This window comes from Amphiura filiformis, chromosome 2 (assembly GCF_039555335.1).
Source record: "Amphiura filiformis chromosome 2, Afil_fr2py, whole genome shotgun sequence".
Classification (NCBI taxonomy): domain Eukaryota; kingdom Metazoa; phylum Echinodermata; class Ophiuroidea; order Amphilepidida; family Amphiuridae; genus Amphiura; species Amphiura filiformis.
The window spans coordinates 59,087,507-59,198,409 of NC_092629.1; the positions used below are offsets into that span (position 1 = coordinate 59,087,507).

The following is a 110,903-nucleotide window of genomic DNA, read 5'->3' on the forward strand; positions in this document are numbered from 1 at the left end:
TGTCGTCCATTTCTAATCGTCACCCCATAGACTTTACATGTAAAATAAAAAGGCTCATAAAAATTTAATAGCACCTAGTTCGGATGTAAAATTCACACAAAATGCTTTTTGAGTGATTACAAAGATAATTAAATACTTTTAATTCGGGGGCTATGTGGATTTTTTTTTAAATGTATTCCATGTAAAATGTCCATTGGAAACAAAGGTGGGTAGTCCTCACCTATACACGCGCGGCGTCAAGCGTGTACACTTTTTAACTCCAGGGGGCTACATAGGACCCATAGGACCTATGTGCATAGGAAAAAAAGCTGAATTTGTAAAAGAACTCTGCAAAGCGTTTTATTTTTAGTACGCTGCTTTGAAACTACCTCCCCACTTGCTATATTTAATTCTTGGACACGACATGTACAATTTGAAATCAAAGAGCGCGTCTTCAAGCATTCCACAAGCGTATGACGCACACCGACATCGCCCGGATAATTACATTATACAGCAGAGACACTAAAATGAATACCCAGGATCGATACACGTGAATGTGCTATGCACGATTTGATATTCAGACGATAAATCTTTGGATACCGGGGTAGAAAATGATGAATATCTCCGTAATTGATTTAGTCAAAAGAAGCCAGATTTTGTTCCTTGCACTTGAATATATGTGTTCAACGGATATGATAGTCGTTAGCTTGCGTCTTGAGAAAGAACCATTGCGTCTTGAACTCAAAAAATGACAAAAATATTCTGATTTTATATGTGCCAATATAGTGCAGCGTAGGCTAGCTGCACTCACTCGTGCAAGCAGTCTAAAAGCATATGACCATTGACCTCATAATGGCATATACATGCTCACTCACACACAGAGAGGTCAATTACCAGGCTATTGTCAGTAGCCTTAGTCGGATGTCCCTCGGCTCATTATGCGTCTCAAAGGTCGGAACAAAATGGCCATGCGTGGCTGGCCGGCTGTGGATTCATCCTACCATGGCGATTTCTGCCATGAAGATATCAGGGCGATGACACTGTGACGCCCGGTATGACGATGGTGTCAACTAAATTAAGTCACAGGTCATCGTAAACTTCTCATAATAATAGGATGAGGCAAGTTCGCTACTTTGCACAAATTATGGTTTTCACAAGAGCCAATCAGGTCCTTTACATGGCTGGGCTAGTTCGAAAAAATTTGGCGACACTCGATCCCTGGTCTTGAGGCTTTGAAGCTGTTTTTTTATTTATTTATTTATTTGTTTATTTTTTTATTTATTTATTTATTTATTTAAATTTTATTTAATTTTTTTTATTTATATTTATTTATTTATTTATTTATTTATTTATTTATTTATTTATTTATTTATTTATTTATTTATTTATTTATGTATATATTTATATATTTATTTATTTATTTATTTATTTATTTATGTATTTATGTATTTATTTATTTATTTATTTATTCAATGGCGAATTTATCCAACACTTCCTGGTCTCCCCCACCCCCCCAAAAAAAAAGACAGAAAGAAAGACGAATACATCATTCAATTCACGTGAGGCGAGGCGAATGTATCCAACAAGCGTTCATCAGACTGTAAAGTCCTACATGTAGCCCTATGAACATGATGAATATCCTTACATTCCAAATTTGAACTTAATAAAGTGAATAAACTGAAATGGTGCTATGGGCTGCCTTGACATAACTGGAATTTTAGGCACAATCTAAAAGCACCCTCCAGAAAAAAAATCCCACCAGCATATAAGACCAAGTACCCTTAGTTCTTGTTGGGGTTTTCAGAGGGGGTGCTCTCTATTTGTACATGAAATTTACCCCCAAGGCAAAGGAGCCCATGTGCGCCATTAGGCGAACCTTTACGGTATTTTTATATGTGGTTCTAAATTATTGGCTTAATGATTTAATGTTTTTTAAGTAGTTTTAAGGGTACTACACCCTGGCCAATTTATGCCTATTTTTGCATTTTCTCAAAAATTATAGTACATTGGTGACAAGTAAGATGTATATTATAGGGACAAGGACTACAACTACTGTACTGAAAATTCAGCAACTCAAAGCAAGTAGTTAAAGTGCAGTAGTTGTAGTCCTTGCCCCTATAATATACATATCTACTTGTCCCCAATGCGTTATAATTTTAAAGAAAAATGCAAAAATAAACAAATTTAAGCAGGGTGTAATACTAAGGCAAAGGGAATAAGCTTTAACGGTTAGATTTAGGATTAGTTCTAGGGTTCATTACATTTTGCTTTTACTTTAACGTGTGAAATTGAAGTGCTCCTACTACATTGTATTGTTGCGTTCAATGATATGATTACACTTTGGAATTCACTTCTCTTCGCCAGCGAAGTGCTGCTAATTTGGTATCAAAAGATACAATTGGGTTCACATAATGAAAAACGTTCAAAATACCAACCATTTACCAAGGTCAAAAAATATGGTTCAATTGATTTCAACTATATCTTATTGTCCTAAACAAGAAGTCAAAAGTTTCTGATACTCAATGCCCTATGATTCCATTATACCTTTAAATAATGGTATTTTTGTGAATATAAAAAAAAAAAAAAAAAAAAAAGGACACTGTCGATTCTGAATTTAAAAAATGGCGGACTAAAGCAGTCGTGACATATAGCCGTATGAAAATTGGTCACAATGGTCGTATTTCACATTAAATATATATCAAGGTACTTATATAATTCAAGGTTTAAAATGGTAGAATAAAAACAACACCAAGCAAACAGCAAAGGAAGAAACAACAACAACAACAACAATATTATGTACGATAATTATGTTTGTGTTCATCTTCTATCCTGCCCTATAAATACTATGACGGCAAGCTACTCTCTGTAGTCGCACATCAGTAAAACTACATAGTCCATTTATAAGCTACTTTTGGTAGAGCTAGAGGCCTTTATAGTTTAAGGATTTGGTTGGTGGTATCCAGAACTGGATTTCTACATCTGCCATGTAAAATATGATATGTCCGAATGTATGAAATGGTAGTTTCCAAAATTATAAGCGGCACATTAATCCTCAAGGTCACGTGCAAAGAGACTCCTAGAAATACTGATTTTTAACGGCTTAATCACAGATAATGTAATTCCAGCTGTCCATGGCCTGATGGCGTTTTTATGGCGTTGTCAGTGATTTGAGGAGAAGAAAGTGTATTTTGTCACCAAAACAGAATATTCCTTCTTTCCTACGTAAATTCAAGATGGCTGCCAAAACAAAGTGTGGATCTTTTTGTTCCGAGAAGCTAAGCAAAATGCAAGTGCATAAGACAGTCCAACTCAAAATACATCCATCTATACCTTCATAATCCTTCAACTATCATTGCAGACACCCGACAATGCATGACACATTGAAGTTGGCTGTGATATTCGCCAACAGGTGACGGTCATCCATTTTCTGGATGTTACAGTCTGTCGTGACATTCGCCTAGGCCCAACTTTCCAATGACACCCTCGCAGTTGATTGGTTGCCAGTTATAGAACATTAAAATTTCAAATCAAGGTTAACATATCAGTTGCTGGTGAATTGTTGGTGGCTTGTTGAAGATAGCTCATGCTCAAGAGCTATTAGATATGGCATGCAGGAACCTTTTATTATGGTCTGCAAGAACCATTGAAAGGCCTAGCGCCCGTTCCAGCCTTTTCTAATCTCAATCTCCATAGACTTTACATGTAAAATGAAAAGGTCCATTAAAAAAGTTGGCAATACAATTTGCATAAAATGCTAATTACACAATGCACTCCTTTTCGTTAGGGGGCTATACAAATTATTTTTATTAATGCATTGTATATCACTGGCATGTATGGTCTTTACAAAAATAAAATGTCCATCTGAAATACAGGTGTTCACTTCCCGGCTTCACTTTTAAAAATCTTACAGAGTCTAGAATGTGTGCTGGGATGCATGTTGTTATCACCGCCGAGTTTCCATCATGGATCGCAAGTTTTACAACATGTATCAGAAGATCTGACAGGGTGTTACACAATTTAGTATTATTGTGCGGGCTCCTCAGCAGGGTTTACTTTAACGCACAAAACACGCGTGTGATTTACGCGTTCAGGCAGTCATCAGTGGTTGTGATTGCATGTACATATATGTGACGTGTCATGTCAAAAGGAGACACTTTTGGGCAGGATCGTAAATGGAGAAACAGCCAAAAATCTACCCGTGGTGATTTTTTCACAATTTGGGTTTCTTGCGAATTTGTGATGTTATTAATGTTAAAAATATTGGCCAATAGTTTCAGACCGGAATATAACTGGCATCTTGTATTTTTTGAGACATTTTTCAAGGTAATTCCTACTCTCAACATTGTCAATAATATTTTAAAGGCTGATATCTCAATTTCCAATTTTATAATACCATAACTTACGAACTCAATATCTTCGCTTAGGAATGTCCGATTTCATTGGGGAAAACGGCGTTGTGGAGCAAAATATCTCTATATTTAAGATATGTAAAAACCTCAAAATTGATAACCTGCCCAAAAGTGTCTCCTTTTGACATGACACGTCACATATCTTTGCTACTGGTGCAGATTTGGTTACAGAAAGTTCCTTGGTTCTTATGTATGTACTTGCCAATCAGATTTGGAAAATATTTGTAATCACAAACATCAAATTTTTTCTGAATTTCTGTTGAATTATTCGTTTCAAAGATATCTGAAAAATTCTTCATTCAAACAGCTCTGATTTGGGATTATAATTGCCAAGTACAGTCATTTATATGAATATTTACGTTGAATGCCATCTCAACTTGTGCAATATTTAAAGGTTTAAATGTACCAAAATAATTCTCTCTCTACTTTTAATTTCTAATCAAGGAGATATCAATATTACAACTATCAACAGTAAAGAATGTAGAATGGGACCGGTTCTACACATTATGGTCGTTTGGTTCTATTATGTAGACGGCCATATTTGATTTTGTTACCATCAAACCTTAGAGGCCGGTCGAGTGCAGATCCGTCGGAACACGCTTTTCAATACGGAATAAATGCTAACCTCATTGTGACATCATGCAAGCAGCAAAGTTCATTTCCATCCGATGATCAAACTGCATTCGACCATTCTGTTAAAACCAGAAAAAAAGCATGTCGGAATGAAGTGCATAACCAAACACGCATTATTGTTTTGTTTTTTCTAGGAACTTTTGGAATTAATTGGCATTGTCGTTGCAAATTATTCTCAAAAGGACATTTTGACGATATCAATTACACCCTCCTTCAAAAATCAATTATTTAACTTTCATATCACACTGCGGAGATATCATACTTTCACCTGGCCTGGTAGGTGTATCAAATCGATTCTAGGAATATTGGTGTCTAGTGAAAAGAAACCGCACATTCTTCTCCTCAAATTACTGATAACACTAAAACCGCCATTTACAGTCGATTCAGGCCATGGAATTACATATCTTTGATTTAGCTTTTCAAAAATCGGAATTTTGGCTTTGCACATGACCTTACGAATTACTTTCATTTTAGGAAATATAATATTTTACACTCCGGAGATATCCTACTCTCACTTGGTAGGTGTAAAAGGTCGGTTCTAGATCCTTCCAGCTAATTCCATAACTAAAGCCACTATAAAAAAATACCTAATGGGCTATACACATAGCCTTAAGGAGATTGTCATTTTAGTAGCCATCTTGAATTGACGCAGGAAAAAAGAATATTGTTTTTTAGTGCAAAAGACATGAAAGAACGCACTTTCTTCTCCTTAAACCACTGGTAACACACTAAAAACGCCATTTACAATGGATTCAGGCAATAGAATTATGTTATATTAGACTAACGGCATTTTAAGGCGTTACTGTACACGTGACCTTGGATTATGTGTCTGTTTGTGTCACTTACAATTTTGGAAACTTATCATTTCTTGCACATGACACAATGTCCCGATCATATGGCCATGGTATGCAACAAAAATCGGTCTGGTTTTTACATGTATGCAATGTTTATCCATAATGATATACTAATCAGCATCTGAAAGCTTAATTCAGCGTCTTTTCCCACCACAGTTCAAAATCAGATAACCTTACGCGGCGCCCACAATATGTTGTTTGATGGGATCATTTATTAGTTTTCCAAACAAAACACCATGTATATAACCAAATTTGAGGCTTAAACAGCTAAAGGTGATATCGTGCTAATGTAAACAGATGCTTTTGAGTCGGTCTCAACTTTAATTTCCCTCTTTTTTCCAAAATTATTCACTTTTATAGTATTTTTGAAAGCTTTTTCGGATATAAAGTGTATCTATTAATGACAAAATTGGTGGCGCTATTTAGTTACTGAAAATTACCCTTTCAAGCTTTTAATACAAATAATTCCTTTTATTGTTTGATAAAATATGTTTATAAATTTTCCTTGTTGCTTGTTTCACTATTCCAGCCTTTTTAATGGCGGTATTAATCACCTAACCCATGCAAATAAAGAAACAGGGGGGGCGGCCGTCGTCTGTAAAGAAATATGATTTAGGATGAATAGCGCCATCTATAGTTTGCATTTAGTTAATAATGAAGCCAATTCTATACATCAAACAGCTCTTATTCTCAATATCACAGATGTTATCTCTAAATTACCGCTGAATAGGTTCTTTGAGTATTCAATCTATTAAAATAAGACAATGTTTTCTCATTTGATTTGTGGCGAAATCTCTCAGAGTTCCTTAAGATTATGATGTACAGAGGAAAGACGAGCCACTCACTCACATTAGCAGATTTTTAACAAGAAATTACAATAGAAACATAACATGCCTATGCAGTTAAGCTAGAGAAAAATTCTGGATATACCTGCTTGTGCGGGGACTTGAACCCCAGACCTTCGGATTATGCATCGATGCTCTAAACACTTTTTTCTGTGTCTTATCTGCCAAGGCATGTTAGTTTCCATTTTAATTTCATGTTAATATGAGCTCGTGTGTGAGGTGTGCTTCTTCTTTCCTCTGTATTATACTGCGCCAAAAAGTATCCTTACACTTGGCAAGATCCTAAATTTAAAATCAAACCATATTTGGGTGAATTTATTTTTTGATAGATACGTTATCTAATCCCGCACATGATAACAGTAATGACACCACATTAAATCCAAGGTGACCTCAAGAAGTAAAGTTACAAGCATTTGATTAGACGAAGGTCCAGTTTTGAAAGTGACAAACTGTCATGTCCTATACAAGGCGAAAAAAATCCAACAAGCGCAACAAAGAGACAGTAGGCCCTACAGCTTCTTCAGTCAAGCTTTATTCAAAGCAGTAAGTTTTTAATCCGGTATTTTCTTCTATGTACTTTTCATAACTTTTATTTCATTTTCAGTTCTTAAATTTCAGTTTTCCTTTGTTTTAAACTTAAATTAAAGAAGGGCGCGCATAAATAAGCCACCCACCAATGTGTAACCAGATGTCTAGTCAGTGGATTTTTGAATAGGCCAGTTTGTCACTTTTAAAACTGGACCCTCGTCTAATCAAATGCTTGTAACTTTGGGTGTCATAATGTGCAGGATTAGATATTGCATCTATTAAAAAAGATAATTTACCCACATTTTGTTTAGTTTTCAAATCAGGATTTTTCCCCAAGTGTAAGGATACTTCTTGGCGCAGTATATTAAGAATTGCGGTTAAGCAGCCAGGGCTTTTTCAGAATGGGGGGCAAGGGGCAAGGCCAATTTCCAGGGGGAAGCAAACTTTGACGACAATGGTCAAAAATGGGCTAAAAATTACAAAAAAGGGCTCCAACAGGGAGGAAAGAGTGGGAAAGAGTTCTCAGAGGGGCAACTGCCCCCTTGGCTACACCACTGCGGTTAAGTATCATTAATTTAAATCTTGTGCGTTAGTTTGTAATTGAGTGTTTCTATGTTCCAATGCACGATGCGTTAGCCGCATCCCTTGTTCTTTATGATGACTAAAATTAGATTTCATTGCTTTTCACAGAAGTTACAGTGACTGGTGGCACCGCTACGGCAGGCACTGATTTTCCTAATTTCGATCCCTTCAGTTTTGCAGTCGGCAATACTGTGGCATGTGACCAAATCACGATTACTGACGATACCAACGATGAGGGATCCGAGACGTTCACGTTAGCGATATCAACAAATGTTGCTACACAAAATCCCGCTACTACTGTGGTAACTATTTCGGACGACGACGATGATGGTACGTATGCAGTTAGAACGCTGGACAACCGATTATTTTGATGTGCAAGGCTCACTCCGTCATTTAATGAGGCAATGCAAACGACCGAATTTGGTGTTGAAATGAGCAAAATTTTGAGTTACACCTTTTCAATGTAAAATTAATTTTCTTGGCCAAATGAAAAGCAATAACTTTCATTTTTCAGTAAATGTCAGGAAAAACTATAATGCTTGATACTGTATTGTTTTTTTCAAATCCTAGTGATAAACTTAGGCGTGAAATTCAGTCATTTAGTGTAAGATTTTCGATTTTGATAGGCTTCAACTCTGCCCGCGAGCCTTTTTTTTGGATCAACCTTTTAGCTTTTCAAAGTAATATAGTTCGCTAATGAAGGATTTTCCCAACTTTCTAACGTACATCACCGTGAGCGATATATCATAGTTTTGTCAGAATTTCCGTTTTGATTTCACCATTTTTACTGCTGGCTGAAAATGTTTCAAAATCAACGCGTGAAATCTGAGGCTAATACTAGCATTGTGGATTGATATCTCTGGGTGCCGTAGGAAGACCGGACTGGCTACAGTGTTGCCAGAACTTCAATATAGCAAAGAAATTCCCAGGCCTATAATAGCGCTCCTATGACACTGATCATGTTAAGCACGATGAGGATCTTTCATCACGTGAGTGATTAATTATTTGATTTCATCATCACCGTGATCATCGGACCAATGTGTTGAAATTTGCTACTCCTCAAAACAACTTTGACCAACATTTGGTAAAAAAAATCAACAATCTTACATGCAATTGAGCAATATTTTAAACAAAACTTTCATTTACAAAACATAAATATTACGCTGTATGTTTTATCAAGCAAACTGTTTGGAACACACTTCCAAATAACCTTCGTAACATCCCCAGACTTTCGTTATTTAAACGCCAGCTTAAAACCAATCTTTGTAAAATATAATGATTGTTTGTTAATTTCGTGCTTTACGCGCTTTGAGTTCCTCATCGGAAGAGATTGTGCCTTATAAGAACCATTCATTATCATTGTTAACTTAAACAGGTTTTTGTTTTTAAACAAAAACCTGTTCAAGCAATTGATTAAAAATTGCTTGTCTAAAAACATAATAAATTTGGATGTTAATACTTGACCTAGTGTTTCAATAAGGTGACTGGGTAGTGGGTACGGTGCCTTTTGTAATATTTAATATAAACTGGAGATACTGCCTTAAGTTTTCGTTGTACAGTTGCCGCATCTACAAATAATTAGCATGGCAGATACTCCTTGTATACTCTGAAGATTATTCATACTAGTAGAAGGCAGTATCTGATTCTGCGTTTTTACTTGGACGAACATCACCTGAAAAGGTTGCGGAGGGTTAATTGAATAGGTTGTATTGTACTCATCTACATATGGCAGCTATTGCATTTACCCACTTTGGGCATTGAGCAGTCGATATGCCCGGTCAATATGTTAATTACGTAGAGCAAAGTTGCTGTGAGCTTTGAATATTCATTAGCTGTCCCATTTGTTACCCCCTATATGTTCCATTCAGTCAATACTGACTGGACCCGGTTCATTAGCCTAGTCGACTCCGTTTATTCGTTTATTCAATCTATTTTATTATATTTCCAGTCGTGTTTATAACATCTAAAAAATCTAGATACTTAACATCTAAAATCGATAATATATTTCTACCAGACGTCAACCATATAATATCGTCATCAACTATTCGTTACAAGATAAAAAAGGAATTGAAACAGATTAGATAACGGATACTTGCTGCATGAAAAATATAAAACAGTTAATGTACTTCAAAGTCCAAACAGAAATTGATTGTTTTTCCCCGCCTTTTGTTTTATTACCTGACCATAGCTGATGAAACCTACTCTTGGGAAGATGATGATTACCAGGTGAGCGAATCTGCCGGGTCTGTGACCGTATGCATGATAAGGACGGGGAACAACAACCCTCAACGTACTATACGTAAGTTATGTAATATAGGCTAAGTATAAAATAATTTGTGACTGTACACGACGAATGAGCTGTAAATTCCTCTCCGGTCAATTGTGTTTTATTTCGTGTTTAGAAAATATATATCATAAGTTTTAAAATGGTATATCATTTGACTTCAAACGATATCCAGAAGCGGGGTTATGGTTTGTTGAACTTTGCTCCTTCAACAAAATGGTAGCTTTTTTGTTTCTACATGTGTCTCTTTTTCCACATTGCTGGTAATACTATCATGCAGTCATAATTGGCGGTCATTTCAAATCATCCCTAAGTCAACGAGGTTCAGGATTGTCCTCTCATTGTTAATTGTTGGTTTTACATACCTAGACAAAGTACAATGCTTTGTAACCGACCATTTGAACAGGATTATCTAAAGTAAAAAAAGACCAGAGCTATTATGAGAAAGGTTTTTAACACAAGTCAACACATACATAAATGACAGCCAGTGAAAAAATTTCACTGACTATCCAGGATTTGAACCTGGGACCTTCGGATCACCGGACCGATGCTCTACCAACTGAGCTAATAAGTCAGATGGAGAAGAGCAGTGATGTTATTATCTATAGGCCTTCAGTTCAATACCTGTTAAAAACCTTTCTCATATTTAATTTACCACAGGCCACATAGATTAAACTTTATTTCTCCGACCAGAGCTATTAAGAATTTTATAGACATCTAAGGTAGAAGCTTATTATCTTCTTCAACAATAAGATTTTTGATTGGTGTTTGACTCTCAAAATGAGATAGATGTCGCGCAAACTTGAGAAACCGATGAATACGACCTTCGTGTACATTTTACACTATAACTCAGAATACAATTTAGGACATTTACGGCTCATTCGTGCTGTACGGTCACATATAGTGACATTAGTAAAATCGTTAGGTTTCCGCTTTTACCACTACACCGAAAAGTAGACCGACGTTAAGAGTGGTAATTGACCTGTCTCATCTACATTTTGCATGTTTAAGGATACGAAAAGAAACGTAAAAACGTATAAAAGACGTATAAAGTTGTTCTCGCGTTGGATTTACCTTATACCGGTATTATTTTTGTGTGTTTTTTCACATTTTTAGAATCCGTTTGAAAATCTTTCGTTTATATCCTTTTACGCACCGTGTTAACGAGACCAAAAACGTGTTCATGTTTTTTTGGGTTTTTTTTTTTTTTCGTTTTTCAAATGTGTGCTCCGTAAAACCACGCCGGGTGATTGCTTTCTCCTTGTTTGTATTTTGCTATACAAACAGATCAAAGAAATAATAATGTCACCGTTTATCAGAACCAAATAAAAGTACTGATTAAATTTTAGAAACTTGTTTTGGGGGAACATTTTGGAGAATTGCATGAGAAAAAACTGATTTGTTAAATTATCGATATCTTGATTACGGCACTTTAATTTAGACATCTAAATACTATTATTTCTCAACTTTCTGCCATTCGCTATCCCATTTTATTTTCACTCCAAATTGAAAAAAAAATCGAGGTTTTTCGCCATCAGTGCGTCTAGAATTTCATAACCGACATGCGTGTTTAAGAGCCATTATAATCACATGATTGCATCAAATTATGATTAAATAGCCGCTTTTGAAATCGTGAACTTTGCGTAAGGTGATGCGTAGCCGAATGGCAGCGAGCGCTGGAATATGAATCGTTTATGTGCGTTCGAGTCCGTGTGGTTGATTTTTTTCTTTTTTCTTTCTTTCTTCCCTCTTTTCTTTCTTCCCTCTTTTTTCCTTTCTTTTTTCATTCTTTCTTTCTTTCTTTGATTGATTCGCTGACTGCAGTGATTGACTGTTTTTCACTTTATATAATTCAGAAATCTGTAGGCCTACTTGTTGAATATGTTTTCCCAAATTCGATTTACAAATAATTGTTTTGTTGATGATATTGTTGCACATTGTAACCAGGGGAATAATAGCAGCATTGATTTATTTCATCAAAGATATCAAGGCTAATTTAAAATCAACACATTTTCCAGACGGTGGCGTAGCTTCATGGTGGACAGAGGAAGTGCCCCAATCGATTTTAAAATTTAGAAAATCCTTATGAAAATTGCCACTCATGCTCCCCCGACTCATGAGCTAAGCCAAGTTTCATGTCTCACAGTGTCATCGCCCCGATATCTTCATGGCAGAAATCGCCATGGTAAGTTGAATCCACAGCCACGCATGGCCATTTTGTTCCGACCTCTGTGTTTATACGCCATGTGAGTGATCGCTCACATCAGAAAATCAGAATATTTCTGTCGGTTTTTCCAGTTCAAGACGCATTGGTTCTTTCTCAAGACGCTAGCTAACGACGATAATATCCGTTGAACATATATGTTCAAGTGCAAGGAACCAAATCTGGTTTCTTTATACGAAATCATTTACGGGAGATATTCATCATTTTGTACTCCGGTATCCAAAGATTTATCGTCTGAATATCAATCGTGCATAGCTCATTTACGTGTATCGATCCCGGGTATTCATTTCAGTGTCTCTGGCTGTATAATGTAATTATTAACCGGGCGATGTCGGTGTGTGTCTTCGAACAGCCTGGGGTTATCTTTTAAAACGCTTGAATCGTTTCGAATGTATCCACTCAATAAATAATTTATTTTGTGCTCGAACCTGGAACCTCGAAGTTGCATAGTGTCTTTCTTTCATCGTAGCACGATGTGTTTTCAAACACATTTCTTGTTTTGCTTATTTTTGTGACACCAAACAATGTAGACAACTTACTTGTGTAGATTCTTATATCCGCCACACAGAGCGCACACTTTGCCTATGCTGCTGAACTGTCCGTAGCGAAATGGTAGAGCAAAGCGTGTTCACTGAGTATAATCAAATGAGCGCCCAAACCAATTTGGGCGCTGCAATAGGTTTGTATTGTAGGTGAACCTCTGTTTTGTGTGCATGCGACAACTCACGCACACCCTTGGGATGGACTAGTACAAAAGGTACCTCTCGTTCGTATAGGCGCTTTTACGTGACTTTCGTTTCATCACTTATTGACAGTAGCCTGCCTATTATAACGTTAATACGCTGGTCAGGTCAGTTACCGATTTAATGGCGGAAGCCCTTTGTCTCGAACAAAAGGTACCTCTCGATGATTAGCGTGTCGGGAACTCCAATTGGCACAAAGGAACAATAGGCGTTACATAATCTATTTCTTCTCCTTCCTATATAAGCTCCTTGGTTCTACCCAACTTGAAGACTGTGCTCCTTTTGTGTACGCCATACTTAAAAGATTAATGCTAAACTAAATATAGGTGCATTCTTTTGAATTGTTACAGCGGTATCATATAGTAGCGGCTCCGCGAATAGCAACGACTACACCCAGGTCGGTTCTTGGACGTTTCCCGCCAATGACAATCGTGAATGCCGCTCCATTCCAATCAATAACGACAACACTTATGAGAACGATGAAACCTTCTACATTGATATCTCGACCACTGACAGCGCGGGTAATTCCATCACCCGCGTTACCCCTTACAGGACAAGTGTCACCATCGATGATAATGATGATGGTAAGTAAAATTCCTTTAAAAAGGAAATGGGCGTACCAAAGAAAAGTGCGCATGATGAAGGGTATTATAAATTGTTGACATCAGTAGTGGTAATAATAGTAGGAATGAGTGAACAGTGAAACAAATAAATAAGGAAGCATTTTAGTGAAGTATTTTACGATTTGGAAAGGTTAACAGTGTGAGTAAAAAGGGAAAAAGTACAGAGATTTATAATGCGCCATTTTCGTATATTTCAAACAATGGATCTCAAGGCTCTGTTGTGTGAAGCACATTGGGCCGGGATTGGGCAACAGATCCGATTTTTAAAACGCGGGATGAAAATCGGAGTCACGGGGGCAATTTTTTCCGTAGTTAACATTTGAATAGGAGAAACTTATGTAGGCAAGTTTCCTAACCCTACAGTTGTATACAGTTGCTTTAACGGGCGCCTTTATTCAAATGTTAACTTAACTACGGAAAAAATCGCTTCCCGTGGAGGACGATCATGGATCTGCCAACCAACGTTTGCACCGTATTTTTGTGGGACATGAGAGCACATAAAGTGCATTCTGAATATCCTGATATCAAATAATCTTAATTTGATTTGTTTTTGAAATTCGCGATATAATACACAATTTACGGCATATTACTTAAAATTGACATTTTTGATATTTAACAGTCCTCGAAGTATACTTTATAAATCTAATGATAATGTACTTAAAGTGTATGTAGCTGGAGAAAGCCTGTACATCATTTGAAATTGTTTACCTATTTCGTATAGAAAATATACATTAACCCTCAAAACACTTAAATATTTTAGGTCTTTAAATCAATTAATTCGTAAGTCAAAGTGTTGATACGTAGATCGCAATCCACTCGCTATCGCAAGTGGATTCGGATCTACGAATCGACACTTTCTCATGTAATCTCCTTAACAGATTCTTGCATCAACATCTCACGACGGTTCTTTTTTAATATTGCAGATATAACATACTATTGGAGTCAGTCAAGCGTCTCAGTGGCAGAGAGCACTGGAGCTGTCAGCCTATGCATGAGAAGATCAGCTACTGCCAATAACGTACAGAACGTTCGTAAGTAACAAGATTATGAATGTTTTGAGTCATCCAGTATAGTATAAAATAGACAATAAATATGAATCAAATGTTGACCTCACCAACGATTTCTAGTAACGTTGCGACCTGTTCACCGGGTCTTCATCAGACTGCGCGGAGACTTGACTGATGGTTTGGTCACGTGATCATGGTAATCGGCGAGGAAGTAGTACCCACTCAAAACTCTCTGGCCACTCAATTCAATGCCGACGACATCATAATCTAATCTTCGACAAGGAGGAGAGGTGTTTGAGAGGGGAGCGAAAGAAGCCATCCGGGAAAGAGCTGGGCAGCCAGCACTCAATAAGAAGGGGGGGGGGGTCTCCGTTTCCTGCTATCACACGCCTGGGACCCCACCGTGAAACTACTTCCTTGCCGATTACCATCACGTGACCAAACCATCAGTCAAGTCTCTGCGCAGTCTGGTGCTTTTCAATTCACTGTTATGCTTGCATGTACAGTGTGGCAGGATATTGTGCAGCCACTGTGACATCCCTTACAGACTTACAACGAATTCGTCATTTTCTCATGGTTAAATCTCATCGTGTGTTCAAAACACCTTTTTGCATAAAATTTATGATAAATTTTCCCCATAACCACATTGACCAGCATTTTTTTGGTATTGAAGACTAAAATAGACTTAAAAAGACTAGATTGCGTATGACGTCCTGTCAACTAGACCAAAAATGCCGTATTGCGCAGGTCAGCAACCAATCACGCCGTACCCTGATGATGTCAGACGCAAACTAGTCTTTTTAATTCGGTCTTTAATAAAGATTAGGGCTTGATTTTTAGCAGTGGTGCATCGAACACGATGTAAACCGTACCAATCTTACAACACAGCGCCTCGATGTTGTGACGTCATTTGGTGAATCGAACCAGAAAACGTTCCTAAAATTAATTGTAATTATTTCCTAATTTTTTGTATGCTTTAGGTATTCAGAAAAACCAACACAGGACAACTATCACAAAAAATGGGCACATCAGCCTTCATTCCAAATTTTCCAAGATCAACCAGCCGCTACCGGGTATCTTGTTATTTTTCGTCTAATAGGGTTGGACCTGACTAAGTGGTGTGATCGCTCACGTTACTGGCTATTTTGAAATAAGATTTGTAAAAGAATATTAATTATTATAATTATGAGAAAATCTTTCTTAAAAATTTTGTGTTCTTTCAGAGGTCAGCTATTCTAGCGGAACCGCCGTAAGTGGCGTCGACTTCAACAACGGTGGCAGTAACGTCTTCTCCTTCGCTTCCAATTCTGTTCAGGATTGTAACACTGTTACTATCATCAATGATGATGATGATGAAAATACGGAAAGCTTCACTGCCCAAATCCTGAGTTCTGGTAACATCAACGTTGGAACACCGAGTGTAACGACTGTGTCTATTACGGATGATGATGAAGGTGGGTTAGGACCGGGGGTTAGGAACAGGTGATAATGATGGTAATGGTGGTGACGATGATGATGCTGATAGTGGTGATGATAATGGTGGTGGTAGTGGTGATGATGATGATGATGATGATTATAATGATGATGCTGATGATGATAGTGGTGATGATGGTGATGATTGATGATGGTGGTGACGATGATGATCAGGGGCGTAGCCAGCTTTCTTGGTCAGGGGGGGGGCAAAATAAAATTTTGGGGGCACAGACGAAAAAAATTGCAGTTGCATCATACAATACATAGAGACTGTATGTCTTCGAGCTTCCCGAAAAGGGCCTTATTGGGATGATGTGCGCGCGTAGCGGGAAAAAAATGGTACTTTACACTATTTTCGCCCATTATCCGGCTAAAAAAGGGCTTTATTGTTACAATGTGCGCGCGTAGCGCGGAAAATTTTTGTATTTTGGCCCTGAATTTTGCTAGAAAAGGGGCTCCTTGCCCTTTTTCTTTTCCTTTGCCCTCCTGATTTTCTCTTTCATTTTTTTGTTTTAGGGCATTTTTTCTTTCATTTTTGTCAGGGGGGGGGCACCCTGCCCCCCCTGCCCCCCCCCCCCCCCCGCTGGCTACGCTACTGATGATGATGCTGATAGTGGTGATGATAATGGTGGTGGCGGTAGTGGTGATAGTGATGATGATGGTGATTATAATGATGATGCTGATAATGCATATCAAATTGTAAGCGCTCTTCTAGCAAAGTCATAGTTCATTGAATTTACAACCGTATGACAAAACAGGCGAAAATAGTAACTTTTTGCAAGATTTGCAATTTAAAGAGAATTGGCAATTGTTCATTGAAATGAAGCTATATGTACAATCTAAGTGTGCTCTTTCATTTAATGACATACAATTTGAAAAATATTGTAAGGAACACTTGTGGTTTTGACATTTAAAACCTACATTTGTGTTTGAATAGGTCGAATAGATTTCCACATTCGCGTTGCTATAAACATTGAACATGTTGAATTGCGTCATCTGTTTTTTTAGCGGGAAGTGTTAGCTTTCGTTTGATATAAAAACTTTTCGGGGTTTTGACAAAAACCAATCACAGATTTTCTGCTAGTCACCAGCCAGATATCACAAAGCTCTTATGATGCTATGCACTCAATCTTCTACACAGACTGTCTGGAGGCTAGACTCGCTGTGTACTCGGGTGTATCGAGGTGGAAACTGCGTAGATGCATTGATAAGACAATCGTTTTGCAGCCAAACCTTTTCATATGGTGGTGATGATGATGGTGCTGATAGTGATGATGATGATGATGGTGGTGGTGATGATGATGACGATGATGATGGTATGGTGTGGTGGCGGCGGCGGCAATAATGCCCGGGGGGGCACTCAAATTTTTTTTTGGTAGGGGTGTGCCACCGCCAGTTTTGAACTGATCGGACAGCCAAAAGGGGGGTCTAGGGAACTGATCGGCCGGTCAAAAAGGGGGGTCTTGGGAACTGATTGACCGACCAAAAGGGGGGTCTTGGGAACTGATCGGCCGCCAAAATCCGAAAAATCTCGGAAACTATACCCGCAGGCCAAACCAGGGTTCAATTTTGTTGCGTTTTTGCGCTGAGATTTTGAAGGAATCGATTTCACTTTGAATTGTGCATTAATGCAAAATAGGTCTGGTTTGGCCTATTACGATGGAAACCTCAACAAAGCAAAACAGCATTCAAATCAAAAATTACTAGACCCTGTAGACCTACAAAAGGCTACAATCTATGCTATTAGCCTACTGACAATTATAGCAGCAGCCCACCATAAAAACAAACCCACAAGAATTGTTTTCAGTGCCGAAAAGAAAAACATTTAGACAACATTGAACTGCCATGCGTAACATGAGATGATTGAGTGAAGTGTGCAGAATTTGACACCCATTCCACTCCCGATTTCACTAGACCAGTAGATCGTAAATTACCTTTTAATTCATTGTTTATGGAGAGCTGCAAGGATGTGTACATAATTATTTAAGGTACTTTTCCTCATATTTGGCAATTTTATTCCCAAAAGAGATCTCAAAATCATTTATTTCTAGCTAAATGTTCACCAGCTGGAGGCATCGCGCAGCAGTGCTGCAATGTTTATCAACAGTCAACCAGTGTTGCCACTATAAAAGGAGCCCAACATCCCGCCCAAAGTTCACTTTACAATGTGTTTCAATGGGGAAGAAATTAATGGAACATTCCCTTTGAAGTTTTTGGGCTCGCAAAAGTAGCTTTTGGGTCTGCTTTTGGGCTTGAAATAGTAGGACAGAAAACACGCCTCTCAAGATGCCGATGAGAGCGGAAATCGATGATCTGAGGGTCTATGGAACGGCTAGAAAAATTTTGAGGCTTCAGAGCGGGCAAACAATGAATTCAGAGGGTCTAAGGAACGGCCAGCGGCTCTGAAAAAGGGGGTCGTCGCCGCGGCACATACCCGTATAGCTGGGAAATGTGAGTGCCCCCCCGGGCAATAATGATGATGATGTGGTGGTGGCGATGATGATGATGTGGTGGTGGTGGCGATGATGATGACGATGATGATGATTATAATGAGGAAGATGATGATGACAATGACGTTGATGATAATGAAGATGATGATGATGATGATGATGATGATGATGATGATGATTTGAACAATCTTGGATGGAACAATACTGATGTTGACGGCAAAATTTAGTTATTACAACACCATTTAGAGAAAGCATTACTTGCTTGCTATGGTCAATTTAGGTCAATTCATTTAGGACGCTGGTATCAGTCTCATTTCACGTTACTACTCTCCAGGAGTTGTGAAAACCAAGACACGCCCATTTCTCGACTTTGTCTTCCCATGTTTTTTTTCTGTCGCCGCGTTTTCTCGCTCTTCTAAACTATTTGCAGTGCTAAGCTAGAAGATTGTGGTCACACCACATTAGCTTGCGTTTCTTAACAATGGTGAAAAGATCAATTGATATGATTATAGTGAAAGGCAGCACTGTTGAATTTTCATTTTAATTGTTTTTGTATTTTAGTATCATCATTATTTGATATCATTTTTGTTTCTCCTTTTGTTCTAGACAATGATGAAAATATCCAATGGAGCACGCCTTCCCATACCTTCGGCGAGGCATCAGGCACTGTGTCAGTCACAGTCACCAAGACTGGTGGTACTTCACGATCGACAACAGCAAGTAAGTTATTTCAGGGTCCCCAGTGCATGCACTGATTTTTGTAGGAATGTGCAGCAAAAACTTTTTGATAGGGCCTTGTTATTTGCCATTTCCCCACAAACTGAAATTCTCTCCCTCTCTCTCTCTCTCTCTCTGTCGATTTGATGCCAAGTGCGTTGCACCTTGCATTCCTTGGTTAGAAACCAGCTTCACGTCATTAGTCCAAGATGTTGGTGGACGTCCTCTTCCTCGTCGGCCTTCCATAGCCCCTTGCAAAATCAGTTTTTCTACACCTCCGTGTTTCCTGACAATATGGCCAAAGTAACTTGATCTTTCTCTCCATTATGCCGTTTCTGATGGTTAGACTTGTACCAATCTTGTCGAGGATCCAGGAATTTATTCTCCTGAAGTTTCCATGTCACTTGTAGAAGCCTCCTGTAAAACCACATCTCAAAAGCATCTACACTTTTCCTATCATTCTTGGTCATAGCCCAAGACTCGCATCCGTAAGTGGCAATGGAAAACACAGTTGCACGAAGTAGGCGTACCTTGAGGTCAATGGATAGGCCTCTGCTTTTCCATATGCTTGACATGTCCTGCACAGTTGTCCTTGCAATAGCCAGTCTTCTCTTAATTTCAGTTGTGCTGTCACCACTGTTGTTAATCATTGAACTCAGATATTCAAATTGCTTCACCTCCTCAATCTGCTGTCCATCTATCACAAACTCATCACTTTTCCGCTCTCTGTCTACAACCATTATTTTTGTCTTCTTTGTGGTCAGGAGAAGGTGTTTTTTCGCTGGCCTCTTTTTTAACTGAAATTAAAAGGGAGGCATCGAGGAGGTTTGGGCCTACACCACAACAACATTTTTGAAATGTTGTCGAAGTGTTTTAATAATATTTCGTCAATTCTTAAATAACATTATGTTAGATTGTTTTGCTTCAAGTTTTCAACTGGTGTTTCTGGAACGTTATAAAAACGTTTTATACCTTACCGACGATGAATCGTTTTCTGTAAAACGTTTTGTGTTTGCTGGGGAAATTAACAGAATCCCTGTATCATAGACTACAATTCTTAAGTATCAAAGGGTTTGAAGCAATGTTTCTTATGATTTTACTCCGCAAAGATGCCATCAAATTAGAACCAGTTACAGGTTGTTGATAATTACGTAATGAAGGTAATATTTTAGTACCTGCAGTGGCGGCGCTACGGGGGAATATTTTTCTTGCCCCCCACTTTTGAGGCAAAACCCCCAAAATCACGTAAATTTCCACTTTTTGCGGCAATTTTCCAATTTTGCCCACCCCTGAAATTCACTTTTTCATATTTCATATTTTATATTTCCAAGCACATGCTCTGCCAGCCAATGGCCCATATTTTTCAATTTGAACATAAACTTTCATTTATCATTGATTTTGTTACATATTTTTTTAATAACAAAGCCATTTAAAACCAGAACTCCAATGCTCGAGGCTTCTTTTGGCTCTCACCCAAAGACCCTATTTTAAAGAAAGGTCATAATTATGATATTCTCACTCGATGCCTTACCCCAATTTAGGTCCAAACGATCCGTCTATTACCCAATGATCCCATATTTTGCTCTCACCGAATGCCAAAAATCATGCTCTCACCCAATACCAATGACCCCATATTTTTCTCTCACCGAATGCTCCTTACTGTGAAAGTGTCAGCCCTACACCTATATCCATTTCAAATTGAAATGCCCCCAGCAAAGGTATATTAAAGTAATCTCATTATGATTTGGGTTTCTATTCTTCTCTCCACTTTAGCCGTAGCGGCATATTCTGGCTCAGCTACAGCCGGTAGTGATTTTAACCTTGCCACCACCTTCATCTCGATCCCTGCCGGGTCTTCCAGTGCCACGGTCTCTCTCACCATCATCAACGACGGGAATGACGAACCGAGCGAGTCATTTACCCTCGTTCTCTCTGGTGCTACAAACAATGTAGGGATCTCACAATCTACCGTTACTATAACCATCACAGATAATGATCCACCGGCAGCTGTTGCAGCAGCTGATGATGATGGTAATTATACCTTGTTCAAAACTTTTATAATACCATAATGTAGTTGGATATATTAAAAGACCTATGTATGATTGGCATCATTCCTACAGTTGGCACTTTCCTGCCGTTGAGAGTATGATCATCCATCACGTGATTATAAAATAACGAAAGCGAGGACAAGAAGGACATGATATCGATGGGTCGAACATGATGTAAACCATACCAAACTCTACATACAGCGCCTCCACCATGCTGTGACATCATTTGGTGAATGGAACCAAAAAACCTTCCTACAATTTCAGAATTGTAATATTTTAAATATATTTATGTGTAGATACTGAGAAAAACATACACAGAGCACAACTATTACCAAAAAAATAAATAAATGTGCACATCAGCCTTAATTCCAAGCTCCCCCCCCCCCCATGTTTTAACATGCAGCACTGGTTACCGGTATTATTTCTTCAGTCAAATAGGTTTGGACCTGGTTTGTTGGTTTGATCTCATTCATAGGCTATAGATTATAGGGAGTCTCTGGCAAGCATAACATTATGCCTTATATGTTAGAAAAATAATTATCAAGCACGAACCACGTGGTTTTATTTAAAACAAACTCGCATTGACCATATAAACGAATAAAAACAGTCCGCTCTCAACACGCGATATTCAAAATTCCCGCGCCGAAATTGTCTAAGTGCAATGACGTAATGGTTATTTGTGTTCAATTGTCGTCAGCCTTCATTGTATTACTGGGACGTCATTGCACTCGACAATTTCGGCGTCCGGGAAGTTTGAATATCGCGTGTTGAGAGACAGATGTTTTTATAAATAAATAAAACCACGTGATTCGTGCTTGATAATTATTTTTCTTACATATAAGGCATAATGTTTTGATTGCCGGAGACTTCCTTGAATAAAATTAAATAAATTACATGTTTTAGCACATTCAACTTTACTGTGTACCACTATTTTATCAAAAAATTGCTGAGTAATAAAGGTAAGCACACCCCAAAATCTAGTTCCTTAGGTTCCTTTGTCCCGTTGCCACACAGCGCTACCACAGCGGCGAATGAAGCCGAAAAGTGGCAGAGATCGGGCAACACTGACGAAGTAGATTTAGAGGATGTACTTGCATTCCTTTAGCAATAATTACATAAAATGAGGATACACTGGGAAATTTAACGCGTTGAAATATATGATTTGTTCAACTTCGTCCGTGTTTTATTTCATAGCGGGCAATTCAGGGTTTGATATATATAACGAACCAGCAACAAGTAACCTTGAGCAGACGACTCATTGGTTCGGCGAGCAGGGCGCTCTATCCTTATTTACCTCGTTGTGTTCACTCACCCCATCGACGACAGGAAAGTGCCAATTATAAAGATGGTCTATAGCCTACACCAAACCGGTCAACAGACGGAAACGAACGAATAGAAATACGTCCTGTATAAATAAGACGTAAGACGAATCGCGATATGCACAGCATTTATACGTGCCTGATTCAATGGTAGGCCTGCATGTACACATGAGCTCACATGCACGAGACGTGTCAGCCATCACTCGATCGGTAAACTCTGAATAAAACCGGAGATTTACAGATTTAATATAAAACAAATCTCAAAATATCAAGAGCTATCTTAAGAATCATTGAACAAACACTAGGCTTGTTTGTACTCATTTTAATGCATTTATCATGTCGATTCCAAATATGGTCGTGAGAACTTGCATCTTGGATTTTTGAATTAAAAAATAATTAAATTTGTCATCAAAATCAAGTATTTTGCTCTGGAAATGGCCACTTTAATAGATGCTTTCAAATTAGAGATTATAGGCTAATATTATATGTTATTATTTTAACCCCTGGACACTATGCCTACTGGTCATCTAACAGCATTTCTGATTGGTTGATAACTTGAAATGCTCAATTTAATTGCCAATAATGACATGGCTTTAAACTATGGTCAAACTTGCATTTTGCAGATGATCTTATTAATACACTCCTTGATTGGTTCAAAAATTGGACACAATGGGGTTAATCCGAACTCAATGTTTTCGTGTTTGTGTACTGATGGGCTTTAAGGCGAGCGGGATGACAGGGCCATATTTTTTTACCAGTTTTAGACGTTTAACTAAAAAACCGCAGTGTACTTTTTAATAATTAACATTGATCTTAAAGGAACGAGTCAAGGAAGTCACAAATCGCTTTTATATTTCCATAGGGCTTGTGGATCTTGAGTTCTGGCCAATATTAGGCCCCTATATCAGAACGAAAGCGTATTTCCCTCCCTGAGAAAAATCATGCACATGGAGTTGAAATGACACCCCTTATATCAGGCCTTTATCAAATCCCCTTGTTTGTCAGCTTTTTTGTCTCAATATTTGAGTAGGTCTACAAGTATCGCTAGGTCATACTCCCCCTCAGACTCGCCTTAAATGTCAAAGTGAATAAGCCCAATTCGCATTGTAATTTCTCATAACTGAGATTAGTTTTGAGACACTTTGACCTCTGATTATCGGGGAAGTTGTTGTAATTATTCGTTCGTTGATGTAGGCCTATTATTGTGATTAATGTACATGTAATATTGTTATCATTAAGGGGGTACACCCATGTGGTAAATTTGTGACTATTTTTGAAAAAAAAAAAAAAAATGATTACACACTGGTAACAAAAGTTATGTATATTATTGGGGCAAGGAATCCAATTACTGCACTGAAATTTCAGTGACTCAAGACAAGCGGTTCAGTATATATGATAGGAAACGAGGTACATCCTAGCGGTACCATATTTCTGATCATAAATAACAAACCGCTTGTCTTGGGTCACTGAAATTCCAGTGTACATGTAGTAATTGGATTCCTTGCCCTATAATATACATAACTTTTGTTACCAGTGTGTTATTAGTTTTGAGAAAAATGCAAAATAGATTATTAATTTATCGAGGGTGTAGTATACTACACCCTCGATAAATTTTAAAATTCAAAAACGCCTATTTGCACAAAATGATGCCCAAAATCGGAAATAGACCAAAATATAAAAAAATGAGAAAACCGTTTCTTGAGTCGATCATGCTTTTTACGATGATCATATTTGCTTACCTATAGATGCTGTATTTATTGAGCTATCGTGTACCTAAATCGTCATTTTACCGAGAAAATGAACATTGAAATAATGGCCGTTGAAGTTTAAAGTGGTCACATTTTGCACTTTCATCGAATCTCACAGGAGAATGCGACAGTTTTCGTTTTTGTAACTTATATTACGTGAACATCGGGTAAATCCACAGCCCCTTGAGAAGTTTGAGCGAAATCCATTCATAACTTGATATTTAAATCGGGGGAAAGAACTTGCAAAAACCCACATAGTATCAGCTAAAACGGAGCCATTTGACCACTAGGTTTTTGTGAAATCAGTGCTTCCGTGGTGTTTCCATAAGATGCGCCGCGCATGCAGATAAGCGTCGCGTATGCGTCGCGTATTTGTGCGTTAACAAATTGCGCGATACGCAACGCGATGAGTTGTTGCGCGCGTGTACCTTGCTGGTACAACAAAGATTTTCTTTCCTTTTCAATTTCAAACACGAGTGGAATAGTGAAATAAAATCCTTAAAATATTGCAGTTGGAGTTTATAAATCTGGATTTTCATTCCTTGTATTTATAAATAACATAACAAGGTACAAACATATCATAAAAACTCAATTTTGAGAAAGAAACAATGGCTAGAGTACACAGCCGCGTTAACAATATTTTTAAATAAATAATTTATGAAACAATCAAGTTATTTTAAACAATTTTTGTTCTAGTAAAACATTTAAATAATATTTTGTATGCACAAAAACAATTTTCCCGATAGGTCAGAGGACAAAGTGTCTTAAAACTGCAAATCCGTCCCACAATGCATAGGATATTTCAATGCCAATCACATTTTTCTATCCATAGGTTTGACTGGCGGAGAAATAGCAGGAATCGTCGTCGGATCGCTTATAGGGATCATTCTGATTGCTGGCATCATTATACTCTTCCCCTGTCTGCTCATGCCGGGCGGTAACATGTGTGCCGGTTTATTTAACCGAGCCCCAGCACCCGCACCAGTGACTTACCAAGGCGGGTACAACCCCGGGTACAACCCCGGGTATATATAACCTATTAGTTAAAGCAAAGAGTCTAGTTAAAAAGTTGGTAAACAAAAATGGTAACATGCGTTAGGTGTAAAGTTTGTAGATATTTATCTTTCACTTTTGAGCCACTTGATTGGCTGTGAAGCGGAAGAATGCGGCCACTCAAACTCAAGGCTGACATTCTTCACCATATCGACGTGGGTCTATATTTTGGACCCTTCTCATCGTGCATCGGAGTTCCTCCTACTCTTCCCTAAGTATGTGATATCTAAGATATTGGAAATGGCGCGAATAGTCTGAGTAATTGATAAGCGCCAATGAATCAATCCTCGTCCCCCCAACTCAACACAAAAGTTGACAACCATGAAAGGCCCCCTTTTGCAATGATTTTTCATCAAAGTTACCCCCTTTTTTCATGCAAAATCGAGGACAAAATTTGGCCAAAACAACTTCTTTTTTGTATTTTTTAATGACCAGAATTTCAAACACCCCTTTTCAATGATTAGAATTTCAAACACCCCTTATCAACGACACTAAATATTGACATACAATTTCTGGATTTTCTCAAGTACCCCTTTTATCCAAATTTTGCTGACAGTGCAAATTAAATACCCCTATTTTGCTGATTACTGTCAAATTTCACGGACAGAGCAAATTCAATACCCTATTCTGCCAATTTCGCGGCCCTTGCTACTGGTAAAAAAAAATAACCCCTTTTCTGCGCAATTTGGTAACTCTCATGGTTGTCAACTTTTGTGTTGAGTTGGGGCCGGGGAATCAACATGATCAAGCGCACATAACCCAACCCGTCAGTTGTGGTGACATTATCCAATCGTATGTATAATATATACTCCATCACGATAGTGTGTGATAGGAAAGGAAATGAAACAATTTGATTTGCCATTTTGCTTACCATACTTTGCTTGTCATACTTTTGCTTGCCATACTTTTGCTTTTGCTTGCCATATAGGATATGCACAAAAATATACATAATTTGAAATATTAAAAATAGGTTCTAAATATTATGATGTAATTAAAAAGTAAGGGACGGGGATGTGGGAGTTTTGACAACAAAAAAATCAACAACAAATTCTGCTCTCCACCCCCACTGGGTTGAAACTTTATACACACCCCTATGGATAACATGACCTTAATCTCTCAAGCAGGCGGTGTAAATTTCAAATGGAGTCACGCTTTCAGATAACCCCATTTGAAATTCACACTCCCTGTGTGAACGATTAAAATCATGTTTTCCATAGGGGTGTATGGATTTCAAACGGAATAGCCCAGTCCTTGGTCTTTTTGGTCAGAGGCAAAAAGCTACATCTTTATTTCAAAATACGACATTTCTTTTACATGGACATTTTTATAATATTTTTTTCTACGGTGAAGGTATAAATATAAATGTATATAGCACTTATTTTTTTAACTTAACTTTTGTATCCTAAAACAAACTAAGCCCCACGGAATCTCAAATTCATTGTCGTAAACTTTATTTATTACGAGATCACCAACACAATTGACTATACCAAGCTTTAAAGCCATAATGTACGATCTTTTAAAATGATTTGATTAATGATTTTCAAACCTGATTTGTTTGGCATAATTGTTAATGTTTACATAATGTCCCAACCTACACATAATTGTAGTCAGCCAATGTTATTGTTCTTGTAGGGTAACTATTAAAATGAAAGTAATTTTTGACAGTTATTGATATTAGTTCATCATTTGTGGTAAAGAATAAACAAAATTGACAGAAATATAGGCCTACATTATCATGATTATGGCTTTATGTAAACACGTGCATTGGTAATATTTCAAACTTCACTTTAGAAACTTCAAAATTGTTCATTAAAACATGTTACTAATTCTGTAGCTGTTAACAATAATAATGTATTATATAGGTGGTGATTTTGCAAAATGAATGGAAAAGTTTATAAAAATTAAATTTACTGTTTGAAATAATTTTGAGCATGAAGGAAATGTAACTAAATATGAAAATATGTAATATTTTGTATCATCTATCAAGAATCCATGTATTAAACATGTTAAACACAGTACTAAAGTATATGCAATATGACTGTATTTGAATATAGATATCTAGGTAGGATTGAAATGAGCTATAGAGTTCTGAATAGGCGGCCCGCGGGCCAGATACGACCCGCTGACCAATTTATTTTGTGGTTGGCCCTTGAGCAGCTGTCCAATGTACGATAGACATAGTATCTATAGAACAATAAGGGGTTCTTGACCATCAAACACAAATCTGTAAAATGATTTTGACCCTGCGTGGCTCGCGAGCAAATATGATGGAAAACCCCTGCATTTACAGTACTGAAACAATAGCAATATTATTACTTAAAAAGAAAGTGTAGCGTAGACCATTTATATTTGACTTATATGTAAATATGGGATCTATATGTATCTATAATCTATTATACTTTTATAATTGAATATTTCTTCACTCTTTGAATTCAGTTCGTTCTGTAGCCATGGTAGGTGTTAAAATGCGTTGCGTGACTTGCGTAAAGGTCCGTTCATACTACGCCGCAATTGTGGTGCGGTGCGTTGCCGATGTATCCACAGACAAACATGGATTACTTTTTGCAACTCAACGCGACTCGTCGCATTTCCAAGTTAAAATGTATTTAACTTTTATTGCGATATCGCAATTCAGTATGCAGTACGATGCAGTGCGGCAACGCACCGCATCGCACCGCAATTGCGACGTAGTATTAATGGACCTTAAGAAGAGTAACGCACCCGATGGTAAAAGTTCCGGACAACGTACCAAAAAATGCTGTCCACTCCTTTGGCGCCAAAGTATGAATTTTACCTTCTTGACGTGCCAAATTTTTAAAAATTGTATGCATTTGAAAGTTTTTGTAGTCTTTTCATGATATTTTATCGCATAACATCGAAGGGCGCTTTGAAAAATTATTTGCCAAACTTTACGCAACCTCCTGCATGGTGGATGGGCCTGCAATGGCTACTGGTAACCGAAGTGCTTCTGCCTGCTTTAAGGTGGTGACGTACGCACATTGACGCATTTGCTACGCACAGATGGCAATATTATTTGTACTTGCGTTTAATGAATCAGTGCTTGAGATTGAGACCCTATACGCGAATGCCTTGAACGTGGAAGCGAAAATAGCATCTTAAAATACTATATTACAAAGTAATGACTAAGGATATAATGTTTATTTTATATATATTTATCTTTTATAAATGTATTTTTCTGTATACTTTACAAAAATACAATTATTCATATCATATCTGTAAAGATGTTTATTTTTCTACCTTACATATTATAAGTAATAGAGTAAGCTTTTATTTTTCTTCTTGTAGGGAATCCAAATATTGTTTTGGATTGTTTTTGGAACAGATGTTTTTAATTTTCTCCGTTTCCCACTTTCAGAAAAACTGCATGTCAAAAGACTATGTATATCTATGATAACATAATAAAAGCTACATAGTATATGAATGAATTAGTCAAATAAACTGGTTGAGGACAAAAATGACATTGTATTTGTTTTGTTTATTTTGTTGTTAATATTGGGCTATTCTAGTTGCAATCCATACACATGAGCTTGATCTCCCACACAGGGGGTGTAGATTTCAAATGGATCCACCTATTGAGGTAACTCCATTGCAAATTCACACGCACTGTCTTCCGTAGGGAGTGTATGGATTTCAACAGGAATAGCCCATGAGAGGATAAATTAGTTTTGTTAGATAATTATGATATTCAATAATAATAACAACAACGACAATATACGAGGGTCATTCAAAAAGTTCTTAACAAAATATACGAGGGTCATTCAAAAAGTTCTACCTCCATCACCACATCTGTGTTATCTTACGTGCCAGGATATTGAAATTACCCATGATTATACTCGTTAATCTTGGCTACAAAATAAAGGTTATTTCATGAAAATGTGATTTTTGGTTGTTTAGATATGTTGGTTAAAGCGAATACAGATTTGATACGTCGGAAGCGGTTAAAAACCAGAAGCCAAAAGTTTAGTAAGCATCATGCATATAATTTGTAGCTTTGGATGCTGTTGTCCAACTCCAACTCCAAAAAATATTTTGTTCCTATTTGAGCTCCCTGACATGCCTTAGGACTTAAAAACAAAATAAAACACGTTTTATATGAGAAGAAAACATCGAAGGGTTCAACAGACACAAACATGTTAGTAACATTGGCCAGATTTCAACTTATAGACCACGTTTAAGGGTAATTTGTAATTACGTCCTTATTTTAAGCAATGGCTGCATCTTGACGTGGAAATAAAATGAACAATTTGTTCATAACCCTATATATACTTACAAAATACAAAACTAAATATGCATACGACCTATTTTATTTTAACTTATGAACCACTTAAATCGACTTGAACCAACAAGTGCTCACCCGGTCGCAGTCAATAATCTATAGAAAAGGGTCAATATGAAGGCTATTCTGAACATTTATCGGGTTTGTTGTGCAAAAGACTACACGATACCAAACTGTACTCCACAATATCCAGCAGGGGGGACGAAAGGGTTCGAGCTGGGTAAAAATGTCTCCGTAAAAAAAGGGTCAGGAGACGCTGCTTCTAAATGCATTTTACTTTAGTTTGGTGAGGCAATCCAGAACATGGAAAGCTAACTCTACTATGTATCTTGTACTTAGTATGTGTAACGTGAAATGATAAAAGTACAAGTTGTACACAGTACAATACATTGCAATCGTATAATGTTATAGGGATGGAAGCTGTGATTGTAATAGGTTCATATTGAAATGGTTTAGAATTGAGGGCACCTGCACAAGTGTATCTTAGATCAGACGATATAGGCCAATAAGTACGAAAATGATATGAATAAAAACCTACGGTCATGTAAGCAAAAGACTTTTGCGTCTCTGCCACGCACTCCTCCGTTATTAATCTTCATTTTAAATTAAATTAAGCGTGACTAAAGAAGATCACTTATGATTGAAATTAACGAGAAGAATGAAAATGTTAACTCAAACGGGTCAAATTCTATTCAATGATTAACTTTTTTGCTCTCCTGTCCTGACTATTATATAGCAAACAATAATTCAATCACAGATACGATAATGGCCCTTCTAATTCACATTGTTTTAGTTTCTCGAAAAGGTTAAAGGGAATTTTACAGTCTGTCCACATAGAAGAACAAAGTCAATACAGGGTGTCCCAGACAAAAATTACCGGGCAAATGAATTTGGACGTAAGTCGAGTAATAGACACCAGAATCCAAAAATCTAAAAATCAGTGTGTAGCGCACCTTATTTTGCATCTTATACGCTAATATCACTTGAATTGGTTGACTGATTGCGAAGAAATGATCGATTACATAACGCACGCGTCAATTCACTTCATTCCAAGTTTGAAAGAAAGATCATTCAACACAATGCGTACCAGTGGCTAACTGTCAATGAATGTACCGTGAAATCCTTTTCGGTTTTTTGTTTGTTATAATCTGTTTCTTGCAAAACATTAAAATAGGTTTTGTTCAAATTTGAAAACCTGCACGATATTGAGAATGAAAGCTTGCATGTAAGAAGATGCTCTGGACTTTTTCGTTAATGTTGTTATAAATGTTGCGTAAAGAATCTGACTTTAAAAAAAATTCTCACACACATTAATGTTTTTGGAATATTTCCAAGAAATTGTAATGCAAAGTTGAAATCTTTTAAAACTTCAACATTAATTTTGCATGGTATCAAAAATCACACGTAAAGCTGTAAGCACTTGCTCATCGTCATTCTTGGCGCAAATGTTCTTGGGAAATTTAAGATATAACATATTGCACCATCACACCTAAAGAATTAAAATTGGAAAGCTTCCAATTGCAGGAATCAACGTTGTTTTCGGACAAAATGTTATTCATCTCAGTGAAAGCATGAATAACATAACACAGTCGGGTTATAAAATAGATAATGTGGACTAAATTTAATGAGATACACAAACTTTAGGAAGCGGTGAGCGAGTGTGAGAAAAACGCCTGTTGATCACACTTGGAATGAACTGCATTGATACGCGCATTATGTATATAATTGTTAATTTCTTCGCACCCACTCAAGGGAATCAAATAAAATTTCTGTATGTGATGCACAGTATAAGTAAAATTGGCTATGCGCTACATTTTTAATTTTTTGATTCTGATGTCTAGTTCTTGACTTACGTTTAATTTTATTCACTCGGTAATTTTTTCTGGGATACCCTGTAGACCTCGAAAACTGGAGGTATGAGAATAATTATTTCAGTGCAATGCGTGTGTATGCTTCTTTGGCGCGCCAACTGCTAAGCGATTTGTAATTGCCGGGCGCACCACGCTCTTTACACGTCATGTTTTTAACACACAGTCCGTGTGACGCAAATCATCAACCCCCGATGCCACACTCATTACGTTTGGGTTTTGGAAAGAACCTTCTGTTAAATGATCATGCATGACTCAATTACAAATCTCTAAATCCCTTTCTTCTTATCTATTTGATATTTTGAATAGTGTTTATCTTTCCCTAATAGATTATGATACTAAATGAACAATCAGCTTGGACAGTTCGAACTAGGCCCTACATCTCATAGGACAATAAAGCTAGCGCCCTGATCGATTCTTCCTGCATATCAATATGCTTCATTTACATTACATTACAGAGATCGGACACTAATCCCAACCATAACAAACCATGTAAACAATGATCACCTATATTACAGGTGATATTACAGATCTATATATTACAGGATTAGATTAGTAAACTATGATCTATTTGCAAGTATTATTTTGATTGAGCAAGAAAGATGTGATACTATTTTTTTTATAGTAGTCTAGTTGCCGGCGTCAGGTATACATAGAATGGATTTTTTATGATGATGACATGGACGTACTGATCATTATGCATGATGCAAACTCATAGGTGTTGTGCGTTTGGCAATTTGGGAGGGGGTGGGGTTCAAAATGACCCCATAGGATTATAAAATCAAAATTTTGAATTGCTCAAATACCTCTTTCAAATAATAAAATTATGTACATAAATAAACAAAAACAAACAAACAAATAAATAAATAAATAAATAAGCGAAAAAAAATTAACAAATTTTAACGTAGCATTAAAATCATAAATATAACCATTGCTGGCAGCAGGACTCGAACCAACGATATTGATATCAGCAGTCTGATGCTCTACCATTGAGCTATGACAGCATCTAGTGATGAGGGTCGACTTTTAGCTTATACAGTGTTTGTCTGTGATAATGCCGCCTCGTGAAAGAAATAAATATAAAATCTCAATTTTTAATTTAAATTTATTTGATAATTTTCTAACCTATATTTTCTTTAGAGCAGGGACAAATATTTCCCCTTTTATCCAATTTGACCGCTATATAAGAATCTACTTCTTTTATTACTGATTTAATTCCGCGATTTGTTCCATTAAGCAATATCAAAGATTAATGTCACACATCTCACAACAGATATTTAGTTGGCTTAGTGGTCTTGCACAGTGCTGTTTAACCGGGAGGTACCGAGATCGACTCCCACCTCTTCCTGCAATTTTTTTTAAAGACTGGGAAATAATAACCTGACATTCGCCGCTGACATTCGTACTGCAGAAGCGGAGTTATAACTTGTTAAGCTTTGCTCCTTCCGTAAAAGGGTACATTATTTTGGCACTACATTATTTCTTCTTTTTTTTCACATTGCTGGTATTAAATATCAAATGGTCATAATTGGCGGTCACTTCAAATCATCCCCAACGAGGTTCAGGAATGTCCTCTCATTGTTAATTGTTGGTTAACCCACCACTTGAGAATAACGGACTATGAATAAGTGCAACAGGATTACCTACGGGATTATCTCAAGGATATAATTCTGTTCTCCCTCCTTTTCTTACATCATCTCTGATATGGGCTAGTGTCAATGGTTATTGTTAAAAGGCAATAAGGTGTGTAATTGCAATATTTCCTCTGAATAGGAAAGACTCTCTACATCGAGTTATGTATGCTGGTGGTTCGCAATAATGTTATTTAAGAGAAGGTATCTTCCAAATCCAAATCGAAATGACAGATTTGGTTTGTACTTCTATGTGGACAGACTGTGAAGAACCGTAGAGGATCAAAACAATTTGTAAATTTTTCTTTCTGATGCTGCTCAAAAATTATTATAGGCCTAAATCGGGGGAAAAACCTTGAAATTAGTTTTCTCAGAAATATCAAGAAATTATTAAAGAAAACTGAATTTCTACGTCCGTCTTTGAAATCGAGTTCCTTATTTACCTTATCGGTAAATACCATAAGCTTTTGCGAATAGGTCAAAACAATTTTGAACATATCGCGCTGCACTACAAGCAGGTTGAACTAATCACCTGTGTATGTCTGCAATCATAGATTGAATACAATACTGGTCTTTTCAAAGATACTAATCTTACAGGTGCAAGTGATCAGCATGATATGGTTCAATGCAGAGGTACCGCGTGAACGTATCAGTGCAGCACGGTATATTCAAAAATTGTTTTGACCTATTGCTATGGTAGTTAATCCGATTATTACGTAACTTCGCCAGCGTATTTGACGTCACGCCGACTTGCAATGCGCAGTAACGATATGTTTGTTAAACGATATGCGCATCGGAGCAGATCGGCGTGACGTCAAATGACGACATTTCAGGTGTACTCGCAAAGGCTTATGGGATTTCCCGAAAAGGTCTATTGGTTTTATTGCACCGAGTTCCTTATGCCCGGACATAAACAAAACAGATTAGTTTCATGCAGAATCTATACTAGTTTATTCGACTCATAATAACTGAGAGGTATAATCTGTCTTAGAAAGCTGTAGACATGGTAGAAGATGTGACAGAGAAGGTGGTTGGGAAGTGGAATCCCTGTGGAATGCCCAGCTGGGTGTCCGACAGGACTCTATAGCTGCGAGAGGACAGAGATTCAGCAAAGAAGAGGTACCTGCTTGTAAGAACCCGACAGTCGAGTCTTGGAGAAGGCTCAACATCAGCCTGAATGAGTCTTACAGATCCGACGAACTTGTTTCGCGACAAAAGCAGATGGATGATCTAATGGCAGCTGATAAAAATGTTGACTATAAGATCACCTGTAAAATAAACCATAACATCTCTGGTAAGAACAGAAGACCTAAACCAAAGGTGAAGTGACAGGCGATGACTTGCTGAGTGGAGAGAGTACTTTTCCACCTTGCTCAACATTGACAATGAATCACTATAAACATCAGATCTTCCACTACCTGCTGATCTGGACATACCCATGAGCTGCCCAGTCTCGAGGAAACGAGAGATGCCATCCAGAGCTGGGATGGATTGTGCGATTAACTCGGAAGTACTCCAAGGTAGCGGTGAAGTTATGGCCAAAATCATACACAAATTCTGTGTTGAAATATTCACAACACTTACTTCTTCTCAGCAGCGGATCACTGACCCACGACTAACTACAGAAGGATCACACTGAAGTATGCAACAAGATATTGTTGATGAGAAGTCAAGACCATGATAGCATTTAAATCCCAATAATAAGGAAACACCATGCCGGATTCCGCCCAAGTAAATGTTGCTCACAGCAAATCCATATCTTTTAGAAGAATCATTGAAGCCTTCCAGAGCGATCAGCTTCCTCGCCACTATCCCATTTATCGACTTTAAGAAGGCCGTTGATTCAATCGACTGGAGTGTCATGTAGTCAATTCTGCCACTACGGTATTTCAGAGCCATTAGTCAATGCTATAGGTGTACTAACAATTCCAAGAGTGCTGTTATGGGGGATGTCAACATCCACATCCACCACTTCAAGTGTGGAGCCAATCAAGCATATCCAAGTTTAAATATCTGGGATCAATGATGACTTTTAGTACCAGTGAGTCGGGGTGACCTAACAAGGCGGAAAAGCACTTGCTTGGACTGTTGTTTGAAATTTAGAGCACCTTTGGAGACGTCATCAATCCCCATGGCAAGAAACACTACTTGTATATAACAGTGCTTTTATATCCTGTGAATACTGGGTAATATCTGGTGACATGGAAAATTAGATAAAATACATTCGCCACATCATGCTACAGGATTATGCTCAACATCAAGCGACTGTGTGAGCAACGCCCGGACCTATAACACGTATAAGGAAGATGGAATCTGTGTTCTGGATTACTGGTGATGGTAGCAACACACATATAGGTCCTGGAGCTTCCTGGGTTATTTAACAGTGAAGTACTGGTAAAGCAAAATGAAAATCACGGTATTTAATGGTGCTCGTGTCAGATCTGCAAGTTATGCATAGTTCTGTAATATGTGACCCGTTACAGCAAAAGGTACCTTAAGTCGGGAGCTACATATGCCTTATTTTGCTAGTAACAAATGCATTCTAAACCAATCATTAATCCTATTGTTGTAGAGGATAATAAGCTTGTACCTGTCTATAGAACTGTTTGTTATACAGCTCTAGTCTTTATTTGATATGGGTAATCCCTGTTCAAGTGGCATGAGTGGTGGGTTACAAAAGCATTGTATTGTATTTGTATAGGTATGTATTAGCCACCCACTAACAATGAGAGGACATTCCTGAACCTCGTTGACTTGTAGATGATTTGAAATGACCGCCACTTCAGATTGTCATTATTGTTTGATATTTTCTGCCAACATTGGGGAAAAAGAGACACTTGTAGCAGCCGACATAAGGTACCTTTCGCTGTAACGGGTCACATATGTGAAGAATCCATAGAGGCAGCATACAATACAGGCTTACAATATAAGGCTTCTTAGCTTTGCATGACTGTGCATGTGAAGCAGTAACCCCAAATGACGGCCTCTACGTATTGCGTCAGTCAGCAAATAATTCTGTTTTTGTGTCCATTGGTGCATGTTAAGTTAGACAAAATGGCTTCAAGGTTTTGTGTAAAGAGTATAGTATATTCACTTTTTAAGCAGCTAACAAGACAAGATGGCTTCTGGATTCTCCTTCTGCATGTGCTTAAAGCAGCAACCCCACATACTGCAGTTACTGTTCAGTTTCCTATACACGATACACAGTGCTCTCACCATTGACGTGTGACCTCTACAAACAGTGTATGTTAGAGGTATAGGGCATTTCCTAGTGAAAAATAACCGGCCAATATTTTTTGTACTCTCTGAAATTCTAGAAAATATAGTTTTGTAACATGTCCTAAATTGTTAGCTAATTTAGATAATTATTTGGAAATATTCACACGGCATGGCCTGCAAAATTCCCTGTGTAAATCGAATGCAACTTTTAGTGACCATCACTCACTTGTAGACCGCTCTCTTCCGAAGGGTATTCAAGCTAAACCACTTGACGGATAGTTTTTGTACTTGCTGTCAATCAGGAATAATGTATAAGAATAATAATAATAATTACATGTAGGCTAAAAACTGAGTAGGTGGGGCATCTGCAAATGTTCGTACTTCCCTGATATTTAAATGACAGATAACAGCAAAAACAGCTCCCTGAGGCTGCGTTCACATAGAAGTATACTATTCGGGTATACGGTGCACGTTTTACAGGTGCAGGCGCACACCGACACCGCCTGGCTAATAATTATTTGGTGGAGCAGAGACATTAAAATGAATACACGGGATCGATACACGTGAATTGCTATGCACGATTTGGATATCAGACGAAAATCTTCGAATACTGGGTTAGAAATTGATGAATATCTCCCGCAAATGAATTTTTCTCAAGAAACCAGATGTGGTCTCATACACTTGAAAATACGTTTTGAACAGATATGATAGTCGCTAGAATGCGATTTGAAAATTGGCCGTGCGCTTTGAACTCAAAATCTGACAATTTTATATTGCGTTGGTCCTATGGACTACTACGGAAGTAACTAAGGGCCACGTGAGTTCGCTTTGTAACGCAAGAAGTCAGGATCTTGTGATCACAAATCCCGACTTCTTGTGTTCCTGACTTAGCCAGTTTGAAATAAAGAGATAGTAAAAATATCAAAATAAAGAAATAGTTAAGACAACTCAGGATCTCAAGAACTCATGAAATCTGTTCAATTTTCACGGCGTTAGTAGTTTAATTGTAAGTCCATCCACTTTAGTTATCTCGAGATCCTATTTTCTTGACTTAAAGTCAACAACTCGTGAACTCAAGCCACGCTTGACTTCCTGACTTCCTGACTTCAAGTCAGGAACACAGGATCACGAGATCCTGACTTCATGACTTTAAAGTCAGGAACTCGTGAACTCAAGCCGCGCTTGTGTTCTTGAGTTCCTGAGTTCCTGACTTTGAACTCAGGAACACAAGAACTCAAGCGCCGCTTGAGTTCACGACTTCTGACTTTGAACTCAGGAACACAAGAACTCAAGCGCCGCTTGTGTTCACGACTTCTGACTTTGAACTCAGGAACACAAGAACGCAAGCGCCGCTTGTGTTCACGACTTCCTGACTTTGAACTCAGGAAGTCACGAACACAAGAACTCAAGCACGGCTTGTGTTCGCGACTTCCTGACTTTAGCACGTGTGTTGCTAGGCGCCATCATTTGATATTATAATGCATGCATTTAGGCTCTCTCTCAAAGTCAGGAAGTCGTGAACACAAGCGGCGCTTGAGTTCTTGTGTTCCTGAGTTCAAAGTCAGGAAGTCGTGAACACAAGCGGCGCTTGAGTTCTTGTGTTCCTGAGTTCAAAGTCAGGAAGTCGTGAACACAAGCGGCGCTTGAGTTCTTGTGTTCCTGAGTTCAAAGTCAGGAAGTCAGGAACTCAAGAACACAAGCGCGGCTTGAGTTCACGAGTTCCTGACTTTAAAGTCATGAAGTCAGGATCTCGTGATCCTGTGTTCCTGACTTGAAGTCAGGAAGTCAGGAACTCAAGCGTGGCTTGAGTTCACGAGTTCCTGACTTTAAGACAAGAAAATAGGATCTCGAGATAACTAGCGTGGATGGGCTTACAATTAAAATACCAACGCCGTAAAAATTGAACAGATTTCATGAGTTCTTGAGATCCTGAGTTGTCTTAACTATTTCTTTATTTTGATATCTTTACTTTCTCTTTATTTCAAACTGGCTAAGTCAGGAAGACAAGAAGTCGGGATTTGTGATCACAAGATCCTGACTTCTTGCGTTACAAAGCAACACGCATGGCCCTTAGTTACTTCCGTAGACTACAGCGTGTAGTACAGCTGCACTCACTGTAGGCAGTATACAAGTCGATGACCATTGACCTCAATGAGGTATACTAGCTTATTCGCGCACAACCAAGATCAATTACCCGGCTTTGTGAGTAGCCTTAGTTAAGTCCCTCGACTAATTATTAGTTTTAAAGAGCTTTAAAGGTTTGAACCAAATGGCTAATCGTGGTTGTGGATTCAACCTACCATGGCGATTCCTGCCATGAAGATATAGGGTCGATGACACTGTGAGGCGTATATAGTTCAATCGAGCAAGGCAATTTCATAGTACCGGGTACGGGTCACATAAGGCTACGATCGCATAGAAGTATAATATTCGCGTATACGATGCACGTTTTGCAGGTGCACGCGTATAGATTAAATCGAGCAAGGTAATTTCATAGTACCGGGTCACATAAGAGCTATTCGAAAAGGCCGTATACCTGCGTATAGTATAGTATAGTGGGAATCGCGCGTGTTCGATTTTAGTGCAGCGTATACCGTCCAAATTTTAAAAACCTAAACCATATGTGGGCAAATTCATTTTTTTAAATAGATGCACATCTAATTCTGCACATTATGACACCTCATTGAATGCAATGTGACCTCAAGAAGTAAAGTTACAAGCATTTGATAAGACGAAGAAAATGGGTAAACTGACATACTCGCTATTCGCTATACGAAATACGCTCATTCGATCAGGCTGAGTTCACATAGTATACTCCTATATGAACTCAGCCTGATCGAATGAGCGTATTTCGTATAGCGAATACCGTATACCGTATACTTCTATGTGAACTCAGCCTTATCTGTCCATAACTTTGGTCAGAACAGCGAGTCAGGGGATTTCAAGTGGGTGATTTATTGATTGGCAAGTGCCATATTTGGGCATAAGTACAGTCCACCATTCAATGTGGAGGATAGACTATACTTTATCGATTGATTTTGATGGAGTAGTTTCCTGTTAACCAGGTTTAAATACTGCAAAGGTCGAATCATGTTTGCTGTGCAACTGCACTATGAAATGACGACTCCTACGACTACGTCGGTCAGCAAATAATTATGTTTTGGTAATATGGGTGCATAGCTTCTATACTATGACGGATACCCAGTCTCTCATTAATCTACATAAAGCCGCGTCAAATTCGCTTCCTCGGACACATCTTGAGTATGCCAGTGGAGGAGCTCTGTAGAATATAATTATATTCTTTATGTTCCATCAATTGGTAAAAGGAGACCAGGGCGATAAAGGACAAGTTCTGACTCATATACAGAAGCTGTTGGGGATACCACCAACAATTTACAACCAGATGCTATTGGCAAACACATTAACATCGTATCATACACTCTTAGATAGCGAGAACCAATCAGAGCAAGCGTTAGAAAAATCCAAACCATGCATTGATTGTGTCTAATTGCACTCCGCGTACTACGCGCAGTGCTTTCGCGCGCGTTCGCGTCTCGTAGGCTTGATTCATTTTTCGGGCGGGTTGATGCATTCATATTTGGTTCTATTTTCCAATATTTTAAGTGATAATTTTATTATAAAAACAGCAAATATCACGTGTTTTTTTCTTCTCGTGTATGAAATAGGTTAATGAACTCGTATTACTTGTTGCTCGAGAAATTAGACAAAATAATGCACTTGCGCTGCGTGCATTAGACGCATCAACATCAGCGCGCGTGCATTATTTTGTCTAATTTCTCTCCCAACAAGTAATTCTCGTTCATTAACCTATAAGTATTGATATACAATGCCGTTCACACAGTTATTAATAATCTAAGGGCCCAGCACTTACATAAGTTGCGCGTTACGAAATGCGTGACTGTATCGCGGTAAATGTGAATTACGCGCGGGTAAATTGGAACTTTATTGACGCGCGCTATAACAAAACCCGAATAACTTTCACCAATTATAAGCGGAACAAACTATAGCTTGTTCATTTTAAGAGCATACGTTAGAGTGAAATATTCTAAAAATGCCAAAAAAGTAACATGTGAGAAAAATCGTGATGTCCCTTTAAATAAAAGCGAGTACTTAAAAAGCAATCTTATTCATTTTCTATATGTTTACCTCTGTATGTATCGTAAAATAATGAAGAAAGTCTTTTGAAATGCAATATGTGAAACAAAAAGCCTTGTTTCAGATTTCAGATGAAGTCCAGCACCTATATTGCAATATTTGGTGCTAATAATCACCTTTTAATTACTACATATTAAATATCTTATCATTATAAGGTCCACGGAGTTTGACGCTTCCCACCAATGATATTGTTTAGGAAATACGAACCCTGCTAACAAACCCTGGTTTTACGCTAGGATTGCAACCATCACATTCTCTCAAAGCAGTATTCTTTAACCCTAATATATTCATACACGAACAGAATGACCTTGGGTACGAAAACGCATATCTTGATATCTTGAGGTCAGGTTTTGAGAAACTGGATACCGTTGTTGAATGAAGATTACTGAACTATGGCAGTGGAATCGAGAGTAATTTGGCTCATACTGGACAATGTGGGATACTGTTACCAAGCTGAAAGCTATGAACATACCTGTAGGTGACTTTAATAACAAATGACATGGTTAACTGGATTAAGGTATTGTGCATATATTACATATCCCAAAATGCATCTTGATATGGACACACCTACGATGTGTAAAACACGCCTAGAAATTATCATTCTAATAACAAATATCTACGGATAATTGGCTGAATGCTTATCTTCTCAACCATAATAAATAAAGTGCGTGAAAATAAGTGGGATTTATAAAACGCGTCTTACATTGAAAACACAACCCCAAGGCGCTTACATAAGAAAAAAAATACAGAAGAACATTGCTAAAATAATAAACTATATAAAAAGCACATAAGTACACACTCATAAATTACATACTAAAATCATTACATATTATAATACAGTTTTGAGAATAAAAACAACATAAACAAGGTACTTGACAAGTTCCTGCTGGCAAATTCCACTAAAGCAGTATTCAGACTTTTTATTGTACGTAAAATATTGTATGTAACATATCTACGTTATTTAATCTATTGCCATTCTATTTCCAGTAATGTTTAAGTTCTAACGAATGTTTGATGACGTAAAATCGATAATATATTTATGCTAGATATTATATGTAACATATTATCGATTTTTCGTCATGAAACATTCGTTAGAACTTATAAACATTACTGGAAATAGAATGTCAATAGATTAAATAATGTAGATATGTTACATAGGCTACAATATTTTACGTACAAATGGATTGTGAAAACAGGAGATTATGATATAAATAAAACAATTATTTTCATATTGGACACTAGAAAATGCATCTTTTCTCAGATTACTCTGCACGGAGAATCATATTCATATGTATAACACTTTATATCTCCGGTATATTATTTCAGCATTTTCAGTGTTGTTATTGCATACGGATTCAGTAAGTAAGTTGTACCATATTTATTTTTAAGGTTAGCAACAACTTTAAACTGTTGCGATTTGGTAGTTCACAGCATCTAGCGAATAGTAGTGAGCTTTGGCAAAAATTGCATTGCTCAATTCATAGCGAGCTTGTAGAAGAATCTAAATATCACAGATATACTTTTGTAGGTCCTGTGGTTCTTGAGTTATGTTGTAAAAGGGCTGAAACAACAACACTTTTGTAAAACGTACTTAACTCATTAGCAGCAATAAATTAAGCAAGTTTTCAAAGTATATGATTTGTAGAATGAACTTTTGCAAAAGATCAAAGTGTTATTTTTCAATAATATATTGATTTAGATAATGAAAATCGATTTTTCGGTTGCTTCGACCAACAATACCTCGTCAACCCTTAACACTGTACTTAATATGAAGCAAAATAGTGACAAATAAAGTAAGGGCGCCGTAAGGAGATTCAATGGCGTTGCATTGTGGGGATGCGTGTATAAATTACTACTGGTTTAAACAATCCGCCTTAAATTACATTGAACCCGTTCAATGCTTGCTTGCGACCGCGACCGCTAACATTGGAAATGTTACCTCAATTTAAATTTTACAATTACTAGCACCACTGAACCAATACCGGGTATGTTTGTACTAAATTTAATGCCATTTTCATGCAGAATTTAACTTTGGTAAAAATGTGAAATTCTGATTATTATTTTTGTTTAATTTAATTTTGTGTGATTGCACTCGAGCATAAGTTCGCTTGAATTTAACTCTCAAGAATTTATAGCATGCGGCTGCGCATTACAAACCTGACGGGCTAATGTGTATCGCTGTTACGTGCGGTTACTATATGCCACAATAAAATTACTATACTATCTTACGCTAACATCCTAGCTCTATACCTCTCTCCAAGTGTAAGCATCTATGGATAATAGTACAGTATGTGCAAGTGTTAAAACTCGAATGGAAACCCATACGTGGATAATACTCTCTGCAATACACTCAACTTGACCCTTTCTACTCAGGGAGGTATGTACTTACTACTTAAGTATTTACAACACAATTTATTCAAAATATAGATGATATTTTAAAACAATATATGGCGTGTATGACATGTATTCAAGTTATTTTCTCTTCGCAGCTAGCAGGTAGCTAAGTACACACACGCGCATTGTGGATTGGTTTAACTGGCAGCAGTATATTGCTGATGATGCATGTCGTTTTACCGGGACTCGCATCACCGCGAATGAATAACACACATACAGGTAGCAATATCGTTGTACAAAACACACCGAATTGCATGGCTCTTTACAATAATATTGTGAATCTGAAACCGAGGAACCAGTGAGGCAATACTGAGCATGTTGGTACTTTTGTGAATAAGTTGTCATATAGATTACGAATATGTGCATACAATTTTAAAATTTTACGTTTTTTAAAAATATTTTTTAGTAAATTTTGGCGGCAATATATCGTCTGCCCGGAGATCGTCTGCGCTGGTAGAGGTTAGCATTATTTATGACTCTGCTTAATCAAATGTATGTATATGGCTGGCTTCTTACCATCGGATATGATCAGTACAAATGATGTACTGTGCCTGTAGTTTCCTGTGCGTAGGAGCTCGTAGGGATAGACTGATGCTGTTACTGAAAATAAAATCGATCCGATAACCACTTTTGCAATTTATATGTGAAATAATCTTGAGGATACGTCTATATCATATAAATTCAAAAGGTATTTTAGCGTAAAACTGTGACTATTTTAAGCAAATATGGGACACTTATAAGGAGAAATATAAACTAAACGCACTGTGTGCAAAGTGTATTTTCGTGAAATTGATTAAAGCAATTTTGTGCATGCGATACCTTTTAAGAGTACTAATAACCAGACTGGGGTCAAACTACATGTTTCAGTAATGTAAGCATTTAATCGTTTGAAATAAAAGATATAACATTTGTAGATGAAAACAAATTCGATAAAATGAATCATTTAAAAGCGCGATACCAATTTAACATATTAATTTAGTTTTAATTTGTAACATCTGTTTTTATATCGTTTATTATTTGCTAGAAAAATATTTTGTCTATCTCTCTCTCTCTCTCTCTAAAACGTGAAAAATGCCAATGACAGCAATTTGTTTTGATTAATCGATGTTATAGAAGTTTAGCCTATATATAATATATATAATTATATATTTTGTTTTAAATGACATTTCAAACACGGGCCCCACAAATATATAAAATTGAAATCTAGTAACATTTGTGCTTCTAAATTATCTCCCGCGTTCATAGAGCGAAGGCTCTCGCCATAGGCAAGGCTGACACACCGGCTATACATACATACGCCGAACGGATTAAAGATAGTATTGATTTAGAGCTACTCTGCTAATGGACAAATTTAGTGGGTCAGGGGTTGGATTTGTCTCAAGCTATATATTTTATAATACCAGCTTAAGTGTACGTCGGGTTAATTTCGTATTCAAGTTTAAATATATTTATGTTGGAACGCATCTATACGGATATGTCCCGGGGGGGGTCACTCCCATTGTGGCCTGTACACCATCCGCGATAATCAGCTTTTGAAAAGCACCCTAAACAAGGATTTAACCCTTGGCTAAAACAATACCCTTAACAGGGATTTTATTCCTTGCATCAAATTTCATTCCCTAAATTTCATTTCCGCGTATTAGCAATTGCAATTTTGCTACCCTTTTTTTCAATATTTCATGTTTTTGACACCCTAAACGCGTTACGCGCGTATCGTGCTTACCCACGAAAAACTACCCTTTTTACGCGTTTTCATTATCGCGGATGGTGTACAGGCCACAATGGGAGTGACCCCCCGGGGGTTATGTCACTACTCCGAGGGCTAAATGAGCTCGTCGGTTTAACGTCCTATTTGTGTTGCATATGAAAGTTTTTATAACGTAATTGTAATGTTGTAACGTTATTACAACGTAACCAGAATATGGCCGAAATCAGGAACGTTACAATATAATGTAAGTATGACGTTATTGATGTCACTATAACGTCATATATAACCATCAGACAACCAAAATAAAACCAATGACTACAGTGATTATGCAAGCTTTATGATCATGGTCAGAGTGTGAAGCAATAAAAGCCTTGATGGTGTCTTATATATTTTTCTTATCCAAACATTACGACACACATAGCATGCATTGATATCTATATTAATTTAATGCAAAATTAAAACATAACACAATGCAATCAAAATATACATGAAATACAACCATGCAAATTCTGCTATTGACGTGACATGTTCCGGGGGGGGGGGGCACTCACATGTTAAGGTGGTACGGGTATGTGCGGCGGTCAAGGGTCCCATTTTCAGGCTCTCCGGCAGTTCCTTAAGCCCCACATTTGGATCTGCTCCAGTTCTTTGAGCCTCAAACTCTGACAATTGTAGCTTTTTAAGCTCAAATTTGGAAATAATTAAATTAATTTTTTTAGCTCAACAGCCTATAATTTGGCCCTAATTTCAGTTCTTCAAGCCCCTATTTTGCCCGATAATCAGTTCTTAGTTCCCAAAGTTTGGCGCTCCGCGGCCGCACACCCCTACCAAAATTCAAGTTGAGTGCCCCCCCCCACCCGGGGACATGTTATTACAACGTCACCAGAACATTGCTGACAACGTTTTAAAAACTCATACAACCACCAGACAACGATAAATAAAAGCAATAAGAATTCTGTAAGAATAGTTGCACTATGATTTCTATGTGCAAGCTTTATTTAATGAAAGGCCAGAATAATATTTATAAGAAGAATAATACATAATTATTAAGCCTTAATGATGTCTTATTCTACTTATTCTACTGTCTTATTATACTAATAAAACATTATTTCGTAGTTTTAGGGGCCTGAGCTTTCGATCCTAGCAGGATCTTTATCAAAGGCAAAGTGACAAGACAACACACAAACATGCACAAATATAGGGACCTGGACATAAAGGGAAGGAAATTAGCAAGACAATACAAGACATAAGTGTTTAAGGGGCAGGAAGTGGGATGTCATGAATGAAAATGAGAGGGATAAGGAAATGAATGAAGGCAATGGGCTGAATAGAAAAATGAAAAGGAATGGTAAAAATACAACTACATCATACTGCAGTTACTGTCCGTTTTCCTATACACAATACACAGTGCTCTCACCATTGACGCGTGACCCCTACAAATGATCTACGTTGGAAGAATGGGCACTTGTCTAGTTAACATCACTGTGTGAAAAATAACCAGCCAATATGTTAGCTATTCTCCAAACTTCTAGCAAATATATTTCTCTAACATGACCTAAAATTACAGCTAGGTTAGATGTTCAGAAATAGTCGCACTTTTGTAAAATATGAGTGAGGGCAAGGCATAGCTAGCCAACTCCCCGTGTTAATTGAATGGAGATTTGACCGAAAATATTGGTATCGGACCGCTCACTTCTGAAGGATGCCACAAAAAACGGTACAAGCTACATTTTAACTATTCTCTGGCAATCATCATGATGAGTTTCTTATATAGTATGCCGAAATTGGGTACTGTAGGTGATTGACAAATGGTCGCACTTTTCTGATAAATAAGTGACAGTGAACATGAAATATCAGCGCCCATAAACCCAAGTTAGTAGCTAGTTATAGTGGAGGCCGTCACGGGACTGATTATTGATTATTGAAGTGCCTTATTAATAGATACGCACGATTTAGGGCAAGAAAAACAAACCGGGACACTTTTGGAGACATCATCATCATCATCATCATCATCATCATCATCATCATCATCGACATCATCATCATCATCACTTTCTACATTTTTTCTAAACAACATAGGGCCTACCGTTTTAATAAGATTTTTTCTTGAAATGCATGTAACTATAATTATTGTTTAGAGCGTGATGAAATAAAACATCACGATTTTCATCACAAAACAAATATAATGCATAAGAAATCGTTTGTTTTAGAGCGTGATGATGAAATAAAACATGACGATTTTCATCCCGAAACAAAGTAATACATAAGAAATCAATTTTTCGTGAGTGATGAAATAAAACATCAAAATTGTCATCACGAAACAAAGTAATACATGAGAAATCGTTTGTTTTAAAGAGTGATTGAATAAAACATCACGATTTTCATCACGGAACAAAGTAATACATAAGACATCGTTTGTTTGATTGCAATCAACCGCGACAGTTCGTCTCACACACATAACAATGCACTGCGATCAAATAGGTTGATGACAACATTTGATTGAATGGACTGCACTGCGCCATGATTACATGCACCGGTTCAAATCCTTTGTTTGGAGCCAATCAATAATTTCACGTACAGCCTCTATGCAAATTAGAGTTTACACACGCTGCAGCTGGGGTAATCGACCGAAGCTTGTTGCCGTTAGTGATCGAATGCATGAACTTATTTGCTTTACTGAATCGATTTACTGGATTAATTTCCTGTTAACTGGGTTTAATGCCACAAAGGTCGAATCGCCTTTGCCATGGACCATGACTGCATCATGTGAACATATTACATAATGATTGAAGTACATAGGAAATAAAAACTAAAATAATAAAGTGGATGGAGGGAAAATATTTAAAAAAATTATTAGGAAAAAAAAATATATAGGGGGGCAAAATATAATGATAATGAAAAGTGAGTTAGTCGTTACCCTCTTGGATGTTGAGACCTTGTGGCTGGATGGTACGTAGACGCTTCATCCAGAATTTCTCCCTACTGGCACGGACGGTGTCGGGGCGGTTACCTAAGACTCAATGCCCTGTAGGATCATGTCGGAGATAGAGTGGTTGGGGAGGTTAAAGTGATTACCAACAGGGGTGTCAAGCTTCTTGGTGTTGACAGCGGACCTGTGTCCATAAAACCGCCTCTTAAGTGCAGTCTTAGTTTCTCCCACATACTGTATACCACAAACTCGGCAAGAAATGAGATACACTACATATAGTACATTAGATGTGGTGCAGGTGATGTTGCCCCTGATCCTGTGGGAGGAATTGTTGGAATTACTGGTGACAGAGTCCCCTTCTTGTATATGGTCCTTGCAAGCAACACACCTGTTGGAATCACATGTGAAAGTACCCTGTTGTATGGAAGGAATAGTATCAGAAAGAGGAGGGACTTCAGCTCTCACAAGAAGATCTCTAAGATTGCGAGGACGTCTGTAGGTCAGGATGGAGCTATCGGGAACCGCTCGTTGTAGCCGATCTGAGGTTTGAAGTATATGGTGGTTGTCATTAGTGATGCTGCGGAGAGGAGGGAGGTTAGGATGAAAAGTGACCACAAGAGGGACTCTGGTATTGGTGTCCTGGCTTCTGGGCTTCTGCTGTAGTACATCTGACCTGGGGAGAGATTTGACCTTGTTGATGGCTTGCTGCACTTTGTGTGCGCTGTGTCCCCTAGATGTAAGGTTCCTCTTGAGGTCCCTAGCATGCTGTCAAAAGTCAGAATCATTAGTACAAATGCGGCGGAGGCGGAGAGCTTGACTGTATGCTATATCACTTTTACAATGTTGGGGATGGCAACTTGAAGAGTGTAGATACTGGTGACTGTATGTGGGCTTGGTGTAGAGATCTGTGACAAGGAGAGTCATTCTCCTTTCTGATGGTGACATCCAATAAGTTGATCTGGTGGTGAGAAAGTTTAGATGTGAATTTAATGGTTCTGTGGAAAGAATTGACATGGTCAAGGAACGTGTGAAGGCTGTCTTCTTTCTGGTCCAGATGAAAAACACATCATCAATGTACCTCCACCAAATCCATGGTCGACATGGGGCAGCATCCAACATCTGCTCTTCAAGCCTAGACATGGATGTCCCTAATACCTGTAAATAGTGATCTCCCATAAAGGTAAAATTGTTCTTGGTTAGTACATGTCATTCATGAGAGTCTTCAGATCATCAAGGGGGGGCTGGTGTGGCCACTTCCCTAATACCTGTAAATAGTGATCTCCCATAAAGGTAAAATTGTTCTTGGTTAGTACATGATTCATGAGAGTCTTCAGATCATGAAGGGGGGGGGGGGGGCTGGTGTGGCCACTTATAGACAGCGCTTCGCAGGTTGCTGAAATTCCTTAAATGAAAGGGATGTTAGTATACAGGGATGACACATCACAAATGCCAATGATGGCAGTGCTGGGGATCTGGTCCTTGATGGCTTCAAGCTTCCTGAGAAAGTCCGGGGTGTCGTGTACGTATGACGGAGTCTGAGGAACAAGGGGTTTAATGAAGTGATCAACATAGAGAGATATGTTCTCAGTGGAGGAACCATTACCGGATACAATGGGTCGACCAGGATTCCCAGGCTTGTGGATCTTGGGGTGGAGATAAAATCGAGCAGCTTTAGAATCTGTAGGAGAAAGACAATAAAACATTATGACACACTTAGAGTGCATTGATATCTTAATTAAGTTAATACAAACACATACATTGTATGCATTCACAAACTCCTAATATACACATAGAACCATGTAAATTATACCATCAACAGGTCCGGTTCACGCGTTATTTTTTTGGTAAATTTTGGTTATGCACATAGGCAAAATTGATTTTAGGCTAAAGAATTCTCCTACAATGCGATTTCAATTGATTTCTCCTGCATATGAAAAGTAGATTGGAATCACAAGAGTGAAATGGAAATCATGGATATTACTGTAAACCTATTGTGGGCCTTCCCAACGCTCACTCTATGATATTTTTGATGGTCGGTCCCACCCGGGTAAGGTGCTTGGGCACCAATTGTCACTGGCGCGAAGGTTGGATCTACGATTAGCTTGAGTCGTTTGGGCGTAAACACGAGCGTTTGCTTTTATGGTGGGCCTTCGTAGTATTGGGTTTAAGGGATCGGACCCGGGGATCGGATAGTAACGTTTGCACAGTATTTTTGTGGGATATATGAGAACCGTCCAAGAAACTCATGAAAGAACTCAGCAAAATGGCTCTCCTGTCTAGTTACACGATCTGGAATGCTAGGCAGGAGCCGGCCTGGGGCTCCGAAGATCAGCCCACATCAGTTTGTGATCGTACCCGCCGCCCTGCCATTTTGTTGGGTTCTTTCAGTCCTGCTCGGTATTCCTGGTGTGTTCTGCTTGTTTGTATATTCTTGTGTATTTTTGCTAATGTATAATATGTCACCCTGCATTAATTTGGGCATCTTGTTCAGATTTTGTCCTGGGTTTTTGTTCCTCCTTGTATTCTTGCATTGCTTATATTTTGTATTTTGCATTCCTGAATAAAGGTTGATATAACACACATCAGACATATCGAATTGCATTCTGAATACATGGAATGTCCTTCTGATATCAAGTAATTGTGATTTTTTTTAAATTGGTGATATAAAACACATTTTATGGCAAATTATTCAAAATTTATATATTTTTTATTTTTCATATTTAACAGTCCTCGAAGTAAAATTTATAAATCTACTGATATGTACTTAAAGTGTATGTAACTGGGACGCAACTCCTCAAGAACAATAGGTATGGTGGAGAAAGAAAATAGACGTTAGTGTCATGTCTAAATGCAAAACACATGGACACCGCTTGGGCTCGAACCCACAACTTTTCGAATTCCGTCCAAGATTTTACCACTGCGCACGGCACCCTGTCGCCACTTGTAATTTATAGTAACCAAGTCAAGCAATCAAGAGTTCTTTGAATCATTTTTGATTGAGCTCAAAATAAAACTCAAGCCAGTAAAATTATAAAAAAGAAAGACCAAAAATAATCTATTTGTTTTTGCTTGGTCACTGCTTTTTCTTGCTTCCAGACCTCAATCTTGTAGTTTTGTTCCAATTTTGTTGTTAATAAATGAATAAAATAAATGAAATAAAACGCACCAGAAAGTGCTGCTTGAATTTGTCCCATTTGAACCATTTGATATGAAGCTTTCACAATTAGATTACTTCCATTGACTGCTGCACACCTGTACTAAGCAAATACTATCTATTACGGTTTAATTCTACATTTATCGACGTGCTTCCATCACCATTATTACGCTAATCACTCATCAGACTGAAATGAATAAATCCGAAGTCTTGCTTGTTATTATGTTTTCTTTCACCTGCGTGCCCAGAGATACGTATCATCACTTACATGTCCCTATAGTTTGTTTGCAAGGTATTAATTAAAAGTCAGTTTACAAATCTGTTTCAAAATTCTTTGTTTTCTTTTGTTTTTTGAAAAGTTAAATGGACCATATCTCAAAAGCTAAACATAATCACACGTGACCCATTGGTACCAGCATAGCAAAAGCACCAAGTAACTACACTGCGCCAAGAAAGTATCCTTACACTTGGAAAAATAATAACAATTTCAAAACTGAACCATATTGGGGTAAATTTGTTTTTGTAATAGATGCACTATATGTGACGTGTCATGTCAAAAGGAGACACTTTTGGGCAGGATCGTAAATGGAGAAATAGCCAAAACTCTGCAAGGGAGTGATTTTTTCACAATTTGGGTTTGTTGCGAATTTATGATGTTTTTAATGTTAAAAATATTGTCTGATAGTTTCAGACCGGAATGTAACTGGCATCTTGTATTGTTTGAGACATTTTTTAAGGTAACTCCTACTCTCAACATTGTCAATAATATTTTTAAAGGCCGATATCTCAATTTCCATTTTTATAATACCATAACTTACAAACTCACCCGGCAAACTCAATATCTTTGCTTAGGAATGTCCGATTTCATTGGGGAAAACGGCGTTGTGGGGCAAAATATCTCTATATTTAAGATATGTAAAAACCTCAAAATTGATCACCTGCCCAAAAGTGTCTCCTTTTGACATGACACGTCACATATAATCCTGTACATTATGACACCACATTGAATCCAATGTGACCTCAAGAAGTAAAGTTACAAGTAATTGAATAGACGAAGGTCCAGTTTTAAAAATGACAAATTGCCCTATACAAGGCGCAAAAAGATTCCAACAAGCGCAACACAGAGACTACACAGTTTCTTCAATGAATCTTTATTTAAAGCTGTATTTATTTCAGTTTTTACTTCTCTGTACTTTTCATAACTTACATTTTATTTATCAGCTCTTTTGTTTCAGTTTTCTTTTGTTCCTTTTGTTTTAAATTAAATGCACACACAAATTAGCCATTTACCACTCTCAAACCAAATGTCTAGTCCGTGGATAAAACGGGACTTCGTCTAATCAAATGCTTGTAACTTTGCTTCTTGAAGTCACATTGGATTCAATGGGGTGTCAAAATGTGCCGGATTAGATAGTGCATCTATTAAAAAAATAAATTTAACCCAATATGGTTCAGTTTTGAAATTGTAATTATTTTTCCAAGTGTAAGGATACTTTCTTGGAGCAGTATATATTCACTCGGGTGAATATCATAACAGTTATAATAATATCATATTATCAAGAACTAGATTCTGAAATAATCTTGTTACCTTTCCATTAAATGTGCAAGACCACACACTATGCCGAAGGTCTCTTTTCCATATCTTGTCTAGACGCTGTAATGTCAGCGCCCATGCATTCTCACATAACGGTACCCATGGGTCGTATGGCATACGGTATGCGATTTTTAAGGGGCGCACCATTTAAAAAAATTCTGCCTTACCCAAAATCCCATGCCACCCCTCTGAGAATCTAATGGTGCGTCCCTAAGTCGAATAAATTTTAATCGCCTTAACCACAGCTGTTAGGTTACAAACCCAGCGGGCAGGCGATGGGGGCGCGCACACTTCCTCAAGTCTGCAAGATCATCAAAAATCAGCCTACTTCAGCCACATTGAGTATATGTGCCGTTTCTTAAAGGAAATCTCCGGCAATCACAACATTATTCCTTATGTAAGAAAAATAATTATCAATCACGAATCACGTGATTTTATTTAACAAACTCATAGTGACCATAAAAACGAATAAAAACATCCGTCTCTCAACACGCGATATTCAAAATTCCCGGGCGCCGAAATTGTCGAATGCAATGACATCCCAGTAACACAATGAAGGCTGACGACAATTAAACACAAATAACCATTACGCCATTGCACTTAGTAGGTAGATCAAGGAAGTCAATTAGGAGTCAATTATATAGGAGATGACGCTATAAACACGATCAGTTTTCAAAACTGTCTTAATTATTGTGTTATTTAGAGTAATAATATTGTATATATGAATCATATTAGGAAATAATTTCAATAGTACTATTGCCTTGTAGTTCAAGGTCAAATGCTTCTTAAGGTATATGAATCAAAATGTTATTAATCATTTTAAGAGTAGAGCCTCGTTTTTTAATATAATGCTGATCTAGATATCTAAATTATTTAGGAATACCGTTGAGTTAATTTCGACACAGCTATTTTCCAAAACTCATAGCAACTGGATCTGGATATGGTTAAGTGAGTCGGCAGCTTCAACTAGTAAAAGTCGTACTATCGCCAACTTTGGTGGAATTTCTTTAGGTCACGTCGAATGTGCGCGCGAATAATGCGAGAGTGTGCGAAAAAAATTACTTTGCGAGCCGTCTCCTGAAACTGTGCAGAGTTGGTGCTGATGTGATGTCTTCCGTCAGGGTGTTCCAGTCAGTAGTCGTGCGTGGGAAGTAGGAGTGAAAACATTCTTGGTTGCGTTGCCCCTTCGTAGTTTGGTTCTTGAGTATGTCCTTGTACTGATGTCGTTGCAGTCTGTGAGGTACGTGTCTCGGTCGATGCCCACAAGTCCATTCTGGATCTTGAACATCATGTTTTATGGCTAGGCGTGCTTTTCTGCACCTTTCTTGCAGCGAGTCCCACTCCAAAGTGTTCAGCAACTGGTTACGCTGATATCTCTCTTGTAGTTGTTCATGGTGAATCTAGCTGCTCTTCTCTGTATGCTTTCGTCCTTCTTGATGTCTGCTTGGGTGTGGGGTCCCATGCGCATGATGCATATTCCAAAGTCGGTCTTATGAGCGTTGTGTAGGCTGTGGCTTTGATTTCCTGGGTGATGATCCAGAGGTTTCTCTTGACAAAACCAAGCGTTCTGTTTGCCTTGGCTGTGATTTGATTTATGTGTGAAGTCCATTTCATATTACTGTCTAGTTGAACTCCTAGGTATGGATGGTCATTTACTTCTTCAAGTTCCTCTCCACACACTTTGGCTTCTGGGGATTTCTTTTGGAAGTGATTTGCATGACTTTACATTTCCCTGGGTTGAACTTCATCTTCCATTGGTCTTGCCAGTCTTCAAGTCAGTTCAACATGTTCAAGTCTTCTTGAAGAGCGAGGAAGCGAGGAGTTCATATTCGCTGTTATAGGGATGACCATCATAATTTCATGTTGCCGCTATTGCTACAAAAGATTGTTTTCTGGAAAGAACTCATCAACAGAAGTATTTTGGTGGTTAAATGGTCAAAATCGGTCAAAAACTTTTCGAATTATGACTTTTCAAAGTTTCCCATTCTGACCGGTCATTGGAACGAAATAAATTGACAAAGTCTAAAAATAGCAATGTGAGCAAAGTTGGTATAAGCATATATTTACCTTTTATATTTCTTTATTTTAATATATATGCAAACATGAAACAAGCATATTGTGAAAGTATCAAAGGGTTTCTTATGAAATGGCACTTTACTAGTCAATAGCATTAAGTATTTCTTCAAACCGAGGCACTGAAATCATGCTTTTAGAAAACATTTGCCAAAAATCATCCATAATGGCCGAAGTGGCACAAAATCAAAAGTCCAGGTGAACTTTTTTTCCACAACAATATACACTACACATAAGAAAAATACTAATGTACTACAAGGGATTTTCAACATAGGAATCCAAACAATCAAGTACCAACATGCACAGCTTTGTCCTGATATCACTTCTGGGGTTTTAACAAAATGTTTAACCTCTATTGTGATTGGCAGCAGCATAAGGTATCTCTTTGATAGCTGATAATGCCCAGCCATTCAGCAAGTGGCTAATAACTGACCTTGATAGGCTTGAATGAATACTGTCATCTGCTACAAAACCATCACACTCTAGGAACTGGTCACTCCATATGCTACAGGGAGCACAGTACTTTAACAATGGAGTGAAAGACTTATTATTGATTAGGCGCGTATTTTAAAAGTACAGCTCCTGTGCGTGTATAGCAGCAAGTCAGTGCAGATGGTATAAATATAAGAAAATGTTTAGGGTTGAAATCAGGTGAAAAATACATCGAATGGGCACGAAACTTCACATTTATGTTCAGAAAGGTGTCTTCTTAGCATGATTCGAAAGGAGTATGGACATTCCAAAGGGAAGCTGGTGATTTAATTTGTAACTCGAGATCTACTTGTTCAATTTTTTAACCTTTTTACAGAGGGCACGATAGGGGTATTACTGGCAACTCTGCCAAATTACAGCTCAGTAGGCCACGTTTTTCACCTGAAATTATTGACATGAATATTTTGTGCCATTCTTGAGCAGTGCTGAACTCAGCCACTGGCAATTAAGCGCACTGTGGCGATGGACCAATTTTGACTCGCACTTACAGGAAAATGAAATAAGTTATGTTGCTGTAATTTGCAAGATAGTTACAAAATATAATTGGCATTAACATCTCCAATTTTTACAGAAAAATTATAAAAAATAAAAGAATGAGCTCAATTTAGAAATGTCTGTGCAAGCAGTGCACAGTTGAGCTCCCTGCATGTCTATGGGAGTGTTCTAATCAAGTTGATGGTTCATTGGTCATCCCTACTGTTACCAAACGTGTATAATACGCAGTCATCTGCGACCAACCGTACATGGTTCTCAACTCTCCATGCACGGTAGATCGTTGATGAAGATCAAAAATCCAAGTGGACCGATGACTGTCACCTGAGGGACACTGGAGATGACTTGTTTATCAGATGAAGCAACTCCATCGAAGACTACACGCTGGGTCCTTTAATACACTAATACAGCTCAGCAGCTGAGCTGTATTAGTGTCATACCTATTGTTTACCTAATTCACGACAACACACTTTGTAAGCTTACTAAATATTTTAATGTCTCCCCTGATTTATGGAGTATGTTATAGTCTGGCTCAACATGTTAGCTCTCCACACAATATGAAGGGACTATCGACAAAAATGCATTCCAAATCGAAACAGTATCAGCAGGGTATTTTGGGGCGGACATTTTAAAAATGAATTTAGAAGAGCAGCAACAACATCACTTGCATTACATTCCAGATGTTAAATCTACATGACTACATCATATGCAAAATTTGAGGAAATTCGCACGAGTCCGTTTTATTTTAGGGCAATTTGTCTATAACTGGTCTTTACATGTAGCCCTATGTAGAGAGTGCCCGTTGAGGGCGCTATAATCCCCATTTTAGGAACAAAAATGTGATTTAAAAAAAACGGACTCGTTCGAATTTTCTAAAATTTTCAGAGTATGTAGTATGAACATGTAGAAATATAATCAAGTAGTTGCCTTACCTGCTCTTCTTCGAAAAAATAAAAAGTCCTATACCTCAATGATAATGAAACATACGCCCAGGGTGGCCACTGGGCATTGACCAGGGGGTATCATGCGTGGCCAAAGATTCAAGTAAAAAGGGTCTTTTTTCATGATCCGGCACTGTACTTACGTATTGTGAATAGGGTATCTAAAACAAGGAAATTTGAGAAAAAGGGTATACCTTGTACAATAAATCAGTGTTTAGGGTCCCTTGTAGTATGTAATAAAGGTTAAAAGTTATGAACTTTTGAATTTGTTTTTTCCCAGTTATCATGAAGGGTTTTAGAGTCAAAATATGACTGATTTACTTGCTTCTAATGGGGGCAAAAATAATGTCAATACTTATTTAGGAGGCTTTTAGGGTATGAAATTGCACTTGTCATACTTGTTTAGGGGTGCATTTTCAGACCTCGTAAATACTTGTTTAGGGTGCTATTTGAAACTTCGTGGCCATGCATGATACCCCTTGTCAATGACCAGTGCCCCTCCCCCGGGAACATACGTCTAGCCCTTTTCTGTTATATTTACATATTTTGGTGCAAACAATTTAATTTTGCTCGTCATATAATAAACGGGTCTCAACCTCAAGGCAACTAATATCTCAACCATTATTTCTGGTAATGTTCTGTTTCTCGCCCTTTATTAATACACAGTGCACATCGAGAACAGACTGATTCAAAAACAACTATCTAAGGTAAAAGCAGAGTATCTGCCCTGTTCTTTACTTGGAGATACAGCGTTCTAATTTGAGAGGATATAATCTAATAATGTCTTCAATTGCTTATGGAGTATAAGCAGTACGAACAGCCATTAAACCATACAAACAACTAATTAATATTATTGCTTGATTGCACACGCGTCATACTTCATGATAACGGTCACTTAAGGCAGAGCGTCATACTTCATAATAACATATAATAAAGTCCAAGAGAAATAGTAATTGGTGTCAAACCACATAATATTAATTTATTTGCATAGCAAAAGTAAAACACGAATTTTCGGTCATAGACCTTTGTCAAGTGTGAACTCAACGCTTTTCTACATCTCTACCCTGCTAATTTGGCTGAATACTCTATTTTTTCTTTTCTCTTCTCTTTATTTTACTTTTCTTTCCTTTCTTTCTTTCTTTCCTTCATTTTTCAGACTGAAGATGATATGAGGCCCACAGGTCTGAGGCTATTCCAGTTGAAATCCATTCACCTTCTGTATGGAAGACATGACTTTAATCTTCCACACAGGGAATTTCAAATCCATTCAGCTAACACCATTTGAAATTCAGTGTCACATTCTCTGTGTGGAAGATTAAGGTCATGTCTTCCACAGGGGAATAGCCCATTTGTTAAGCGCTGTGAGACTCCAAGTATTAGACGTACAATATTGTATGTAACATATGTACGTTATTTAATCTATTGCTTTATAAAGTTTAAGTTCTAACGAATGTTTGATGACGAAAAATCGATAATATGTTACATATAATATCTAGTAGAAATATATTATCGATTTTACGTCATCAAACATTCGTTAGAACTTAAACATTACTGGAAATAGAATGGCAATAGATTAAACAACGTAGATATGTTACATACAATATTTTACGTACAATAAAAAGTCTGAATACTGCTTTATAGGGTCTTTTACCAAAATTTCAGGTGACATATCTATCAGTTTAAACTTTAAACTGATAAATATGTCACTTGAAAGTACTCGAGTTTAATATCAGATAATATGCGCTTAAGATGTGAATGTTTGGAAACTGCTCAAACAAAAGGTACTTTCAGGTGACATATCTATCAGTTTAAACTTTAAACTGATAAATATGTCACTTGAAAGCACTCGAGTTTAATGTCAGATAATATGCGATTAAGATGTGAATGTTGGTTGTTTGGAAACTGCTCAAACAAAAGATACTTTCAGGAACAGTTATCTGAAGGAGAAGATTGTTGAATAGTTTCTGCACCGCGAGAGCAAATAAATAAACTTGTTTATCACCCATAATTATATCCTACATAGAAATTGTCAAACTTCATAACAAATTATGATAAGATAGAGTAGTATTGCTTTAATCTTAATATTATAATTGAAGACCGAATTAAAAAAAAGACTAGTTTGCGTATGACGTCCTGTCAACCAGACCAAAAATGCGGTACTGCGCAGGTCAGCAACCAATCAGCTCGCGTCTTTGCGCTGACGTCAGACGCAAATTAGTCTTTTTATTATAGACGTTATTTTAGCTGTTGCACATAGTACATTCATTTACGTTTGGCATCTATTGAAATATCACCAATTATTCAGTCAATTACTTTTCTAAGTAGAGTTATAAACCCGGTGCCTGGCTATGCTGTTCTCTTTCAAGTTAAATTAATGTCCATACCCCAGAGATAGGATAGACCATGAATTCATGTAGTAACAACGTTAAAATATTAATAAGATTTTTTCTGGAAACGTTTGGGAGACAATGTCTCACTCTCATTAGTAGTTTATTGTTTAAACCTCCCCATCGGTACACTGCAAGTAATTATCACTCAATACTGAGTAAAAAAGGTATAGAGTAACAAAATGAGCGACCAATATTGAGTAAATTCTACTCAAATAGAGTAAAAATGTAATCAATAATGCGTTTCATTTGACTCATTTTGTTGCTATTTTCCCTTTTTACTCAGCATTGAGTAATTTTGCTATTTTGTATTTTGAGTATAGTTGCTTCTTCATTCAATATTCCCCAATTAGAAAAAAGGCGATCGGATTGGGCGATGTTACTTTAAGCCATTTGGAGATGGTTTTCACATTAAGCGCTATATAAATATGGTATTTATTATTTTAAGAATCTGATATCCTTTCTTAACTGTGGCGCATAGTATGCCTGTATCCATTAGATTTAACGTGGGTTTCTATCACCAATTATTCAATCAATCACTTATCTCGATTGATCTCGTGTATGTTGATTACCTCTTCTTTCAAGCTGACTTTGTTTCCTTACCCCAAAGAGATGACAGACCATGAATTTGTCATTGGTGTAATAGCCACGTTATAATACCAATAAGATTAATTCTCGATAAAAGCAAGCGGATTTTATTCTCATTTCCAAGTCAGTCATGTCAGTTATCATTGCAATGAGACACTGTGTCTGTCTAATGTACCTAAGCCAACGCAAACGTGTGCAGTAGAATCACCTCAAATGGCTCAAAATGAGGGACTCGGTTGGGCAACTCCAACCCTGTAAAGTCAAACATCTCAAGCGCCCAGATAACATGCATAATTGGTCCAACGTTGGTTTTCGAACGCCAATCTTGGCATCGGCATTATTTTGCTGCCCATATTGGGCCATTATTATGTTTTGATGGATCCAAGTTGTGAAAATATTGGATCCAAAACATAATAATGATAAAATTGGATGCTTTACCCCCAATATTTATTGGTCTCGCTATGAGTTGTAAAATATTGGACTCGACTACGTCTCGTCCAATATTTTAAAACTCGTAGCTCGACCAATAAATATGGGCTCAACCGATCCAATTTTATATCAATCTTGGCTTACCATCGGTAATCTTCATATTGGCATCACAGTGGCAGCCTCAGTTGGTCCAATATAGGCCCAATATTTGGCCCAAGCCCAATCTTGGACCAATCTTGGGCCCATGAGCATATTGGGCCATTATTGAACATAAATTGGGCCACCATCGGACCAATATCGCCATGTTATCTGGGTGGATGCTTGGTTCACCATTTGGACACAGTTATGAGTGGATTAAGGAGATGAGCACCCAAGGACGCATGTCTACATGTATGTTGTTTGTATTGCGTAAAAATACTATTATTTGTTTTTTTCTAGTTTGCTAATGTAACATTAGCTAGTTACATTGACTACGAAGCCCGCTAGTGTGAAATATTTTGGAGATTAGCCTATATGTTGATTGATCGTTGTAGCAATTCTTCCTTTTGATTGATTTAAGGTGAGTGCAACCAAAAACGTTAGGCGCAACTTTGTATATAGATCTGCATTAATTCATCAAAGACTCACCATGGCAACACATTTTGTGCTGTTAATACAAATGAGGCATCAAGATATACAAAAATAACCTGGTGTTTTTTAGTATTTCAGTTTTAAAATATTGGATGCCTAGATTTTGAGTTATTGCCTCGTAATAAAGGGGATAGTTACTTTTGGGGATGTGTTTATATTAAATCGACACCTTCTGCTTGCACTGTCTTGTTACATCCGTTTACGCTTAAATGTCGAAGCCACGTGACTTCGTCTTGTACATTAACGCGGGAAAGTAACCCCATATTCTATCATCGTATTCGTAATAGCATTCTAATTTCTGCATCTCAAATCGTATATTTTCTAACAAATGTGTGAAATCGTCAATAATTTAGAAACAAAATACCAGATTAAAAAGGAAACTACAGAAAATACAAACATGCATGTACCATCAATGGTTAATGCTAAGCGTGCTCGATGTAGGCTTGAACATAAAAAGTCCAAGTTTTAAACACTGAACCAATACTAGGGTTGTTTATACTCATTTTAATGCATTTTTCATGCTGATCCCAAATATAGTCATGAAAATGTACAATTCTGAATTTTTGTTGAAACTTGACGTCTGCAGTCGACACCCGCACGAAGAGGGTTAATTAAGTGAAGCGTCTGCATTATGCGTGGGAGACTTAAGCTGATCTTAAGCGGGCTTGGCAATTACGTTTTTCTCTAATCATGCTAATAGTATATTAAATGTTTGACATGATTAAGAGTACATGTACGCACATTGTACAATGTATATGCACTCCTAAACGATCGTATACAATATTTTATAAAGATATATATTTAGCATGAATCTAGAAGTAACCTTTAACAAAACATCGTATGGCGATTGTCAAATACGTTGTTTGATGACTTTTAGTCTTTTGCCTTAAAGTTGCTACATTTTACAGTAAGCCTCTTTTTAAGTTCATTTCTAGTGCAGTATGCAATGACTTGCTACTTTATTGAATGGAAAAATCCATTTTAAATATCCTTTTCGGTGAATATAATTATCTTGTATTTAGGTGAACTAAACACTATAAACAAACAAAGAGAAAATAATGACAAGATACAAAACCTTCGTTTTGTATACCGAACAGGAAAAAATAATAAAGAAAAAAACCCAGCTACAATAAGTGTGCAGCATAAATTCAATTACCCTACGATATTTTTAGCAGCTTAAAAATATACACACACATCCCACCCCACACAAAATCACAGCATAAAATATCTGATTAAATTAAAAATATGAAAAGAAAGATTACAGTTAAAAGATGACTCCGGCAATCTAAACATTATGCCATATATGTTAGAAAAATAATTATCAAATTAAGCACGAATCACATGGTTTTATTTAAAACAAAATCATATTGACCATAAAAATGAATAAAAACAGCCGGTTCTCAACACGCGATATTCAAAATCCCCGCGCCGAAATTATCCAGTGCAATGACGTATTGGTGTGTTCAATTGTTGTCAGCCTTCATTGTATTACAGGGACGTCATTACACTCGACAATCTCGGCGCCCGGGAATTTTGAATATCGCGTTGAGAGACGGCTGTTTTAATTCGTTTTTATGGTCAATATTCATTTGTTTAAAATAAAACCACGTGATTCGTGCTTGATAATTAATTTTCTAACATAAGGCATAATGTTGTGATTGCCGGAGTCATCCTTTAAACAAAATGATACAGTAGGAATTGTACACGATTTAAGGGGTACTACACCCTGTTCAATTTGTGTTTATTTTTGCATTTTTCTCAAAAATTATAGCGCATTGGTGACAAGTAAGATATGTATATTATAGGGGCAAGGACAACAACTACTGCACTGGAAATTTTATTTCGGCACAGGCAGCAGTTGTGGAGTTGCAGTCAAAAATGAGGGAAAACCAGTATTTGATCAATAAATCAATAACTACTTGCCTTGAGTTGCTGAATTTTCAGAGCAATAGTTGTAATCCTTGCCCCTACAACATGCATATCTTACTTGTCACCAATGTGCTATAATTTTTGAGAAAAATGCAAAAATAGGCACAAAATTGGGCAGGGGTGTAGTACCCCCTTAAAAGATTGCTTGGAATCAGTTCTGTTCTGTTTCTAACAAAAAAGCTACTTGAATGTACACAATTCTGTAATTTACAGAATGATTTAAATGATTGGTACACATCAGTTTTCATGTTTATTGACAAGCCTGCTGCTCCCAAATGCAGTAAAATGGCCTCAATTTGTAGATTATAACATTTCACATTATTTGTCCACAAATTAGACACATCCTATATTATGTTGCATGTTGATGTGGGAGTCCTGTCCATAACCACTGAAAACTGATGGTTACCAATAATTTTGATACAGCCTGTACACGTAATTACTGTATCTTAATATTATTTCTTGTAATATCTAGCGAGGGTCGTATATTAAAAATGGTAAGATTTTTATTAAAAATTATGAAAAAATAATGAACGTGTATCAATATTGGCAGATATGCTTACTTTCGTTGGAATATTTTTGACATTTGAAAAATTTTGTTTAGTATTTATTTGAAAAAATTTGTTTAGTATTTATTTTAAGGGGTTTAAACCACTTTTATTAACTTTTTTCACGCGGGTGTCGACTGACGACAAGTTAAAAAAAAATTAAAAAATTAAAAAATTTCAGAATTGTAAATATTCATGACCATATTTGGAATCAGCATGAAAAATGCATTAAAATGAGTACAAAAAAGCCTAGTATTGGTACAGTGGTTCTTGAGATAGCTCTTGATAATTTGATAAAATATCGGGGCCAACACACAGGGCGCACAATTTATGATAACATCTAGTAATCATGTTAAGGCACCGTCTTGCTAATAAATCCGATATGTACAATTTTCTTACTCTTAAATACAGTGACTTGCTACCGAACTTAATCAATTGGAGAAAGTGCAGTGAATGAGTGGGACGTATAGTCTGCGATTCTTCGCATTTACAAGATGGCGTCGCATTTAAGGGAATGGTTATCTATATTGCAAACCGTGTTATCTGTACTTGTGTTTATTGTGGCCCTTCCGTGTGCAGTATATGCGGACAAAATCAAAGAATGTAAGTACATGGTCATTTACATCTCCTAATGATTAATTTATTGTTATTGCTAATAATTAATGATGTATGGAATAATTGCTTTTTTTCGTCTTAATTAGACAAAGCCAATAATTTATTTATAATATATTTTTTTAAATTTTGGATTAACCTTTCAATACAGAATGCGCTGATCTCCAAGAGGTCCAGATTTATATACAATAGACCAGGGAAGTGGGACTAGGCATAGACGATGTTCAATATCAAGACACGATAATACAATATGAAGCAAAATATCCAGGGCAGGGTAGCTCAGGGTAGACCTACTTGAATTATGTTTTAACGGGTTGTGCGCTGTGCACCCAAGCTTCAAAACTCAACCCATTTCTAAGATTGAATTTTGCTCAAAACGGTTAAATTTACCAGGGAAGTGGGACTAGTCCCACTTCCCTGAATTTACGTATATAAATAGGCAACATCCTTTGAGACAACATAATAGTTGACAAAATTTTTTCACAAGTTTGCAAAAAATATTTATAATAATATTTTGACAATATTTAAATACGTTTTTGCAGTGTTTTTGCATACAAACGACTTACAATTTTAAAGACATTTTAACTGGTACTAAAACGTTTTAACCAAAGAAACAAAAACCTAAAAAAAACCCGTTTTAAAACAACTTTATGTTTGCTGGGATATTCTGAATGTTTCAAAGCTTGCATGATATAGTGCGTCTCCATAAGGCTGAGTTCACATAGAAGTATACGGTATACGGTATTCGCTATACGAAATACGCTCATTCGATCAGGCTGAGTTCATATAGGAGTATACTATGTGAACTCAGCCTGATCGAATGAGCGTATTTCGTAATGCGAATAGCGAGTATGTCAGTTTACCCATTTTCTTCGTCTTATCAAATGCTTGTAACTTTACTTCTTGAGGTCACATTGCATTCAATGAGGTGTCATAATGTGCAGAATTAGATAGTGCATCTATTAAAAAAATGAATTTACCCACATATGGTTTAGGTTTTTAAAATTTGGACGGTATACGCTGCACTAAAATCGAACACGCGCGATTCCCACTATACTATACTAAACGCAGGTATACGGCCTTTTCGAATAGCTCTTATGTGACCCGGTACTATGAAATTACCTTGCTCGATTTAAGCTATACGCGTCCACCTGCAAAACGTGCATCGTATACCCGAATAGTATACGTCTATGCGATCGTAGCCTTATGTGACCCGGTACTATGAAATTGCCTTGCTCGATTTAAGCTATACGTGTGAACCTGCAAAACGTGCACCGTATACCCGAATAGTATACTTCTATGTGAACGCAGCCTAATGTCCTGTTATATAACGTGTCTGTCATTCAAACCATTACAATCACCTGTCTATGCTAGTAATCGATATAATTTACATTATGTTTCTAATTTTATAATATCGTATTCTTTGGTTTCGTATTTTTTCATTATATATAATTTATATAAATTTCCTCGTTGTAAAACACGGCCTCATGGATCAACGGCTGCTGATCCAGGCCTTTTCCGTGTATAACTAAAAATTGAAATGAAATACCCTCTACAATTGATCGCATACCACGTAACGCAGTGAAAAGGTTACGGATGTTTTACATGCAACCTTTTTGTCTCACTGTACATGTACATCAAGTCGCGCCGTTCATATAAACGCAATGAACTACTTACCAAATTAGGAAATTGATATTATACTGTGCTGGGAACCGGTGGTTGCTTTCCTTGTTATTCAAAGGGGAGCTGAAGGTAATACGACTATTAACATCATTAGCAATAAAATTACTTCGCAGCAAATTTGTAAACAGGCGAAACAGAAAGAAAGAACTAATAAAACAGCCCCCCCCCCCCCAAATATAATAAACCAAAACGTATAACTTATAGTCTATGGCCTTTCGTTATTTCGTGTGCTTTTCATGTTCAATATGTTTTTGAACTTGAATATTCAATCTACATGGACCACTGAATCTGTGAATCAAAGGAAGCATGCTGCCAATTTTTCTGATCGTTCAAAGTCAATAAATAGACAAGGAAACAATGAAAGGAGTGCAGATGGACATAAAAAAGACATTGTAGAAAGACAAGAAAGGGATGAAGACTGACACTGGCGAGACAGATTAGATTAAATATTGAAAGAAATTCATGAATAAACAAATCCAAAGTCACATTTCTTTAGACATAATAGCTCCATCAATTTGTTGCAAGATAATTTTGCAAGCAGATTGTTTCGATCAAGCTTGCAATGACAGATATCATTATGATTATCAGAACGTATGTGTTGTGATACGAGTCAACTTAATTGAGGTCTACATCATCACATTAACGCATGGTTGCTTGACTGTGTCAATATATTAAATCATGGTAACTGAGAAGGTTGTTCATTATTTTATTGGCTATTTTGTGTGCTTCATGCTGATGATAAATTGAAAACTTAAAACATTAGTACCTACAATCCAGGAAAAAAGGTTGGCACACTTTGCCTGTCTTTTGGTATATTTCCTTCCCCCGCTCCCCCAATTCAATGTTGGACCAAGCCATGTTGTCAACAGGTCCGTGAGACCCTCCAACATTGAAAGATGGGGAATGGGGAAGGGTGAGATATAGGGGGGAGTCTGTACTTCACATAATTGCATGCGCATGTTTCACTCGCCTCTTCAATTTTGATAGGGCACGCATTTCCATTGTTTAGTGCAAGTGTGCCAACTCTTTTTTTCCTGGATTGTAGACTCCAAATCGCCTCTCATTGGGATGGGGATGTGTAGGGGTGTGTGGGGGTGGGTGTGTGGGGTGTGGGGGTATAAGGAGTCACTCTACTTTGACAGGCCAGAAGCTAAGTTGATTTGAGTTTCCGTAAGTACTTTGAGTGCATGACGAATTCTTTTTTTAAATCAAGTTCAATAAACATGTACTTATTTTTACACTTAAAAACGACATTGCGCACGGTTGCTTCATGGCTTGTAGAACTGTATTCACTTTTAAGCAAAGTTGAACACTGATGGCGCTATTTATCTTAAATCTTTTTTGCATCTTTACAAAAGGTAGACACTTGTATAATGGCATTAAAACATCATAGAAATGTGGCATATCCCCAAACACCTTCAACCAGGGAAACCCCGCCAACAACGAGAAAGATTATACATAATTATTGAACGAAATCAAGAATCAAGAATGAAAATAATCCATAGACAAATTCCTTTAGAACCCTAACCTAATCCCTAACCCTAATCCTAACATAAAATACACCCTAACTTCAACATTTTTGGACCAATGACCCTCAATCAATGCTGTTCCCAGGGTGGTGTTGGTTGCATGATAATTTTGCAAACAGATTGTTTCCATCAAGCTTGCATTAGACAAATATCATCATGATTATCAGAACGTATTCGTTGTGATACGAATCAACTTAATCGAGCTCTACATCATCACATTAACGCATGGTTGCTTGGCTGTGTCAATATACTAAATTATGGTAACTGAGAAGGTTGTTCATTATTTTATTAGAGTTATTTTATGTGTTCAATGTCTCATGATGATGATATATTGAAAAGACATAGTACCTAGACTCTCATTCTAAGGCCAGAAGCTAAGTTAATGCGAAAAGTGAATACAATAGTCTGTCCATGTGCTGACATAGAAATAGCTAGCTACGTATATTAAAATCACCGTATGTTTTGATTGAAATAATCAATTTCTAAAATTAAACCATTTTAAAGCACAATGTAAAATAATGCCTGCGATCTTATGGAAATTATTTCCCTTTTGAAAAAAAATGGGTAGGGGGTTAGTGCAAATAAGACCTTATCTACTCTAGCTGCCATATAAACATTTGAAAAAGTCTGCATTCTAAATTGTGCACAATCATGTAAAATAAGACCTTGTTGCATACAAACCCTTCGATATGTTCATAGGTGTTAATGTACTCTTGTTGCGAAATCTCCGGGCATCTTTCACTCTATGATTTCCTTCGAGGCTGATGTCAACTAGCACCCCGTACACGCCGTACCCAAAATGGTACCTGACACTAGTTCACCACGTAAACTTATGGCTCAAAATTCGGACCGCTCGCCAATAAGTTTACTGCTTTCTATGTTTTGAAATTTGTTGACGTTTTAACGATCCCCGATTCCCGGTCGCTTATTTTAGCCGTGTCACGTCACATGCATGACGCTGGTGGGTACCAACCAAACTTCAGAAAGAAAAAAACCTCGATCGCCGATAACGATGTGATATGGGACTTACACAGAGATATTTCTTGCCAAAATTTGACCATTTCTAGGCAAGTTGGCCCTACTTTGTCTGCGTTATATGAAAAAGGACAGTTTTAAGTAAGTATAAGTGCAACGCTTTTGATGTTTTGATGTTTTGGGAGACTGGGAGGGTTCAGAACAAAAAATGATGGAGCCTATTCTTGACTGTGTAATATTCCTTCAACCAGTTGCCGTGCGGTAACAGTCTTATACGATGGACAGATAGTATCAGTTTGTGAATGAGGACATCGTAAAGATGGACAGATAGTATCAGTTTGTGAATGAGGACATCGTATAAGTTCCTTGTACTAACCTGACACCGTGTCTTATTTTGATATAAGAATGCTGTAAGATGATTAAGTAGTGTTTACTAGAGCGGTTCAACTAATGAAATTAAATATTTTTACAAAAGTATTATAATATAAGTTTGCTTTATACGAACATCCAATTCTACCTGCTTTATGTTTGGGAGTATTTCATAATGTTTTAAGTTATGAATACCATTACTAATATTTATATTGATTTTTGTATAAAATATATGCTTTTTAATATATAACAAGACTTTTAGTATAGACGAATCCAACGAGCCAAGTCATGGTCAGGATTTGGTCGGCCATTATTGGGTCCCCGCATGCACCAAACAGGTATTGTGAGTGCCCAGTTGGGTGGATTAAAGCCACTTAAAATTCGATGTTAGATTCTTTTGTGTTGTAAACTGTCATCATTCTACGTGTAACACGGGTGATAGAATGCAGTTTAAAATACCCTCCAAGGCCGCATCATTTCACATTTTAGGTGAGATAGAGCCGAACGGGGACCCAGCTAATGGCTGCCATTGAGGTGTAGGAATGCGTGAAATTTGATTCGTCTATACCATACGCCTTCGGTATGGAGATATAGCAGAGTTGTACAGCGTATACTTCTAACACACTCTCTGAATAATACATGAACACTGAAACATGTACCTTTAATTCATTAATAACCGCTGAATAAACATGCCAACTAAAAGCATAAAATATTTAACATTTAAATGTTAGAGAATAAATAAGGGTCAAGTGTATAAAGTTCAATCCTCTTTAGACCCTAAAAGTCTTCTTGTAACCAATGAGGGGTCGGTAAAGCGGACTATATTTTCCTAAACCTGTTCTTTATTCCAAAAATTCCTATATACAATCCTTAAACCTTATCATGTAGAACTGCAACATATACTATTTTAGGAGACAGGAAAAGTTATGAAACACTATATACTTGTTATATACTGCTTGTATATACTGCTTTTTGGATTGGGGAAATAGATAATTTATCATGCACCCGTTTACAGATCTCAAGCGTTATTAAAGATCCGGTGTATTCGTGTTTTTCAGCATATTGCATATTGTGTAAAACACAACATACCTAGAGAAGTTGACTTTCCTTGACCTGGAGCGTCTCGCAAAACTATCGTCACACATTCTACTTCCGCTTCTATATAGAAGCGTGTCACTCGAAGTGTGTATAAGCGACTAACAGTTAGGGACCGTTCAATATTTACACCGGTGGAGTGGGAGTTTTAATGGGAAAATCCGAATTTGTTGGGGGCCTTGAGGGGGAATTTGATTTCTTTACTTGAACCATGAAGGGGAGTGTTAAGTTTTAAATATGGAAAGGGGGGAAAACAAGGGTAATTAGAAAAATTTGAGCCAACGCGAGGGGCGGGGAACGCGATTTTTTGGGTCAAAATTCCCACTCCCCTGGCGTAATTAAATATTGAACGGTCCCTTATTACATTTCCCCACGGAGAGTTACTTACAATACTGCCTGCAAAATTGTCTTGGTTTTGTGTGGCAATTTAATAATGCACAATAAAAGCACAATAAGAAATTGAGTTATTTTTGCCAATAAAAGGAAACCTATGTTTGTCTAATGGCCTCAAAAGCACCTGCTTCAATAGCATATACAATGGGCGATTCCAGTTGACGTTCATACACCCTATGGAAGATATGGCATTAATCTCCTACGCAGGGAGATGTATAAACAGTAGATTTCCAATGGAGTCACACATTCAGGTAACCCCATTTGAAATCCACACTCCCTGTGTGGAAGATAAGGTATTGTTTTTCATAGAGGGTGTATGAATTTGAACTGAAATAGCCCAATAAATGGACACTGTAGTTTAAACTACACTGCTAAGCAATAATGTAGTATCGGCTGTGGTAATTAGCAGGTGATACGGTTTTTAACTTTAGAAGCAGACGGACTCAAATAATCTGCCCCTACTGCATAAACATGCTTGTTTGCTTGCATATACTGCATTTCTACTTTATGCTATACTTCAACATGAAAATTTCAAGTTTTAAGATATTTTCTCATATTATCAAAAGGTATCTCAATAATCACTGAACCAATACTAGGCTTGTTTGTACTCATTTTAATGCATTTTACATGCTGATTCCATTATGGTCATGAAAATGTATAATTCTGAAAAGCACGAACAACCGCACACCAGTAACCTAATACACTACATCAGTCCCTCCCCAAGTCATAACACAGTATCTGCATTGTAAATAGCAAGTAAATACTTCGTTTTACTGTGGGATCAACATATAGAGTTATATGATGGACCGTCAAAATGTCACTACGACACTATGTCAAAATGTCACTACGACACGATGTCAAAATGTCACTACGACACTATGTCAAAATGTCACTACGACACTGTCAAATTATCACTACGACACTGTCAAAATGTCACTACGACACTATGTCAAAATGATGCTCTGTAGACCTGACTAACACGGAATTTGGTTGATTCCATTTAGGTTCACATTGGGACATGAATCCATGACAGTGTATAAATATTACAAATATGCCAAAAAAAAAAGGTTTGAAAAAGAAAATCATATTATAAGATTGTACATTGTGACTTTGAAGAATGTGTTGTGATAGATGAGCATTTTTGAGGCGCTAATGACCATGATGACGACTTTTCTGTTAACAAAACAGGATATAAATACGTCACACCTGTAGTAAAACCGGAACACAACACCACCTGTCTCGAATGAAGGAAACTTTAAAAGATTGTGTCCGAATTGTAAATAATCAATCAAATATTGATTTGTTTTACAGTTATTCTTGTATAAACAGATCTTTTCACAATTTTAATTACAAAAACAAAAAACAAACAAAAAACACACCAAATACGATTGTACACTTGTGGAATGAACTTTGCATGTTTTGGGTACAATGTCACAACTTCAGGTCAAATTTTAAGCTATATGATTATTAAATAGAGGTTACATATGGAAAGGTTTGGCTACAAAAATGATTCTCTTATAAACCATCTATGCACAGTTTTCACCTCGATACACCTGAGCAAGCACACAATTTCGTCCAAGCTGGCAGTGAATTGTCTCAACACAGTTTTTCATTACACTACACGGTTGAGTGCATAGCATCATAGAGCTGTGTGAGATTCTAGCTGGAAAATAGGCGTCTGTGATTGGTTTTTCTCAATACCTCAAGTGTTCCCTTCATCCAATCAGAATTTTTTTAAAATATCGAATGAAAGCTAACACTTCCCCATAAAAACACCTTTTTCACTAGGTCAACAGATAACGCAATTCAATGTTTATCGCAAGGCGAATGTGGTAAATCTGTTGAAAACGACTTTTCCAAGCACGATTTTTGACCAAAATGTAGGTTTTAAAAGTCAAAACCCCAAGTGTTTCTTACAATATTGTTCACATTTTATGTCATTAAATGAAAGAGCACACTTATATTGTTCATACACTAGCGTCATTAGAACGAGCAAAGGCCAATTCTCTTCAAATTGCAAATCTTGTGCAAAAAGTTACTATTTTCGCCTTTTTTGAAAATAAGACGAATTTGGCTAAGTAATGGCCAGTTATACACGTAGCCACTACATTAAATATGGAATAATACGCCATTTTGCTCACTTTTCACATCACATAGAGTTAGCAAGATGAATATTTATTTCGGATGAGCAAGTAAGAGTTATCAGCAATAGCTGCCAGGTATCATCTGTGCAATGTAGAATGAAGAAAATAGTCAGATTATCTATAGGGCAGCTATTGCAGATAGCCCATTCTGGCACATGTACCTGATGGCAAGCGTACTATCAACATCAGCGTTGACCTTATTTCGGTAATATAATTTGATTATCTGTAAACCGTGTCACAGACCATCGCCCAGTATATAATTTAATTATCAAACCATAGCATAGTATGGAGGACTATAGGTGCATCATAGTTCATTTTCCATGTATTTATTACAAATAATTAAAATGGCTAAAATTATATATGCAAGTGCGGGAAGATGAATTTGGGAAAATGAATTTATTTGCAAGAGTATCACCGTAAAGAAAAGGATTTAGCGTAGCATATTATGAATTAAAAAAAATAACATTACGAAATTCTGTATATTTTAGTTGGAAGAGACTTAATAATAAAATGGTATAATGGTATACTAGTACATTATTCTGAAGACGTAAAATAAATTTATACTTCCCACAATGCATTTCTTCCATTTCAATATTCTGTACTGATTTGCTATCTAGTACAACGTGGGTTGATAGTGACGAAATGTACCTCAATGAAGTGAATGGACAGAGTACATCCAGATCTTGTAAAAGAATTAGATGTTTATTTCTTGGCCATCTAGGTCCTACTCATGTTTAGCCCTTTTATTCTCAATCATACATGAACTAGCGATAAATACCAGTCATAAATATACAAGGCAAATCCAGTATAAGAGATGAAAATCCTCTATACCGAAATGCATCAGTCGAACGCCGCTTATTCGTCGTTCACATTTTCTACCGTAAACATGGGCAATGGGCAATATTGCAGTTTATAGGCTATCCCATAAATGCAGGGTTTCAACGAATGTGGTCATATTTTAAAATGTGTTTGCAACCATCAGTCAGTATTTACATAATTATGTGAAATCCCCATCTTTAGCTATGATTGATAGGAAACCAAAGTTCAGTTTTTAAAAGTTTTTTTAATGTCATTTTTGATAATTCTCAGGAAATTTACTTTTAGATATGTGTCACTTTTAACACAGAAGAATTTGATTTTGAGACAAATAGAGTCACAAATGAACGAACGTAAGTCTCCAAACCTCTTCATTGAGTATAGATTCCTGTCTTCTGATTGGTTGAAAGTGCAGTCATTGAATTAACTATGCCCGCAAAATGAACTATGGACCGGTCCATGGAAATGAACTATGCACCGGTCACGCGCGTCACGATCAAACTGCGCGTTTTTCCCAGCGTAAAATGATATTACGCACGCGTTAATGTTTTCACGCGTTATAATTACGCAGAAATCGCAGATTGTAATCTGTGTGCCGTTCGCATTGAAACTATTAATTTCTCTTCCCAAAATCGATGCTTTTAACCAAACAGATGACAAGAATCTTAAGATTTGGTATATAAAACAAATATTGACTGCTTTTTATTCGGGGCATGGTTAAAATTATAGGCCCGCGGTGATCTCAAAACCATGACTATGCCCTCGGCTACGCCTCGCGGGGCATAGTCATGGTTTTGAGATCACCTTGGGCCTATAATTTTAATCATGCCCCTCATAGCAGTCAATATTTGTATACTAAGATTATGCGTGTTTAATCATTTATTCATACAGGCCTATATAACAGCACGCGTGATTGGTCGAGAGCCGAGCATAAAACAAAACAAAAATTTTATCAAATGAGCTCTGATATTCTACAAATTATAGCTAAATGATGTGGGTTTCACGTAATGTAAATACTAAATAATGTATGAAAAAACATTTTAAAACTCAACACATTCGTTAGAACTCGATTTATATGTGACACACTGTTATGGGGAAAACTAGCAATTTCGTCATAGTCATAATGGGGAAATTGCGTCACAATGAGGAAGAATTCCCAGTCGCTGACTTTGATAAACTAGATAACCAAATTCTTAGGTATTCAGCGAGATTTTTTGGTACGGCTGAATTGTCGTAGAAGAACCCTGCAAAATGGCATAATGATGAAATACTACCTTATTGAGTACATTATTATAGCAGGAAGGACAACAATATATTTATTATAATGAAATGAAAGGTTTTCTTAAAAACAAACAACTGCTATAGATAGTATTGCATCTACCTTTAATATTATCAATATTATTGAAAGGTATAGTTTATGACGAATAGGGCCCTACTGCGTTTTTACAACACTGATGATACATTCAACAGAAATCGTTCAGAATTTTTTTTTTTTTTCAGTAAATTTTGCTTTCCATGTTAAATTATGCAAAAACGGAATAAAGCACGATAGTTTCAATGAATATGACATGGCATTTCAGTGATCGTCTCAAATGTTGTCGTGTCACTGGAATGACTCGCTGTTTTCGTGTTGTTATGGTTATAACGAGGGTTGAGAACGGAAAGCCTTAACTCACAAAGGAATCCTTTATGAGTTAAGGCTTTCTGGATCTCAACCCTCGATAAGGGGTCTCACAACGACCTTTTCAGGTAGCCACTATAAAATACAAATATATAAATTCAGATCATAGAAAGATGCGTCTATTTTAATCAGAACAGGAACAACCCGGTTGGACAGCATGGTATTATTATTTTGCCATTTCTCTTTTATGAAAAATATGCCTAATACCAATTTTTCACTAATTCAACATGTGGTTTTTAAAACATGTTACAAATGCGGAATCCTCCGTGTGTAATAATTTTGCTATTCAATTAATAATTAAACTTGATTGATGATATTTATCTTTAGAATTCTTATCCTTTTCAATGGCATAAAATTTGGTCACACTTGTTGGTCTTGGTATGTCGTGCCCATGGGTCACGTGCGTATTTATAAATACGTATTTATAAAATCATCGAAGGTAGCTGGTTACAAGGCGATCGTCATGCCTTACTCAATGCCTTTTAAGTTCTATTTAAAGCAATAATGCGTGATTTGCTCACAGCGACGCCCTCAATTTTGTCTACTTAGTTTTACACGATTGTAATATCCAAATGGGTGTACTAATACCCCGGACTAATACCACAGTGAAAGACTATAAAGATAAAAACACTAGTTTGCGTCTGACGTCATCTGTCAATCAAACTCCGAGCACGGTTTGTTTACAAGTGTCGTGATGATATGAGTTGCTGAACACGGCGGTAAAACCCGGCGCCTTATTGTTAATTTTGCACCTTTTAACATACAAACCATCTCAAAAGTTAGGTCTTAATAGTAGGAAACTTTTTTTGGTGAAGGCACCATGTCCACAATGCCTAGAAAAGTTGCTGTTTGCCTTGTAAGAGTACGTATTTTTCGCCATTCACTGCTATTCCTTTTCTCCGATCGGCACCAGCCAGATGAATCGACCTTCCTTATACGCGCTATTAGCCAATCAAGGATCGTAGAGAATTTGATTGACAGTGACGTCAGACGCAAACTAGTCTTCTTATCTTTGTCTTTCATTATAAGCATGAGGTGCTTTAATTTCAATAAAATGTAAAACTTTTGAATAAAACCAGGGATCCCTGTTGTTTATTCACCAAAATCCCCAAAGAGCTTCTCAGATAGGGCCTACGCTGCAAGTGAGGTTTCGGTTTCTTTTATTTTCCCGGTTTATTTTACCTCAATATTTCGGCTTAGAATGACCATGACCAGAAAACATGTGCTATTAATGTATTTCAACATTTCTGGCAGACTTCATTTTAAAGAAATAACCACTAGTCGAAAGAAAACGGATATCAACCAAAATAAGTAAATGACATTAAATGTCAAGTGACAATGTATAGCATCAATGATAAATGTGGCCTAGGTCACGTGACCTAGAAATGTTATTATCAAATTGCACTATGGGAAGTCTTCAATTACTCTAGTAGTAGTATTTACCCTAGCCCTCGAAGAAGCGATTATAGGATTTCTAAAACGTTATGCGCACATACTCGGTGTCGTGAGAAATTTCAATGTACTTCGAATATATAAAGATTATTACTCTGAAATTGGGGTCATAAATTTATATAAAAAGAGAATAACACATCTGCTCATTAGTACATAAGTGGCAATTCCTTAATGGTTTTCAATATTAAGTGTATCAATGACTTGCACTATAATAAGTAATGAGCACCAGCATTTGAATGAAAATGACTAAACATTACGTGCGGTAATCTTACGATATTCACATTTTTGTAAAATTAAATACGGGTATTAACATGCTTATTGCCATATTGGTTTCAGATCTTGAAAGTGCATTGTCAAGCTGAATCAATATCAGTCATTTTTATTAAATTTTGCATCAAAATCAAAATATTAATATTGATCAGGTTTGAACCACATTTCTTGCTTTTAGCATTGTCGTCTATAGACAGTTAACATTTATACGTTGACATAATTGAGCTTGGGTAAAATGCGTGATCGCGTAAATGTCGCTTTCACAAATTTATTATTTTTAACGGATTATTTCGATTGTTAGCAAACCTCAACCAAAATGAAACGTATTTTTCTTAATATCATCAATATTTGAATCAGAATCAATATATAAACAATTCTCTATGTGTCATTAAAATATCGGCGTTAAAAGTGTAAAGGGATCACACCTCCTATAGCCGCACACTTACATCACGGTATAGGCTACTTTGCATCACTTATGGCGTACGTGACAAAATATGCCGTATAATTTCCCCACATCACAAGTCATAGGAGGTAGATCTAAAATACTATTTTTTGTTCGTACTATAACATTATGATCTAAAGGTCATGACTGCGAGTGGAAATCTTTGTAGCTTAGGTAATATGTCAACAACAATAAATTCAGTGTTGTGCTCATACCGCTACTTCGCTTTACATGTACTGTTATAAATGCTAAATTATCTAGATAAGCTTTACCTTCTTACTTCACCTTCTGAGGCTAAGTTTGCATATTAATAAATACATAAATAAATAAATAAATAAATAAATAAATAAATAAATAAATAAATAAATAAATAAATAAATAAATAACAGGTCGTCTGATTTCCTTTAAGGCATGAAACACAGAGTATCGATTACCTATTCTGGAAGGTCTGTTCTTTGGATTTTTATACGCTCTCCCTTTTGGGATTGAGCACTTAATTATTCGTTAATCATTAAAATAACAATGGTCATGGGGTGAATACACTCCAGTGAGATTAAGTATGCAAGTGAACTGAACTACTAAACCACTTGAAATACAGATGTCAATTGAGATCAATTCTGTATTGATTTGATTAAATCACTTGTATTTGTCACTAGATAGACTCGAACACAGGACACATGGGAAGAATATTACTCGAGGTGTTTATTTCTTGATAACCTCTCAACTTTTACCAGATAATACATCAGCTTTCCCATTTTGTCTTTTGGAAAATGAATAAACCATTACAACAAATTAATTTATTTCGGCTCGCCCTATATGTAATATAAACGGTTCAAAACAGACCATTATCAGAAATAATCGGTGTCTTGTTGAGGTATGGTTCGCATGTTAGTCGCTCGGAAGGCTCAACCCTATCGGGGTCTCGCCTTCCGAGCGACTAACTTGCTCACCATACCTCAACCGGGACCGAGTCAACAAAACATTATTCTTGATAATGTCTTATTCTCACTAAAGGAATAACTTGATCTTTTAACTTAATTCTGAAACAACGCTATTAGCGAGTTGTGAATGACAATTAACGCCCGGGGGCGGGGGTTCTTCGAAAAAAAATTACGGGGATGTGCTACGCAGACTTTCGGATGCTGACTTTCTCTAGGCCTATACCTACTTTTTGCTGTTTTTTCCACCCATCAGTATACCAATTTTTCACAAAAAATACCCAAAAAGCACCCAAATGTGCCCTAATTGGGCGCTTTTAGGGACACTTTTGCCCAAATTCGCCCAATTGGGCGCATTGGTCTCCACTGAAAACCCACCCATCGATATACCAAAATTGCTGAAAAGGTACCCCAAACCGTGGCACATCCCCGTATACCTTCAACCAGGGAGAACCCCCTCCGGGATTAACGCAAATGCCTCACGTGGTAAGTTACACCTGCTCCCGTGTCACGTGTCTTCCCGAGTAGTAAGCTTTTGCTTTTGTAAAATTTACTATCTGATGCTGTCTTTTAATTTGTGAGAAGACGGGTTCTGGTCTATTCCATTTAAAATCCACACTACCCCTGTGGAAGATTTATCTAAAGTCTTTCCACTGAAGGAGTATGAGTTTTAAATAGAATAGACAATTGGGTAACTTCCACTTGAAATACTCACTCCACTTGTGGAAGATAAGGGTAAAGTCATAACACAAGGCGAGTATGGGTTTTATAATGATTAACTCTGACCAATTACATTTGAAAAACATACTCCCTTGTGGAATATATTTCCAAAATCTTCTACAGAGGTAGTGTGAATTTCAACTGGAACAGCCCAATAGCACCTGTCTCCCGGGTAAGAAGAAAGTATCAAGGATTCTCGAGTAATAATATATAGGATAAGCCATCAGTACACGTTTGCGCAACTAAAGTCAGTCACCATGGTCACATACTCAATGCACAAACATGATTGTGGTGGTATGTCTTGTGTAAGAGATTATTGACTTGTTGAAGAGGTGATGCATATTTTTGTGGTTTATGTAAACAAATCTAAATGACGAGAAATGACAAACATTTGGCTGTTTTTTCCATTACTATCATATTTTGATACACCAAGTAGCCGAGGTGTTAGCTCGATGACAATAGGCTAGGAACATACTTAAAGCTAATGTGCCTCGCTCCCTTTTCAGTTGCACGCACGTATTTATCACGCGAACGAGGCTTTCGAATTCTACAACCACGGTTAACGTAACTACAAACAGTCGACGCCGCGATATCATAGTAATTTGCACTTAGAACATGTAGAGTGAGAGTTATTTAATCCGCATTTGTAATGTTTTATGAATGAGACATGGAATATCATTATGATCAAAATTGGCCTTTTCATGATTGTTGATTAGTTAGACACATTATTGTGTGCAGAAAACCTCTAATTGTCACTTTATTCGATTATTTCTTTTTCCAGATGAAATGCCAGGGGAGACCTGTGGTGGTGTCGTAGAAATGTTTGATCAGTACAAAGTGTTCTCCAAGCTCAAAGACGGCACGTACGTTCCAGATACAGACTGCTCCATTACATTCAGAACACATGACTATGATCGCTGGTATATACGTGTAACAGGTTTCAACATCGACTTCACCAACAGATGTAACGAAGACAAACTATTAATTTACAACATTGAGAAGGAAGTACAAGATCTTGTCATTGAGACCGATTATGGTTTATGTGGAACTACGAAGTCATTGCCCAATTATTACTACACGAAAAATGATACAGTCAAAGTACAATTTGTGACAAACAATGCTAATACTAATAATAAGAATTTCACAGGATTTGAACTCCTGATCACACCGTTTAAAGATTATAAAGAGGGTGGTAAGTATCGTAGCTATATATACTGCTCCAAGAAAGTATCCTTACACTTGGAAAAATAATCACAATTTCAAAACTGAACCATATTGGGGTAACTTTGTATTTTTAATAGATGCCCTATCTAATATCCGGCACATTTGACACCCCATTGAATCCAATGTGAATTCAAGAAGCAAAGTTACAAGCATTTGATTAGACGAAGGTCCAGTTAAAACAAAAAGAACAAAAGAAAACTGAAACAAAAGAGCTGGCAAATCTAATGCAAGTTTTGAAAAGTACAGAGAAGTAAAAACTGAGAGAAATACTGCTTTAAATAAGGCTCCATTGAAGAAACTGTGTAGTCTCTTTGTTGCGCTTGTTGAAATCTTTTTGCGCCTTATATAGGCCAATTTGTCACTTTTAAAACAATTGCTTGTAACTTTACTTTTTGAGGTCACATTGGATTCAATGTGATGTCATAATGTGCAGGATTAGATAGTGCGTCTATTACAAAAACAAATTTACCCCAATATGGTTCAGTTATGAAATTGTAATTATTTTTCCCAAGTGTAAGGATACTTTCTTGGCGCAGTATATCTTTGGTTGTAGATGTAAGCATATACTAAAGTAGTTTGTAGTTGCCTTTCGTGATGCAGTCATGTCTACAGTAGAATTCACCACGACCTTTGCAGGACTTAAACCCCATTAAAAGTTATTAAACCAAGATAACACTCATTGAAAACAGCTCAACTGATTAAATCAGATCTTCTCTGGTTAAATCCACACAACACATGTTTCTGATTTACCTGTGCAATGAGCAATGAGCTGGTATTATAGTTTCAGTTGGGTGAACGATTATAAAGCGAACGCTAGGTTACAATTCTGTGTGGGCTTTTGTTTACGAAATGAGACAGTGGTCTGCTTATTGTTAACCAGCGTTTTTGAAAATGAGAAGCATAGTGGTTTGCAGACTTAACACGGTTTGGAAATAATTTCTTCATATTTTTTGGTGTTATCTGTCGTTTACATAACACAAAAGTGCGAATATTTCCAAACACCTAAATTAGCTAAAACTTTAGGACATGTTACAAAACTATATTTTCTAGAATTTCAGAGAATACTTTAAATATTGGCCGGTTATTTTTCACACAGTGGCGTTAAATAGGCAATGTCCTATTACCTATAACATACACTAAAACACCAAAGTGCGAATATTTCCAAACACCTAAATTAGCTAAAAATTTAGGACATGTTACAAAACTATATTTTCTAGAATTTCAGAGAATACTTTAAATATTGGCCGGTTATTTTTCACACAGTGACGTTAACTAGGCAATTGCCTATACTTCTAACGTACACTTCTTGTGGAGGTCACGCGTCAATGGTGAGAGCACTGTGTATAGGAAAACAGACGGTAACTGCAGTATGTAAACTGAGGGGAGGCATGGTCCGATCAATATTTACGCCAGGAGGATGGGGAAAATTATCATCATTTTTGATACTATTACTACAGCTTCGTCTACATGTACTGCTACTAAATATTTTTATAATTATTATTATTATTATTATTATTATTATTATTATTATTAGTAGTAGTAGTAGTAGTAGTAGTAGTAGTAGTAGTAGTAGTAGTAGTAGAGTAGTAGTAGTAGTAGTAGCAGTAGTAGTAGTAGTAGTAGTAGTAGTAGTAGTAGTAGTAGTAGTAGTAGTAGTAGTAATAGTAGTAGTAGTAGTAGTAGTAGTAGTAGTAGTATTGTTATTATAATTATCATTATTATTATTATTATCATTCTTATTATTATTATTATTATTATTATTATTATTATTATTATTATTAGTGTTATTATTATTATCATCATTGTTGTTGTTGTTGTTATTGTTGCAGCATATTGTGACGCAGATGACGGATTTCGTTGTAAGTTATCTAAAAAATGCATTCCAAAGGACGCATTTTGTAATGGCGAATACCAATGCGAGGATGCCAGTGACGAACCAACCGGCTGCGTCAGTAAGTTGTCCAACAAACCCACCCCATACATACAAACACACAAACACATAAAGAAACTAGAAACCGCCGTTCTATAGAACGGGACAAGCCGACTCCCGCACAACAAGGTTAACGGGTCAATTTGACCTTTGATCCCTAAACCTTTGGGGTCATAAATATTTTTAACATGTTTAGAATGTCGTAAAAATCATTCCTGTTGAATTTGAGCTCGATTGGACCAATTTTCGAAATTTGACCTTTGACCAATCCCTTGCGGAGCTAGATGCAGTTGATTGCGGTTGCCAGAAAGGAAGAATCTGAGTCAACAGAATCTGAGTACAAGCCGCCGGGCAATAATGGGATCAAAAGTACCAGAATAAATTTTGTGCCTGTTTAATGTGCCGAACTTGGGGCCAAATCAGGGAATGCGAATGTGGCTCCTCGTCAGTGATCCAGATTGCCGCATTCTGGTTTTAACCACAGATCCTCAATTTTTTGAGGATCTGTAGTTTTAAGACTCGTTTCGGTAAGAGCAGTGAAACCTGCTCTCCTGGACCAGACGAGCCTATTTTGAGCTCTATGATACTTAAAAGATGGCAAATTTATAATTGCAAAATATTTCAATACAAATAACAAATTGGACAGGAGTATTTGATTAAAATTGTAGATGAAAATACGTCACATTTTATCATGTAATACATTACTGTCGATTATATTATGTCGCATACAAGATTGTTGGTGTAGTGTTCATTACACTATTATTGCACATGTAGATATTGATTATTACTAGCATACAGTATATTGCACATTAATTATTGTAAATTATTTTTTCTCTTTCCAGTGTTTTTGATCACAATGGTCAAATATAAAATGAAATCGATGGAGTTACACTTTGTATATTACATAACATTCGAACATGTCTGACACTCGTTTATCTTTATATTTTACGTTTTCTTGTCGAGTTCTTCATAATATCATTGAGTTGATTTGATTCTGTAACAAGTAAATTTTTAATAGGAACTTGTTGGTCTCTTTTTTTTAAATTTTTGACTTAGGAAAAAGATGCCAATTCAATCGAAATATTGGTTTAAATATTAAGTTTATCATTGATATTCCATCCAAAAATAATTGTACTCAGTGATACATCAAAATTAAGAGCGTCTTCAGGAATTGATACATGTAATTGGAGAATTTAAACTAAAATGATTGTTTTTGTACCACAAGAACGTGTTCATTGTCTTCTATAGAATAGCAAATAACACACTTTGGAGTGTCACTAAATGATCATTTCAATTATTCATTTACCGTTACTAGAGTTAACTGAAGTCAATGTGTATCCTTCAATATCAAGACTGTGAAGTTCCTAATAGTTTATGGCAACAAATGTTGGATGATGGTAACTGTAGTAGGAAGTCAATACTGAAGCACTGTAGTTCTGCGGTGTTGGTTTGATATATATATGATCCAGAAGAGTTCCTTTGGTAGTGGTTGGGTCTTCAATCACTTGATTGTATTGTCTGAATGCAGGAAGGACTTGCTCTTTCATCAAGTTACGATTAAAGTCTCCCACAAGGACTTTAAAACCTGTTTCTAGATTTTCAATCTGGGCTGTTATCTCATTCATTTCATCATTGAATACTCTTGAGCTTGTTGCAACAGGTTTGTATATAGCTGCAATCAGCAAGTTGCTTCTTCCTGATGTTCTTATCGCTAATACGTCGGAGTGCTCAGTTATCAATGGTAATACATTGTATTTCACACTGTTTTGAACATAGATGGCAACCCCTCTTCCACTACCAGAATTGATTGATTCAGATGAATAACCATCAATTGCAATTGTTTCAGGGTTATTGCTACTTGTCAACCAGGTTTCAGATAAGCAAATGACGTGAGCTTTTCTGAACTCGCTATTGTTTTTCATATCTTCAAAATGTCGATTTAAGCTCTGAATGTTATGATGTGCAATAATGAAATAGTTGTTGTGATCTATTTCTAATAAAGGGTTAGCCACGGAAAGATTACATTGTGACATCTTGGCAATATTGGGTGCAATAGTTTCGTCACAATAGATTCTCCTGGCATCAAAATTCATCAGATACATTCCATCAAGATGAGTGACTCGACTAAGTGCTACGTATGCCATTGCCTGCTGCAAGTATTTCATTGATATTACTGCTTGGTCCGTAGTTTGTCCTTGGATCTTGTGAATGGTGACAGCCCAGGAAAGTTTTAACGGTATCTGTTCTCTGGTTGTGGTAAACGTCTTTCCTTTCAACTGAAACGATTCCTTGCGTGGCTTTATGGGAGTACATTCTTGATAGTGTGGTGGGATGAATTCTGTTATTCTTGCCTTGGCACCAATACGAGAACTATCAAATTTGACATATACGACAGTTGGCATATTTGTCGAGTTGCAGAATTCGATACCTTTAAATACACCAGAAACTCCATTGCACAGACCGTCAGTCACATCAACGTTCGAGATCAGCATAACTCGGGCACCTACTGCTAATTTTAGTTCATCTGCCAAAGTTGTGCTGCGATCTTTGCGTTTTGTCTTATGTGGTTGCTCATTTATTCTTATGATACGCCCACCTGTTTGATCAATGTCAATGGCTTGTATCGTATGTATATGTGTACTCAGGGTAGCTAGCATTTTCTCATTATGTTCATCGACATCATCGTTGCGATAAAATAGATGCATTGCGTCATCGGGAGCGGAGAGTCCGTTATCATGGCTATCTGAAACTGTACGTGACTGAAGTAACTTCATATCAATATCGCTTATTTGTTCATTTCGTTTCCTTGTGCGAAGTCTGTTCAGCATTTGAGCAAAGACGACATCATCTTTTTGACGCATAATTTCTGTCAGTTCAACAACATTGAATAGGTTCCAGAGGTACGTCCATTAATATATCATTACGTGGAAGACACAATGGTGTTCTTGGAGAAATAGGCGGTAATTGATAAAAATCTCCAACTGCAAGAATTGACACATTGCCAAAGTAAGTGGTGTCTGAAGAACCTTTGATCTGTTGCAATCGACCATGTATATAGTCAAACTGTGGTACACTCACCATAGATATTTCATCAATAATGACAAGTTGTAGGTGTCGATACTTCATTCGCAACGTGTTTACAGATTCTTCTGCAAGAGGCGTGTAATGATGTGATCCTTTGGGAGGTATCTTTAACCCAGTACAGATTGTTTGGCCATATATATTAAAGGCGGCAGTTCCCATGTGGGCAAGTAGTAGAACAGTCACTTCCTCAACATTTTCTGTCATTGGAAGAAAGGTTTTTCTAGCATAATACGTTATGCACTTGATCACATGTGATTTTCCAGTTCCAGCTCCTCCAGTAAGAAAAATGTGGAATGGTGATAGGGTATGGTCACTGGCTTTGTCATTGCACCACTTGGTAACATAGTTAAATAGTTGACGTTGTTTGTTGTTCAACTGTCGCATCATAGATTCTGCTTGTTCTTCTGTAATTTCAGGACGGCATGTTTCTATTGCACACCTCGGTATATCTTGACGTTGTTGTTGCGGCTGCTGTAATTCAGGAATTTCGATTTCAGCAAGCTCATCATCTGAATCCTCGTACAAATTACGCTCCAATCTATCATCCTGCTGTTGTTGTTCTGCTTGTGGATTTAAAGCATTCCATGCATCCTGAAGGTCGGGTATTTCTTGGAGTGCATCCCATGCATTATCTAGGTCACTGTTATCTGGTTCGAATTCTTTCATGTTGTGTTGAACTATTTCTTGAACTGAAACGATTTCCCCATTAATGGTTACGCGACCTTGTAAGTGATAACTTTCATACGTTTCATATGATTCAGGTTTGATTTGGTTTCTTCTGTGTGGAAGATATAGGCGTAGCATGTTCATATGGTAACGCTCTTTATCCCTATGAATTGATACTCGAGGATAACGAATGACAGCTGGTTTTCCGGTGGTTCGTTGTTTCATTTTCGCTGAGCATCCCGACAATGCGATAGCTTTTTTTTTGGTCGACATCTCTTAATTCCTTCTTTTGGTACACTTCCATCTTCATAATCACTTTGGTCATCATCTGTCTGATCATCAGTTTCGATTTCTGTGTGTATACTTTCCTTGCTAGACACTTGATAATGGCTAGAGAAGAATTTTGCCATGGACATGTTTTCATATTTTGCTATCTTTGGTCGACCGATATACTTCTCAATTTGGGAAGTTAGCCAAACTTCTTCAGAATTTCCAGCATTCTCTTGAAGTTGTTGGAGTGGCAACGATATCCTGTGTCCATCAACATCAGTTTGAACAAACACAACATTACGTGAGCTTTGTTTCAAAGGCATACTGCAAACCATGTAAATAGCACCCATTACACTGATTTCTCTGTGTTGCAAGTACACGTTACCAATTTTTCTAAGTTCTGTAAGAACATCGGTATTCCCTTCTCTAGCTTCTCTTTGTGCGTTTCTGAGCAAGTCACCCATTTCTCTTTCACACTTCGTCAGGTACGAGAGCATGTATATTGTAGCCGCAAATGGATCTAATATGTACTGTATGTCCATGTTTCCATTCCAACATCTTATCAAGTGAGGATTGTAGTTGTTTACCCATTGATCTTTGAGACGTCGTTTCAGATAGACGGTGTTTCTTTTGGCAAGTGTGCTTAAGCATGTTTCAAATTGACTGTGTGTTATTTGCATTTTCTGGAGGATTTCATCAAAATCTGTGTCATCAGTGGCTGATTCAATTTCTTTCCACATTTGCTTAATTGTCTCCTTTGCATTCTCTTCGGTTTCTTTTCTACCTGCACGCTTCACTTCCGCTTCCAGTTCATTTAGATCTAGATCGTCTATGGGTTCTGGACGTCTGCAAATGAAGGTTTCGTTCGATGGTGGCCTAGGATAGTTAAAGCGGCATATCTGACCAGTTTTTCTGCATGACCTTGTATGGGATTTAGTATGCATCTGTACTTTTGATACTATTTCATGTAATTCGACGTCATCCTCTGGAGGAAGGTCACATGACACATATTTGTCAATGAATTCAGCAATTTCCTCGTCTGATTCTCTATCGAATTCTGGCGCATCTTTCACCCATGCTATCATGTGAATATGTGGCCAACCTCTCTGTTGGAATTCGGTTCTTCGACTTTTCCAATAGGATTGGCTGGAGAAAGAATCACGTCATTTATTAACGTATGGACTCTTTGCTGAAACATTCTGGCTGCTGTTGCTGGATTTGACATGATAATCTTACAATGATCTTCCCAGGTCATGTTCTTATGCTGTTCTGCAGTCATTGGCTGTTTTCCTTGTGATATTAGGATACCATTGTCTATGTCAATCCAACGTCTATCAGCAGCACTAAAGGTGATAAAAAAGGTAGGAATTCCTAGTTGGCGTATCATTGCGAAAACATCTCTCTTTGATTTTTCCCAGTAAGCGGGCGTTCCTCGTATCTTGGCTAGGAATCTGTATCCTTCATCTCTTCGAATCAGACCCTTCACTTCTTCATGGTTTCTTAACATTGAAGCTGTTATCTTTCTTCCATCTGCAGTCTTGGTACTACCTCTGCGAAGTGCAATTTGAATATTGTCACAAATCTGTTGCACCTCTGTTGCATACAACGCAAAGAAGATATATTCTGGGTTTCTGGCAAACCTGTTGTCTGCTGAAAATATGCGTGCATTGAAATAGCGAGATGGGGATAATTTATCTTCTCTGTCCTCATTGAAAGTATTTGAACCATCCGGGAATTCGGCGGGAAAAGATTGCGCTTCCATTTCCAAAACCTTTTGTGGCCTATTGCCTTCTCCTGGAGCTATACAGAGGATTGATTCGTCATGCTTGTCAGCAAGATATTGAGAAAAATCAACCGGGTGAAAAAAGGAATACAGAGGAGCAGATGTGTTCGTAATGTGATGATCATCATTATCTTCGTCATCATTACGACAATCATCGTCATCATCATTATTAGTAGCAGCATCATCATCATTAACATCATCATGGTTGTCCAAGTCTTGTCCTTCATCGATGTATTCGGACATTTCTATGTTGTCAGTACTATGCTCATCTTGGTCGTGCATCTCTTGCTCTTCATCAATATCGATGTATTCGTATAATTCTGTGCTGTCACTAGCTATAGATTCAGTCGCGAGTTCGCTCTCATTTGGAGAATGGGGTTCTGCGCTGATGTCATTTTCTTGATCGTGTTCGCCGGAAATCAGTTGGTCGTCTAACACAGAATCAAACTGATCAAAGTTGATATCGATATCTTCAAATACCGGATTGTTGGCTTTCAACCATTTAAGTGCTTGTCTAACTTTTTTTGGATTAACGTCCTGACACATATGATGTCCTTTGTAAATGAGGCGACGTTTTAACTTGATCCGGATAAGACTTTGTTCCGTTGGTAGTCTTGGTAAACATGCAGCGGTGTTATTAACATTAGCTTTTACGCACACGACTTGTCCATTGATACCTTTTTGAGCACCTTTAATCAATGGGATCATTTTCATAAATAGGATAGCTGGCGAAATGAGATGTCTTTCTAGCATGTTTAGTTCGGCTAATTGGTGCGGTTGTTGTACTAATGCCAATTTGTTCACAGTTGACAACTTCGGCACACGGTCTTTTAATAAATTCTCGTGGCATGCTCTGCAAATCCACACTTGATCATGAACTTCATCATTTTTGTCAGCGGGTAATGCATTTATATCGGTGTTGCAAGGTAAACTTTGCTCCAGGATAGACCGATTATAGGCGCTAGTGTACAGTGCCCTGACTTGTCTCTTGAAAAAAATACGTTGACATATCTGACACGCGTATGTAAGCTGATCGTTTCTACAGGATTCTTGAAAATGAAAAATAACTGTACTAATATCCGATTTTTTCCTGTACATATTTGACTGTGTTTGTTGACGCTTTTTCTCTGCATTTTCGGGAATTTCATACGATTTCTTTGATTGCTGACGTGCCTGATCACGTTTTTTCTCTGCATTATCTGGAATTTCATATGATTTCTTTGATTGCTGACGTTTTTTCTCTGCATTATCTGGAATTTCATATGATTTCTTTGATTGCTTTTTTCTCTGCATTATCTGGAATTTCATATGATTTCTTTGATTGCTGACGTTTTTTCTCTGCATTTTCGGGAATTCCATATGATTTCTTTGATTGCTGACGTTTTTTCTCTGCATTTTCGGGAATTTCATATGATTTCTTTGATTGCTGACGTTTTTTCTCTGCATTTTCGGGTATTTCATATGATTTCTTTGATTGCTGACGTTTTTTCTCTGCATTTTCGGGAATTTCATATGATTCCTTTGATTGTTGACGTGCCTGATTACGTTTGTTGTCTGCCTTTTCTGGAATTTCATATGATTTCTTTGATTGCTGACGTGCCTGATCACGTTTGTTGTCTGCATTTTCAGGAATTTCGTATTTTTGACGTGCCCGCATTTTTTTACGCTCTGCGTATTCGGTTGATTCATACTGTTCCTTTGACATTTTCGCTTTCTTTTCGAGTCTTTCATTTTTTGTTCGGTAGTCAAACTTTGATACCACTTTTGGTATTTTGAAAGTCCTTTCGACTTCGTTTGTGGTATATCGTGACTTCTGGCCCACGTGGAACAGCATGCCTCGTCGTGATTGCTATTTTCTGATAATAATTCGCTAGTCATTTGAATATGAACCGACTGAATACCGAATATTTCAGTTGTGACTTTCAATTTTGAACATAAGACTTTCAGGTAAGAATGTAAATTGTCAAAGTCTTCAAAAACCAACAGTACTGAATGACCGTTATTTGCTGTGGGGAACCCAAATTCATCCCGTGAATGTGAATCAAAGAACATATAGCATCCGGTTGCTGAATCCCTGTAAATTGCCATCATGTACGATTGAAATATCAGTATATTTAAATTTGAAACTGCAAATGCTGCTTGCAATTGTACATTGAGTGATTCTAGGTCATTACCATCCTCTTGTTCGAGTATGCAATATCTTAAGGGTTCATAATTGATTGCATATGTTGAGTTGTCTTGTAATTTACATTCTGTAGGTAATTGCGTATTTTCTAAATAACCACTTTCGTGGAGTTCACCTGATAGACGTAATTTCTGGGATAAAGTTCTATACAGATAATCGCCATCCTTCAATATTTGATCTAAATTCACAGTATTTAATTCTCGAGAAATAAAAGGAATGCGGCAAAGATACACTAATGTATTGCAAGAGCATTGGACACCTCTAGAATGGTCACTAAATAAAAAATCACCCTGATGGAAAGTACCAGCCACTTGATTTACGTAGGCAATGCGAATCGAATCAGGATTTGGTTGAATATTATCATCGATGATTATAATTTCTTTCTCGCATTGTTCTTTGTTTTCAGATTGTATTTCTGATATTTTCTTACTTTTCTCTTGACTCTGCCTTGCTTTTGCAACACGTGATTTCTTTGATGGACGTGGCATTATTACTGTGTCTGGATAATTTGATAGAATTAATATTATGCTAGATTAATTCGAACACAATGTTATAATAACGTCAACGAAGGTAACTAATAAACGGTATCTGTATATAAATATGTAAACTGGAAAATTTAACACTAAATATAAATACAACTAGAAAATTGCAACTTTATGAATACAACAGTAACAATAATAACTTTTTAAGAAACAATAATTATATTCTTTGAACTTGAATCAAAATGCTTTATGAAAGTTCTTGAATTCTTCTAAATATAAATACAAGTAACTAGAAAATTACAACTTTATGAATACAACAGTAACAATATTAACTTTTTAACAAACAATAATTATATTCTTTGAACTTGAATCAAAATGCTTTATGAAAGTTCTCGAATTCTTGTAAATTTATGTGTAAACTGAGTTTTTTTAAAGTTTGGATCACATCCAGTTCTTCACGTTTCGTGTCGTAAATGTAAGCGGGACTGCACGTAGAGTCTATCCGTTACAATTAAGTTTTCCACAAAATCTGTTCAGATTATCAACTCGTTATACGAAATTGTGTGTAACATTTAGCGTTACCAGGACTTGGTTGTATGCGCTTTGAACTTGTATCATGCAAAATAATGCGTTCTCTATACCATACGGAACCAGTTACACAGTAAGCCCCATGACGTTACGGTCGATTATTACGTTTAAATTATCATATGAAAACATACGTATTTAATAGCTTTTTATAATGATAATCCATTGTTTATGTTCTTGAATTGTTTCAATATTTCAATCATGAATAATGTTTATGGTTTAATATGAATTTCTCACTACGGGAACAAGTAGTTCATACTAGTAGACGGCATACTATAGAAATTCGTACTGGTACAAAGGCATACTAGTAGTTCATACTGGTAGACGGCATACTAAAGCAATTCGTACTGGTACAAAGGCATACTAGTAGTTCATACTGGTAGATGGCATACTAGGAATTCGTACTGGTACAAAGGCATTCTAGTAGTTCATACTGGTAGATGGCATGCTAGGAATTCGTACTGGTAGTTCATACTAGAAATTCGTACTGGTAGTTCATACTAGAAATTCGTACTGGTAGTTCATACTAGAAATTCGTACTGGTAGTTCATACTAGAAATTCGTACTGGTAGTTCATACTAGAAATTCGTACTGGTAGTTCATACTAGAAATTCGTACTGGTAGTTCATACTAGAAATTCGTACTGGTACAAAGGCATACTAGTAGTTCATACTGGTACTGCCGCAGAAAATCTGACAGTACTGAGTACTGCCGCAGCATTGAATACTGCGAGTCTATGGCAGAAAATCTGACAGTACTGAGTACTGCCGCAGCATTGAATACTGCGAATCTATGGCAGAAAATCAGACAGTACTGAGTACTGCCGCAGCATTGAATACTGCGAATCTATGACATTAAATCTGACAGTACTGAGTACTGCCGCAGCATTGAATACTGCGAATCTATGGCAGAAAATCTGACAGTACTGAGTACTGCCGCAGCATTGAATACTGCGAATCTATGGCAGAAAATCTGACAGTACTGAGTACTGCCGCAGCATTGAATACTGCGAATCTATGGCAGAAAATCTGACAGTACTGAGTACTGCCGCAGCATTGAATACTGCGAATCTATGGCAGAAAATCTGACAGTACTGAGTACTGCCGCAGCATTGAATACTGCGAATCTATGGCAGAAAATCTGACAGTACTGAGTACTGCCGCAGCATTGAATACTGCGAATCTATGGCAGAAAATCTGACAGTACTGAGTACTGCCGCGCTATTGAGGCGGTTATGATGTCAGTTGAATGTAATACTGGTACCACTGTAGATATAACTTCTGGGCAGTGAGGGTGGGCTCCATATTACACAATATGTAGTGGTATTCACAACAAATCTTAATAGAATTGACAACTTTAGTGTTGTTCATACAGGTCATTACTGTGACTGACATCTGCGAGTACATGCAGTTACTTTATCCACAGAAAGTACATTAAACATGTATGCACACCATAAATGCTGTGACTTTATCCAAGCATTGGAAAGAACAAAGTTAACAAAAAATATATAGAGTTTATGATGTAAGTTGAATGTAATACTGGTGCCATTGTAGATAAAGGCACTCCTTAGGTCTTTCCATATTACACATAACATGTACTGACATGCACAATGTACCTTAAGTCGCAGTTTTTGAGATGTGTTCATACAGTTCAAATAACACAATACATGTATATTGTATTGAGCTGAACATACATTAATGGCTAATGTCTGTAATATAAAATGCTCTGAGTCTGAGGCTTAAGCCTTTATTGGAAAGCACCAGACGAAAACTCAGGAATACTACTGCATACACAATTTAAATGGTGGTGATGTTGATGGCCGACCAGGTAAGTACTCCACTCCAACCAAAACATCAAAGTACAGTCAACATGCAGAACACCTGAAAAGGAAATAAAGAAAATCACACATTACAGTTTATTTTTCTTTTATGGAGAAGGGAGAAGTTCATATATCAGGTTATTTTGTTTGTTTGGTTGGGTTTGACAGGTGCAGCTTAAAGGGCTATTCCGACAAAAGAATTGAACCATGTACATGTTTTCAAAAAAATAAATTTGTTTTCCATCAAATCTGTCAAAGCTACATTGTATGTAATTATTCACATCATAATTTGTGCACATTTTGTACATAATATCTGCGCATCGGAATGTGTAACATTTTGTAATACCAGATAGGAACAAATGGGTAATTCCAGGGTAAAAAATATCAACTTTTGTACGTATAAGACAGCTATGAAAAACGTGAGTTCCAAGGTATTCATACCCATATTCACATTTCACCTTTTCAAATCACCTTTTTAAATATTTCTTTGGACAAAAGCTGATCACAGATGACATATATTAATGACACAGGTTTCTAAAGTGAGTATTTTACTAGATATACTAATGCAAACTTGCCAAAATTAAACCCTGGAGGCACCCTACGCGAGTATCTACAACTTGTGAACAACTCCTCAAACGTTCGAAATTTGTAGTTACTACAACTAGTAATTTGGTAAACATGCACCAACATAACTGTACGATGACTTAATTTAAAGAGCATGTAAACCTCTTTCATTTGATACCAAATTTGTCATTGTAGGACTTGTAGTTTTAAAGTTCTGAGCATTTTTGATGTTTTGGGTCATGTCCCTGTTTGTTTGTAAATGCCCAAATGTATAATGTACACTAGTTTTAACATACCTTAATTTTGGTAGTTGATGTTAAAAGCCTCAACAAAGGATTTGACAAGCAGTTATCACGGATTCTTGTTCATGCAAAAAACAAAAGGTTGCTTGTGCCGATGCCAATTTACCAAGAATGACTTCCTGTTGCAAAGCCAAATGAAGACTTCCACATGGAAAATTGATGTAGGATTACCATACTCCCATGGTGGTATAAAATGATACAAGGGGATAGGTCATGCACACAGTGATGTGTCTGCAAGGAAAAATCAAACAAGAAACAAACTTAAGTGAGCAATTCGCAATTCCAAATTTCCAATAAATCTACTATACTAAAATAATAAGCGGTCTCTGTCTGTCTATCTGTCTGTCTGTCCGGCTATGCGTTCCGCCGTGCTGCGACGCATCGATCCGATATTTGGGACATGGGTAGGTGCCGGGAAAAGCATGTTGACCGTGTGGTTTTGAAGGTCATCGGAGGTCAAGGTCAAAGGTCAAATTTTCAAACTTTGTCCGATCGGGCCCAAATTTGGTGGGTGGGACCCTTGATACAAGGGGAATATAGGGGCGAAATAAAATCGAGGTCAACCGAGGGCAAAGGTCATTACGGAGGGGTCAAATTTCAAACTTTGTCCGATCGGGCTCAAACTTGGTGGGTGGAATCCTTTATATGAGGGGAGCATGAAAAACATTATATGGAGGTCATCCGAGGTCAAAGGTCAAAGGTCATGGATTTCAAACTTTGTCCTAACCGGGCTCAAACTTGGTGGGTGGCATCCTCGATACAAAATTGAGGTCAGCCAGTGCTCTCACAGCATCAGGGCTCTCACAGCTGCAGGTGCACTAGTATAATAAATAAAAATTGAAACTCCTGTGATTATAAATTCTAAAGTCTGATACACAATTCACACATGTACACCTGTAATTCAAATTTGAAATATAAACCACATGTATAGGTAGAAGACTCCCCCCCCCAAGAACTTTTGATTCTCATCAGTCATTATATTCAAGAGCTAAATAAAAGAAAACTGATGAGCAATAAATAACGTTATACGACATGTGGTTGCAGAGATATATGCTAATTCAAATATCTCAATTTTTTCACCCAATATACTGTATAAACTTTTTGTGCATGCACACATTGTAATGCAAGTTATAGGCCTATACTATGCATTCTTAAAGTACATAATTTTAAGAAATAAGCACTTGCTCAGTAGCTTATACAGCCCTTTTTAAAACGGGCGCGGGCCCCCGGGTATCAAAAAAGCACAGATTATCAACACGATTGACGCACAAATATGAGCGTACAGCTGGCAAATACATATGCGCAATACAATGATGAGCATGCATAAATTGTTGATTGATTTTATTTTTTTATAGTTGTCATTAAAAACAAATCCTGGTTTTGATACTACTGTGACGGGACCGAGCGGCCAGGTACGTAGTAAGCGGTTTAATTGGTGGGTTTGCCGGAGCTAGAATCCGGCTACGCACTGGAGGAGTCTGTGATGGACCTCAAAGAAAACTGCAGTGATATCTTGTTTACTTCAACAATGTATTATTGATTTATTCGTGGCACTTGTCTTATCTGTGTAACATACTACGGGTTTCCCAAAATATACTTTATCTCCACAAAGTAATACCATCTCACATATAAAATCAACACTAGCTTTTTAGCTTTTAATCTGGTAAGCAGGCTGTCTCATGCGTCACAATAACCGGGCAGCAGGTAACAGTAAACACAAGTTGCCGTAGCACCAATAAACATGCTATACAACGGCAACAGTCTGATTTGTAAACCCGGGCCAAATTAACATGGCCAGCTCAACAAGCTAAAGTACGCCACGCCGGAACCTGAAATACGCCCTAAAATGCACCACGCCAGAATCGATAAGAAAAATGTGTTAATATAATTATATAACATGTAAGGCCTACAAAAATCTAAGTTATTTAGTACAAAATGAAAATTTGGGCATAGCGGTCCCGCGCGGCGCCATGCCAATATCAGGCTAAAGTACGCCACGCCGGAACCTGAAATACGCCCTAAAATGCACCACGCCAGAATCGATAAGAAAAATGTGTAAATATAATTATATAACATGCAAGGCCTACAAAAAGTTATTTAGTACAAAATGAAAATTTGGGCATAGTGGTCCCGCGCGGCGCCATGCCAATATCAACGACACTTGCGAACGACATGGCAAGCATGTATTGGCAAGGTATCATTATAAAGTTTGACAAATATGATATAAAACACAACTACCTATTGGCAAACGAAAAATTGGGCAGCATGGGCCCACGCCAATAGGTATAATACATGCAAATGGCATACTAGTATGCATTGGCACATATTAATATTTTGACAAATACATCCAAGTTTTTGAACGCAATTGAAAATTTGCGCATAGAGGCCCCCCTCTAGGTGCTGACCGGATTTTCAACAATACATAAAGATGACACACCCGGGTATGTATCTTTATGTATCATCACTATCTTAAAATTACAACATAATAAAACAATGCTTTTAGCTGAGGCTACAATGTTTGCATACTAATAATAATCATGAATAATGTCAAAAGTCAGACAATATAAATAAACATTATAATAAATTGTGAAAAATGAGAAAGAGGGAGTATTATTTTCCAAACGAAAATAATACAACGCGAAAATATAATAATCCCTATTAATATTATGCACAACATGCCATCTCTAATGATTAATTAAATCTAAGATCCGAAATAGTATTCGGGTAAAAGCAATTAGTGCATGTACATGTATGTGATACTTAGTAATGCGCTGTGCCGTACGTGCATCAATCCTCACGTCCGCCATGGAGCAATCACGCAACAATGAAAACCAAATAAATTTAATTACAAAAATAATATAAGATAGACGAACTAAATCAGTCATTTCTCTCTTTCCGCTTTACATAGAAAATTCTGTTACGTACCAACATGAGCAGAAAGGAACGCTATATTGTTTAAAACCTATGATTATGAAATACGAACACGATAAAGCATGATTTTAGAGGTGAATTTGTAGCCAAAAACAAAAAGAAATCTGCATGATGCTCCGTATACACTCTGCAATGCTAGAATAGCGTTACTGTTGCACATACTCACTCCGCAAGAAAACTTGCACCACAAGCTGCAGAAATCAGTGCCGTAAGCGTCCATTGAAATCATCCCATGCAGGCCATATTATATAATCGTCCTCCCTATCATGTAAATGGTTAAATTAGTTACGAATTAACGCTATTTCTGGCTCTTCGATGCAATGTCCAAATCACAGAAAAATAAAATCAGAGGTCGCCTAATTGGTGACGGCTGTGTTTAATACTGACTACGGGCGCACACCACCAAATCAGTCCAAGGGTATCCCTCTTGATTCAGTTTAAAGGAGTTATATGGTAGAAATATGATTTTACTACAATTACATGTATACCTCCCTTACCAATAATGTTGCATCACTGTAGCAATCCTATCCGTCTTCCATAGGCTGAGATCCAGCTACTTTTCTGTAATTTTAAACATATTTTTTTTCAAATTTGACATTTTGACCTCCTTAATGACCTTTGACCCCAATTTAAAAAACCTTATATACACCGAGAAAATGCATTGTTACAGTTTAAATAAAAAAATCTACTATGCTTAGTTATGGAGATAAAAATTCTTGAAGTTATTTAGCTTAAAACCGGAAATGACGTCTAAATGATCTTTGACAAAAAAAAAAAAAAATACCGTGAATACATCGGGTAACACTAATGCATATAAGAAGTTTATGTTACTCTGGTCTGGTTACGTTTTGAGATATAAAAAAAAATGAACATATTTGATGATTTTTGGTTTTTGACCGGGAGCGACCCCTTAATGACCTTTGACCCCGAAACTGTAGACACCCCAAAGACACTGGTTGGTAGCAATGCATGTGTGCTAATGATAACAGTCTGCTATGTAATTTGTAAAAACAGTGATTTTTTGAATATTTTTAGCTTTCAGACCGGAAATGACCCCCTTAATGACATTTGACCTCAATTCTTTTTGACAAGTTTTAAGCACTGTCACATGTTGATTCATATGCATGAGTCACATGATCATTGCATGTAATTTGTGGAAGGAGTAGCATTTTTTGTGAAATCACATTTTTGACCATTATAGCTAGGTCAAAGGTCACAGCAAGGTCAAAGTCAAATGGAAGGTTTGGCCTAGCCCAGTGGTCTTTTGGGTCAAGTTAAGTTGAAATCTGTCAATCCCTTGCGGAGCTAGATGCAGTTGATTGGTTGCCAGAAGAAAGAAAGAATTATACATGGATTTGATTTTTTTTAAATTTTTGATTGACCTTTTGACCCCCTTAGTGACCTTTGACTTCTATGAAAAAAAAACCGTATGTACACCAACAAAATGCATTGTTCCTTTTTTAATTAAAAAATTCTACTATGTTTAGTTGTTGAGATAAAAATTCTTGAAGTTATTTAGCTAAAAACAGGAAGTGACCCCTTAATGACCTTTGACCCCCAAAATAAAAATACCATGCATACAACAGGTAACACTAATTCATGTATGGTGGTTATATTACTCTGGTCTGTTTACATTTTGAGATAAAAATTTTTTGAACATTTTGGTTTTTGACCGGAAGTAACCCCTTAATGACCTTTGACCCCAAAACCGTAGGCATCCTAAAGACCCTGGCTAGTAGCAATGCATGTGTGCTAATGGCGACTCTCTGCTATGTAATTGGTAAAGACAGTGATTTTTTGAATATTTTTTAGACTTTGACCGGAAATGACCCCTTAATGACCTTTGACCCATTATCTGAGCACACCCTATAGACACCGTCTGAAGTTGAGTCACATGATATAACCATGTCCTCATCGCATGAAATTTGTGGATGGAGTAGCATTTTTTGTGAAATCACTGTTTTGACCATTATAGCTAGGTCAAAGGTCACAGCAAGGTCAAAGTCAAACGGAAGGTTTGGCCTAGCCCAGTGGTCTTTTGGGTCAAGTTTGGTTGAAATCTGTCAATCCCTTGCGGAGCTAGATGCAGTTGATTGGTTGCCAGAAGAAAGAAAGAAGAAGAAGAAGAACTAGAGCAACTGTGCCCTTTGCAAGGGCACGAGGTAAGTTAGGCGTATGACTGTGATGACATCATCACGCAGCAATACTGTGCAACGTTGACCTTTTCGGCTTCATATTCTGAGGAACGTTAAATTTGACCTCGGATGACCTTTTCGGTTTTACTCCCCAAGTGTTAGGGATCATTTGCCGCAAGTTGCAGCCTGATCGGAGCAACTTTAAATTTGACCTGACCTTTGAACTTGGATGACCTTTCCAGTTTCATACTTCTCAAGTGTCAGGGATTATTTTCCCCGAATTGTAGCCAAATCAGAGCAACTTTAAATTTTACCTGACCTTTGACCTCGGATGACCTTTGCGGTTTAATACTTCCCAAGTGTGAGGGATCATTTCCCCCGACTTACAGCCCAATTGGACCAACTTCAAATTTGACCTGACCTTTGACCTCACATGACCATTGTGGTTTTATACTCCCCAAGTGTCAGGGATCATTTCCCCCGACTTACAGCCCAATTGGAGCAACTTTAAATTTGACCTGACCTTTGACCTCACATGACCTTTGTGGTTTTACACTTCCCAAGTGTCAGGGATCATTTTCCCCGACTTACAGCCTAATTGGAGCAATTTCAAATTTGACCTGACCTTTGACCTCACTTGACCTTTGTGGTTTTATACTCCCCAAGTGTCAGGGATCATTTTCCCCAAGTTACAGCCCAATCGGAGCAACTTGTAATTTGACCTGACCTTTGACCTCACATGACCTTTGTGGTTTTATACTCCCAAAGTGTCAGGGATCATTTCCCCGACTTACAGCCTAATTGGAGCAACTTCAAATTTGACCTGACCTTTGACCTCACTTGACCTTTGTGGTTTTATACTCCCAAAGTGTCAGGGATCATTTCCCCCGACTTACAGCCTAATTGGAGCAACTTCAAAATTGACCTGACCTTTGACCTCACTTGACCTTTGTGGTTTTATACTCCCAAAGTGTCAGGGATCATTTTCCCCGACTTACAGCCTCATTGGAGCAACTTCAAATTTGACCTGACCTTTGACCTCACTTGACCTTTGTGGTTTTATACTCCCAAAGTGTCAGGGATCATTCCCCGACTTACAGCCCAATTGGAGCAACTTTAAATTTGACCTGACCTTTGACCTCACATGACCTTTGTGGTTTTATACTCCCCAAGTGTCAGGGATCATTTTCCCCGACTTACAGCCTAATTGGAGCAATTTCAAATTTGACCTGACCTTTGACCTCACTTGACCTTTGTGGTTTTATACTCCCCAAGTGTCAGGGATCATTTTCCCCGAGTTACAGCCCAATCGGAGCAACTTGTAATTTGACCTGACCTTTGACCTCACATGACCTTTGTGGTTTTATATTCCCAAAGTGTCAGGGATCATTTTCCCCGACTTACAGCCTAATTGGAGCAACTTCAAATTTGACCTGACCTTTGACCTCACTTGACCTTTGTGGTTTTATACTCCCAAAGTGTCAGGGATCATTTTCCCCGACTTACAGCCTAATTGGAGCAACTTCAAAATTGACCTGACCTTTGACCTCACTTGACCTTTGTGGTTTTATACTCCCAAAGTGTCAGGGATCATTTTCCCCGACTTACAGCCTAATTGGAGCAACTTCAAATTTGACCTGACCTTTGACCTCACTTGACCTTTGTGGTTTTATACTCCCCGGGTGTCAGGGATCATTTCCCCCGACTTACAGCCCAATTGGAGCAACTTTAAATTTGACCTGACCTTTGACCTCACATGACCTTTGTGGTTTTATACTCCCAAAGTGTCAGGGATCATTTCCCCGACTTACAGCCTAATTGGAGCAACTTCAAATTTGACCTGACCTTTGACCTCACTTGACCTTTGCGGTTTTATACTCCCTAAGTGTCAGGGATCATTTTCCCCGAGTTACAGCCCAATCGGAGCAACTTGTAATTTGACCTGACCTTTGACCTCACATGACCTTTGCGGTTTTATACTCCCCAAGTGTCAGGGATCATTTTCCCTGAGTTACAGCCCAATCGGAGCAACTTTAAATTTGACCTGACCTTTGACCTCACATGACCTTTGTGGTTTAATGCGGTCATATATCAACATTTTACTTACCCCTCACCCCTTATTCACCATTATTGCGTCATCTGTAGAAACTATATAGTGGGATTATTGATTTTCATAAATGCATCATGGGAAGGCGTGATGCAGTTTTAGCCAAGATATCACCCCACACACACACCCCCCACACCCTATAGCCATCAGTGGAAATGATGTAGCTGTTTATATCTAGCATACAGGCATCACATCACAAGTTACACTCAAGATATGTAACAAAATTGGCATCTGAACATACCTCAGTTTGTTTCGTGTGAATCGCCCACTTGGGGTTTCATACACCCCAACTGGGCTGTTCAGTTGAAATTCATACAACCTCTCCGGAAGACATTATCTTAATCTCCCACACAGGGCGTGTGAATTTCGAATGGGCCTACCTCAATGGGTGACTCCGTTTGTAATATTCACTCCCTGTGTGGACGATTCCAGTCATGTCTTGCATGAAGGGTGTATGGATTGCAGTTGGAATAGCCAAAATTTACACGTTTTGATGTATGGATTGCAGCTGCAATAGCCAGGCAGCGACTGGTATGATAGAGCCGGCAACTTGTGAAACCGCCCGGCCGTATGACATTTTCCACACGGTTGACGATGGAAATTTACTGAATTTAGAGAATGCACGGCACTCACCACCTGGCACTAGACGAATCCAGACGAAATTTTACACGTTTTGAAGCACAGACAGCAGAACCATTGCCTGTGGTTATCTCTTGTTTATCAAAACACTAGACTAGATGTCTCCATGTTTTGCCCCTAATTATAATGGGGGGTGCGGCACATATGAGGCAAAAATGACCATTTTTGACCCCTGTGACCCCCTAGATGACCTCCGATATTAAAACTTTTTAAGACTTTTGTAGCCACTTACCCAATACGGCTTGGCTATGCGTTTGGTCCACATCCGATCACGGATGTAGCACTAGTAGTCAATTGTGAGAAAGAAAGAAAGAAAGAACTAGAGCAACTGTGCCCTTTGCAAGGGCACGAGGTAAGTTAGGCGTATGACTGTGATGACATCATCACGCAGCAATACTGTGCAACATTAAATTTGACCCGACCTTTGTCTTCGGTTGACCTTTTCGGTTTCATATTCTGAGCAACGTTAAATTTGACCTCGGATGACCTTTTCGGTTTTACACTCCCCAAGTGTTAGGGATCATTTGCCGCAAGTTGCAGCCTAAATGGAGCAACTTCAAAATTGACCTGACCTTTGACCTCACTTGACCTTTGTGGCTTTATACTCCCAAAGTGTCAGGGATCATTTTCCCTGACTTACAGCCTAATTGGAGCAACTTCAAATTTGACCTGACCTTTGACCTCACATGACCTTTGTGGTTTTATACTCCCAAAGTGTCAGGGATCATTTTCCCGGAGTTACAGCCTAATTGGAGCAACTTCAAATTTGACCTGACCTTTGACCTCACTTGACCTTTGTGGTTTTATACTCCCCAAGTGTCAGGGATCATTTCCCCCGACTTACAGCCCAATTGGAGCAACTTTAAATTTGACCTGACCTTTGAACTCACATGACCTTTGTGGTTTTATACTCCCCAAGTGTCAGGGATCATTTCCCCCCGACTTACAGCCTAATTGGAGCAACTTCAAAATTGACCTGACCTTTGACCTCACTTGACCTTTGTGGTTTTATACTCCCCAAGTGTCAGGGATCATTTCCCCCGACTTACAGCCTAATTGGAGCAACTTCAAATTTGACCTGACCTTTGACCTCACTTGACCTTTGTGGTTTTATACTCCCCAAGTGTCAGGGATCATTTCCCCCGACTTACAGCCCAATTGGAGCAACTTTAAATTTGACCTGACCTTTGACCTCACATGACCTTTGTGGTTTTATACTCCCCAAGTGTCAGGGATCATTTCCCCGACTTACAGCCTAATTGGAGCAACTTCAAAATTGACCTGACCTTTGACCTCACATGACCTTTGTGGTTTTATACTCCCCAAGTGTCAGGGATCATCTTCCCCAAGTTACAGCCTAATTGGAGCAACTTCAAAATTGACCTGACCTTTGACCTCACTTGACCTTTGTGGTTTTATACTCCCAAAGTGTCAGGGATCATTTTCCCCGACTTACAGCCTCATTGGAGCAACTTCAAATTTGACCTGACCTTTGACCTCACATGACCTTTGTGGTTTTATACTCCCAAAGTGTCAGGGATCATTTTCCCCGACTTACAGCCTCATTGGAGCAACTTCAAATTTGACCTGACCTTTGACCTCGCATGACCTTTGTGGTTTTATACTCCCAAAGTGTCAGGGATCATTTTCCCCGACTTACAGCCTAATTGGAGCAACTTCAAATTTGACCTGACCTTTGACCTCACTTGACCTTTGTGGTTTTATACTCCCCAGGTGTCAGGGATCATTTCCCCCGACTTACAGCCCAATTGGAGCAACTTTAAATTTGACCTGACCTTTGACCTCACATGACCTTTGTGGTTTTATACTCCCTAAGTGTCAGGGATCATTTTCCCCGAGTTACAGCCCAATCGGAGCAACTTGTAATTTGACCTGACCTTTGACCTCACATGACCTTTGCGGTTTCATACTCCCCAAGTGTCAGGGATCATTTTCCCCGAGTTACAGCCCAATCAGAGCAACTTTAAATTTGACCTGACCTTTGACCTCACATGACCTTTGTGGTTTAATGCGGTCATATTTCAACATTTTACTTACCCCTCACCCCCTTATTCACCATTATTGCATCATCTGTAGAAACTATATAGTGGGATTATTGATTTTCATAAATGCATCATGGGAAGGCGTGATCCAGTTTTAGCCAAGATATCACCCCCCCCCACACACACACACACACACACCCACCCTATAGCCATCAGTGGAAATGATGTAGCTGTTTATATCTAGCATACAGGCATCACATCACAAGTTACACTCAAGATATGTAACAAAATTGGCATCTGAACATACCTCAGTTTGTTTCGTGTGAATCGCCCACTTGGGGTTTCATACACCCCAACTGGGCTGTTCCAGTGAAATTCATACAACCTCTCCGGAAGACATTATCTTAATCTCCCACACAGGGCGTGTGAATTTCGAATGGGCCTACCTCAATGGGTGACTCCATTTGTAATATTCACTCCCTGTGTGGACGATTCCAGTCATGTCTTGCATGAAGGGTGTATGGATTGCAGTTGGAATAGCCAAAATTTACACGTTTTGATGTATGGATGGCAGCTGCAATAGCCAGGCAGCGACTGGTATGATAGAGCCGGCAACTTGTGAAACCGCCCGGCCGTATGACATTTTCCACACGGTTGACGATGGAAATATACTGAATTTAGAGAATGCACGGCATTCACCACCTGGCAATAGACGAATCCAGACGAAGTTTTACACGTTTTGAAGCACAGACAGCAGAACCATTGCTTGTTTATCAAAACACTAGACTAGATGTCTCCATGTTTTGCCCCTAATTATAATGGGGGTGCGGCACATATGAGGCAAAAATGACCATTTTTGACCCCTGTGACCCCCTGGATGACCTCCGATATTAAAACTTTTTAAGACTTTTGTAGCCACTGACCCAATACGGCTTGCCTATGCGTTTGGTCGAAATCCGATCACGGATGTAGCACTAGTAGTCAATTGTGAGAAAGAAAGAAAGAAAGAAAGAAACAAACAGCAAGAAAAAAATAAGTTAGGCTGCACGCCTAACTTAAAGAAACAAACAGCAAGAAAAAAATAAGTTAGGCTGCACGCCTAACTTAAGAAGAAAGAATTGGAAGAAGACAGAACAAGCCGACGTTCCGTCGTCGGCTTGTAACAAGAAAACCAAGCGACCAACCAAACCAACTGAACAAAAACTGGGATAAATGCCCTGTTTTTCTTATAATTATTATTAACACACACCCCCCCCCCTTGGATAGGGTTCGGGTTGTCGATAACCATGATAACAAAATACAAAGATGGGCTGGGATTTTTGAATGTCCTCCGCGCGTACCGGGTGAAAATCTGGTTGAATCAGTTTGGCTCCTTCTATTTTCAATCTCATTTGTTCACATTACCAACTTTGACTAATTGTGAACGAGTAAAGATCGAGAACGAACTACGTATGAAATAGCTCCGTCGGGGAGTATGTAGGACGGTGTGAGTGACAAAAATGGGTGTGTGTGACCACAGACCAGGCCCAAAGTCAGGGGCCCAAATCGACTTTTCATCTGTAATCTTCTTACAATATACTCAAGAAGGTCCAAATTAAAAAGAATAATTAAATATCATTTTAAAACTTAAAATGATATCTTCATTTACATTTTCGGGGAAAAATCACATTGCTTACTCAATTATCCAGCCCTTAGTTTTACTAGACCAGCGAAAATCACCGTATCTACCTATCCGAGCGATGAAGGTAAAAGTGCTAGACTTGAATGGTTCACAGACCGATAACAATAATTTGTATATATTCATTCTACTAAATCATCTCGTCATGTCACATGTCACTGATGTGGGACCCACAGGGCTCTAAACTGGGCCCCTTCTTTTCCGTATCTAGTATCTACATCAACGATATCAGCAACTCCTTTTCCTCTTTACAAGAGAAGTAATTCATTGGTAGAACACCAGCGCAGTCACCTTCGGAGCCTTATTTCACCCTTATGAACACTCCATTATAATGCCTCTTTGAAGGTGTCTTGGGAAGTATTTCTTGAACTGCATATCTCCTTGTCTTGGGTTGGCATCAATCAATTCTCTGAGGTCTCTGGACTTAGGACCAGACTCTGGTGGGTTAAACCGGTTTTAAGGGACCCCAACCGTCCCGCTTCCCTCAGAGCATATTCCAGTGCTAACATGAACCCCCATCAGCCGAATTGATCCCGAGCACCTGCGTACACACCAGCTCAAGTGCGGCGAGCTCAAAAGGACATCCTCAGACGACGTGTCCACGAAGCAGGAATCTCTGAGGTCTCTGGACTTAGGACCAGACTCTGGTGGGTTAAACCGGTTTTAGGGGCCCCAACCGTCCCGCTTCCCTCAGAGATAGATTTAATTAAACCATCATCAGAGATTGGGCACACCATCCTACTTTCAGGCTAGGAACAGCTGGTATGAGTGGCGTAAACATTGCTAAGTCAATGCCCCTACATTACCCAGCAGACCCTTGAGCTAGAGTCAGCTGAGCAGAGCTTGCACTGCTGGAACTGGGATGTGCAATGTCATTACGGACAATGACTGGTCACAGGAACTTAGTCTTACTATCAGTTGGAGGGGTATTTCATTGGTAGATCACCAGCGCGGTCATCTTCGGAGTCTAATTTCACCCTTCTTAAGATGAGCACTCCTGGTGTAGTTCTCTCTTGGAAGATGACAAAATTGGAAAACTTACATATTATATTAGTATCTTTACTTTATTTCAATATATATATTAGTATATATTATTATAAGACATGAGCGCTCATTATGATAGCGAATTGGCATGATTCGTTACAAATAGCATGCATGCCACGAGCTTGATGCAAGCAAGGCATGTGTATACAAGTTATACATGACCACTAGTAATATTATATACACTACGCAAAAAAGTTTCTTTATGGTTAGGATATTTACCCACTATTAAAATCTAGTGACTAATTTTGTACGTTTGCTAAATAATCGCATGTGGGGGGATTGTCCTGCGCATTTTGACACCTCATTCACTCCCCTACGACACTCCTGAGAAAAGATATGAATGTTTAAGTAACACGAGGTCGAAAAATAAAAATTGCAAAAAGGCCGATTCAAGTTTTTAGCATAAAAGAACACAAAAAACAACAAACATGCAGATAACATTTTTGATTATTTGCTGAGCACATTTCAGGCAACATACTGCCGCTTCCAACTTCACTTGAGATTAATCTATTTCTTTTCCAGTCTTTCTGTACTTTTTGTGTCCACCGTTGGCTTCCCTTACAGCAGTCACGCGGCGTCTCATGCTCCTAATGAGGCGTCGAATGTTACCTTGCTCAATCCCGTTCCACTCGTTGATAATGATGCGACGCAATCCCACCAGAGATGTATCTGCCTTTATCTTCTTGTTGACTCGTCTCTTCAGCTGATCCAAAAGGTTCTCCAAGGGGTTAAGATCAGGACTAAAGAAACTTTTTTTGCGTAGTATGTTCAATATTCATTGTAAAAGTACAACAAATAGCCTATATAATACCGTATATGGTTGAATAATACCCATGTATACGTATACTTTTATATTTTACAGGTCATGCAAGTAAAAGTGCGTTTATTTCTGGACTCGTTTTACACATGGCGTGGATCCTTTCCTGGCAAATCACGCGGCTAATATCGGATCGAGATTTCACTCTTTGATGTTTTGTATTTCAATCAAACTTTGCGCAAAATGATATCACTTGCGTTTATTTTATGAAAAAATGAGATTGGAAACTTGTAAAAGGTTATTTTAATGAAAACTATTCAAGTACGAATACAAGTAATGTAATCATGATAAATGGTATAAGTAACGTTTTATAATTCAATAAAGCAAGAGGGAACTTAAAACCAAATCATTGGTTCAAGCCTAGCTTTATATAGCAAGCACAAAACTATTTTTTTAAACATTTTGAAACTTTGCTTTCTTGATTTCGGTCAAATGTTTTAATAGTATTTAAATGTCGGGTTATATAATGGTCATGAAAACGTTTCAAAACGTTTTAAACAATCTGCGGTTGAAAAATACTACGCCGACATTTTAAAACTGTTGTCAAAGTTTTATTGCATGTGTAGTTTGTTTGCAGACATACATGTAGTTCTTGCAAAATATTTTGTTAATACTTAATTAACATTATGTTAGAATGTTTTGCAGCAAGTTTAAAAAAATGTTTTTGTATGTTTTAAAAACTTTTTGTACCCTTTTATATAACCCGACACGTTTTTGGGTAACCTTTACTATCATTTTGTGAATGTTTTCAAAAACGTTTTGTGTTTGTTAGTTAGGTGACGGATGTCATTTTGCGCATTAAGTTTATATATAACTATTACGACCTCTTTGATATTGATGATACTTGGATTTCATATCACATATTATGAGCCAAGAATGGTCGCATCTCCATTGGCATCGTTCGGTGACCTCCATATCAAAAGTGGTATCTCAGAAGTTGACCTCAAGTTACAGGGAAAGAATTGTGTGTATATACCCATTACATTAATGTCATTGTACGACTGTGCGACCATATTGGGGTTAAAAAGTACATCTACACTCTAAATAAAAAAATTACTCAATATTGGGTAAAAAGAGAACAGCTCAACAAATTGAGTCAATTATTACCCAACGTTGAATAAATTGTACTAAATTAAAAAGTCACTCAAATGACTACGTTGTTACCTTTTGTTTAACCATATTGAGTAATATTTTTAAGAGTGTAGGCATACACTGACTGCGAGCGGATGGACCAACATTACATGATCAAATTGGATCGAGTCAACAAAAGGCAACTTATTCGTTAGAATTATTTGGAAAACAGCTAGACGATGCTGTTTATGTCCAAGCCAGCCTCATGATTGGTAAAATAGCGAAATGTGTGTTACAAGGAAAGATTTCCTGGAGATTTATAATATATTTAGAAGTTTTGAAACCGGTGACTACTTTATTGTCTACGCATGAGGCTGATTATTGTATATAAAAAGACGCAAGGCGGATCGAATGTGTATCTGAAAGATGTCATAAACTAGACTGCTAAGACATTTTACCATAGAGAGCATTCGAGAACCCAGGATTTGAAAAGAAACCCTAGTCAAAGTATGTGGCTAAGAGGCTAAAATCACGCTGTTTAGTATCTCCGAATAGGGTGATTTTACGTGATTTGGGAGATTTTGAGTGGAGGTCGCGCGCCGGCTTCTACCATTTCTCGTGATTGCACTGAGATGCTGGATTGCATGAAGGGGTCGGATGGTAGACCGCATCTCTGGTTGTGTCAACAGCATGCAACTACCGCTTGTGTTATCTCGTCAAGGGAAATTGAGCAGTATATACATCATTACATGTAGAAGAAGAAGAAAGCTGCATTTTGGTGGCCATGGACAAGTAGACCCCACTGTAGTTTCGTCAGGCCCAATTGGGCTCCTCCAATATTTAAAATCTTTCAGAGCATTACGGCCATTGTTGTGCAACTTATGCTCCCGGGCTTATGCTCCTGCTCCAGACCAAACAATGATGGGGTCCCGGGATGGGGAATTCTATTTGAAATCCATACACCTTCTATGGAAGACATGACATTAACCTTCCACATACGGAGAGTAAATTTCAAACGGGGTTACCTGAATGCTTAACTCCATTTAAAATCAACACCCCGTGTGTAGGCCTAAAAGATTAAGGTAATGTCTTCCATAGGGGTTGTATGGATTTCAACAGGAATAGCCCAATTTGTCGAGTCGTTTTTATATTAAGTGATAACTCATGTGTATAAATATGTTGTAGAACCAATTGAAGACGTCAATTAAGCTCTAGATATGTCCCAGGTTTATACTTTAGAAGCCACGTGTAATCTCTTTTATATAATAACTTCCATTCAAAAACGACACGACTCAAAAGTTGACTTCAACCTGTAGAGTATGAGTTTTTGTTCCTAACACATCGAGTGCTTAGAGTCAGAACTAGCTAGTCCATTTGTTTTCTCAATTACATGTAACTCATTTCGGTAACAAATGACCGGTTAATTCTGCACTCCATAATAAATCCAAGTGTCACTTGAACAGTTAGTTAGACGGCACTAGACGCAAGTGACTATGCATATACCCCAAGTCACTTACATTTTCTTATGGAGGGCAGAATTAACCGTCCATTTGTTACCGCAATGAGTAACATGTAATTGAGAAAACAAATAGACATAGCTAGTTCTGGCTCTAAGCCTTCAACATTTAAAGGTCATTCACTGTATGAGTGTATAAAATACACATGACTGCAGAACTGTGCCCTTGTACATCAGAATGTTTGAGACATTCAAAAGAATGTGAAGAACCAGTGTGATATGTTATTTTGCCATGTAGTAACGCATGAAGACATACAAGAATTGCTAAAAAAACCACTCAGATGGGCTTCTTTCCTTCTATATTTGAACAAGCAGACGGGCTTCTTAATCATGAAGTAGATCAAACTCAAAGCGACCTACTGATATCTGAAGAAGCGTACGTCATCCGGACAATGGTGTAGAACTTCAATACTTTGCACAGTATTCTGCCTTGTTTGTAATTATAACATTGCTGCCATGCACAAGACCAAGCTACGAACTCTCATGCAAACTATGTGATGACCGAAACAATTTTGATAGAAACATTAATCATTATTCTATAAGTGTATAACCTTTATGAATGGATATGTGTTGTAAGTTATAACGCTCAAATGTTCGAACCTTAAGATAATGTATATTTTTGTATAACATAAGAAGCTTGTTACGGGCACGCTCCACCTCAAACATTTTTGACAACTTTATTACAGATATTCTGAAAAAGAGTAACATATTACAAAGGTATTATGTGGATCTTCAAGGGTATAGTTCTGTCAAATATGCCCCTTTTCCGTCATGTCCTTGGTATGAAATTCAAGAAACTAAGACATCATAGCCTTGCACTCTGAAATGCGTATCACTTGTTGAGAGAGAAATTGGACACAATAATGCACGCGCGCTGAGATGTTGATGCATCATCTAATGCACGAGCCCCGCAGTATAATGGGGGATTGCATTGGATGCATCAACTTTCAGTGTAAGTGCATTATTGTGTCCAATCTCTCAAGCAATAAGAGATATGCATTTGTTAACCTATTAATACACGAAAAGAATATCTGCTATTTTTTATAACAAACAAAATACTAAATATTTTGAACAATTTGAATAAATATCAATGCCCCCACTTTCAAGAAAAATTAACCAACCTCGCAAGCTGTACTGTGGGAAACGAAACTGCGCGCGAGTGCATTTATATTATACAATATTAACGCAATCCGCGTATTTTTCAAACGGCTTTTCTGATTGGTTATGTGGTTCTAACGACATGAACAATGTCGTTCAACACTTAATGTGTATCCGTATGAGATTTTGTACACATCACATTCCATGAATATACAAACATTGGGAGAAAAAAAACCCCAAAACATTGGGGTTAGAACTGTATCCAGACTTGTAAGCCACAGTTAATTAATCGTTCTCCATTTCGGTAATAAGGAATGATAAGGACAGGTCATAATGACGGTATTTAAATGTTGCAATTAAAGGTGAGTGGCTCGATTGGCAACCTCAGCATCTCACTTCACCTCAAACCCCTGAGCACTACATGCCGATCTAACATTGCCACTGATTGGTCAATTACATGATATCTTCATTTTAATCACCAATCAGGGCTTTTTAATTTACCCCAATTTTTTGTGTGGTGAAATTATTCTAACAATGTTGCTGATTGGTGCAATTGATAATAAAAACCTCTTTTTGACCAATCGGCAGGCAGTTCTCATGGGGTTAAAATTGAGATTCAAAAGTAGTAGTCCATATTCTCACTGTTCTATGCCATTGTGATTGGTTATTTTTATGATAATTCTCCACGTAAGATAGAAAACACTCAATAATACGGCCAATCCTCCTTTAAAATCCAATTGCCACTTTTCACAATTAAAATTGATTGAAAGAAAAAAAAAAAGACTGCTTTATTCGGGAACGTGCCCAGAAACATACTTGATAATAATTATACTTTGTTCCACCTCGAATTTGGTAT

At 37.5% G+C, this 110,903-nt stretch overlaps 2 protein-coding genes, 1 long non-coding RNA gene and 1 other non-coding gene across 4 annotated transcripts; 2 read left to right on the plus strand and 2 right to left on the minus strand.

The window, feature by feature from the left end:
• Positions 1 to 5,903: 5,903 nt before the first annotated feature.
• Positions 5,904 to 28,998, plus strand: LOC140141703 (uncharacterized). The gene is made up of 9 exons (XM_072163616.1): positions 5,904 to 5,925; positions 7,939 to 8,160; positions 10,019 to 10,129; positions 13,432 to 13,665; positions 14,628 to 14,735; positions 15,935 to 16,165; positions 19,241 to 19,354; positions 21,125 to 21,382; positions 25,299 to 28,998. Exons 1-9 carry the CDS (start codon positions 5,904 to 5,906, stop codon positions 25,499 to 25,501), a joined length of 1,503 nt encoding a protein of 500 aa, XP_072019717.1. The 3' UTR covers positions 25,502 to 28,998.
• On the minus strand, positions 10,616 to 10,689 carry Trnat-ggu (transfer RNA threonine (anticodon GGU)). The gene has a single exon. It is a non-coding gene; the product is annotated as a tRNA-Thr (tRNA).
• Positions 28,999 to 42,906: 13,908 nt separating the features above from the next.
• Positions 42,907 to 107,065, plus strand: LOC140146465 (uncharacterized). Its single transcript, XM_072168324.1, has 5 exons — positions 42,907 to 43,087; positions 63,407 to 63,598; positions 78,896 to 79,306; positions 81,168 to 81,290; positions 106,408 to 107,065. Exons 2-5 carry the CDS (start codon positions 63,490 to 63,492, stop codon positions 106,512 to 106,514), a joined length of 750 nt encoding a protein of 249 aa, XP_072024425.1. The 5' UTR covers positions 42,907 to 43,087; positions 63,407 to 63,489; the 3' UTR covers positions 106,515 to 107,065.
• On the minus strand, positions 91,828 to 96,290 carry LOC140136361 (uncharacterized). Its single transcript, XR_011856653.1, has 3 exons — positions 96,106 to 96,290; positions 93,003 to 93,239; positions 91,828 to 92,203 (listed from the first exon to the last, which is right to left on the minus strand). It is a non-coding gene; the product is annotated as an uncharacterized lncRNA (long non-coding RNA).
• Positions 107,066 to 110,903: the final 3,838 nt, after the last annotated feature.

Excerpts from the sequence above, each read along its gene's own strand:
- LOC140141703 (XM_072163616.1), top strand. The coding sequence starts at position 5,904 with ATGTCCCGATCATATGGCCATG. Across the intron at positions 8,161-10,018 it reads TTCGGACGACGACGATGATG|CTGATGAAACCTACTCTTGG; the intron begins GTACGTATGCAG and ends ACCTGACCATAG. Across the intron at positions 16,166-19,240 it reads TATTACGGATGATGATGAAG|ACAATGATGAAAATATCCAA; the intron begins GTGGGTTAGGAC and ends CTTTTGTTCTAG.
- LOC140146465 (XM_072168324.1), top strand. The coding sequence starts at position 63,490 with ATGGCGTCGCATTTAAGGGAATGGTTATCTATATTGCAAACCGTGTTA. Across the intron at positions 63,599-78,895 it reads TGCGGACAAAATCAAAGAAT|ATGAAATGCCAGGGGAGACC; the intron begins GTAAGTACATGG and ends TTCTTTTTCCAG. Across the intron at positions 79,307-81,167 it reads TAAAGATTATAAAGAGGGTG|CATATTGTGACGCAGATGAC; the intron begins GTAAGTATCGTA and ends TTATTGTTGCAG.